The sequence below is a fragment of the Hoplias malabaricus genome, chromosome 1 (genome assembly GCF_029633855.1).
Source record: "Hoplias malabaricus isolate fHopMal1 chromosome 1, fHopMal1.hap1, whole genome shotgun sequence".
Classification (NCBI taxonomy): Eukaryota; Metazoa; Chordata; class Actinopteri; order Characiformes; family Erythrinidae; genus Hoplias; species Hoplias malabaricus.
The window spans coordinates 83,848,320-83,992,498 of NC_089800.1; the positions used below are offsets into that span (position 1 = coordinate 83,848,320).

The window sequence follows — 144,179 nt, forward strand, 5'->3', positions numbered from 1 at the left end:
AGTGAGTCCTGCTAAAATGCACTAATTATTAGACTAATACACCATCACTCAGTCAACGTTCTTAATTAATTTCAGACGCCCTGTTGGATTCAAAAGCAGAAACCGATTAGGCATCTGTAGGAAAGAAACATCAAAAACGAGATCTTCTCTGTGTCTCTGTAGTCTCTCTATGGACCATAATGAGATGAGATAGAAGACAAAGGAGTGTCCTGATGCTCAGATATGTTTCCTGAGAAGAACAGCCCAGGATTCTTGTCTTGTTTTGAGTTTATATCGGGACTTCTGTAAAAAGCACAAATTACGTTCAGGTTTCCTAGAAACTTAACACTTATCTGTTCTTTATCTCTCCTGTGTCTCGTGTCTCCTTTTGCATAAAGCTATTTCTCGCAGGGTAGTCTCTGTTAAAGGCTAAGCAGCAGCGATATGAAAGAGTCAAACAAATAAATACAGTGGAATTTGAGTTCCTAACCTGTGTTTATTGAGAGTCAGAAAACATGTTATTTCTTACTAATTGAAGGAATAAGGTTTAAAAGACCGTTGTCCCCCCCCCCAACGGTGTTGGGAAACTCTAATAGGCGTCTTGCCTGTGACGTAGATGGTGGACAACAACTGTAGAAGCTGCACTTAATTTAATGCAAAATGACAAAAAGGTGTGTTGTTTTTGGCTGCAATAATTCAATGTACAGTGGGACATCTGTGAACAAATGACCCAAAGATCCCAAAATATCCAGAAAATGGACTAAATTTGTCAACTTTAAACGGGCACTTTGGAAAGGACCATCCGCTCACTCCGTTATCTGTAGCTCATTTCACTGCCGCTTTTCCAACAATATGGGCATGTAAGGACACCAACGAAAGGTGTTCAAGAGCCTCTGTAACATGGAGGTAAACAGGGTAAGGACACTCACTTCGCCTGTTTTAGTTGGTGTTAGTTAACGTTAGCTTGACTCGCTAAACTCGGTGCTCAGATTATACTCGGCTACGTAGCTGCATTACGGAGGTTTATAGTGTCGGATGAATTCGAGTTCGACTTCGATCACATTTACAAGAATAACGGTACCTCTACATTTGAGTTTAGCTTATTGCTAGGCTATTGTCATGAATAATGTTGGTTATTTAGCTAGATACTGTCATAACAGTCAGTCATAACGGTGTTTTACCGCGGCGTTGTTCAGCTGTTGTCCACCAGTGACGTCACGGTCGCGTTCAAGAATTTCCGTAGCGAGCTCGGGTTTTTCCGTCAATTTACTAAAATTGTCAGTTTTAAAGCAAATTAAGCAGCTATTTTCATTTTAATTCATACTTATATCTGTCAGTAACTACAATAATGTGAAATATTCATGGAGGTCCATTAAGTGGTGCTTAGCCTTTAAGTATCCAGAAATAATAAAGAGCAGCATTTCAGCAATGAAAATTTCCTCTGGGAACATATCAAACTGCCCAAACAGCAAACCAGTATTTCCACTCCTGCTGCCTCCTTTGTCCCTCTGTGAAATAGGATCTGCCCAGCTGAGGGGGGGGGACAACATGTGAGAAACCATTTGAAGCGATTTCAGTCTCTCAGCTGATGGTCTAGAGTCAATTCTGGTCCATTAAGTAATAGTTGTGGATATTATTATTTGGCATAACATTTAAGCACAGAGCCAACACAAGTGGGTAGAGAAGTCTATATCTATGCTGAAGTAAATGAGGTTTTACTTGGCTGAAATAATGACACAAGTAAAAAAAAAAAAAAAAAGAAAAAAAAAAACTAAATCAGAAATACAGAAGCAAGATCTTGAAAACTACTTAAGCACTGAATAACTTCTAGAACTGCATTGGAGCTATTCAAACCCTCCCCCACCCTCCTATTTTTAAATATATATTTCCCTTTCTCTCAAGTGGCATCTACTGCTGGCTGCAACTGTAAATAGGAATTTGTTCTTAACGTCTTAAAGGTAAAATAAACAACTAAATAAAACCTCCAGCACCTATCAGAATGAGTGTGAACATTAGTGAGAATTGTGACCAATCACAGAGCAGCACATTGAAACATTCATTCATTGTCTGTAACCCTTATCCAGTTCAGGGTCGCGGTGGGTCCAGAGCCTACTTGGAATCATTGGGCGCAAGGCAGGAATACACCCTGGAGGGGGCGCCAGTCCTTCACAGGGCAACACACACACACTCACACCTATGGACACTTTTGAGTCGCCAATCCACCTACCAACGTGTGTTTTTGGACTGTGGGAGTAAAACGGAGCACCCCGGAGGAAACCTACGCGGACACGGAGAACACAACACACTCCTCACAGACAGTCACCTGGAGGAAACCCACGCAGACACAGGGAGAACACAACACACTCCTCACAGACAGTCACCCGGAGGAAACCCACGCAGACACAGGGAGAACACAACACACTCCTCACAGACAGTCACCCGGAGGAAACCCACGCAGACACAGAGAGAACACACCACACTCCTCACAGACAGTCACCCGGAGCGGGAATCGAACCCACAACCTCCTGGTCCCTGGAGCTGTGTGACTGCGACACCACCGTGCCGCCCCACATTGAAACTGAATGAGATAAAATATTAAAAAATGAATTAGGAAATAAATATGAAGAGCATAATGAAACAGAGTGGAGAAAAATGGAGGAGTAAAATGGCATAGATTTAACATTGTTCCCATAAAGCACAAAAAATTTAGTATTTATACGTGAGTACAATCACCTGAGTGAATACAGTACAACTATTGCTACTTTCCTTAAAGGGGAAGTAACAATCCTCTGAATATCAACACCAGAAAGCAACCAAATCAGCATTAACCTGCAGTTTGCATATTCAGAGTCACCAAATCTCCATCCACAACTATGTTTACGGTGTTGTTTAAGGCCTTGTGATATTAAAAAACACAGAACCACAGCCCCAAGGCTAATGTACATGCTCAGAGTTGGGGAGCATGAGGCCAGCCCATGGAACTGTTTTACTTTATTAAATCACCCTTGTGCTGCAGCTCATGTGACTGGCACTGCTTTGAAAGGAGGCAAAGGTAAAAGCAAAGACAAAGCTATTACTCGTGAGCAGAAATGTAAACAGTGTGGAGGAGCAGACTCTATTCCACTCTGACACTCAGCCAATCCAAAGCGGGTGGTCCACCATCACACCGCTGAACCAGCCTGCCGTCAGGAGCATAGCCCTTTACCGCACACTAAGGAGTATTTCAAAAGGAGGATGTTTTAGCTTGTAACGTATGCCAGAAGTTGAGAGCTGTGCAGTAGAGATGTACTTTATCCTCTTTTCCCTTTGGAAAGGCTTGACTTTAGGCTTAGAGAGACGGGTCAACCACAAGTCAGACCTTCCCCTATTCCCCCAATTACTCCAAATGTGGAAATTCAGAGAAGATATTAATGTTTAATTAAAGGAGATAGTCATGAAAAAAAACCACTCACCATTTGCTAGCTCTGCAGTCTGTTTGCGGGCTAGAAACTTATCTGATGTGTTTTACGAAGCCCAAGTGTTAGTAAGTGGTTAAGAAACAAAGTCGTGGTCAGACACACGAGGCTTTATCTCTGTGCTCACCACAGAGAAACAGGATATAGAGTTGATCAGATGGCTGAGAGAGACCTCCAAACGTTGAAAAGCATGAAAACAGATAAGGCTTGCTTTATTCCTGGCTCATAGGTGGGTAATGATTACTTAAGGTGGAACTGATGCCAAATTCAGGAGAGTGCTATGAGCATGAAAGTAAACGCAGACCCACAGTGCTAAAAAAAAACAACTCAAAGTTACAATCAAGTAATTCAAAGAGTGGTTTTGGAAATGAGAGTGTGAATGTAGAGAAGCTTTGTGAAGTTTAAAGAACATCTAAATGAAAAGCTCAATGATGATATTGATTATTATATTATAACTGATTATTATAACAATTATTATTATTGTTTTAAGGCTTTTCCATTGGTTTAAGGCCAGACTTCTTTTCCTGGTGGTTCTTGGCTCTGGGAGTAGAACTGCTTCGCATGCTGCAGTGTTTTCCCTGCAATCACACACCCAGGTCACCCTATGAGGGCCTTGTTAAACAGTTCATTATTTGCATCAGGTGTGTGGGAGCTGGAGAGAGACTGCACTGTGCTTAGCAGTGGTACTCCAGGACCAGGCCTGAGAGGCACTGCCTTAAAAGGGAATTCCACTGGCTTGATTCAGCCGGTGAGGTGTAAACCGAGTTGACCACATGCTCACAGACTTCGAAAAGACACTGAAAACACTCTCTGACACTGTCCCATATCTAAAGACAATGTGTTTCGGCTCTTGCAAGGTCACTGTTGCATTCGTTTTGTAGCCAAAAAAGAACTAAAACTGTGGCAAACTGTAGATAATCAGTTGTTACTTTAAATTGTATCCAAAATCTCATATGACAATAGCAGCCAGACGTTCGGTTCCTATTACTACGACTGTGAAAAGTTCTGAATCAGTTTTAATCACTCAGTAACTTCATAACAAATACAATAAATATGTTAATGATTTCCTAAAGCACAGAACATAAAAAGAGTGGAATTCAGTTGTAGTGGTGCTCTCTATCTTGGTCACAGTAGGGATCAGAGACAGGCACCAGCCTCTATTTGAGCTGAAGCTCTCTCAGACATGTGCCAGGTTCTGTTTCTCATTTTCACCACTGTTGCCAAGGGACGGGTCTCTGAGTGTGTGTGTGTGTGTGTGTGTAAATAAGTGCAATGGGGGGAAGGTAGAGCAGACACCAGCACCACCCTGCTTACTCATGCATGAGCTCCCTCAGCACCCCCACAACCCCCACGCTCCCAGATCGATAAGAGGAGCCAGGCAGGGACCTGGAGCTTAGGGCGTCCCACTCCGAGAGAGAGAGACGGTCACTCATAAATCCCCATTGTGGAGAGTACGAGTGAGGAGCCGTGTGCTGAGCGCACCGTGCTGCCTCAGCACTCCCCTGATACGAGTCATTTCTCATTTCATTCTCACACGTCCTGAGAGGTGCGAGTTGTACTATTCACACTGCATTTTACCTGGGAAAATTACCTTACTGTAACTGGTCCATAGACGGAACTCAGTAACGGGATGCTACTTTTATCAGTCACGAAAATCAGACCTATTTTAAATCTAAGCTTAATGGACAGTTAAAAGTTTAATGTCACATTATTGGCCATTTACAACATTAATATCACGGAGTGCAAGATGCAAATGAGCCCACGGACCAATAGAAATGCTCCAAAATGAATTGAAATTAAATATTTTTGCATTGACTTCCATTGAGAGTTAAGAAAGTTATTTCCTTCCTCATATAAAGATACTATTATAGATACAGGTTTTCATTGGACAGCAATGGTTTTTTTACACGCTACGAGCCTCTGGACAAACCACAGCCCTGATATTGTTTGTGTGAACTTAAACAATCCAAAATGTGTACATTATAATACTTTAAATCAGCTTTATCAGGCCAGTACCTCTTATTAACTAGCTTCTGCATCTTACAATGTCATTACAAAAGCTATTTTGGGCAGGGGTGCACAACTCCAGTCCTGGAGGGCCAGTATCCAACAACGTTTGGTGATTCATCTTCTAAAACACCCCCCTAAACCTGGCAATTAACAGATCAGTTGAAGCAGGTGTTTGAGAGCAAAGGAATCACCAAACTCCAGGACGGGAGTTGTGCTTAGATATGACTCTACATCTTCATTGAGAATGCACAAATCTATATTCATTTAGTCCCCACCTCCATCTCCACTTACCCCTCCACAAGGGATGGTCTCCTTGGACTTATGACATCACAACCCTTGGCTGTCAGAATTCACCAGTTTGAGAGTGACTTTGGAGCATGGTAGTTTCAAACTGGAAATGTTCAGCCATGGGCCTGACGCACATGATCTACACCACACCACACCAACACGCCAAACATGTAAACATGATTTGTTATTGGAGGTGGTCCTTAATTCAAAGAGTCATTCAAAGAGTCATTCAAAGAGTCATTGGAACGCATGCATGGCTCAGCACTGAGGAATGGACATATGGGGCCACCTTAAAGTTTTTAAAGTTGTTTAGGGGTTAGAAATACAACTAGGACATGGTTAATGTAGTTTTGTTGATAATGTGTCGAAGATGCATTCAATAATTAGATCTGCTCTATTTCTATAGAATGGCCCAGACCTCTCAGCTGCAGTAGAGAACATGGAAAATGGAAAAATGATTCAGCTTCAGGGGTCTCTGGCTGTTATTCCGAACTCTAAATATCCGCCGTGCTATTATAAGCCAGTCTTTTTTACCACAGACAGCAGAACGGCTCTACTCTATCCTGGAGTATTTGAGCCGTCCCTTACACCGTGAACTCTCTGCTCCCTGAGGCCAGATGCCATGTCACAGCTGGGGGCTCAGCGAAGGCTCTAATGCCCCGTCCCTCAGAGACCCCTGCTCCAGCCCTCAGAGGAGACCACACAGGAAACACGCTCATTTTCCCATTTTCCACATCAATGACTCCATAACTCCCGACTCGTGTTAAATGAGGATAAACCTCACACTTCAGTCCTTAATCTCATCTCTTGTTTGGTTGGAGTTGTGCGGAGAGGGCACAAGGGAAAGCAGATGCCCGCTGTCATTAATAAACATGATCATGAATAATTAATCCCCCTAAGTGGGGGAATATTGATGAAGCATACTGACTGACCAGATTGGAGAGGCCACGGGGGTGAGGGGGGCGACTGAAGCCTTGGCTAAACATTTCAAGAAAACTGTAGCTGTAAATCAACTTGTAGCTGTTGCTGCCATGTTTTCATTTTTAATGAAAAATACTTATTTTGGAATTTGACAAGCTGCTCTTTAGATTAAGTGAAAATGTTATGGTATAAATGTAATGAGGTAAAATAGCTTGGAATGTAATGTAGTGTAAATTTTAAAAAATGTTTGGATTTTCAAAGAAATGAGAATTCATTCATTCATTCATTATCTGTAAGCACTTATCCAGTTCAGGGTCGCAGTGGGTCCAGAGCCTACCTGGAATCATTGGGCGCAAGGCGGGAACACACCCTGGAGGGGGCGCCAGACCTTCACAGGGCAACACGCTCACACATACGGACACTTTTGAGTCGCCAATCCACCTACCAACGTGTGTTTTTGGACTGTGGGAGGAAACCGGAGCCCCACGCAGACACAGGGAGAACACACCAAACTCCTCACAGACAGTCACCCGGAGCGGGAATCGAACCCACAACCTTCAGGCCCCTGGAGCTGTGTGACTGCGACACTACCTGCTGCACCACCGTGCCACCCTAATGAAATTAGAGTATTATTGTCAGTAATTATGGTGTTCTAACAACAGCGATAATGTATTAGGATCATTTAGGACAGTACAGAAGAATTTTAGTGCTTTTCCGCTGTAAGGAACCTACACTACTCGACTATGCTCACTTTTTGGCCTCTGGTACCTGGTTCAATTTCCACTAACGTGGCTCCCTTGAGTTTGTGGTGACGTCACAAACAAAACATCGTCTGTAATGGAAACTGCGGGCTTTGAAAACTACAACAGGGTGGTATCATTCACATGTAGTTGAGATTTGGGACTGAACACAACTCCGTGCATCAGTAGAGTTTTTTGTTTCTGGTTCCACTGTCCAACTCTAGGACCCTTTCATCAGGCACCAATCCAAGGAATGTTTGAAACTCTTTAAATGACCATGGCATAATGTACAAACTGCCATTAAGGGTCAGATATGATCTGTTCTGTAGATTAGAGATTTTACCCATTGCTAATTTGTGCTGGATGCCTGCATTTAATATCAATTAACAAGTGGCCAATCAGTGCTCTGCAAAGTTTACACACCATGGTTTTATCCCTACCCTGTTCTCTTGGAACCAGGAGCGAGCAGAGACCTAAAAAACTACCAGGCACCTATTTCCCCAATGGAAACGTGAAAAGATCTAGAGTAGAGTAGACTTGTGTAGACACCATACAGTGGAAAAGCACTATTGGAGACCCATTAACAATCCTTGTGTCACCATCTTCCTCATTGTGTATGGAGGTTAAACCAACGTGAATATTTTTTGTCCAGGCAGGTTAACTACAGATGTGGTAGTTTTAAAAGCCCCCTCTAGTGAAAATAAAGGTATATACAATGGTAACAAAGCTGTGTGGTGTATCATGCCTGATATAAGCGTTTATGTTTTGAAACTGCCATGATCCAAATACAGCCACAAATGGGTGACTTCAGACAGCTTGGGTTTCTGATGCCATTAACCTAAGCAATCAATTCCTTGATTGGGGTGGGGCTTTCAAACGACAGGCCAGCGACAGTGGGACGTGTGGAAACTGAGCAGGGGACTACATGCGTTTTAATAGCTGCACAAATACAGAATGAAAGCAAAGATGCCCTAACAGTGGATAAGGGCATTTTTCGGCCCAAGTTACGAGTTATTTCCACAGCCAATCACGTGATCCAAAATGTTCTGAACACTTCTCTATCGTGTCATTTGAGCATTCTCTAATCTTAAGCATTTTTATGAACAGTCAAAGAGGTTAAAAGTCATTTGAAGTGGATGTTCTTGAAGTCTGCATATTCATATATTTCTCCTACCAGCTCACGGAATAAAGACAGTCAGTGTTTGACTGGTTACATAATGAATTTAAGCCCTTTGCTCATCTCGGAGGCCAACAGGCAGAGTCTCTGAACGCTTTGGTCCGTTTCCCATGTGTACGTTTTTGTGTGCTCTCTTCCAGACTTGAGTGTGTGGTCAGAAGGTAAGACGCTTAATGAAGGTCTCTGGTTTTCACCGTCTGAAAACAAACAGCAAATGAAGTAGAGCCTGAGGGCAGAAGAGAAGTCGTGTACATCTGTTTTAAACAAACTGTGGAAAGGGGCTGTTCTCAGGCAGGACTCCTACAGCTATTCCCCAGTGGAAACAATGAGATTCCTGTCACACTGTGTAGAACCAGGTGTCAAGGCCCGAGGCGGCGTGTTAGTGTGCACGGAGATGAGCTCCAACACTGGTCCGCTTAAAGCTCATGGTGTAAGATTCTGACATGGAAAACTTTCATCACGCTGCCATCGTACGCTGATGTAATTTCTTACTCGCTCTGCTAGGAACAAAGGGATTGGAATGAAATTTAATTCCTGATCGTAGTTAAAGCTGCTCTTCGTCTGGAGGCTATTGTTCTTCCACAAAACTCCAGGCTTTCCCTATTTTTCAAAGTATGGACAACCCACAGATTGCTGTCAAACCCTTCGGGCTCTGCCAGTGACTACACGCTTGGCTTTTATTTATTTATTTATTTATTTTTTACTTTAATAAGTGGTGGCTCTGTGGCTTCCCTGCCTCCTGAGTTCTTTCTGAAATGGTGATTGGCTGTTTAAGTTGCTCCGCTGGCTGCTGGCACAGCGCTGTGGTCCCTTATCCAGCTGCCCCCACACACATATAAAAGCAGACTGCACTGCAACCCCTCCAACAACCCACCGTTATGTCCCCTGGACAAAGAGAGATTCAGCATTATAAGCCTGATGCAATCACAAGCTAACCGAAAAACGCCATGTCTTCTCTCCCTGAGGCCGAACTGTGAAGCATGGACTCACCTTGTTTATTTAAACACGTAGCCTACATCTCTATAACCACGTCTGCATTAGAGTGGTATCATATCAGACGTTAGCATATGGCCAAACGTATATGGGCACATTCATTCATTATCCGTAAGCGCTTATCCAGTTCAGGGTCGTGGTGGGTCCAGATCCTACCTGGAATCATTGGGCGCAAGGCAGGAACACACCCTGGAGGGGGCGCCAGTCTTTCACAGGGCAACACACACACACACACTCACACCTACGGACACTTTTGAGTCACCAATCCACCTACCAACGTGTGTTTTTGGACCGTGGGAGGAAACCGGAGCACCCGGAGGAAACCCACGCTGACACAGGGAGAACACACCACACTCCTTATATAGGCACATGCTCATTTAATATTTTAATTGTATTAACGAGGGGTAAGTCTTTCTTTTGCTGCAGTAACTGCCTCCATCCTGAGGAGGGTTACTACACTAGATGCTGGAACATATCCTTGATGGTTTGATGACATCATGCGTGTGAAGGTCGAAAAAGGAAGGCAAACTCAAGACACTTTTGGGCAGGAGTTCAGCACGGCTTAGGGATGTGCGTGAAAGCCGAGCCCCTCATTGGACAAGTGAATGTGTGAGAAGAAGGAAAGGGTAGCGACTGCGCAGAGGTGGGAACAAGTTCTCCACTTCTCCACAGCCCATTGCTGGCTGATTTATTCCCCTATAGGCCAAGCTTGGCATTGGGCACTATGACCTTAGGCTTATTACCTGCTCTCGCATCTCATTCTACCGGTCAGTGCTTTAATATAAAAGGTGTACACAACTGACTAGTTGTGAGCAAAGGGTGCACATTCAAGCAGCTGAATTCATTTGCAAAATACACTGTAAAATATTGGAGAACATGGACCGACAGTGATAAATAGTTAAAGGTCTAGGGTCAAGCTCTAACATTGATTTTAATGAATGCTAAAAGGCGGTCCCAGGTGAAGTGCTCTAACTTAATTGATATGACTTCTAAAAGCATTTTAACTAATGTTCTTCTTTTGCACTTAGAAGTGCATCAGACTAAAAGCAGAGCAGAAACCATGTCATTTCTTCAGTCTGGCTTTGGTACAGAAATGCTGGGCATTAGCGTGCATAAGGTAGCGATAATAAGAGGGACTTAAGTGGTGGCTATGTTTGAAAGAGTAAACCTGCCACAGAAACTGAACTCTAGGGTTGTAGTTGGAAAGTGTACGACGTGTGAAGTGTTTGGGTTTTCAGGCAGAGACTTTGTTTGGAGAAAGGATGATCGTGATGGTTTAATATAGAAAAGATTCATTCATTCATTATCTGTAACCCTTATCCAGTTCAGGGTCGCGGCGGGTCCAGAGCCTACCTGGAATCACTGGGTGCAAGGCGGGAATACACCCTGGAGGGGGCGCCAGTCCTTCACAGGGCAACACACACACACCTACAGACACTTTTGAGTCGCCAATCCACCTACCAACGTGTGTTTTTGGACTGTGGGAGGAAACCGGAGCACCCTGAGGAAACCCACGCAGACACAGGGAGAACACACCACACTCCTCACAGACAGTCACCCGGAGGAAACCCACGCGGACACAGAGAGAACACACCACACTCCTCACAGACAGTCACCCGGAGCGGGAATCGAACCCACAACCTCCAGGTCCCTGGAGCTGTGTGACTGCGACACTACTCTTATTCCAATACGACTTTCTCAGAGCATAACTCTCCACTCTAACTTTAACCTAAATGTGTCAGACTACCACTTAAAAATTCAGAATTATAAATAACAAATCTATCGTTTTGCAAGTTGTAAAAGCATCCATTTTAAAACAGCCGTCGTGTCTGAGAGGCGTTGTGTAAAAGGGAGAGAAACCGGCACCAAGGCTCTGTGCGTTTTGTGTTGACAGAATTTAACTGGTGGGGTGCGTTGTTAAGAAACAAGACCATTTTGTGAGTCATGGGGTCCCAGCTGTGTCCATATCAATATGAGGGACCCAATAAAAGTACCGTGTGCCCCAGTGTGATTCCTCCCCTGTCCCTGTGTTAGATTACTGCATTATATGGTTAACTTCAGGCTGCAAAGCCAGCGATTCAAACGTCTTTGAACATTACTGTCAAGAACATCTACATTTTGTTCTCTTTGTGGAACTAAGAGCCAGACAATCCATTAGAGATAATGCCAAGGTTTCTGCGTTTTTCCCTGGAGTAGTCTGAATGACAACTGGTGGACAAGGTTGAACCCAGTGACCAGACGTGAAGGCCGTACATTTCAAACTGCGACATCAAAGCAAATGGATAAATGGGATAGAAAATATAAATATTACAAAATAGCGAATGTGATTGGTTTCTGAATAAAATCTATTACATGAAGTCCCAAAAACAGCCAATCGATTTTGAGCATTGCAGTCCACATACTGCTGTTGCTACTCTGCTTCATAGATTTGATTCAAGCTTACGGAAGAGTTAGGGTGCCCTCTACTGGGCAGGTTTAGCAACTACTCATATCAGATACCAGCTGAGATGAAGCTATTTGACAATACAGAACTACAAAACCTGAGCTGACTACCATTAGATCCATTTATACCACCTTTTAATGTTTATTCACATAGACAGTGCTGGTCTTCACTACTACAGTAATGCATAAAATACACAGGCAAAAATCTACTGGGGTTTGGAGGGGTTCATTTCTTCTCCACACTGACCACAGCTGCAGCTCAAAGGTGGTAAAACCCCCGGAAGCTCTTTCACAACACGTTCGAATCAACACAGGCTTCTTTGAGTGGACACTTATCCCTGTACATACTACCCATTTCGACTTCACTAATAAAGATCAAGGGCCTCATTATTTAAATGCATGTATGCACGGGTTAGGGATCATAAACTGTGAATCTGATGTAAACTTTCTAATCCGACACAAAAGGCAGCACCAGTGCTAAAGGCATTACAGTGAACTCCACAGCCATGAGTGAATTGTTCTATATTTTCTAAGGCATACACAGTTTAAATTGCCAAAGGACTGTGAGAGCTGGCTTCAAATCTACAGCCGCATCACTGAGGCATGGCACGCTATTGTGTGGCCACCCACACACTGGTACAGAAGCTTCAAAACGACATGGGTGCTAAGGAGAATTGACCATTAACAACTGACTGAACCAAAACTATGGAATCACCATTAGGATGTTCAGCCAACTTTAAACCAAATAAAAAAAATGACATATGATGTAAAATCTGGCTTCATTACAAAGAAGAAGCAAAGAAAAATCAGTACACTATCTATCGTTACACTTATATAGCGCCTTTCTAGATACCCAAGGACGCTTTACAATCCACACTGCTCAGAACGCTCAGAACACTCAATCCACACACACTGGCGAGAAGTGGCAGCCAAACGTGCACAGCGTACTCTCGACCAGGAACGACCATCCACCTGGAGGACTGCATCGGGCACTAGGATTTCACCCAGGACACTGCGCCAATCCATATCTGGGCACACACACATTCACTCACACACACACAGACATTCATTCACTCACACACCAGGACAGTTATTAGACAGAAGCCAATTCACCTACCCTCCATGTTCTTGGACTGTGGGAGGAAACCGAGACCCCGGAGGAAACCCACGCAGACACAGTGAGAACATGGAAACTGCACCCAAATGGGACTTGAACCCAAGACGAGGTGAACCACTAAGCCACCGTGCCGCCCATACCCTGGGCCGCCGTACGCTGACCCTGGGCTTACATTTTTTGAGGCCTGGGTAATGTAGAAATAATATACTACATCAAGCTGGTTCCAACTTTCTCAAATCGATGCGGACAGACAGTTGCAGACTGAGTTGATAAAAGCTTTAACACTGCTCTGAGACAAGAATGAGAAGTATCCACAATTTCAGTGTACATCTGTGGACTTACGGTTGAGGAAATGTGTGTGAAATCAGACTGTTCAGGCCGTCGTCTTTACGTGTTCAAGTAGAACACACCTGAGACAAGTTCCAGCATTGTCTCCTTGGCCAGTGGCAAAACATTACTTTAAACAGCTCACCGTAACCTTGTTCTCTTCTGTTTAGGTGTTAGGCCTAGTTTTATTTCGCTTTTCTGTCTGTAACGCCCATTTTATTCAGTCATTATTTGTTTCCACTCGATTGGTTTTCATTTTTATGCTTGTACTCCTACTATTTTAAGAAATATCACTTTGAGGGTTCAGCGTTGAGGTTTACCAGTATGTATTCGTTTTAGAACTGTTCGTACTCGCACCAGGTTTTAGACGCTTCCTTCTTGACGTTTTAGAAGTCTTTCCTTTTGCACACTCTCCTGTTGAAGCCATGTTTTCTTAGAATCCAAAAGCTAGTTAATGTCTGTAAGCACTTCCCATCAAAAGCTGGGTGAACAGGTTCTGAATGTGGCGATTGGGATGTGGTAATAAAAAGTGAAAAGTCTAACAGAAAGCTTCCGGTGCAGCAGCTCTGCTTCATGGCATTTCACGAACACCTTCAGGCCACATCTGGGGAATAGGGAGATTAATTGACCTTGTAGTTAGAGCCAGAAGAAAAACTGTGTTCTGATGAATCAGGAAAAGGACTAAAATGTCAGCGGCACGAAACTGGCTTTCCTCATACTTTGTAAAATATTGCAGTTGCTGGATTACAACTACCGCATGCACACTTCAGATACGTAATTCACTCAAGGTTTTCACTGGCTCCTGAGCTACTTATCAAATACATGCAAGAAATAGAGGCATCGCCAGGATTATCTGTCTGTAGACTTGAGATTGTGTTTTTTTGGCGCGTGGAGAACTTTAGAACAGAGGCTCCTGCTGGGAGCCTCCTGACAACAGCCTCCAAAACGTTTCTCACATTCACCCACTACATTTCTCTGCACGAATGTGTTTGTGCATGGATCGCTGGTCCTCCACAGTCCCAAATACTGTACGTCAGAAATGCCCTAGCGATGCACTGATCCAATTTTTCTCGCCTGAAATGGGTTCCATTTTCTGAATTCAGAGTGGCGTCTGATGGAGTAGCGATCTAATAGCAGTGTTCTGTTAAGGCTCTTATATTTTCAAGGTGCAAAATAACATTTCTCTAAAGGCTATTGTTTATAAGACAATATCCATTATTGTAATGACCAACCCCCTTTTTTGCACAGTACGTACTTTCATCTCTGCTCAGCTCAGGAAATTATGAACTATTAACAGGAACAGAGAGCGTGTTTGGGAAGCCCTGCTAATATACCATAACCCATAAGACCACCCGTTTTAGGATTTCCTTAATCATGCAGTTTATTTATACTGCTTTAATACTGTGACTGAGGAATGGTGTTGAAGGTGAATTTGACGCCTCTGTCAAACCTGCTACATGTTTTAAAAGCGGTGCCTAAAGGAGTTCTTTGAGTAACACCAAGGATCACACTTTCCAGGACACCCATGTTTGAAAAAGAGGATCCACACTAGATATTTTTTTCTAAGTTTTCAATGCTTTAAAATGGTTTAGAGAACCAAAAATGTGGTTCCTAGCAGCCTCATTTTCCAGACTGGCGCATCACCTAATTGGCGCATCATTACTCTACATACATTATTCGCTTTGTGCAAAAAGCAGCAGCCCAAACAGCTCCCGAGCCATACATCATGGATAGCCAGGGCTCTTCTCATAACCTGCCATTAAAACAGGGCAGAACGGAATGGCTAGGGAACCGGTGCTGACTCGGCATCTCTCAAATCTCTCTGCTTTCCAAGCAGAGGAAGAGAATCAGCATAGCAACAACTCCCCCCTCCGCCCGCTCACCATGGCATCCTTTTGTTACACCGCTGCCTTTGCCAGCAACAGATGGCTGGACAAGCAGTATTCTCAAGATCATTTTCAGTCCACTCCATTATAAAGATGTGTGGTTCATGCCATATTTATAAGAAACACTAAAGTCTACAAAAGCCACTTTTCCTCATAACTCTAGGGTCCTGTCACGATTTGTGAAGAGCTCCAAGTTCATTTATAAACAGTGAGGGAAAGGAGACGTTGAATAGGATGTAAGGCAGTGCAACAAGTGATGAAAACTGACCTATTTCTAGCTTTGGGTTTTTCAATTGCCCTCATACAAAAGGTCCAATGTTGGGATAAGGACCGCTTTCAGTTGCAAATGTCAGTCCTTACATTCCCCTCCCCTTATTTAGGTTGAAATTTCCATATCTAAGGTGTGGACAGGCTCATTGTTATTTCCTTCCTGTGGGTCAGAAGAACTGGCCCAAAAGGGCCTCCGTACTGCCGTGTGTAAAAACAGGAACAGCAAGATTTATATTGAATACAGTGTGGGTTTAAAACAAATAAATAGTAATAATAAAACAACATTAATCAATACGTGGCAAATGCACAGTGTATCATCGTTTTATTATTGTGTATTAACCACTGGTGAGCTGTGATTATATTAGGCTTGAAGTTCTGCAGAAGTAAAATTCAAACAGTTAGACATCAAGCATGCAACACCGACATGTTCTGTCTCCATTTCAATCAGGAAAGTTCATGCTTGACTGGACTATAACGAAGATTTTCATTTGCCCTTTACACATGTTCATGTGGATAACTGTCCTTCTATAGACAGGCGCCCCAACGATAAACTTGGATTTAATTCGTTATTTTGTGCTGTGACTTTAAAAGCATGGCTTCAGTGCAATAAACATACATCAAGCTCTGCACTTGTGTGTGTGTTAGTGTGTGTGTACAAATGCAAATATGATTAAAAAGGCAGAGAAGTAAACAAATCTAGACCTGATCTGTTAGGTCTCACAACTCACCCCTACCACATGCATCTACAAATCCAGGAACAGCCTACAGATCTCAGACTCTGGTAACTCCAAGTCAGTCCAGGGTGCGTTATCTTTCGGCTCACGGTCTGTAACAATGGTGCTCAGAGGATTCCTTGCTCAGAAAACACAGTCCTAAAGCATTTTTAACAAACAAATCATGTTTATTTGAAACTAAAATAACAGTTGTGCTCCCAACATCCATTTGTCTGTTTCCGTAACCTTTTTTTTTTTTCTGACTGAAATCACTGGAGTATGATGAAGAAAAATCAGACATTTAACATGGGGATAGTACATCATATTTTAATCTTTTTTTTTTTTTTGTTCCTTTTCCAAGCAACTAAAACGCATTACTGTTCTCACTGTATTGTTTGTACGCATATTTTGCTTAAAAGACAACAAGCATAGGACACCACAATGGCATTCATTTCAAACTCTGCAGCTGCGGTTTTGAAAAGAAAACACATAATATGCCAGTGACCGCTGTTTTCAAGTATTTTACAATCACTCCATTAGAAAAAGCCAGTATCCTTAAAACTCTTCCATAGGAAGGTAAAAGCACTCCACAGCGCCCCCCCTCCCCCCCCTCCCGCCCGCCCACCCCACATTTACAATTAGGCTACACAATATTTTGGCAAGCAAGTTCCATGGATTCACCTATATCTTAAAACAGTGGGGTAGCATTAAAAACTAAAAACATGAAATTACAAATTTAAAATAAAATATTTAAAATATCACCTACCATTGATAATCCTCTATTGCGAGCCATCTATGATGTACATCATTAGCATGAAAAGTAAAACCATTTGTTAAGGTGTCAGGCAATGTCATGAACTGAGCAGGTCCTGTGGAAGCCTTTGAAATAATTACAGAGATGACAACTATACAAAATGATCTTTTACCTACTGAGTGACGATTATGCTTCCTCAGTGTCAGTGTTCACTAGTTCAGGATCAGTCTCAGCTTCTACCTTCGGCCCAGTCTGTTCACTGTCTCTAACCGCAACTGGGGCAGCAGGCGTTTTCAGGGACTCCTCTTGTTTTGGGGCCTTGTCCGGTATACAGACTGGCATGGGCGTGGGAGCAGAAGGGGAAGGTGTGTGCAAAGGCTCAGCAGTGGGTTCTGACTCTGGCTGGATAAGGGTAATTTCAGGTTTAGAGTCTACAGTCTCCTGGATGTTCAAGTCTTCCTTTTTCTCTTGTTTACCTGTGGATTCTTCTGGGGTACTGGGCGACTGTTTAGACAGCTGAGGCTGGGGCTTTGCTTCTGGTTGAGGTTCGATTTGCCATCCTGGCTGCTGCAGGTCTGGACGATGCTGTTCTGCTTGCGGTGGATGCGGCAGTAGCGGTTTAGACTGTGATTCAGAGTGAGACGAAGGCAGGTTCAGCAAGGGAGTGGGCAGAGGGAGCAGAGGCTGGGACTGAGGCTTGGGAAGAGGGAGAAGAGGTTGTTGAGGAATCGCCGTCCAGCCACCAGCACGCTCTCTGTCTCTTTCTTTATCCTTGTCGCCATCCCATTCCCGATCCCGCTCGCGTTCTCTTTCACGCTCGCGGTTCCGCTCTCTCCCGCGGTCTCGTTCCCTCTCTCTTTCTCTCTCCCTGTCACGATCATGATCTCGGCTATGCCGGTTGCCGTTCATTTCCCTGCGGAAGTCCCGGTCGTCGCGGTCCTTTTGCCTCTCCCAGGGCCGACGGCGGTCATCGAAATCCTGGTGCATATTGGGATTGAAGGGTGCTGCTCCTCCTCCTCCACCACCACTACCACCACCACTACGATTCCAGGCTGGACCTCCTCCTCCCCCTGCAGGACCTCCAGGACGCATTTCAAAACGGTTCTGGAAGTTGGGACTGGGCCGGTCCTCCTGAAAATAGGCATGTGGATTTCAGTAAAATGACCATAACTTATTTTACCTGGCAAACAGTGAGTTTACAAAATATAAAACCTATACATTTCTTAATGATATTATCTTTCATTCAGTGTTGATGCTTAGTATTATTTTTATTTTCTGCCCTGGCACTAAATCCGGATCAGAGCCTAAGGCTCATACAGGCTCTTCGCTGCCCCCTGGTGGAGTACAGGGTTCAGACATCTTATTCTCCTTATGTTTGTAAATTATGATACAAACTAATCCGAATACTGTGCACTGTAATATATAATGGCTTTTCAAGCTTTTTAATAACAGAAATAATTCAAGCTTTTTGATCCACGTATTCTGACCTGGAAACTTTTGGGTGCTCCTGCTGGCATTCCTCTCATATCACGCTCATCAAAGTCTCCACGTGGAGGACCCCATCTTGAGTCGCCTCTGAAACCTCCTGGCTGGGAATCCCTTCTTCCCGCTCCTTCTCGGCTCTCGGCTTGCAAGCCAGCTCTAGGGGGTCTCTCCAGCAGCGGTGGCCTAACAGGGGTCGGTTCTGTACGCATTTCCAGTGGAGGAGTTTTCAGTAGGCCTGTACTCTGTTTTTCTGGGGGTGGGAAGCGATAGTCCTGATCACCCTCCTGCTGGCTTCCAGCATCTGACCTTGGAGGGGTCTCGTTGTTAGCTTTGTCCAGGTTGTCTGCTCCAATCGCTGTGGAGTTTGGGGTCCTTGCAAAGGCACCTTCAGATCGATTGAACTGTTCCATTTGAGAAAAAGGCGTTCGAGCATGAGCTTGGGCTTGGGCTTGGGCTTGAGCTTGAGCTTGAAGAGAGGCATCCAGAAGGCTGTTGGCTTGTTGAGCCAGTCCCTGCTGCATGAGGAGTGGGAAGCGCGACCCAGCTCCTTGAAGGAGGTTAGGTCGCAGGTCAAGGGACAGCATACTGGGCATCCTCTGGCCAGAGAGAGGATGAGAAAGAGATGCAGAAGGGTGCATGCCTAGTAGACCCATCCCACTTCGTGCTGCATTTTGCATTCCTGTGACGGATAAAAGCAGGAAAGGAGGAAAAGACCAATTAAAGATAAAAATAGTGAAGACTTTCACAATGAATACATTACGCAACCGATAAGGCTTACCCTGTAGTGTCATTTCTGCAGGTGTATCAATGTTTTCAGATGGATTAGTCTTTTCTGCACCAGCTTGTTGGGGTTGTGCTCCTGCAGGGTTAAAAACTGCCCCAGGAATTGAAGGGATGAAGCCTGCTGGAATAGTGCTTGTTGGAGGGATTATGGCACCAAATGAGTCTTTGCTGTTTTCTTGGGTCGCTGACAATGAAGACTGCAGCAGGGCTGCTGGAAAAATGGAAACACGAGAATGTTGTTTAAGCTTGAGAAGAATAAAGCAGATGTTACTGCATGAACTACTGCTCACAAACTTAAGTACAGAACACACTTCAGGTGGTGTTTAACCTACTTGTTTGGGCTGAGGCAAGGCTAGTTCCAACAGCTGACTGAGCAACCCCCGCCGTTGCCAAGAAACCTGAGAATGGAGAAGACCCTGATTGAGATGTACCTCAGTTCTACAGTGCATAGGTTGATTCACAGTATCATCCACTGCATATCCTTTACTTGCTGCTTGTCTATTTGTTGCACTGCCTATTCTGTACATCTTCTCTCGTACACAACATATTTGGTGAATACAGACAACGAAAGCTGATCTTAAACAGTAACAGTTTGTTTAAAGGAGAAGCATGAAATTACTACCTACCAGGAGGAGGTTGTGAAGCGTTGAAGCCAGTCCGCAGGAAAGGAGGTGGTGGGCCAAAGCCTGGCGGGGGCATTGCCATGGTGACAGGGAAGGTGGGCGGCACCAGGCCTACAGCAGGAACAGTCTGTGCCACTGGGATCTGATAAATAGAAACATATTGTGTTCTGAAGCAATATTCTAACACTGTATAAGGCTGACTGAGCAACTACTTCTGAATCAACAAAGCTGCACATGAATAAATAATAATCAAAGCCTGCCTTTGGATAAAAATAACATTGTATTTAGTAGCTTTGAATAAACATTGCTGTGTAATCTTCCCAGGATTCTCAATTTAAAGCAAGTGCTATCCCACAGTACCCTCCCCATAACTGGATAAACGTTTCTGAAACATGTCTTAGTGAGATGAGATAATGGAACCCTGGTTGCCAGTAATCAGGGATATACACATCCCTGTATATATTCTGTATTTTGTCTTTGTATATCCCCTTTGCTGCCAAAAGAATATAACATACCTGCACTGGCATCATGGTGACTGTCTGTGAAAAGGTTTCAGTCTGTGTGTTGTTGACTGCACTGGCCTCAGCAGCTGCAGGCTGAACCTGGACCTCCTTAGCTGCCTCCGCAGAGTTTCGCTGAGCTTCCCACTCTACCAAAGCAAATAAAGCAGTTAGAATACGATGATTAGATTGCTTTCTTACCATTACCACAAATATATCAGTCCACTGACCAATGTACAAGTCTTACCACTGTTAATGGTTTCCTGGTCTATCATGCCTCCTTCTGCAAAACCATCCAGGTCATCCAGTTTGACCTTCTCCCAAGGGATATAGGTCACTCCAAGGTCCACATCCCAGAACTGTTTATATTCTTGCTTTACACCCTTATTCAGAGCCCAGGCGATCTAGAGAGATTGCAACAATATCAGCGAATGCAATCAGACTGCACAAATCTCCAGCTACACAATATTTTTTTTCACAAAATGTAATATCATACCTCATAAAGCACCCAACGTTTAGCAGAGTTATGCATGTCATGAATTCAGAATGAAGTATCAGTTTAGGAAAAAGAAGATTACAAACCTTAATAACCTTGGAGCCAATTTTAAAAGAGCCGGTACTTAATTTCTGTCGGGCACGGTAAGCATCTTGTCTGTGCACCATGCAGATGTATGCACAGCCTCTGGGAGGAATCATCTGCAGACAAGGAAGACAGGGGTGAGAAATGACAAAATTCAGTACCATTATTTAAATCCCCAGTTTGTAACAATTGAAAAAAATGTAACGCCTGTAACACACTCATGTGATTGTTTGTACATCACTGATGTGGATAGAAATTTACACACATGACCATTTTAAGATCAGATCTGTGCATTCAAATGTTCAATAAACGAAGCCCAGGCATGTTACAAGTCCTGTGTACAGTCCAAATCTCCAGTGATCAAAAGAATGTAAAACTGTGAAGTGCACAGAAGCCTCTACAAATGGATTTGGTAACGCTGATTCAATCAGTTAAGTATTAGAAGCCTGTTTATGACACTTGTCTGAATCAGACACACAAAGCTTGTTTTAAATACTTCAACAGAGTGTATCCAAGAGCTGCAGAGCCTTTAAGACGATTTATGTTCAAATTGATCAAAAGATGTTGAAATTACTACAAAAAGCAATGGAAAAATCCACCAGGGAAAACTTACATTGATAGATTCAATCTGGCCAAACTCTTCAAAAAGGTTAGTTAGGTCTTGCTGGGTGGCTTTCTTGTCCACCTGTCCCACCCACAACGTAGTGCTGCAAACTGAAAAAAAAATGAAAGAAGGAATAAAGAAATTAGGTGAAAGAAGGTAAATGTTTAGAGTTACATTTAGGCTATTTCAAGACAGTAGGGGATTTGTGTTGGAAACAACATCTTAATGTGTAATTTTGATAAACAAACGTCGGTTTTTGTAGTTTAACTGATGGACAAATGGGGATTTTAAGGATTCAGTTTATTTATTATTCATTCATTTATTATTGTCTGTAATGAATGAATGGATCGTGGTGGGTCCGGAGGCAAGCTGGAATCAGTGGAGGCACCAGGCCTTCACAGGGCGACACTTACACTCACACACACATTCACTCACACACTCACACCTACGGACACTTTTGAGTTGCCAATCCACCTACCACCTAACGCATGTTTTTGGTCCATGGGAGGAAACCGGAACACCCGGAGGAAACCCACGCGGACACAGGGAGAACACACCACACTCCTCACAGTCACCTGGAGGAAACCCACGCAAACAGAAGTAGAACACACCACACTCCTCACAGACAGTAACCCGGAGGAAACCCACGTGGACACAGAGAGAACACACCACACTCCTCACAGACAGTCACCCGGAGGAAACCCACGTGGACACAGAGAGAACACACCACACTCCTCACAGACAGTCACCCGGAGGAAACCCACGCAGACACAGGGAGAACACACCAAACTCCTCACAGACAGTCACCCGGAGGAAACCCACGCGGACACAGGGAGAACACACCAAACTCCTCACAGACAGTCACCCGGAGGAAACCCACGCGGACACAGGGAGAACACACCAAACTCCTCACAGACAGTCACCCGGAGCGGGACTCGAACCCCAACCCCAGGTCCCTGTGTGACTGCGACACTACCTGCTGCGCCAACGTGCCGCACAGTTAATTTATTTAAAAGGAATGTTTTGAACTAGAGTAACTACATATTACACAATCATAAATTTTTCATTTTATCAACACATTTGCTGTTTTATTTTAAATGGTTTGTTTGAACCTACCACTGAGAAATTTAGAGCGAATGGGGGGAAGGCCTTTTTTCTGTCGTTCTTTCTCTCTCTCTCGTGCTCGTCGCTCACTGGAGTAGGAGCGGGAAGATTTCCTCTTTCTGTCTCTCGACCGTGAACGTGACCGTTTCCGGTGTTTACGCTTCCGAGAGCCTGAGCGTGACCTTGACCTCCTTCGCTTGGGGGACCTGGGTAAAAGAGAAAGATGTATTACATCCTTAAAACTAACCTCTGCAGAACAGAAACAAAGTTTTCCTAACAGCTGACCATTTTTCTGACCTGGAACGAGACCTAGAGCGCGTTCTTGAGCGAGTACCACTGGTTTTCTTTTCTTCGGACTCAAAAAGCTCCTCATCTACAGTATCTTGCCCTTCATCAAGGTCCATGTCCTGCGCAAACCACAACATAAAATTTCTAGTTATTTTGGATAACATTTATGATATACACGGCACATAACCACAGACAGTAATCAAACCAGCAACTACAGAATGACAACAATCCAGGAACTTTAAAAAGTGACCTTGGAAGTTTGTAGAAAAAGTAGCAGTGAAATAAAACTATAAAATATAATAAATAAATTGGAGCAGGAAAAAAATAAATAAATAACCCAATACAGTGGAACCTCTACTAACGAACGCCTACACTAACGAACTTTCCAAGATACGAACCAGGCATTTGAATATTTTTTGCCTCCACCAACAAACCATGACTCTAGAAACGAACCCGAGCCTCCGTCGAGTCGGCGGCTGGAAACGGCCACTGACCCCAATAGGCGAGTCTCCCAGCGCCCCCAGACTTGAGTGAGCTTTTAAGATTAGCACATTGTAGCTTTAGCAATTTAGCATTAGTGTAAATAGCAGACATCGAAATTCGTGCTAAGTTAAGCCGTATCTACGCTTCGTCTCCCCACATTCACCGCCTACTCTCCGTTATTCCACCCACACCCCACCTCCCGTCATACAGCCAGTGCCTGTGTTACTCCTCCAGCCAGTCGTCACGTCTTCAAGGTAGCGATGTGTAACCACTTACAACTTTATTTCTTTGTTATTACTGTTTCCACTGTATTTCTTTTATATTTTTAGTAACGCTACATGTATTTTTTTTTACTAATTTGAGAGTGTTGTAAACATATATCAGTGCAAAAAGGGTGACTTTCGGGGTGGGGGCTGGAACACATTAATTGCTTTTCCATTATTTTAAATGAGGAAAATGACTCGAGAAACAAACTTTTCCACTTACGAACCGGGTCACAGAGCGGATCAAGTTCGTAAGTAGAGGTTCCACTCTATTTGAATTCTCATCATAATTGAAAGCAAAACTAAAGAACACTACATTTCCTTTTTCCTTTCCGAAACAGCTGTTTAATAGATAGGAGCCCAATGAAAGAGTGAAAACATGACAAAGTTGAAAACTGTTCTGGATCATTTTTGCACCTCATCCAAAAAACCCCTGTTGATGTTATGAAGGATCAAACAATAAGGCCTATCTTGGTCTGCTCTTGCCTGCTGCTGGTTGTCAATGGAGTCATCCAATTTGGTTTCCTGTTCTTGGAGCGGGGGTTGGACACTGTTCTGCGCCAGAGGGACCGAATTTTCAGAACCAAACATTGTCTCCTGGCTGTCCATAGCCATTGACTGCAAGAGAAAATATGAAATTAAATATAAAGTATTACAAAGTAGTAAACGAACAAAGGGTCTCTGTAAAACTTTGAAAGTTCTCTAACCACACGCCATTTTCAATATCGTTACACACACATTCTGCTAATCACATGTGTATGCCTTAAATCTATTATGTTTTTCAAATGACCTTGACTTTAAAAATGTTGACTGCATCTTTAAACGCTTGAATGCCTCTTAAAAAATATGTCCATGACCCTGGCAAGGCAAAGTCCTCTAAATGTGCTGCGAAAGTATGCAACTACTTAACGGGTTACTTAACAGATTAACGGGTTAATAAACTAATGAGTGAGAGGAAAAAATAGAACAAGACTTTGCATACAACCTTCTGCTGCTGATGTTGGTGCTCCAGCATTTGCTTCTGAAACTGTTCAAGGTTTTGCTGCTGGAGCTGCTCAGCAAGCTGATGGAAGATGGAGCTGTTGAGGGACTCAGAAACCATTGGTCTGAAGAATGAAACAAAACAGAAAGTATAATTCAAAGTGCTTTACAAAACAGTACAGAAAATGACAGTAAACTAATTTAAAAAGATAATTAAAGCAATTTAAAGACAAAACAAATAAAACATAGACAGTAAAACAGAAAACAAATACATACAGCTGAGGTGCTGTGTCCTTTTTAGAGTCCTCGCTGGGTTCTGACTCATTGCTAAAATCAAACTGACCCAAGAGTTTCTGCAAGAGGAGAGAACAACAACAAAATCATTCGTGTGTCTCAGGGGTCAGAGAGGCAACTCTCCCATTAGAAATACAGTCATAAATCACACACAAAAGATCTGTCATCAGGGTCTGTCTTACATACAGTCACTATCCTGTGGACTGAACAGAATAAAGTTCATAAAGATCATCTGACAATAACACTTTCAATACAACAGCACCATTCAGTTTTAAGCGTGTTTCACCTTGTTGAAGGAGGAAACTCTCTGCTCCAGTGGGTTAAGTGTGTTTGCTGCAGCTGCTGCTGTGAGCTGGGCTGTTAAAGCCTGTAGTTGGACAACAAGGCCTGCATCCAGGGCCTGCAGAAGCGATGGTTGAGGCTTCTGCTGCTGCATTTGCAAGCTCTGTACCAACTGCTGCAACTGCAAGTAGACACACGTGCTTATATCGGCATCAGCAATTAAAACCAACAGTGCAATTTCAAACAGGTTTTGAAGCAAAAGTTTAAATAATGGACATTAATGGTATAGATATAAATATGAGAATGGCTTGGATAAAGTGTGGATTTAAACTAAAACAGTCAGTGTGAAAGAGATGGTGGCTAACCTGCTGCCCTTGGGGGCTCTGTAAGATCTGTGCTACAGCTGTCATAGTGTCAGAGTTTGAAATCTGAGAGGCCCAGTCTGGTAAACTAGGCACTATGTTGGCTGGGGTGGCAGGAGTTGCAGGAGTGCCTGTTAAAAGAGAAGTAAGAGAATTAAGTATGAGACCATATACCCGAGAAACACAGAAGCCTTCCAAGTCTGTATAACTGTAGGAGTAGTTCATGTTTTCGACCACTAGATGTCGCTACAACACAATAAATTTATCATTTTCATTACCTACACAATTCTTAAAGGAACCAATAAAATATTTAGCTTTAGGTACAGAGAACACAGGTACAGGTCTGTGGCCTAGGTGAGGGTCAGAAAGTGACATAATTTAAATGGGTACTTGGGAGAGGTTGCTCTCAATGGTGCTGCTGTAGAGGTTCACAAGGAGATTTCCTGGTAGTCGAGTTTTTTTTTTTTTTCAGCTTTCTCAAGTAGTACAGCCTTTGTTGTGCTCTCTTTTCACCTCATACCTGATAAAGACAGCACAACAAAGGTTGTACTCCTTGAGGAAGCTAAAAAAAGGCTTAACAATAAGGAAAGCCTCTTGAGAACTTCTACTGCAGCACAATTAAGAGCATCCTCTCCCAAGGCATGGATTGTGTGGTGCTCCAGCAGCACAGTCTCAGAGAGGAAGGGCCTACATAGAGTGGTCAGGGTACACAAAAGTGCACTGTCACTTTAAAACCAGCGCTAATTATTATTGCTCAATGTGTATTACATTGTTCTGATGTACATACAGATAGCATTTTATTTATACAGGAATCTGTATCCCCATTTCTGCTTGCACTTGATTGTAACTACAATATATTCCACATTGCTCACTATTCTGCTGCCCATGTCAATCCGTATTTGTAAATATATGTTCTGCTGCCTGGGAAGGCTGTCAGCAAAATTTCGTTATACCACCCTATAAAGACAAAGACTTATCTCTTATGTTATCATTACAGACCGTCCATAACTACGCTGTTTTAACAGAAGTAATGACACAAAATCATGGGGTTGCATAAGAAAACTAACCAGGAGTGGCATTGTTTACAGGGACAATGTTGCTTGCTGATACTGGTGTTACGCTTGGGGGTGGTACCCCTGCTGCCATGTCCAGAAGGGGCTGGATGATCTCACTTTTGAAGACACTGTTTTTCTGCCAGAGATTGAGGACTCTAACAATCTTACTCTGAAACAAGATTACAACGTTTAAGTAATTCATCCTTCAACGTACGTGGTTCTCAGTCGCAGCATCCAGCCGAGAGAAAATATATATAACATAGCTGAGAATCTACCTTGTCATCAGAAGGGCACCGATAGAGGTTCTGAAAGGTGTTAATAATGTTCTTGCTGAAACGTGGAGCGAACACATCCTTGTCCTGGCCAAACTGGTGTCGAGACTGCCGGACAATGGAGTCAATGACATACAGACCAGGGACCTTGTACTCTGGCTTGCACTGTAGAATGACAATTTTGTAAAAAGAGAAAATTAGAAAAACAAATTGTTTAGATGAAGTATTAAAAAAAAAAACTAATATAAACAAAAAGATAGGTATAAAACGACTGACCTTCTGAATGAATTTCTCCACACTTTGAACCACATGTTTGTAGAACTGAAACAGACACAAGATGATGATTAATTTTACTGAAAATATTCCGATACAAAGGCAAAAGCAGGTTATATGGGAAGAAGAAAACATATGGAAGACATTTAGAAAGCACAGCACTTTAAAGCCAATATAGAGATATATATCAATATATAATTTGAGAAAGGCGGCACGGTGGTGCAGCAGGTTAGTGTCGCAGTCACACAGCTCCAGGGACCTGGAGGTTGTGGGTTCGATTCCCGCTCCGGGTGACTGTGTGTGAGGAGTGTGGTGTGTTCTCCCTGTGTCTGCGTGGGTTTCCTCCGGGTGACTGTCTGTGAGGAGTGTGGTGTGTGTTCTCTCTGTGTCTGCGTGGGTTTTCTCCGGGTGACTGTCTGTGAGGAGTGTGGTGTGTTCTTCCTGTGTCTGCGTGGGTTTCCTCCGGGTGACTGTCTGTGAGGAGTGTGGTGTGTTCTTCCTGTGTCTGCGTGGGTTTCCTCCGGGTGACTGTCTGTGAGGAGTGTGGTGTGTTCTCCGTGTCTGCGTGGGTTTCCTCCAGGTGCTCCGGTTTCCTCCCACAGTTCAAAACCACACGTTGGTAGGTGGATTGGCGACTCAAAAGTGTCCATAGGTGTGAGTGTGTGTGTTGCCCAGTGAAGGACTGGCGCCCCCTCCAGGGTGTATTCCTGCCTTGCGCCCAATGATTCCAGGTAGGCTCTGGACCCACCGCGACCCTGAACTGGATAAGCGCTTACAGATAATGAATGAATGAGTAATTTGAGAAACCAGGTTAATAAACACTGATTTTGATTGACATGCACCAAAAAAAAAAAAATAAAATAAATAAATGCAAGCAACGAAGTCAATGTCCTAGATGGTTATTTTTAACTGTTCAACAAAACAAGATTTTAGATCATTATAAGGCAGATTAATTAGACTGGTGTTACACATTCGAGGTGCAATATCACCAAGGCTGTTTCAGAAATGTCTGCACACATTTCACTCTCTCTCCCAAGACGAACGCCTTTTCCTTACAAAAATAGTTGCTCTGACACCAACGCCTCCACCATCTTCAAAAACAATACAACACTAAAGTTATGAGGTAAAGCACGAATCTGGCTGCCTTGGAAGTTGCTAGTCACTAAAGTGCTAAAAGAATTTAAATACTGAAAACAGATACAAAATGAATAACACAGAAGCAAATAAACAAGCTTCAAGAAAAACGTTGTCGTCGTTCACTGCATTTAAGTACAGATAGGCTTGATCTAACACCTGATTTTTGAATGATGAATAGGTTCCAAATGTCAACATTTCATTCAGTCCCCAGAACATTTAGATGGTGCAAAATGCAACATAGGTTTACAGCTCTGTATTCAACCGCATTTCTTTGGATTTCATCAGTATCAGACTACCTGTGAGATCTCTTTAAAATTGTCCTTTCAGAAAGACACTGGCAGCAAATGGTATAACGTTAATAGACCTAACGTCATTTGAAAACCTCCTTCGATATACAACACAAAGTTCAGTCTATGTAAGGACACTTCTATCTGAACCTGAATCTGCACCAAAGCAGGACACTCCTGTGGAAGTTTGACTGTAATAATGACTAAAGGTCAGATGAATAGTCATGTCCTTGATTTATAACTGCAACAGATACATTTCTGATATATACATTACTTAGTTACAAAACATACATAAAATCCACGTTTAAAATCCAAGTGTATTATCAGTCACAGGATCAGTATGTAGCAGAATTATTGTTCAATATTCACAAAAAATTTTCTTAACACATCTGTTTTGGCCATAACATCCATAATTTGAAACATGGCAAACTGAAACGTTTGCAGCTTCAGGAAATTAAACCATTAAACACAAAAAGCATCCAGATCCAGGTTAGAATTACTGAATGTAGAATGCAGTGTATACATAACCTACCATTTAAATATGATTGCACACAAAACTGCTTCCATTCAGTCACAATCTGTATGCACTCAGATACAGGCAACAGTTAGTAGTATCTCTCAATTACAACAAACTATTTAACAAAAATCTTGAAGCTCAGCAAAAGCTGCTTGTGTTTACCATAAATTCTACACCGTACCAATCATCAGTATGTTAACTGATGAGTTAGAGAGCATTTTGAAGTAGATTTGCTTATGCGCTTGATACCATGTCATTTTATCCATTTTTATGAAAAAAGTATTTCCAAATACTTTTAGCAAAATACAGGATGGTAAACAATGGGTTACTAGCTTGCATTTTTTTTAATATAAATGCCTCACTGCACAAAATTAAAAAAAATAAATAAATACAATCAGGACAGACAAGACTAATGCACAAACCCGAATACTTTCTTTCTCCCCCCAACCCCTTCATAGTAAATGAAAACCAGCACAATATTATGAAAATTCGTAATAGTTAAAAAACTATAAAAATAGTGTTTGTATTTTGGAGTTTAATTTGTTAGAGGCCCACATAAAATATGCTGTAAATAAACACTGTTAAAGAGCTTATTTACATGAAAACACCAAAGTGTTATATACAATTACAGTTAAGTAAGGCCAAAAGTGATATATGCATATATTTATATATCAAACCTGCTAAATATTAAATACTCAAATTCCAGCAGAGAAATTATTTTCAAATCTTTATCAGAAAATGACTTTAGAAAAAAAAAGGCACAACAGTGTTTGGGGAAAAAATTAAATACATAATTTGGTCTGGGAAAAAATAAATTCAAATTCATTCATTCATTATCTGTAACCCTTATCCAGTTCAGGTTCGTGGTGGGTCCAGAGCCTACCTGGAATCTTTGGGCGCCAGGCGGGAATACACCCTGGAGGGGGTGCCAGTCCTTCACAGGGCAACACAGACACACACACATTCACTCACACACTCACACCTACGAACACTTTTGAGTCGCCAATCCACCTACCAACGTGTGTTTTTGGATTGTGGGAGGAAACCGGAGCACCCGGAGGAAACCCACGCAGACACAGAGAGAACACACTACACTCCTCACAGACAGTCACCCGGAGGAAACCCACGCAGACACAGGTAGAACACACCACATTCCTCACAGACAGTCACCCGGAGGAAACCCACGCAGACACAGGGAGAACACACCACACTCCTCACAGACAGTCACCCGGAGAAAACCCACGCAGACACAGGGAGAACACACCACACTCCTCACAGACAGTCACCCGGAGGAAACCCACGCAGACACAGGGAGAACACACCACACTCCTCACAGACAGTCACCCGGAAGAAACCCACGCGGAGACAGAGAGAACACACCACACTCCTCACAGACACTCACCCGGAGCGGGAATCGAAACCACAAGGCCCCTGGAGCTGAGTGACTGCAACACCGTGCCACCCTCAATTTCAAATACAAAATTAAAATAGCCTTCAAGATTATGGACTTTAAGACCTGCTTCCACTCTCATTTTTACATTTTTATCCATCATATGCTACAAACAATATCATGATCAAAAACTAGTTTTCTTTTTTGTGCACTTCTTGTGCACTATTTCATTAAGGTTGTTTCTGACATAAAATGATGAGGCTACTTTATTCAGTCTACTGAGACAGACAGTAATTGAATTAAAATCAGGGCAGAACAATATATAAAAAAAAGTTAGCCATTCTTTCCGAAGTTAGTGAAATCAGCTCAGTGAATGAGTGCTTGAACTAAAAGGTCAAGCCCATCGCTTTTGTTAAGCTAACAATAACAGAAAAAGAAAAACTAAATATTAAAAAGGAACAGAATTTCAAAGGTCCTTCCAGGTAAGTATGTCCACTTGATGGTGCCCTCGATACTAGCAGGAACTGGTTAATGCACATAGCTCTTCAAACAGACTGGCCCTTTTTTCCCCTCAACTACACTTTTACAATAATGTGACTGCATATTTTTCCCCCCGAAGAGGCAATAAAACAACTGTCATGATAAGCACTGAGGATGCCAGTTTCAGTCAATGAATCCTTCTCCACGGATGTCTTCGCTGCATATACAAACACAGGTAAATTACAATGTGTCTTATTTACCTACAATTTTGCTGGATTTCATCTCAGTAAAAGCTCAGTTACAAAACAAACTTAACTGTGAATTTTGGATCAAATAAAGTGACATTTATCAAGCTAATTTACCATATCTCCAGGCAGCTGTAAAGAGGAACTATATTCACTATACTGTATTTATGCAGGGTGCTTTCTCAGTTTTAAGACACCTGCTGCACAGCCAAACACATCAGTTAATTATTTAACTCCTGATTAGTAACTCATTATTCAGCATTGGTAGAAAGATAAACAAAACAAAAACTGTACACAACCCGTACTGGAAAAGCTCTGCATAGGTAAGCATTCAGGACTCTGTTCTCTGTAACAGCTATTTAAAAGTTTTACTGAATGACCTGGGTGGTGCAGAAGGGAAACTCTGCCAAAAGAGTATCACTTTCATTAAGTGTATTGCTGACTCTGGAGGGTGCAGTAAGTCTAGTCACTTATGGCGACTTTCCACTGAATGGTTCAGATTCTACTTGCTTGGTCCCTGGTTGGTTTTCCATTATAAAGTCCCCCTGCACCGAAATACAAAACACCTTCTCTAATGGAACCTGCAGGCATTGAAAACCACTACAATGGTAGCGGTAAAACAGGTTAAATGTTGTTTACTCATTGTGCATTCATGTGTTGTTATTCTTGCTTGGGACTGAACCAGCTCTATGCATCTCTTCAGACAGGTCAGTATCACCATTTGTTACTCCATCCAGGTCACTAACCCAAGGAGAACTTGAATCTCTTTAAAACACTACGGTGCACTACAATAGCTTGGAGATTTAACACGCAGCTAATTCGTGCTGGAGTTCTGCATTTTGCTTTGTAGGCAAGCCTCTCTAGCCAATCAGAGCTCTACAACACTGTGTTTACACGACACATTTAGTTCCTACTGGGTTCATTCCAATCTGGCACCTTTAGAAAGATAACAATATTTGCCCCATATGCCTCAGAGGGATCTCATCAGCCCTCACAGATTTAATGTTACATAAACTGACTCAGACTTGGAGAGCAAACACACTTGAAAATAAAGGGCATGTAATTATTATTCCTAAATCAAATGGACTTGAGAAGAAGTAGCATGGCAAATACATTCATTCATTATCTGTAACCCTTATCCAGTTCAGGGTCACGGTGGGTCCAGAGCCTTCCTGGAGTCATTGGACGTAAGGCGGGAATACACCCTGCAGGGGGCGCCAGTCCTTCACTGGGCAACACACACACACATTCACTCACACCTACTGACACTTTTTGAGTCTCCAATCCACCTACCAACGTGTGTTTTTGGACTGTGGGAAGAAACCAGAGCACCCGGAGGAAACCCACACAGACACGGGGAGAACACAACAACTCCTCACAGACAGTCACCCGGAGCGGGAATCGAACCCACAACCTCCAGGTCCCTGGAGCTGTGTGACTGCGACACTACCTGCTGCACCACCGTGCCGCCCTATGGCAAATACATATTACATTTATTTAAAATAGTGATGAATGCCACCAATATCTAGATTTTAAGTAGATTTGGGAATCTAGCCATAACCCTCTATAATGCCACATGTAATTATCTAATCACATCACAATTTATTTACTTTTGACCTGGAATCTGAACCTGATTTAGACTGCTCCAGTAAAGACCTCTTTCCTACCCAGAACCACTACATTTTTTTAACCGGTTTCCTGTGCTCTAACTAAATCACCAGTTGAGCTTCACCAGGACATAACGTCGTCAACAGTATACACTAAATAATAAAAAAGGAACCTAAATATTAAATGATGCTAATGCAAAAATGTTATGTTACATAAGGTGACAAGAGTCTAACTGGAGTTCTGAGTAGAGGAATATCTTTTTTGCAGCTACTCTCGGAAGCAAGTCTCTGGTTAATATTAGGTTAAGGTCTTGACCATGAATGACATCAGCCGGTCCAAGGGGTATGTAATTAAAAACAGGGGATCTACAGTCACAGTCAGTGGATGAATCTGTTACCCTCCTGCCCCACAGATATGTCCTGAAAATAAACAAAAGTTAACCCAGATTTTTGGAGCACGGGGGAGGTAGGTGGGTCAAAAAGAGCTTTGATATTGATCTTTAAAATCTGTTTGGCAACAGGTTTTTTCAGTAAAAGTTCACATTAGTGTTAACTTGGTGCTCCAAGTTTAATTTTGATAAGCAGATATTAATCTCTCAAGATTTAATTAGCCTGATAAGTTGGTGTCCCTTGCTCAGCTCTGCAGCAGCTAAATGTATTACTCAGCTTGTACACCTGAATGTCTATAGACACTGAATATAAATTAAACTTTAACATGCAGTTGGTAAATTCACATTGCTTTCATTGGTCAGCAGTTATAGAATATTACTTTCAATTTATTTGTATTGTACAAAATAGTGACAACATAGTGTGGTTGTGTTTTGTGGTTGTCCTACCTTGGTAGGACATGATTTAAACACCTCATGCTACTGGCTTGTAACTCACTCCCCCATTCTCGTAAAACAAATAGTTCCACCATAAGTGCTTCAGTCTATGTCCTTTTTTATAAACAGAAATATTTTTTTAAATAAACAGCCATTCTTCCCTGGTTTTGTGATAAAATGCTTTCTTAAATGCAGCAATAATACATCTCTAACTCAGATTATGCATGGTAGCATTATATAAGTTTTATTCCAGCTGCGGTACAAAAAAAGTAGGAATGAACTTTTTAAATTTTTGAAAAATCTTTGAAGTTCCATTAATTCCTTATTTAACTGGAAGTGTTTACAAAGAGCTTTTGTATTACGTTTAAAACCCAAAATGAACAAAGACAACCAAAATCACAGCACATTAATGCCAACTGAGCAACATTTGTTGCTACTAAATGAAGGCCTAAAATAAAATTTAAATGACAGTCAGAGTAAAACCAAAGTACAAATACTGCCAACGGTTACAACGAATGAAGCCTGAGGTTTGCAAATCCAAGGCAAATGCAATAACCCAACAGCATATCATCGCTGTCCAAATAAAAAACTTGCATCTCCAAAATAGTAACTTAAGTGAAGGAAAAACCTTCTTAACTTTCAATGGAATTCAATGTAAAAGGATTTAATTCCAAGTAATTTTGGAGCAATTGGTCCATTTGTCTTGACATTTGCATTCATTGTAAAAGAAAGCTGCTATGTTCTGAAACAAATGAAGATATGTTTTTCTTTGTACAGGGAAAATACTTGATTTCCTAGAGTCTATATTATTCAAAACATAACTAGGCAAGCTAAATTTTGCCAGACTGCCATCAGCTGCAAAGCATTTGTCTAAAAAGCACCAGCATTATTTAATTGTCTCCAAAATATAAATGTTATTTTCAGAATTTAGATTTTTTTTTTAAATATTTCAGTCTTGTGGGTAATGCCCTGTTTAAAAAAATAAAGGCACTAAAATGTGACCTCCATTATAGTTCATGCAACATTTAATGCCTTGTTTAATAAAGAACACAAGCATATCCTTAGAGCTATCAATGGATATGTGTTGTAAATGAGAGCTGTGGAACTGTAACGTTAAGGGAACAGCTATGGTTAAATGATCGTTTACTCAACATGAAGCAAACTGTAACTTATAATGCTAGTGCAAAACAAATTATACCCACAAAATGGTAAATATGTTCAAAATTTCGTGAAACACATTGAAACTGATTGAGGTATTCCCCACTGCCATGCCTTAATCTCTTCTGGCCACTGCTTCCAGCACAAACTCCAATTCCCAGGATTCTCAAGGTGTTCACAGAGACAGGCACGTCAGCATTCCCACCAATCAGAGATCGCCTTTCCACGGCCCCTCTCCAGAGTACTGACTGTTTACACCTGTGCTGAGGTGTTTTAGTGGTGCGCTCTGCATGTCTCATTGTGAATACTGTTTGCTCTTCTGTACATCACAAAGCAGTTTAATCTATATTTACTGTTCTCTGGGTACTGACATATTTTTAATTTCGACTCCTCTCTTTGCCTTGCTCTTTAGGACAGTTTGGAGCTTTCAGTTCCTGTTTTTGACTACCTGAATGCCTTACGGATTTTAATCTTTGCCTAGTCCCTTCCATTAAAATTTTTGGCTCTGCATTTGCTTTCTTCTTTTCGTCTGTCCTACACCCACCTAATTCACATAACAGTTCTTCCACATCTGCCATTACCTAACTGAGGGACTATCACAACTTTCAAGGATTTTATGCCCAAACAGGGCTTAGGCAGTCAGTGAGATACTCCAGTGTGATTAAAATTCACCATGTTCACTGCACCATTACAGAGCTTCTGCTCTGGAGCCTCACTCAGCACGCAAACCTGAAACGTCCCTCCATCTTTCAAATCAATTACATTTTTGTGTGTTGTTACTGCAGGTTCAAATTATGTTATCTGAGAAAGCACTACTGAGTTCACCCACACACCCTCTGGACTCTAATAATTCACATATTGTTTCTCAAATTCATTGTCATGTTTATTGAACAAGGTCCATATTTTTAGACTTTTAGACCACAAAGCATTTCTCTGTGTTGGTAGGTATAATCCCAAATTAATGTGGACATGCACTGAATATTTTTCTTCATAATAATTCCCCTCTAACTTCAGTTACTCTGATCATTTCTGGTTTGGAATTAAGAGTTACTCATGTTTCTTAACATTTTCTGAGAACAGATCAATCCAGCAGCGTACATGCTATTGCTAAGGCAACAACAGCAGCATTTAGTGGCTGTCAGAGCCACTAATTACAAATATACAAAGAAAGAAAATGGATAAACTAATAGTAATAATAGCAAAGATCCTAAAATACAACACGTTTAAATGGTTGTATGTCTATAATGTGACACATAAAATATGTCTAAAAGTGTGTAGACCACTCCTCTAATGATGTTAATACAAAGCACTGCCAACAGAATGGAATACCCTGGAGCAGCCACACACGAGCATAAGGTCACCATTTACAATGTGTGGGCTAGAGTGGCAAATCAATATTACTAATACTACTAATAATACTAATTTTTTAAAAAAGGACCTCCATCTAGTGTAACATTCTCTAAGAAGAGCTTCAACTTGCTGCAAAGGCAGCAAACTACAGTTCCCAATTCCCAGCTGTGGCCTTGAGGTTAGAGAAGTGAGCTTGAGGCCAGAGGGTCACAGGTTCAATTCCCAGGAAAAGAAAATGAATTCATGGCTGAAGTGCCTTTGAGCAAGGCACCTAACTGCAGGCACTGAGGTTCTCCGGTAGTGTGTGTTCACTGCCCCAGTGTGTGTTTACTACCATGGATGGGTCAAATGCAGACAAGCATCTTTCTTTTAATTATTTCTGAGTCTGCAATTTACTGGCAACACAGGGTATAGCATTGATCTGCTAATGATCATGATTACAATTCTGAATTCAAATTTTGAATCATAAAATCATGTATTTGGGCACAGAAAGTGCAAATTTGATCAAAGCCTGACAGAGGTTTCCATCCCTAGTTATTGCAGCAGATGTGGTACTGAAACATAAAAATAAAATACAAATATTTGGCATGGTTAGCTAATTCCTGGATTGGGTTATAAAATCTTTCTTTAAATCGACCCAAAATCATGGCTTCTTATTAAAAGTAATAATACTCGCTGTAGTGGCCTAATACTGTTAATAGGCGACTACATATTTAGACAGCAGTCTTTGACTGGGCATGATTCAAAGTGTGATTTCAACTTAAAAATATGAGGGTTTCCCGCTGTGCTTTACAGTTAGGGCGGCCGCCTTGAAAACGTAGTCCCCCCCATCGATTTGTTTCGTGCAGTTCGTTCAGTTTCTTTATCAAGGCTTCTAATGTGTTTGCGTGTGGCTTTCTGCTATGCCCAGTGACCTGTGATTAATCGATCCATTGTAGAAAACACTCAATATGAGGACAGCCTTCAAAGTTCCGAAGTCATTTTTGGGACTCGTTTAATGCGTTATTTCTCAGCTTTCAGTCACAAACACGCATATAATACACTTTAAGGCAAGCAGTGTGTCATCTCTGAGTTTCCCCACAACTGTGTGTACATGAGGTCGGAGCATGTGCAGCCCATGCTTGTAAACAATGTTTTGAATCATTGATTTGAATTTGTACTCAATTCGTGAACCGATTCACTCAATGAGTCGACTCTACACTCAAACCATTGTGTAAGTTCCTCAAAGCGTTCAAACACCACACAAAGCACATAATGCACGAAATATCAGTGGATTTTTTAAACACAGAACGATGACTCGGTTCATTTCTTGAGCTTCGATTCCCAATGGGAGCACGCATGGGGGCGGACAAGGATGTAGCCCTGTTGTCCACCACCCCCTGGTCACAAACAAGAACCAGTGAACCACCCCCTCGTATCAGTCTGAGGATTTGCAAGAATACTGACATTTCTGCAGCCAATGAAGGCAACAATTGCGGCATTAAAATGTGTGACTACAAGTGACAGGGACCTTGTGCACCTGTGATCTGCACAGAAAAAAATATGTTTCTTAAAGGAACACTAGATAAGATTTGGTTTTTGCTCCCGGGGCTACCCCTATTGTAATTAATTTTTTACAGCACTGTATGAAAATCCATGGGGACTGAGAAGGGAAAGCGGGTGGTTTCCTGCCCACCTCCAAAAGTTACATGGTGCAGTTTCCGCAGTTCTGAGCAAAGAGTTGCAATGACAGATGAACTATTCTCCCTTTTACAGGTCAGTGAAGCTTCACAGTGATTTTGAAGCTGTAATTTAAGTTAAAAATATTACACAGTGTTCCTTTAACTGGAGCTACCCAGAGCAATTCTCACACAAAACATTGAGAATACTCTTGTTTATGTTCTCTAATATTAAATTAAAGGAGTCTTAATGGAATCCTTCCACAGGTCATCTAGGAATTACAATAAGTTAATATTTCACATCCAGGTAATGATTCAAAATAATCTCATAATCAATGTTCATTCAATGAGACTAATATTTTGAGTTTTGTGAATAACATATCTAAAGACTAAAAAAATGAAATATTTCTATCACTATGAACCAAAGTCTCGACAGGTTACGACCAATAACTACAACATGAGAACAAGACGTAAGGTTGGCAAAGCAAAATAAAAACAAACAGGACCAAATGATTGTGCTCTAGAGACATCACATCAAATTACTGTAATGCCACTGGTATGTCTCCGAAGTACGTAACTTGCCGTCTGGTCGAATATCTGAAAGGCCATATACCATGTCAAGATGCAGATATGTAACAGGCAGACGATATTTGGCCTTAGTTTTATTTGAAAAAAAAAAAAAAACCCTAGAGTAACTATGGTACCTCATTACTCACGGCCTCTTAGTCAAAACAATGTACAGTCGGCTAACCAAAGCAACACACAAGGCCTAAAGTTGATTCTCAATGAAGGCTAGACACTGCATCCAAGATTCAGACAATTTAGACAATCCTGGACATTGGCCATAAGCTTTTATCTAAAACATCAGTAGCACAGCAAATGTTTCACGGCTAGAATCTATAATATAGAGAATTACACAGACGCCAATTACCACAAGTGTAAACAGAATGCTGTATGAGCGGAGGATGGACAACACAGATGTGTTGTTTTTCTAGAGATCAGTTGCCTGATTTTTCACAGATTAACTTCAATGTGTCATCGTTTGAGCAGGAATTCTACATATATTGTGTCATGTCGAATGCATACCAGCCTTGGTCCTAAATGCTAAACCATATACATATATTTCATTCTTGTGCTTGTAGACTTTTACACACTAAAGCAAAACAAGTCACGTATTCCACTGTCTCGTTGTTTTCACTCACTTCACTCAGGGCGGACTCGGAGCTTGAAATGTTTAAGTTTCTCGGAGGACATGTTTTATCCTTTATTTGTACTAAATTCATCCTCTGCGTTGACTTCGAGTTGAACAAAGTAGTTCTCCTTGTCTGAAAATGTGACGGATGAAACAGGCTTAATTTCAAATGTCTCCCTCTGCTTTATATAGTGCACAATGTCAGAAAATAAAAGTTTATTCAGCTACAAGCTTTGTCTAACACACTAGTGCACTGGCTGTAGAAGTAGTCCACGTTTTATAATCTGAAGGGCACTACGTATGGAGTATGGAGCTATTTGTCATGTAGCTCCAGTTCCTCTCTTCCAACTCGCACAGTTGGGCTCTGTTAATAAATGTGACATGAATAAATGAGAACTACAGGTTTAAAAACAAAAAAGACCACAAAAATTGAATCCTCCCTGTTTTTGTTTGTATTGTGACTAGTCAGATAGTTGTGTGTGTGTGTGTGTGTGTGTGTGTGTGTGTGTAAGTAAAATCAAATCTCATCTAGTCAGGCTGGGGACGTATTTTAACAAGTCTAAGCAGAATCTGGTCAAAATGTATCCAGATACAAAACTTGTTAATTGTAGGTGTAAACAGGCTCTAAGCTTTACACCGCAGATTTTTAACAAACTGCAGAGAGTCTCCCTGGTTATGACTAAAACACTCAACCAAGCACACTTAAATCCCAGTCTCAGGGGAACCATTTACATCATCCTTTCAAGAAGGTATAAAAACTATTAACCAACAGACATGTTCTTTAAACGATATGTTTTAAATCCAAAGCAACCGAATTATCTCACGCACAAAATTCATTTTGTCATTTTTCTTAGGTACATCTACTGGGCAACTTCTGACCGTGCTACACATTTGAAACTGTGGACATATTCTAAATACTCCTTAGGTCAGACTAAGACTGTGGTTCCCTTACACCATAATAAATGAACACCAAACAAAACAAAACAAAACAAAAAACCCATTTCAACACGTTGCTAGCATCTAAAGCTATTTTACATCTACTAAAACCATGAAAGCTATTGGCCATATACCAACACGGATCAAGACAACTTCTTCGTACATATCTCAAGACGTCTAAAGAAAACAAAAGCCAATCTGAGACTAAATAGAAGCTCTATCCAACTAAACAGAGCTCTTTAACGTTCAGCAAATCCTTAGATAAACCAAAACGTCTCTCACTTCTGACTTCATGGTCAGAATGCTTTTGAGTAATTTCTCATTTGGCTTCTTCCATCCTCCTTTTAAAACATCCCATCTCCTACCTAAGCTGGTTAGGGGTTCCCTTATCACTTTGAAACTCTCTCACGCCCCATCCTCCTGCTTCACTTTCAGTGCTTTGGGGGAGCTGGGAGAGCTGCTGAGGGAAGGGGAAAGAGGTGTTATTCACAGAAAACACAACAGTCACAGAGCAGGACAATAGGAATCAGCTAACAATGCAAAGACATTGTTACTTAGAAAAATGCTTTGGTGCTCTTTAAAGAGAAAGTTAGAACAGGTGCAATATTCATGGCTTTGATAAAAATGAGCCACAACAAAACCTCTTACAGCTCATGTTAAACTGAGTGAGTGAACTCCTCTACAAAAACAGACTGCGCAGTATTCTTGGTTAAAATGTTGCTGTCCCTTTTGTGTGACAACCCCTCTACTTGAATGGTTCTGAAGACACAAGCAAACTTTGAAATGATCACAACTACAAAGAGTTTACTAACATTATGTACCAATTTATCAGCAACCTAGTCTAGCCTACAGAGCAAGACCTAAGCGTGTCTTGTTGTGGCTGGTGAATTTCAACAATGAGTTGTCATTCAAAGTCAAAGCAATCCAAGTTCACTATTTTCAGCAAAACAAAACCCTGGCATGAACATTCAATCAAATATGAGAAAAAAATTAATAGGGACATGAAAACATCCTTGTCACTGTGCCTAGAAAAGGAAGGAAAATCAATTTATGCAATACATTTTCTACTGTCTTTAGATTAGATTGACTGTTATCAGATCAGATTTGTTCTTTATTTCTTCCGATAAACATCAAATCTTTGTGCTAATATTGGTCAGTTACCAACACTGTACAGACTGGTCCCACCTTTACCTGACAAGTTAAAACGCTGAATTATTTTCTATGTTATACTACTATTAATAAAACCTGGCATAGTCAGACTGGGGTAATACACCACACTAAACCCACACCAAATAAAATTCCCAAAATCACCAAATATCCTTACTAAAACCTCAACAATTATCACTAGCAACTTTAATTTGATTATAGTAAAAATAAAATCACATAGATATGCATGGAGTCTCTATGATTTTGCCTAGTAATGATGACTTGTAATCTTTGTGTCATAAAATAGAAAGACTATAATTAACCAAAACAGGATTTCAATAAACTACTCTGTAGTCAGAAAACTGTAATCCATCCCAATATTTAAATATTTAAGCACTTATAATTATTCCTAGAGCAATATTAACTTTGTAGACCTACAGTAGACAGTTTTCACAAAGCCATACATTTATTGACATTAAAGGGTAAGCACACCCCCCCCACACACACACAGATGGTGTGTTGTTTTTGGCTGCAATCATTCAATGTACAGTGGGACATCTGTGCACAAATGGCCCAAAGATCCCAAAATATCCAGAAAATGGACTAAATTTGTCAACTTTAAACGGGCACTTTGGAAACGACCATCCGCTCACTCCGTTATCTGTAGCTCATTTCACTGGCGCTTTTCCAACAATATGGGCATGTAAGGACACCAACGAAAGGTGTTCAAGAGCCTCTGTAACATGGAGGTAAACAGGGTAAAGACACTCACTTCGCCTGTTTTAGTTGGTGTTAGTTAACGTTAGCTTGACTCGCTAAACTCAGTGGCTCAGATTATACTCGGCTACGTAGCTGCATTACGGAGGTTTATAGTGTCGGATGAATTCGAGTTCGACTTCGATCACATTTACAAGAATAACGGTACCTCTACATTTGAGTTTAGCTTATTGCTAGGCTATTGTCGTGAATAATGTTGGTTATTTAGCTAGATACTGTCATAACAGTCAGTCATAACGGTGTTTTACCGCGGCGTTGTTCGGCTGTTGTCCACCAGTGACGTCACGGTTGCATTCAAGAATTTCCGTAGCGAGCTCGGGTTTTTCCGTCAATTTAATAAAATTGTCAGTTTTAAAGCAAATTAAGCTGCTATTTTCATTTTAATTCATACTTATATCTGTCAGTAACTACAATAATGTGAAATATTCATGGAGGTCCATTAAGTGGTGCTTAGCCTTTAAAAGAAGATATTGATTCATTTGCTTAATGAATCTATGTCACAATACATCACACTACTAAAGCAGTAATTCTCTACCTTTGAAAAAGAGGACATCTAGGTCACATTCCTTATTGCTCTAAACCAAGGATGAACATTACTGTCAAATTTGATAATAGATTTTTTAACAGACTTTTTAACCAATTTAAAATCCTAATAACTGCCATAGTCTGTTATAACCTAAGAAAACAGTTTTAGTTGTTTTAAATTTAACATCCTTCCAACCAGAGCATGCTATCACTTCAAACAAAACAGTTCAGCAGACTGTAATGGACTGGCACAAGTCTAAGACATTTAATCTTTTACATTTCCAACATTTTGATACAATCTCTTAACTGAAACACATCAATCTGCCCACTAAACTCCTAAAGCCAAACAAACAAACACACACTCAAAATGATGTTGCATTTCTAAGGTCTGATCTGTCGGGTTTCTTGTAAAAAGCCCTGAAGGTTAAAACGGAGCACACTGAGCCCTGAAAATACAAAAACCGATAATACGTACATAAATGCAAGAGGTACTCTGGGCCTCGGATCTTGTGCTTACCTTGTGTCTCTACATTTCCCATCTCAACTTTATATTACTACTGATTTCAGAACAAGGAATCTTTGGAATTAAGTATAGTAGCATTTGTTTGTTTGTGATGGTTTCCCTCACTTGTCCAATATATATTTTTGAAGAGCATGTTTACAAATGTCAAGACGCCTTATCCCTCAGGCAACTCTAATCATTCTCAAAGTATAATACATAGCACACTACATAATATAACTAGACCTGCCAAAATAATTACATTATTGACTTATCGTACAATAAATGGGCACTTCCTTAATTTTTGCTGACCTCAATACCGACCATGGTGTTCATAGGCACGTTTTATTTACATAAGAATGAATGTATCCAGTATTTAAGCCACTCAATCTGTTCAGTTCTCTGGTCTCTCTTTTCTGTAGCCGTCATGTGGCTTTATCTGAGAACAGTGGCTTTATTTTATTCATTGTATATATTTATTTTGAGAATAATTTATTTATTCTATTTAAACAAATGTTATATTCCAATTTCAGTGTCTGAATATTCTTAATAATTGCTCTTTAAAAAGGGATGTAATTACATTATTACGTTATCATTATAAATACACAAATGGCTTAAAATAGTCTTATTATGACAAAAATATCCTTTATTGCAATTATTCCTGGGACAATATATCAATCCCAAAATACTTCCTATCACAAAAGACCTACACACAACCTTTGGGCCGACTATACAGCCACAGATGTTGAGGCTTAAAATCACAGATCCAACATTGAACTCCTCAGTTATTTGACTCCTTTCTCTATTAGCTAGAGTAGGGTTAAAGAAATAAGTAGAATAACACTCCATCCTAGTGCTAGGGGTTTTCAGTTCACCCTACCTTCAAAATACAATATCACAAGGGTGTTTCCTTGATTTTTACATTTAGATAATCAACTCCATCACTGATCTCCCTAAGGGACAGAATTCAAAATGAAAGAAAGATTCAGCTTTTTAAAAGAAGAAAGATTTATTTACACAAATTACTCCTTTTCGAACTGGAACTTTAAGACATATTGAAGGTTTGGCTTATTTAGATTTCAAGGTAAATATAGCTGAAATCTATATCACATCTATGTCACCCAAATATATTTTAGTTGACACAGAATTCCATTAGTTGTTAGATCCATTAGCCTCATAATAAAAAAAGAAACGATATAATTTCATGTAAATTGAATTTCTTGCTGGGCAATTCTTTAATTCTGCCAGCAGTCATTTCATATATCATTTCTATCAATTCCATAAAAGTTTAAATCCATTTAAAGTATACAGGGGTTAGACAATGAAACTGAGACACCTGTCATTGTAGTGTGGGAGGTTTCATGGCTAAATTGAAGCAGCCTGGTGGACAATCTTCATTAACTGCACATTGCACCAGTAAGACCATGTGCATCCTATGGTTCAAACATTGTGTTCTGAAGGCGGTGCCGTGTATCAGGACGACAACGCACCAATACACACAGCAAGACTGGTGAGAGATTGGTTTGATGAACATGAAAGTGAAGTTGAACATCTCCAATGGCCTGCACAGTCACCAGATCTAAATATTATTGAGCCACTTTGGGGTGTTTTGGAGGAGCGAGTCAGGAAACATTTTCCTCCACCAGCATCACGTAGAGACCTGGCCACTATCCTGCAAGAAGAATGGCTTAAAATCCCTCTGACCACTGTGCAGGACTTGTATATGTCATTCCCAAGACGAATTGACACTGTATTGGCCGCAAAAGGAGGCCCTACACCGTACTAATAAATTATTGTGGTCTAAAACCAGGTGTTTCACTTTCATTGTCCAACCCCTTGTATATTCCACAGGCTAGGTTTCAATAACTTACTTTACAATACTAAAAGTGACGCACAACCTTTTCACCAACTGATTATGGTAGTATATCTCTCTGGAATGGCCAAGGCTGTGGTTGTGTAAAAAATTGGTCAGTAACCAAACAGATCTGTAAATGCTTCATGTTGAACGATCTCATCTTTACCACTTTGAATTAGGCCAGTGTGCACGTAGCCATCCACTAACAGAGAATTTCCATTCAAAGTGCACTACAGTCCAGGACTAAGCTTAATCTCTGTCCAGAAAATAAATACTTTAACACTTTTAATACTTTAAATGGGGGGCCATTTGGGAAACACGCTTTCCTCTAACTTTTATCTTTCTGGCAATATTAAAATCACCTGGATTTTGACCAAAACATACTAGTATAGTTAATAATATCCTGCCCACAGTGAAATCTGTGATGCCAAATTTGGAGTTTTACAGCTTATGAGAAGGCACAATCATGCAGAATAATTATTTTCAGGATGTTTGAAAATATTTGAAAAACTATGCATGTCCCTAAACTTTACTATCCCACTTCTATTGATATAAATACTTACCTTTATAGCTTTAATTGCTGACTTGGTGATCTGGGTCATCTTCGCCTTGGAGATCGGAGGCTTGTATTCATTCAGAGTGTACAACTGAAAAACAGAAAACACCCAATTAATTACAAGACAGTTCATGGAATGTCACCTTATGACAACTTTAAACTGGTGCCTCACAACCACGAGTTTCTGTTCATCATACTGCAGTCATCCATAACATTAAAGTCACCTACTTGTTTCTAGACTCATTGTCCGTTTTATTATCTCCATTGACAATAAGTGTCCCTTGCTCTACAATTGTATTGCAGATTATCAGTTGCTTTGCATATTTAACCCTTTTACCATTTTTTTAATGGTCGGGTCCAGGCATGCACAGGTCCATGATAGAGAAGGTTTTAGTTGAGTTGTGGATCATTCTCAGCCCTGCACTGGCACTGATATGTTAGTGTTTGGTATGAGTGGATCAGAAACAGCAGTGTTGCTTGAGTTTTTAAACACTGCCCACTGTACTAAGCCATTTACTGGCTCTATTCAGACACGGGTTCAAATGGGCATTACCCAGATTTTGTTCTAGGAAGCTAGCATAAAAAGTAATATCCAGTATAAATATTACAGGCAATTTTGTTCACATATTAAGCTCCTCCAGCTAAAGTCTGGAAAGGTTCTGGGTTCCTATGCATGTGTGAAGGGAGGTTCAGACACATCTATTTGCTTGGTCCACTTTGCAATTGTAAATTCAGAGGCAGCAAGTCATCTGTTGCTGCAGTCTGTGGTGGCCATATTCCAGTCCTATATCAGTGGTCACGGGACACTGTTGTATCGATATTTCAAGGAATAAGGTTTAAAAGACTGTTGCCCCCCCCCCACAACTCTAATAGGCGTCTTGCCTGTGACGTAGATGGTGGACAACAACTCTAGAAGTTGCACTAAATTTAATGCAAAATGACGAAAAGGTGTGTTGTTTTTGGCTGCAATCATTCAATGTACAGTGGGACATCTGTGCACAAATGGCCCAAAGATCCCAAAACATCCAGAAAATGGACTAAATTTGTCCACTTTAAACGGACACTTTGGAAAGGACCATCCGCTCACTCCGTTATCTGTAGCTCATTTCACTGGCGCTTTTCCAACAATATGGGCATGTAAGGACACCAACGAAAGGTGTTCAAGAGCCTCTGTAACATGGAGGTAAACAGGGTAAGGACACTCACTTCGCCTGTTTTAGTTGGTGTTAGTTAACGTTAGCTTGACTTGCTAAACTCGGTGGCTCAGATTATACTCGGCTACGTAGCTGCATTACGGAGGTTTATAGTGTCGGATGAATTCGAGTTCGACTTCGATCACATTTACAAGAATAACGGTACCTCTACATTTGAGTTTAGCTTATTGCTAGGCTATTGTCATGAATAATGTTGGTTATTTAGCTAGCTACTGTCATAACAGTCAGTCATAACGGTGTTTTACCGCGGCGTTGTTCAGCTGTTGTCCACCAGTGATGTCACGGTTGCGTTCAAGAATTTCCGTAGCGAGCTCGGGTTTTTCCGTAAAATTTAATAAAATTGTCAGTTTTAAAGCAAATTAAGCAGCTATTTTCATTTTAATTCATACTTATATCTGTCAGTAACTAAAATAATGTGAAATATTCATGGAGGTCCATTAAGTGGTGCTTAGCCTTTAAAAAGTCTGATGTAGGACTGAGTCATTCTCATTTATATTTAATTGAAAATGCAATTTGGACAAAACAAAATCTTGCAAAATGTATCCTGTTTTATCCAGTATGCTGGCCCAGAAAGAGGACCGATATACCAGAATACCTGTAGGCTAACCAGCACATGGTCTTAACTGGTTCTAAATGTAAAATGCAACCCAGCTGTTCCTCATACACAATACGGCTGTCTGTCTGATGTTTACGCCTGAACATGCTGTTGCATTGTAATAACCACCCAACATTTTGAATTTAGGGGTGGATGATAAATGACACACATTTTCATAATGCTTGATTCATAGAACTTCAATACAACTGCAACACTAACAACCAATATACTCTGCTAATGCAAATGTGTAAACATTGGGACTAAAATTTACTGAAAATTATTTTACTGAATACTACAACCACTGTGGTTCTGGATGCTTTACTCCCTCTAACCCTTTTTAGCTACTAATATGCTGATAATGTAAATGCTGTGTATATACTTCATATATGTAATATTATATTTAAAGGTACTTCTGCCCTCAATTTATTTATTTATTTTTTTTTAACTAATGACTAGTGTCTGTTCCTATGAAGTATGTATGGTCCTGTGAGGTTGTAATTTCCTTTGGATTAATAAATTAGTATCTTATGCAGGGAGAAACTAGTCATAAACAAACCTTGTTGGTCACATTGTTAAAGCAAATGCTGGTCAATACCCATGAGAAACCATATAAATAATGCATTCCTTATTAGGTCCACATTTAAAAGGTGCCAGTCAAGACTCAGGAATGGTATTATATTTTCCACTAATTTTGCTGACTTTGACATTAAATTTGGGGTGGGTCTCTGCTTTTTAAGCATCTGTTATGTCCACAGTAAGCCCCCAAAAAGCATCTCCTTAGCCATAGAGTTGTCTGTATGACATACGATGACTATATATCTTCATACTGGTGGTCTTTATGTTGAACTATAGATCAGAACGGTGCCCGGTAACTTTCAGCGGCAAACAGGTGAAACACGAAATTATACACCGAGGTTGGTGTATTTCACTTCGCCAAAAATATCAAATTAACCTTCGCAGCAAAACCTGCTGGTTACCTGCGTATTTTAACTCTTGAACATGGAATTTATTACATAATTACGAGGTTGAACTACTGCAGCATTTAAGGTGGAACTCGGAATACCCTTAAGAATTGTGCAGTTAGCTCACCTCTTCCCATAAAACTAACAAACACCGCTTAATACATATATTTATTCAGCAGTATACCATACTACAACAATAATTAAATACGTTATGTTAAAATAAATGAGTAGACAGACGTCAGTTTAGGGGGGAATACGCTGTTATCATCCCTGCTAAAGATGCGCTAGCGCCAGTGCTTATTGTGTTGCTAGCTATTAGCTGCGCCAGCTTAGCTTCAGTCCTGAATTGTAGTTTTAATACAATTCTGACTTAATACTGTACACTATTATGGTCCAATTTGACTTAAAAGAGTAATCTAGTTTAAAATATGTGCAGTAAATGGGTGTAAATGTGCTCAAGGTTAGAGTTAAGCAACGTTTACATTTACTAGCTAACAGCAGAAGCCGCAGCTAACGTTAAAGGTTATTGAATTGAACTGAACTGAATGAGGCCTGGAGAAGAGACCAACTCTAATGAAAGGTTGGTTATGAGGGATTATCATACAAACCTCGCTATTAAACGCTTTAACCGCCTCCATGTCGGCTGTGGTCGGCTCTGGTCTTCTTTTTTTTAGCGGACTGTGTACGTTTGAGAGGATTTATTCGCTGTGAGAGCTCGGCTGAGTGTGCGCATGTCCTCGGTGATTGCGGCGGGGGGTGAGATGGAGGAGCCTCGTCCTTTCTGTGTGTGTGTAATATGGCTGACCAGCGGCGCCACGGTCCGATGTGCGATACTTCACATTCGGTACGATTTTCGATTCCGAGATGAATAACCGACTGGATTTGACACATCCGGTTTTTTTTACATAAATGTGGTGGCTTTACTGTTTCATATTTATATACCAAACAGACTAACTGGGCCAAAGTGTATGGAAGTTTGTGCACAACTCTTCAAATAATATTTCAAAACTCTTATGTCTGGAGGATGATAGGCCCAAACAAAACTGAGTGAATTAAGATAACGTGTGCTTACACTGTGCATATAACCCATCTTAACTCTAACACCTTTACTTAGCTCCTTAAAACTATGACAAAATGTTTATCAGACATATTGAGAATACTCAATCTGAATTTAAGACAGGGACTTATTGATTTCTTATCTAAGACAAAGAGAATGTAAACAAAGTTTATGTTATTTTTCAAATTTAGTTACGTGTACTCCCTGTGTCTGCATAGGTTTCCTCCGGATGCTCCAGTTTCCTCTCACAGTCCATAAACACGAAATGGTAGATTGACAACTCCAGCATTTCCACAGGTGTGTTCCTGCCTTGAGACAGCCCACCATGACCCTTGACTTAATAAGTGGTTACCAACAATGAATAAGTTAATTAACTAAACTCATGTCTCTTTTGTATCTATTAAAATAATGTAGGCTTTTAAAATGTTATAGTCTTAAAAGAGCAAAATTTCAGCAGGGACAATCTTAGATGGTTAGTATGGCTGAGATAATGGATACTGTTTAAAATGGCTCACACATACAGAATGAAAGGCTCAGCATCACTGTGCTGACGTGAGTGGCATCATATGTATGCTTCCCTAGCACACATCCTTCCCCAGCTGCAAGTGTTTCTCCTCTGTTTCCTGTCTCAGAGACAGAGAGTTGAACTGCTCTCATTCGCTTAGCAAATGAAAAGCAGCGGGACCTCATCATCTTTCCCTATTAACAATGTATTAATGTGTAATATGATATGTTTACTCTCCACAGGATAACACACGTTTAAGTCCATGCTTATTTCCACAGTATCCCCAGAGGTGTGTCATATCTCATGTCCCTAACTTAGGAAAGAAATGCAGTGTCAGTAACTGTAAGCCACATTTGGGCATGGTAATTTAAGGACTTGCATGCACCAACTATTTCATTAATGATGGTCAACCATATCATATACCTCTGTTGAACTTTATTGTTTCAGTTCATATCCCATTAGCTGGAAAAACTTAGCAAAATTCATGGCTTTGCATCATTTTTCTGTTTTCGTACACATTCTACTGTGGTAATGTCTGTATTGTCAACCAAACCTGACTCTTAGCCTAGAGGCACTGATCAACAGGTTCATTCATTCATTATCTGTAACCGTTATCCAGTTCAGGGTCGCGGTGCGTCCAGAGCCTGGAGGGGGCGCCAGTCCTTCACAGGGCAACACAGACACACACCACTTTTGAGTCGCCAATGTGTGTTTTTGGACTGTGGGAGGAAACTTGGAGGAAACCCACACGGACACAGGGAGAACACACCACACTCCACAGACAGTCACCCGGAGCAGGACTTGAACCCACAACCCACAACCTCCAGGCTTCCTAATGACTGCGACACTACCTGCTGGGCCACCGTGCCGCCCTGATCAACAGGTGAACAAACACAAATAGCTGACGTAGTGGGAAGAGGAGGAAAGAGGCTAATTTTTGTCAGATATCAAGCAGCTACCAAATTCTAGCAGATAAAACAATACAGATCATGGATATGGCACAAATATACATTGCTAATAAAACTAATAGGGGCTAACCATTTTTTTTGCAAGCTGCAGAACAGTTTAAAATTCTACAATGCCACCATGTGGACAATGTTGGAATTAAAAATAGAACTTTAAACCCTGTACTAGGTTTGTGATCAGAGAACAAAGCTCTTAAGGGCTTAAAATACTATGGAATATTAAGATTTTAATTACACTTATTTTTTATAGTTGAATATGTATTTATGAAATCCCAGGAACTGTGGATTGTGTTTAGTGTGAACCCTTTATCAAGATATGTTAGTTTTGGGACTGAAACAATGAACCACTTCATTTCTATGCAATAGATCCTGAATAAAAGTCTTTATATATTGTATTGGGCATACATATACATATTGTTAAAAACATAATATTGGAAAGACATAGGCAATGCATGCATGTCGAAAATATTAATGTATAGGAAAAAATGGAGTGAATGGAAGACAGTCAGTACCTCGAAACATTTTTACTTTCATTTTCACATTGTTTTATAAGTAAAACAACATATAAAAACCCTATATGTTTAATGCGAGTGTATATTTAGCTTTATAATACTAATAGGTATTATCTTAGATATCTAGCCCAGGTTTACAGTCATTTTAAAGACTCCTTCCGCATCTATTCAGCAGGATTTCAAATGGATCTAACACCAAGTTTTTCATAAAGGCACAGCATATGGTGTAAAAGCAGAAGATGCTTCAACAAAAGGTAAAGATTTTTCATTAAAACAGATATAATTAATATACATTCATTCATTATCTGTAACCCTTATCCAGTTCAGGGTCGCGGTGGGTCCAGAGCCTACCTGGAATCATTGGGCACAAGGCGGGAATACACCCTGGAGGGGGCGCTAGTCCTTCACAGGGCAACACAGACACAAACACACATATTCACTACACACTCACACCTATGGACACTTTGGAGTCGCCAATCCACCTACCAACGTGTGTTTTTGGATTGTGGGAGGAAACCGGAGCACCCGGAGGAAACCCACGCGGACACGGGGAGAACACACCACACTCCTCACAAACAGTGACCCGGAGCGGGAATCGAACCCACAACCTCCAGGCCCCTGGAGCTGTGTGACTGCGACACCTACCTGCTGTGCCACCGTGCCGCCCTATAATTAATATACTACAGAATATCTGCTAAAATAATTAAATGAGTCTCTATTTGTTAGTGCCACAGTAATTTTCCAGCAGACTCAGGGTTTGGTTTCTAAGTGTGTTTATTTACACTGATAAAATATTGAATTCAATTGTGTACATCTACACCTCATATCTGTATTTTTGTTTATGCTTAAGTTTAGATCATTGCACAAGCTCAATGAGGATTATACAAATACCCTTAAAATGGTGGCGGGTATAGTTAGCATGTTTTGGTAAATAAAAAAACAGGATAGCACATCTCTTTTTTGAAGTAGCTAAATAGCAGCAATGCAAAACTGTGGAGAGAAATGTGTGGAAACAGGTGCTTTGGGCTCTTTTGAGCCAGCAGCAGGTTTTAGGAGCACAGCTCAGCAAGAATAACTGATGCCAAGGTACGTCAGTTTCATACCAATACAAGACAAAGCAGCTGCGTTGCAAAGTATGGCCCTGCTAGTATTGACATCAGATACAAAAAATGCCTTATGATTTTTTTAAATTATATTTTTTGTGTAACAAGTCTGTTCATTAATGTCTATATTGATAATGAATTAAACAGCTGGCATTTCTGAACACAACACCTCGAACATCACTGGGTGAATCTAAACCTAGGGCATACTGAGGCTTTAGGTGGAGATCGTTGCACTGTAAAACATAGTGAAGCCATTATTGGACATGCAGCAGGGTCTGAGAACACACCAAGGCAGTCGAGCCGCAGGGGTCGGAAACATCGGTCTTATTTCGAAGGTGTGAGATGTGTCGAAGAGGGTTTCTAAAGTGCAGGTGAAGCGCTTCTGCGTGTTTTCTTACATAAAGAAAGTACAGGCAGGGTCCTGGCATATCTTGTTAGATGACTTCTGAGGACAGAGAACACAATATAAAACACAACATTTCACTGAAAGTAGAGGTGTGTTGTTTTGTAATGCTGTAGTAATGTGTAAATCAAGTCATAACAGCCTGAGATGGACTTTATTCTACAAGTCTCTGACCTGCTCTCTGATGGGCTTGGATCTCGTCCAGACCTGTGAGAGTGCGAAGTGACCGGCGCTCTTTGAAGGCCACTGCAGGAAGGATGTCCTCCTCATTGTCCAAAACTATCTTAGAGGCCTTGCCTGGGCCAGGCAGCTTGATAACTTCTTCTAATGGCAGACTGTGAATGGGCTTCATATTCTCATTTGGCAGGCTGTCTTTCATTATGTTTGTGGGTGAGGCAGGTTTCTGCAGAACACCAATCAATCAAATGACTGGTTGATCAATCAACCAACCGAACTAATATTGCCGTGTGAAACGTCCACGCTAATGATCTTTTTATTGTTCTTACCGTCTCAGCAGCATCTGTTTTTCTTGTTCTTTTCATTATTTCTTCTAGTCGCTGTGAAGGTAAATACATTATTTTGTTAGAAAAATAAAACCATTTCATTCAAGAACTGGGTTATCAGTGCTGCTGGCCCTTCTTTATTATCCTCTCCTGTAATTTTCTGGGCTTTAAGATCATTCCCAGTGCTCAGTATGACTGACCTACTTTCAGTAAACCAAACTGCTCTCATAGCCATCGTACCTTCTTCCTCTCCTGTCGCTCAGCCTCTTCTCTCTGGAATCGCTGCTCTCTCTCCAGTCTCTGCTCCTCTTCCACCAGCCTCTGACGAGCCTCTTCCTCCTCCCTCTACAACAGGGGACGGGACATTTTGGATTTCTTCAATCCACAGTCTTATAATATACAATGCACACTAAATACATCCTTAAATGCGACATTCACTATTTTAATTAAAAAAAAAACTATTCTTATTCAAGTCTAAGGTTGTTTTCCCGGTCGGTTTGTGTGCTCAAAACCAATCTAAAGTGTTTACAAAGCTGTCTGTGAACAGGTAAAAAAAACAAAAACAAAGGGTCTCATTCGGGCATGCTAGGCTTTCTCTCACTCTGCTCACAGCAGATAAATGGCATTTGGATGTTTTTAGACAGTGAATAGACCTCCATACATTGAAAAGCATGAACCATGATGAGGATATAGCTCTATTCCTGCTCCACATGTTGATAATATTGAATTATTTTGTTGTAGGTGGAACTGACTCTAAATTCAGGAGAGCGCTAGCTGCATGAAATTAAACACAGAACGAAAGTGCTACAAAACAGATCAACTCTAAAAAGAAGAAAATACTATGGTGAGATAGCATTACATGGAAAGGAGTTATGAGATATTTCTGGTCCAGATAAAAGAAGATGCTAGTTTACAGCACCAGTCCCAGTCTTTAGTTAAGTTGTAGATAAATATGAATGAATGAATGAACACCCTGCCCGTGCCCTCCTGTAATACCTTTTACAGCCCACATTTTGATTTACTCTCATCCAGAGAGATATAAATGGTATCTCTTTCTTGTTTTCTCTTTCTTCTGGGTTGGAAACAGGTATATATTCTCTCACCTGTTGCTGTAGTTTTTTATCCTCCTCTCGCTGTCTTTGAGCATTCTCCTCCTCAGCCTTCCTTTGTTCTTCCTCCTCCCTCCTCTTCTTCTCCTCCTGCAGTCTCTGGGCCTCTGCCTCCTGTCTCTCTCTCTCCTCAGCTCTCCGACGAGCCAGTTCTTCCCTGCCCCGCCTGAAAACACACATACGTTTTGAATAAAGAAAATCACTACATTAAAAAACATAATACATCACCCCACATCACAAGTTTAAACAACTCATTTCAATTCTCAACTTCCTGGGCTATACATTTCGAAGTAAAACTTTGCATTTCTCCTCACCGCTCTTTTTCCTCCCTCTGTCTGCTCTCCTCCTCCTCTCTCTCCCTCTGAATTCGAGCCTGTCTCCTCTTCTCTGACAGCAGACGAGACGCCTCCTCGGGGTCTGTGGTCCCAGCTGAAGGTCTGCTTTGAGTTCCACTAACCAGACTCACCACTGAAAATAAAGAAGAGCAACTTTTCCATAAGGTATATGGCCAAAAATGGTATCTGGAGAAAATGGAAAAGTTGGGTTTTTGACAGATTAATGTTGCTGATGGTTACATTAAAAATGAATTATGCTCAGATTCTATATTTACGTCCATTTAAAGCATTATTTCCTTTATCCCAATAACCTACTGACGATACAAACTGTGAAACGTTAAAGTTATAGACACAAAAAAACAAAGATTTTGTTTCCTCCCTGACCATTGGGAGTCTGAGGGCAGGCCAGAAGGACCACAGGCTTCAGAGAAGCTGGGTATGTCAGCAGTCGAACATTCTGCCCTGTGCCTTGTTGCAAATTTGGATGATCTGGTTGGTCAGAGTGAGAATAACTGGAGGAGGACACATGCTCTGTCTCTGGATCCTCTTCAGTGAGGGCGGGTAGACACTCCGGTCTTGGAGAGGCCTGTCTTGAAGGTGGTCTCACTGAAGGCCTTAAAGGAACAACACACAGAGAATACTGTTCAATCTAGGATTGTGTATAGGGAGTAAGTAAAGTAGTTATTATCTTTATAATATCTGTAGCACACCAAACTATTCTTAATTTACACTATAAATTTAAGTAACAAGGTTTAATACCAAATAATTTAAGCATTTAATATTAGTCCCTTTATGAAATGTACACAATATAACTAGTATTATTAAAAAGTGTAAAAGAACTACTGTAATATAAGGCATACACATTACATACCCTACTGATGAGGATAATGTGACTGATGTGGAGTTAACTCCTGCAGGAGTCGTGTGAGACTGTGCCTTTTTCCATTCTCTCTGTTCCAGGTGACCATTCGACCTCTAACACCCACAACAGACAAACCTGGCCATTATGACACTTCCAAAGCCAAACAGCAAAAGTGTGTCAAATGCATCATCCAAGAGCAAGGCAGGTTTATTTTTAAACTTGTACAATGAGCCAGCAGTCTTGGATATTTTGAAGGTTCTACCAGTATTAATGAATATGTTTTTGACATTTTCACCTCCAATAGAATGAAATAATTATGCTAACAAGTTGACAAAACATGAAACAGAAACTATTACTGCTTCAGAAAAGAGAAAACACTCATTTCTTTAACACTGTGGCCCTCCAAAACCAAAAACAAAGTGTGTCACTTCAACATCATAATGTCAGCTCAGCTTCCTTAGCATTCTCATTAGCTAGGGTGACCAGATCTGAGATGGTGAAAAAGAGGGGGGGACTACTGACGTGCAGACTGACCAATTAAATGTTTACAGAGAAGGTTATCGACCAATAGCGGTAGCTCTACAGTCAGACCGTCCAATCTGAAGATTTTAGGCTACTTCACCACGCCCCCTTCTCACTCAAGCGAACCAATCGGAGTAGGGGAGGGCGGGACTAGTTTGTGAACGAAACTTCTCGAAGTTCTATGTAAGCTCTAGAAAAACAAAATCCCGGACATTTTTTAAGTCTGAAAGAGAGGACATGTCCTGGTAAAAGACGACGTCTGGTCACCCTACATTAGTAAACCTACCGCTGCGCTGGTTATAAAATAAAAATAAAAGCGATGTAAAGCTCACGGGCTGACTGCTGGAGGCTCTGCTGTTGTTCTTCACCCCGGGGCTGTTGACACCTCGTTGCGAAACCGTTCCACAGCTGGGCCTAACTTTCTGAGGAACGCTGGTGCTCACAGCGTGGCAGGAGGCTGAACGTCGACAAACATGAACAACTGAACAATGGGAGTGTGGATATTGGTTTAGAAAATGTGTGCACGAGAAAATGGAAGTGAAAAGATGAAAATGCGAGAAGGAGAAGCAAGAGAAAAGCAAGCGTACTGATATTAGAACCGCTGCTCCATTCAGTTTTCCTCACAAGTGCCATTTTACATAGGTTTATGCCCCGTTAGCACAAATGCTACATACACTATTAGCCAGTAGGTTTTTTTTGGCTTATCCAATCTTTGCTGCAGTAGCTTGTTCTCCTCATAGTAAAATCTAGACTATTTTTTGGAACGTTTCTGTGAGGATTTGAAGGCATTCAGCCTTGTGAATATTAGTGGAATCAGGTTTGGATGTTGGATAATTAGTGTTGCAAACACCACTCCAACTCATCCAAATGATACTGGACATCAGGAGCTTCATAACTAGATGGCTTTATATCTTCTTACTGAACATAGTGACCTTATGTGTGGCTTCTCCAGAATGTTCCAGTTCACTTAATAATTTTGTAAATATAAAATGTGTATAACTGTTGGGACAAATAGTGTATTGACAACATATTCAGTTTTCTACGGGTGGTTACCTTCTCCTCGTGATAAACACACAGCACTCCTGCTTCTGTTTAAATAAGAGATTGTGGGCATCTGCAGACGACTAACCAGGTCTATCTCCCACTGTCTAAGAGAGTGGCGTTTAGCTGGAGGAGAGCAAAGCACAGATGCTTATAGCACAGAAGAGGGTACAGAGTTAGTGTAAAAGATGTGAGAAGCACAGGAGAGAGCTTTGGTGTGCTGAAATATGCATTTAGAGATTTACCATGTGTGTTGCTCCTGGCACTACTCCCTCCTTTCTGAGGGGGGCTTACTCTCTGTTTGGCTTTCTGACTCCTCTCCATAGTTCTCTGCACCACAGACTCATACCTCTCCTAACGGCAAGAGACAACAACAATGTACTTTGTGCAATGGCATTTCACAAAACCAATTCGGTGTGAAAATAAAGAACTAAGCCAACAGTACATTTTTCAGTGAGACTCACTCTCTCTTCTTTGAGCCTCTGCCTGCGTTTCTCTTCCACTGCCCTCCTCCTCCTCTCCTCCCTCTGTCTCTGCTCCTCCAGCTTTCTGCGACGCTCCTCCAGGTGTTTCTCATAGTATCTCTTAGCTCTCTCCTCTCGGGCCTGCCATCCTTGCTCCCGAGAAGCTGCACACAATAGAGATTCCCATTAAACGCCATGTCTTTAAAAAGTATGTCACGTACATTTCGAAATGTATTAATAATGTTTGATGTGGAGGTAAATACCGAGCTGTTTATAGTGCTCCTCTCTTCTCTCACGGGCCAGTCGCAGTCTCTCATCCACTTTTAGTGTATGTGTATCTGTTTGAACGAATAAATGAATGAAAAACATATATATATAAATATACTTGATTTGTATTAGAAGGGTTGCCGAAATAACACATGACCAGTAAACTCTGTATATAAAATGTGTAAGTTAATATAATCTAATTGACATATTACCAGTGATTCAGTCCAAATTATTGGTTTCAGAGTAATGAAAGTATATCAGCACAATATAAGTATATTTCAGCAGAAACTGCCTTCTGACTTTCACATGTTCCCTTATCTGTTTTGCCCCGGGAAAACAATAGTGTATCTGCGGACTGCTTTGCTAACTCAACTGTGTTGGATAAAAGATGTCCTACAATTACTTCAGCTGAGTGACCCCAAATACAAGGTCAACAGTGCAAATACACCACAGAACCACAGCAGTGGTATGAAGAAGAAGTGGACAGAGAGAGAGGGCCCAATAGTAAAAATAAACTCTGTCCTGGGGTCCTGACCTGAGTTTGATCCTCTCAGGTATTAACTTCAAAGAGTTGGTCTAGAGGTTTCTATTTCTTCCCACAATCCAAAAAAACGCTCTTTGAAAGGTGGATTTGCTGTGTAAAATTGTCCACTGATGTGAGTGTGTGAGTGGCTGGGTGAGTGTGTGAAACTGGCCACAGGTGTGAGTGTGTGAGTGACTGGGTGAGTGTGCGAAACTGTTCACAGGTGTGAGTGTGTGAGCAGCTGGGTGAGTGTGTGAAACTGGCCACAGGTGTGAGTGTGTGAGCAGCTGGGTGAGTGTGTGAAACTGGCCACAGGTGTGGGTGATTGGGTGAGTGTGTGAGTGACTGGGTGAGTGTGCGAAACTGTTCACAGGTGTGAGTGTATGAGTGACTGGGTGAGTGAGTGAAACTGTTCACAGGTGTGAGTGTATGAGTGACTGGGTGAGTGTGTGAAACTGGCCACAGGTGTGAGTGTATGAGTGACTGGGTGAATGTGTGAAACTGTTCACAGGTGTGAGTGTATGAGTGACTGGGTGAATGTGTGAAACTGTTCACAGGTGTGAGTGTATGAGTGACTGGGTGAATGTGTGAAACTGTTCACAGGTGTGAGTGTATGAGTGACTGGGTGAATGTGTGAAACTGTTCACAGGTGTGAGTGTATGAGTGACTGGGTGAGTGTGTGAAACTGTCCACAGGTGTGAGTGTATGAGTGACTGGGTGAGTGTGTGAAACTGTCCACAGGTGTGAGTGTATGAGTGACTGGGTGAATGTGTGAAACTGTTCACAGGTGTGAGTGTATGAGTGACTGGGTGAGTGTGTGAAACTGTCCACAGGTGTGAGTGTATGAGTGACTGGGTGAGTGTGTGAAACTGTCCACAGGTGTGAGTGTATGAGTGACTGGGTGAATGTGTGAAACTGTTCACAGGTGTGAGTGTATGAGTGACTGGGTGAGTGTGTGAAACTGTCCACAGGTGTGAGTGTGTGAGTGACTGGGTGAGTGTATGAAACTGGCCACAGGTGTGAGTGTATGAGTGACTGGGTGAGTGTGTGAAACTGGCCACAGGTGTGAGTGTATGAGTGACTGGGTGAATGTGTGAAACTGGCCACAGGTGTGAGTGTATGAGTGACTGGGTGAGTGTGTGAAACTGTCCACAGGTGTGAGTGTATGAGTGACTGGGTGAATGTGTGAAACTGTTCACAGGTGTGAGGGTATGAGTGACTGGGTGAGTGTATGAAACTGGCCACAGGTGTGAGTGTGTGAGTGACTGGGTGAATGTGTGAAACTGTCCACAGGAGTGAGTGTGTGTGGGACTTGAGTAAAAGTGCTCTAATTTTTTTTATTTATTTTATTAATGGTTAATTTGTGGCTTGTCAAATCCACTGTAATCCAATGCTAAAGTGTTAGCAGGTGTTCTGGTCTTTTACTGAGTACAGGGCACAAATATCAAAGCCTGTGATAACTGAATATAGCCTTTTGATGCAGCCCTAGAGTTAGATGTTGAAGTATTTCATTAATACAATGTATATGTAAGGTACTGGACTCTGTATAACACTATAGCAAAATAAATCGTATTTAAATAAACAATAATGAGAGCAGTGCTCAGACCCGTGGCATTTTCATGTTTTCTGTGTTTACTGATGTATGGTGATGTGGTCACAGATGGAGGACAGGCTGCTCTTTTCTGCTCCATTTTGGACGTCACGTTGGACAAGGCCCCTGAAAAATAACATTAGATCATAATCAGTGTTCAGATTCACTGCTGTGACAGCAATTATTTGTGTATATTTTAAACATATTAAACCTTAAACATATGGGTAATCAGTTAAAGGAGCATTGATACAGACTGAAAAGCCATATCCGTTTGAAATACTCTCGTATGCTAACAAATGTCCATGTTTTCACATCTTGTTTGCATCTGTATCATCATTTCTTAACTGAAGCTAAGAAGTTATGACAATCTCACAAATCTGTTTCTGTGTTCTGCGTGAGGTCATATAAACGTTTCCAACCCAATCAGAAAGACAGCAAGATGCTGACTGCACTTCTCTTCCCAGCTCAAAGGTAGTGTTGCTGTCACACAGCTCCAGGGTCCTGTGGTTTGGGTTCGAACCCTGATCCAGGTGACTGTCTGTGAGGTGTTTGGTGTGTTCTCCCTGTGTCTGGGCTGTTTCAGAAGAGAGTCCAGAGGAGACCAGATGAAAGGATTTCTGGACATTATTGACAAACTGTACTTACTTTGTTTAGTTTTTAAAGTTTTTCCATGCCCATGTGCCAATGCCCATCAGAGAATCATAGACTTAATCATAGGGATTGAAAGGCATGGATCACTCAATTGTGATTTTTGAGCTTTGCTAATTTCTCTAGTTTGATTTCTCTGGATTCCCTGAATTGTTTGTAAACGCAGAGGGAGAAATTCCTAAAATCTCAACAAAAACTATATGAGAAATACGTATTACACTTAAAATATCAGACCAAACAGAGATTGTGAGAGCCTAACAATTTCTACTCATAAAGCACTAGGCCATTCCTGGGGATTCCTTTTATACACAGTCAGTATTTCTGCAACTGTTTCAGGTTTTGTACATTTTCCCTGCTCTTAATGATCAGATATTTACACAAAACAAAGAAGCTGATCTTCTCTTTCAACTGTTTTTGTTTTAAACAAACATTCATTAATTCATTCATTCATTCATTGTCTGTAACCCTTATCCAGTTCAGGGTCGCGGTGGGTCCAGAGCCTACCTGGAATCAATGGGCGCAAGGTGGGAATACACCCTGGAGGGGGCGCCAGTCCTTCACAGGGCAACGCACACTCACACATTCACTCACGCCTACGGACACTTTTGAGTTGCCAATCCACCAACATGTGTTTTTGGACTGTGAGCACCCAGAGGAAACCCACGCAGACACAGGGAGAACACACCAACTCCTCACAGACAGTCACCCGGAGGAAACCCACACGGTCACAAGGAGAACACACCACACTCCTCACAGACAGTCACCCGGAGGAAACCCACGCAGACACAGGGAGAACACACCACACTCCTCACAGACAGTCACCCAGAGGAAACCCATGCTGTCACAGGGAGAACACACCAACTCCTCACAGACAGTCACCCGGAGGAAACCCACGCAGACACAGGGAGAACACACCACACTCCTCACAGACAGTCACCCGGAGGAAACCCACGCTGTCACAGGGAGAACACACCACACTCCTCACAGACAGTCACCCGGAGGAAACCCACGCAGACACAGAGAAAACACACCACACTCCTCACAGACAGTCACCCGGAGGAAACCCACGCTGTCACAGGGAGAACACACCACACTCCTCACAGACAGTCACCCGGAGCGGGACTCGAACCCACAACTTCCAGGTCCCTGGAGCTGTGTGACTGTGACACTTTTAAACAAACAAATATGTTATTTTTTAATATAAATATGTCAAAATGGATTTACCAGTGTACAAACACTGTTTTCTGTCTTTATTTGCATTTAAAATGCTTTCCCAACTGAGGTTTGTACATTTCTGTTGAGATCAGAGAGTCAGGGCAACCACTACAAAGAGTTGAAACACACAAACAGCAGCCAAACATGAGGCCTGTCCCATGCTGCCTCTGAGTTTTTCTTGTGAATTAAACAGCCCAAGGCCTGATGAAAGCTACAAAGACGACATTTGTTACAAAGAGGCTCTTATGAGCAGCAGATTCAGCGCCTGACTCAAGTCCTCACTGAGACCTCAGCCCCAGCGCCACCATAACAAGGGTGATTGATGAGAGAAACGTCAGGAAAATGGGTGACTTTGTGGAGCCGGACTGTGTGAGTACACCTATGTTTGGTACACATTACATAACAGGTTGCCATGTGATTACAGAAACACCACAGGGAACGTGTAGCTTCATAAATACTGGTCATAAATATTATAAAAAGAAGCGGAATTATACCACGGGTGCATATTATTCACAGCTGGGCTGAGCTTCTGAGATATGTACTGAGCACTGTAGACTTTACATTGAAGGGAATGTGTTTCTTGACCATATATTATATGAAATATTTTTGTAATTATAAACATTAAACAGGTAACTCCATCTGTCTGCCATACAAACAAGGACTAGACATGATGTCATGTTAAAAAATGCCTATGTCAATAGTCAATAATAATAGGTATAATATCAAAGCTATAAACAATATCAGCTCAGTCTTGGCCTCAAACTGGCCACCCACCTCTCTGTTTTCTGACCATGCCATCCATTTTCTTCTTATCCTCTGTTAGACTGGACAGCTCCAGTGCTGCAGCCCTGCCGGCCTGCCCCCACTCCCTCTGCTGCCCTGCCAGGCTGCTGCACGGAGCGGGCATAGCAACAAAGCATCCGGATACTTCTTCTCCTCCACCTCCTGCTCGCTCAGATGAATCTGCTACGTCTGCTACAGCAGCCTCCTGCTCCTGCTAACTGTGCTTCGCTGAGAGTGGGGAAGGGCACGCACAGAGTGAGAGAGAGAGAGAGAGAGAGAGAGAGAGAGAGAGAGAGAGAGAGAGACTGACTATTACCCTTCGGGGGAAAGGGAGAGCGAGATCAGCTGATTCAGTCCACATTTATACTTTCACTACAGCTTCCACTAATGTAAGCAATAAAAACACAAGCAAATCTGCAAATTAAAAAAATAAAAAAGTAAAATAGGCACTGTACATATGCAATGTTTTTAAATATATATTATGGTAAAATATATTCATATAATAATGAATTTTGAACATGTATTATACATTATACACAACTGCAGTGTGAAATGATAATAATGTGATTCCATGCAATGGTAGATGACTAAGAAGACCATCAAAAATTAGTGCTATAGGTTAACACTAATTGAGAGCTATTGAGAGTATTTGGAGCCTTTTGGGAAGTTGTCACTGATACACAAAAATATCTGGTTTCTGGCAGCAGGTACAAGCCACTTCTTTGGAGGTGTGGACAAATATCTGTACCTTTCTTTTAACTGAAAGAACTAAAAGCATGTCTCCTGAAAACGTCCAAAAGTTGGACAGACTGAATATCAATTATTCAGTCTGTCCAATAAATATAAAAACATTAATTTCTATTAAAATAATAATAATAATAGAGTGGCACGGTGGCGCAGCAGGTTAGTGTCGCAGTCACACAGCTCCAGGGGCCTGGAGGTTGTGGGTTCGATTCCCGCTCCGGGTGACTGTCTGTGAGGAGTGTGGTGTGTTCTCCCTGTGTCTGCGTGGGTTTTCTCCGGGTGACTGTCTGTGAGGAGTGTGGTGTGTTCTCACTGTGTCTGCGTGGGTTTCCTCCGGGTGACTGTCTGTGAGGAGTGTGGTGTGTTCTCCCTGTCTCTGCGTGGGTTTTCTCCGGGTGACTGTCTGTGAGGAGTGTGGTGTGTTCTCCCTGTGTCTGCGTGGGTTTCCTCCGGGTGACTGTCTGTGAGGAGTGTGGTGTGTTCTCCCTGTGTCTGCGTGGATTTTCTCCGGGTGACTGTCTGTGAGGAGTGTGGTGTGTTCACCCCGTGTCTGCGTGGGTTTCCTCCGGGTGACTGTCTGTGAGGAGTGTGGTGTGTTCTCCCTGTGTCTGCGTGGGTTTCCTCCGGGTGACTGTCTGTGAGGAGTGTGGTGTGTTCTCCCTGTGTCCGCGTGGGTTTCCTCCGGGTGCTCCGGTTTCTTCCAGGGTGTATTCCTGCCTTGCGCCCAATGATTCCAGGTAGGCTCTGGACCCACCGTGACCCTGAACTGGATAAGGGTTACAGATAATAAATGAATGAATAATAATAATAATAATAATAATCTACCAACATTTAAAAGGAAATATAATACATGTCTATATTTCTCCTCAAAAATATATAATGAAAAAAATAACAGCACTTAAAATCTGCTGCAATTTCGCAGCAAACTGCCCTTACTTAAGTCACAGGTGTTGCTTCTTGCTGTGAATTATGGGAATTTACAGTGAGTTCCTGTAATGGGTCACTATCCACATTCCTACAGCAGTAAAATGGGAACATGACCAACATTGCCACAACACTAACATGCAATGCTTTATTATACTCTGGTTAAATGTGATAGAAACAATAGCAAATCAGTGGTAGTCATGAGATAAATGAGTTATTAATTAATAATGAATTAATGAATGAATGAACTCAAATGTATTGGCAGGGAACTAAATAAATAAAAGTTAATGTCTGATTTTGTACATGACTCAGAGTGAAATGAATTGGTGAGTAGGACCACCAGAGGTAAACATCTATTCATAGTGCCAAATGGAGCTGACAAATACAGCCGTAGACTGAAAAATACAGGCAGATATATAAAGGATTTCACTAGAACTAGATCTTACACTTTCACCAGAGCAGCCATCTCTCTCTCTATAAGAGCAGTAGGCTCTGGGGTTGTTGTGGTTTTCTTCCCCTTTAAGAGTGAGAAGTACTCAGGCTCTTAAGCTCTAGCTCCAGCTCATCTAACCTCAGAAGGTCACAGCTACAGAGATTTCTGATACTCAGAATCAGAGCAAAACAAAAGCCCTGCCACACTCAGTCTGAGCACCTGAACGGTTGCTAAGACAACAGAGAAACGCAGAGGAAGAGGATGATGATGCTTGTCTCTCTCTAATAGCCAGATGGAGATTCTCATAATAGCGCTGATGTCATGCCACGCCCCCAACACTCAGAATTAGTCATATAAATAATATAAAATTTGACTACAGTTACAGGTTATTTAACAGTAATACATTATAATGTGGGCTGTTTCTGTACCCGTTTGGAAGCTGTTTTGATCGCTCGGGTTTTCCTGTTTACTCATTTCCACTGTTATTTCTATATTTATATCTGTTTTTATAACCTACTAACCATCCATAGATCTATCTTTTAGATTGTCTCCACAGGAATATTCATTACAGAGGCACTAAAACTGCCACCGGACCCTGGAGTAACGTTCTTGGTGTAAGTTACTAAAATCAACTAAAAGCGGTAAGTACCTGCAATTCCATGGCTACTACTGGCTGTTTTGCCTGCTCAGAGTGTGGCATGTTTAGTTTAACCCCCTTTCCCACCTCTAGCGATAAAGATAGTGGTTGTGTTTGTAGTAAGTGTCAGCTAGTTAGCTCTCTGGTGGATAAAGTGGACCAGTTAGAAGTGCGCATCCGGAGCTTATTATTGTTAAGGGATAAACAGCGAGATTCAGTGTTAGCAACTCCGGGTGCCTTAGGGAGAGTTAGCACCCCCACGACTCCGGCGTTAGAGCCCTCACAGCGGGGTGAATGGGTGACGTCTCGGCGTCATAGCCGGAAAGCTAAGGCTGATGCTAACGCTGAGGCCAAAGCTAGCCCACCGGGACACCATGCTCCTCCGATTCGCGTGTCAAACAGGTTTGCCCTGCTCAGCAAAGCACCCGCTGAGGAGCCTGTTAAGAGTGCTCTGGTTATAGGAGACTCTATTGTTCGACACGTGAAATTAGCTACTCCTTTAGGGGCGCCGGCAGTAACAGTTAGCTGTTTATCGGGAGCCAGAGCGCCGGATATTAGTGGCAACCTTAGACTGTTAGCTAATAAGAGATATTCGAGGGTAGTCATTCATGTAGGGGCCAATGATATTCGTCTGCGGCAGTCTGAGGTAACTAAGGGTAATATTACAGAGGTGATTAAACTGGCCCAGACGATGTCCGATGCCGTAATCTGCTCTGGCCCCATACCAATGCGGCGTGGCGACGAAGCTTACAGCAGACTTTGGGCGTTAAACTGCTGGATGTCCAAGTGGTGTTCCGAAAATCAAGTGGGCTTTATAGACAATTGGTTTCGTTTTGAGGGCAAGCCTGGTCTTATAGGTAGGGATGGTATCCACCCCACGCGGGAGGGTGCTGCCTTACTTTCTTGCAGCATAGCACATAGTCTTTTAGTTAGTCAGCAGAGTAGTGTAGATAGCTGCTGACAATCCAGAGCCGGGACCAGGCCGCAGACAGACAGGCTAAACCGACCGTCTGCGAACTGTCTTGAGGCGTCACCCAGGTTCAACTGTATTGAGACTGTGTCTTTCCCCCGAACTAAATGTAAAAGTAGAAAAACAAAATCAGCCTGTTTCAGCAACCTAATCAATATTAAATCATACACAACACCTAGCAGCAACACCTCAGAACTAAAATTTGGGTTACTCAACATAAGATCACTAAACTCAAAAGCACTCATCGTAAATGATATTATAAGTGATCATAAATTCAACGTTTTCTGTCTCACGGAAACGTGGGTTAGACCAAATGAATATTTAGCACTAAATGAAGCCACCCCCCTAGGCTATAATTATGCACATAGCCCAAGAATATCAGGCAAAGGAGGTGGAGTATGTGTAATTTACCAAAATACCCTAGAAATTAGTCTTAAACAATGTGACACCTTCTCTTCCTTTGAGGTTCTCTCCACTATTATTACAAATCCGGTCACAAAAAAGGACGCATTTTTATTATGCAACATTTACAGACCACCAGGGCCTTACTTAGAATTTCTGAAAGAATTCAGCGATTTTGCTACAAACCTAGCGGTGTGCAATCATAAAGTTATAATTGTAGGAGATTTCAATATCCATTTTGAGAAGGAAAGTGACCCACTAAAAAAGGCATTTACCTCAATCTTAGACTCTATTGGCATTACTCAAAATGTAACAGGGCCTACACACTACTGCAGCCACACTTTAGACTTAGTTCTGACACTAGGTCTTAACATTGACAAAATTAATATCTTACCGCAATCCTCAGCAATCTCCGATCATTACTTAATTTCATATGAGCTATGTTTTAGCCATAATATATGTAGGAACCCTCGCTATTCTACAAGGCGTATAATAAAACCATCTACCGCCCTACAATTTATAGAAAACCTACCAGAACTATCGACCCCAGTTCCAACTCCATCAGACCCAATGGACCTAGATGTATTAACTGATTACCTAGAAAATACCTGTCGATCTACTTTAGAAAAGGTAGCACCACTTAAACATAAAAGTATAAGACAGAAAAAGCTCGCACCATGGTATAATGATAAGACCCGTACTTTAAAACAAACATTACGAAAACTAGAACGGAAATGGCGATCAACCAAGCTTGAAGTGTTCCATTCTGCCTGGAAGGACAGCCTTATAGAGTATAGAAATGCCCTCACTAAAGCTCGCTCAGCATATCTGGCCTCGCTGATCTCCAATAATAAAAATAATCCGAGAGCACTGTTTAGTGTGTTTTCTAGAATTACAAAAAATCAAGCAGGTTCTGAACAACTAATTCCAGCAACTCTCACCAGTAAAGATTTTATGGACTTTTTTAATAATAAAATCGAGAATATTAGACAACAAACTCAAGCCACAGGATCAAATCCATCCTGGCTGCCACCCGATGTGAATGATATAAAACATAATATAACTGTAAAAGAAAGACTTGAAACCTTTTACCCACTCCCACAATTAGAACTAGAGAAGATTATCACCTCCGCAAACTGTACAACTTGCATACTTGATGCAATTCCCACAAAGTTGCTCAAAGAAGTACTACCAGCTATTATTGATCCTCTTTTAACTATAGTAAACTCATCCCTTAGTCTGGGCCATGTACCCAAAGCTTTTAAACTAGCAGTTATTAAACCTATGATCAAGAAACCAAATCTTGATGCTAGCACACTGTCTAATTACAGGCCTATTTCTAATCTGCCATTTCTGTCCAAGATCTTAGAAAGAGCTGTGGCCCAACAACTTAGTTCATATCTACATAAGAATCATATATATGAAAAATTCCAATCTGGATTCAGGCAACATCATAGTACAGAGACAGCTCTAGCCAAGATAACAAATGATCTTCTTCTTGCCTCTGATCAAGGCCACGTATCCCTGTTGGTGCTTCTTGACCTAAGCGCAGCCTTCGATACAATAGACCACAATATTCTCATAGAAAGGTTAGAAAACATGGTTGGAATCACAGGGACAGCCCTATTATGGTTCAAATCTTACTTAACGGAACGTTATCAATTCGTAAAAGTAAACAATCTAAATTCAAATTATTCTAAAGTAAGATTTGGAATTCCACAAGGCTCTATTTTAGGACCATTATTATTTACATTATACATGTTACCGCTAGGCACAGTTATAAGAAAACATGACATTAACTTTCACTGTTACGCAGACGACACACAATTGTATATTTCAGCCAAGCCCGATGACAAACACAGATTAAAGAAAATAGAGGACTGTGTAAAAGACGTGAAAGGCTGGATGTTGCGTAACTTCCTCCTTCTAAACAGCAACAAAACAGAGGTCCTGCTTTTGGGTCCAAAAGTGGCAAGAAATAAATTATCAGATTTAATTTTAAATCTCGCTGACTCTCCAATTAAACCTGGTTCAGCAGCAAAAAATCTTGGTGTCATAATTGACCCGGATTTATCATTTGATCAACACATAGGTAGTATCACTAGGACAGCTTTTTTACATCTTCGCAATATTGCTAAGATTAGAAATGCCTTATCCCTTCAGGACGCAGAAACATTAGTACATGCCTTTATTACTTCAAGGCTTGACTACTGTAACGCACTACTGTCAGGATGCACCAGCAGCAATTTAAGAAAACTTCAACTAGTTCAAAATGCTGCAGCTAGGGTCCTCACTAAAACTAGAAAATTCGAACATATCAGCCCAGTTTTATCATCACTTCATTGGCTGCCTGTTAAATTCCGCATTGACTACAAAATTTTGTTATTAACATATAAAGCTCTACATGGGCTTGCTCCTGAATATCTTCAAGATACAATTTCCTATTATGAGCCTCCACGCTCACTCAGATCACAGAATACTGGATTTTTAAATGTTCCCAGAATTCAGAAGGCCTCAGCTGGGGGAAGAGCCTTTTCTTATAAAGCCCCCAGACTCTGGAATGATCTTCCAGAAAATGTTCGGGACTCAGACACAGTCGCAATCTTCAAATCTAGGCTAAAAACACATTTGTTTAGTTTATCTTTTGGTAGCTAATGCTCCCCCATAGATAAAGGCGGCAGATCCGGGGGGTCCATGGACACAGGGAATTATAGTATACTGAGACGATGGTGCTGTCGTCCCGCCGCTTCTCGCGATCACTCAGGTTTGTTGATGGTGGAGCGGAGGGATGCCAGTGTTTCAGGATGCTCCCGTGTCTGTGTGTCCTCCTGGTTCTCTCCTTTTAGTTAATGCTGTCATAGTCAGATCTGCCGGAGTCATTAGCCACACTCTGGAAATTTTCATATTTTCTACTTTACAAACACAAAACAGTTCAAAACTAATTCCATCCCTTTACATTTTTCCGAGTAAACAACTGCCCACCTGTCTGTCTGGACACTGATGGATGACTGTCGATGACCTCCACGCTTCAGACCAGCTGCCCACGCTCCAGCAACCACCAAGTGCCTTGAAGCTGTCCCTACACTGAAGTTCTCATGGACTACTAACTATCATCACCAGTAGATTGACCAGAGGAGGATGGGTCACCCCTTGTGAGCCTTGGTTCCTCCCAAGGTTTCTTCCTCAGCTGGGGGAGTTTTTCCTTGCCACTGTCGCCCCTGGCTTGCTCACTTGAGGGTTTTACATTTGTTTTTACATTTCATGTCAAATCTTTGTTTACTGGAATTCTGTGAAGCTGCTTTGTGACAACATCAGTTGTGAAAAGCGCTATATAAATAAATTTGATTTGATTTGATTTGATTATAATGCACAGTAATATATTAATTTGTGCTATTTTCCTGAGCAATTTACAACATGTGGAAACAACAAAAGGTGTTGTAATTATAATATATAATAACTTAAATATACAAATCTATACTATACAAGTAAATGTATTTTAAATGTCATTTTTTTTTTGCAATTTATTTGAAAACCACTTATAGTGTTAGAGGGGCGTCAGGTAGTGTCACATTCACACAGCTCCAGAGACCTGGAGGTTGTGGGTTCGATTCCTGCTCCGGGTGACTGTCTGTGAGGAGTGTGGTGTGTTCTCTCTGTGTCTGCGTGGGTTTCCTCCGGGTGACTGTCTGTGAGGAGTGTTGTGTGTTCTCCCTGTGTCTGTGTGGGTTTCCTCCGAGTGACTGTCTGTGAGGAGTTGGTGTGTTCTCTCTGTGTCTGCGTGGGTTTCCTCCGGGTGACTGTCTGTGAGGAGTGTGGTGTGTTCTCCCTGTGTCTGTGTGGGTTTCCTCCGGGTGACTGTCTGTGAGGAGTGTGGTGTGTTCTCCCTGTGTCTGCGTGGGTTTCCTCTGGGTGACTGTCTGTGAGGAGTGTGGTGTGTTCTCTCTGTGTCTGCGTGGGTTTCCTCCGGGTGACTGTCTGTGAGGAGTGTTGTGTGTTCTCCCTGTGTCTGTGTGGGTTTCCTCCGAGTGACTGTCTGTGAGGAGTTGGTGTGTTCTCTCTGTGTCTGCGTGGGTTTCCTCCGGGTGACTGTCTGTGAGGAGTGTGGTGTGTTCTCTCTGTGTCTGCATGGGTTTCCTCCGGGTGACTGTCTGTGAGGAGTGTTGTGTGTTCTCCCTGTGTCTGTGTGGGTTTCCTCCGAGTGACTGTCTGTGAGGAGTTGGTGTGTTCTCTCTGTGTCTGCGTGGGTTTCCTCCGGGTGACTGTCTGTGAGGAGTGTGGTGTGTTCTCCCTGTGTCTGTGTGGGTTTCCTCCGGGTGACTGTCTGTGAGGAGTGTGGTGTGTTCTCCCTGTGTCTGCGTGGGTTTCCTCTGGGTGACTGTCTGTGAGGAGTGTGGTGTGTTCTCTCTGTGTCTGCGTGGGTTTCCTCCAGGTGACTGTCTGTGAGGAGTGTGGTGTGTTCTCCCTGTGTTTGTGTGGGTTTCCTCCGGGTGACTGTCTGTGAGGAGTTGGTGTGTTCTCCCTGTGTCTGCGTGGGTTTCCTCCGGGTGACTGTCTGTGAGGAGTTGGTGTGTTCTCTCTGTGTCTGTGTGAGTTTCCTCCGGGTGACTGTCTGTGAGGAGTGTGGTGTGTTCTCTCTGTGTCTGCGTGGGTTTCCTCTGGGTGACTGTCTGTGAGGAGTGTTGTGTGTTCTCCCTGTGTCTGTGTGGGTTTCCTCCGAGTGACTGTCTGTGAGGAGTTGGTGTGTTCTCTCTGTGTCTGCGTGGGTTTCCTCTGGGTGACTGTCTGTGAGGAGTGTGGTGTGTTCTCTCTGTGTCTGTGTGGGTTTCCTCCGGGTGACTGTCTGTGAGGAGTGTGGTGTGTTCTCCCTGTGTCTGCGTGGGTTTCCCCTGGGTGACTGTCTGTGAGGAGTGTGGTGTGTTCTCTCTGTGTCTGCGTGGGTTTCCTCCAGGTGACTGTCTGTGAGGAGTTGGTGTGTTCTCCCTGTGTCTGTGTGGGTATCCTCCGGGTGACTGTCTGTGAGGAGTTGGTGTGTTCTCCCTGTGTCTGCGTGGGTTTCCTCCGGGTGACTGTCTGTGAGGAGTTGGTGTGTTCTCTCTGTGTCTGTGTGAGTTTCCTCCGGGTGACTGTCTGTGAGGAGTGTGGTGTGTTCTCTCTTTGTCTGCGTGGGTTTCCTCCGGGTGACTGTCTGTGAGGAGTGTTGTGTGTTCTCCCTGTGTCTGTGTGGGTTTCCTCCGAGTGACTGTCTGTGAGGAGTTGGTGTGTTCTCTCTGTGTCTGCGTGGGTTTCCTCCGGGTGACTGTCTGTGAGGAGTGTGGTGTGTTCTCTCTGTGTCTGCGTGGGTTTCCTCCGGGTGACTGTCTGTGAGGAGTTGGTGTGTTCTCCCTGTGTCTGCGTGGGTTTCCTCCAGGTGACTGTCTGTGAGGAGTGTGGTGTGTTCTCCCTGTGTCCGCGTGGGTTTCCTCCGGGTGACTGTCTGTGAGGAGTGTGGTGTGTTCTCCCTGTGTCTGTGTGGGTTTTCTCACTAAAATAAATGCAAGAACATTAATTTGTTCATTCATTTTCTGTAAGCGCTTCAGGGTCACTGTGGGTCCGGAGCCTACCCGGAATCACTGGGTGCAAGGCGGGAATATGCCCTGGAGGGGGCATGCAAGAACATAAATAAATTATATGGATAGTACTTTACAAGTAGTACATGAATTATGAGGGTGTGTAAATAGCAAACATTGTATCCAGACATCCTCCTTGGTCGTATGGATTCGTGAAATCAACAATCCACGTGTTTTAACTTAATAAATACTTTATCATGTACAACAAACAAAAACAGAATAAAAACATATAGCATTATTACAGTATAATAGTGATATTCTGTTTGAATATGTTGGTTTAATTCATTCCAGTCTCTCCTCATGGCAGTAATACTGGACTGAGATCATGGGATTATCATCCTAGTAATACTCCCATTAAGAGGGATTGGAAAGGGTTAAACAAACACTTTCACAAAGAATATCACCACTTATTGTAATAATGTTATTTGTTTTTATTCCAAATATAATGTTTTTGTTTGTTTGTTTGAACAAGTAACATCATGTTGATCAGATAAACAGCATTCACCTAAATCTCATTTTCTCAGGTGCCTAAAGGTTTTGCACGGTTCTGTAATGTCCTCGTGGGCAGCTCTGGTTTCTATATGAGATCAGGTCAAGTGAGGATTTACAGTGGACTAAGAAACAAAGTGCGGGAGCTAATTCCTCTGAGGTACTGGCATATTGTATATCACTGTTTGCTCCTGTATCTTTAACACACAAATTCTGTGGCACAGTAATAAAGTTATTGACTCACATTACATCTTTAAATATGTAAATCTATTCCAGAAATGGAAAGACTGCATGCAATTAAGCAGAAAACTGATAAGGAAGGAGAGAAGGAGGGAGAGAGAGAGAGAGAGAGAGAGATAGAGAGAGAGAGAATGAGGAAGTGAGACTGGTCAAAGTATTTGTTCTTTTCAGTACTCTGCTGTTGTGTTCGAGCGTGTCAGCTTAGAAAGAGGCTGTTAAGAGGTTGGAAGCTGTTATTGGATCGCAGTGTGCTGGACAAACACATGGAGATGAGGCTGACCAAGGACTGCTTATGAAGCCCTGAGAGAAAGGTCAAGAGGTCAAGACGAACACCAGTAAGTAAACAGATCCATTATAAATGTCTATTGTTGTTAATAAAGGTATTATTTTGCCTTATATTTCTGTTAAACATTTGTATCCGTATTATTCCTATCCATTTTTTGTTTTACTGCTTATGCACTAAGTCTATGCACTAATAAGAATCGGCAATTGTGAATAACCATTGTCACCTCTAGGCTTAACACCTGTATGAGAAACATGCCCTAAGGGTTTTATATGGAGCCAGGCATCTGTTGTCATAGCTAAAAAATGTACATGTTGGTTCAATTGCTGTTAAGACTGTAAATCTGATTTAACACTAAGATCTCTATTACTGTGATCAATTTAATAATTTACAATAACTGCTGATGTATTGTATTAAATAATAAGCATGGAGTTTTAACTAATATGAGCTTACAGTTCCTGTCCTGCCGGTCTATTTTTAAAGGTTTCTTAATTTCATGTCCTACTCTCCAGACTCATCCCAACAAAGAGGATTGTCTACTCTAGGCTTTGTTACTATTTCTATGACAATAAAAACAATTGGCAACACTTCACAGAAGGTCATAGTTCAGAAGGTGGTGATATGACACCTGCATAAGCCTTTCACAACTTTTTAAAATGGTAATATCTGTAACTGTATAGGCTGCTTAATCAGTTACACCTCAAAAAGTGTTATGACACCACTGTTTGTGGGAATAAGGGTTTACAGATATTTATGTAGGTTTATGTGACTTGTCAAGCAAGGCTTATGTAGGTGTTATGTAGGCCTTATGAATAATGACCCATGGTAAAGTGCCACACATTTTCTGCACTATGTGAGAAGGTTTTAAGAATAAAGACAAAGTCTTATCTCTAGTCTTGTGTTGTGAACCTGTTTTGAGCTTTTATATTTTGTCCTGGGGTGTGGCTGGAGTCAGGTAGCTTACATGAACACATCATATTCAGATAAGAAGCAAATTACCATTGATTGGAATCCCGTGCTACAAAGTATATTATTAAAGCTTGTAAAAAAGTGAACCAAGGGAGTTATTTGTTTGTTGTTGTTCTTGAAACAAAACCTAATTTTTCCAAAAAAAAAAAAAAAAAAAAGCTTTACAGGTGAAGGAAAAAAAAACGTGAAATGTGAAACGGGCTTTTATTGCCATTGCACAGCATAACAATGAAAAAGTGTCTCCACATTTAACCCACTCATGTTAGGGAAAATGCACACACACACACACACACACACAGTAATGTACTAAGGTCAGGGAGCTTACACACACACACACACAGTCAAAGGGTTGTCAGATATCAGGGAAGAATAGGGGTGTTAATTCTATCATTTATTTATGTTTATGTAACATAATGACAGTTATAGTACGTCTTAATGTTAATTATTCAGTAATTATGAAGCAAACTAATCAAATGAATTTCTCAAAAAAGGAAGTAATCATATTTAGGCCTGTGGCCACTGAAAAGGTTAAACAAAGCTTTGTTTGTGTCTATAGTGTTCATTTTTCTTTTTGGTGACACTTCTTCTTTTTAAACTTTCTGTAAACACTTTAAACATAAAACTTTGGGATAACCTAGGTTTTATTTGCTGTTATATACAGGTTTGTTTTGTAGTCAATGAATTGTATTTGCTTTTGACCATGTTAGCTTTAGCATGATAGCTTTAAACTGAGAACCTTAGGTTATTTATACAACAGCAACATAACACCATAGTTCCAAATCTCAGAAACCCAGAGTGCTCACGATATCTGTCAGTTAATAATCAGTGAATGTTGAAGCTTGTTAAAAATCAACTTTGGAAGTCATTACTACACTTCATGCTAATCGGCTAGCTTAGCAACCGTGCTGGTGAATCCAGTTTCATGAGTGTATATCTGATCTAAAGTTAAATTCCATCAGATGTCATACTTGTATTATGGTCTGTGACCTGGCCAGCTTTTCCTCTTGTATTCATATCTGTGTTTGAGTTTCACATTCTTTCATTCAATATCGGCACTGTTTATTTAGTGGGATATGGTCTCAAACCAATTACTGACCTAGCCACTTTATGTCAGGCCTCCATGAAAAGCACCTCTTAAGAGTATTAAATGCTTGTCTAAGTGCTCTAGATGATTATAAGACAAACTAGGCCACATTGATAAAATCGAAATATGGAGCAATAAAAAAACAACAGCATATCTTTCAATTACATGGTCATTTTTCTAAAAATGGACATAAACACCTGGGTTTGTTTAGAAGCTAAAGTGAAAGTGTGTCTTGGTTTTCTCTTCTTTCTCAGAGAAAGCTTTAATACTGCTTAACTTCAGGGGATATATTTGATGCTCTAGGTGTATCTAACATCCTCAGAAATGAGTAACTTGTATATAATGTCCATTTTAAACAGATAAACAGTTTTCTTTGGCCTGTTACTTTGTGTCTTGACAAAATTTACATAACAACAATGACTTGACCTGAGGGTTTTTGTACATTGATCATGCTACATTTGTATGGAATATTATTGTAGTCTGATGTGGCTTGAAGGCCTCAATATCTTTAAAATAGTTACTACTCACTGAGCTTTATACTCCTATATTTGGGTTTCCTCAAGTAATACCACTCTGATATTGCACTGCATTGTTATTTCTGGCTCTATTTGCCTGTGATAGACTTAATGCAAATAAGTGTATTCCACAGAACATGTTTGTCACTGATGGTCTTTATTTGTGTTTACTGCAGACACAGTGTTATGGCACCAATCTACAATCTATGGCCCCAAGCTCTGGGGGCCTGGGGGGCTTCAGTGTCATCAGGAGCTGCAGCCTTCTCTCTTATCATCCTCTTTATCCTCACCATCACCCTCCTCGCTCTCTGTTCAAGATGTCAGAAGTGAGTGATCATCTTTAACACTACTTTCTGTCACATATCTGCGGTGTCGGTGTGTATTGTCACTCGATAGGTGCTTTTTCTTTTAACTGAAATCTACCACAGAACATTCCAGGACAGCACGGTCGAGTTTGTCGGCTCCGAGAAGTTGTCAGAAAATATGCGTTGCTCATTCATACCAGTCAGAACTGAGGTCTGCTCTAGTAAATATCTGAAAAAACCCTTGGTATTTAAAAAAAAACATATAAAACATCATACAATAATGTGTCCTTGTAACAGCTGTTTCATAACACTGCTGTAAGTTCATTCTGTTTTAACTTTACTGGAAAATGTTCTTAGGCTTCTACTGTAAGTTAATATAAAGAGCTTTTTTTCTGAGCAAATTTAACACCCTTTTTTTGTCCCAGTCATTGTGAAATGTAAAGAAATAATAATATGGACAGCAACACGATATTACTCCATGCTTTTCTAATACTGTTTAGTAGGAACAAAAGCATCACACAAGAATCTAACAAGTGAAAGCATCCAGTTACTCTGGACTGCTTCGACCTGCTGCCTAGTGGGCGTGGTGATGACGAGATGATTTACAGTCCGTCATTAAATCTGCAGCTGTTTTTTCACTTCATTTAAAATGGTTTCAGTCTTCTGTAGCCGCTTGTCATTCCTAGTTTCAGTCTGAGGTTTTATTAATTTTACGTCAGTGCTATTTGAGTTTTACAAAAGCCTGAGGCAAGCCCTGAACAAACTGAATGGTGTGACTGGAAACATGGTGAAACATGCATTTTTCAGATTTATGTGGTTGTAAACCTGTTGTGTTTTTGTGTAGAAAAAAGTTGCTACCAGAAAGTAGACGTATATAGACTTCAAATAAATCTCTCTGGGCTATAATTCTTTTAGCTGTATTAATAAAGTGAAACGAGCACCTGAACTGGATTAGTAGATTAGTAGTAGTAGTGTCGCAGTCACAGCTCCAGGGACCTGGAGGTTGTGGGTTCGATTCCCGCTCTGGGTGACTGTCTGTGAGGAGTGTGGTGTGTTCTCCCCGTGTCTGCGTGGGTTTCCTCCGGGTGACTGTCTGTGAGGAGTGTGGTGTGTTCTCCCTGTGTTTGCGTGGGTTTCCTCCGGGTGACTGTCTGTGAGGAGTGTGGTGTGTTCTCCCTGTGTCTGCATGGGTTTCCTCCGGGTGACTGTGAGGAGTTTGGTGTGTTCTCCCTGTGTCCGCGTGGGTTTCCTCGGGTGTCTGTGAGGAGTGTGGTGTGTTCTCCCTGTGTCTGCGTGGGTTTCCTCTGGGTGACTGTCTGTGAGGAGTGTGGTGTGTTCTCCCTGTGTCTGCGTGGGTTTCCTCCAGGTGACTGTCTGGTTTCTTCCCACGGTCCAAAAACACATGCTGGTAAGTGGATTGGCGACTCAAAAGTGTCCGTAGGTGTGAGTGTGTGAGTGAATATGTGTGTTGCCCTGTGAAGGACTGGCGCCCCCTACAGGGTGTGACCCTGAACTGGATAAGTGCTTACAGACTATGAATGAATGAAATTATGTGTTAATGCCTATGAAACATGTAATGAATTTTACTAGAACAAACAGAGAACTTACCCCAGAAAATATCTGCACTTATGTTTGACATATTATTTATTTATTTACTATTATATCATTAATATTGTTTGCTACATTCTGCATTTATTTGGTATGCCAATTTATTTTTATTTACATTATTTTATTATAAATAATTTATTTCTTTTTTATCTTCATTGTTTTATTAAATAAAATCACAGGTTTGTGTAAAATTTTTACACCCAGCAAAGTGCTAAATTGGCACAGGAATTTTCCAAATCAAAAGTCCCTGGTTGAGAAATGGAGAAAGAAACATACACACCTTGATTCTTTACACTGGTGGTGACAGAAAGCAGGAGTCATGATTAACCAGATAAAGGCCTATAAAGGTTTATTTTATTGTTTATTTATAAACAACATTGATCAACATACAGTAGAATTTCAATAATACATGAAAATAAGAAGAGAGGGTACATCTTATTTATCAATGGCCTGCATTTCTTTCTCATACTAAAACCTCACCTCCAAACTACTGAACAACAGTGATTCAGACGCTAGGGTGCTCATTCATAACCATTCATCATGCAGTAATTTGGTGCTGTTAGGGTCACTGAAAGCACCACTGTGAACATTTTTGACTGATTCTATAATTGAAATGCATCAACTCACATTAAGTCTCGCTGATTGATTCTGTTCACACCTTAATGCTGTAATTATGTGAAGAATTTGAAATATCTCTGGAATTTAACTATAACCTCGGCTGCAGTTTTTGGCATCTCCAGCAGGGGGCAGGAGAGGACTCCTGTGAATATACACCTAGGGACTAAAGAAATAAATAAAATAAATTGTAGTAATCTTTGCTTCAGTTTAAAAAAAGATTATAGTTTTGAAAAAATAAATTTTTTTATTATTATTTCTAACCTTTACCCTTAGGAATCCGCTTAATGTTTGTTTGGGACTGTTGTAGTTTTATGTATAAGACTCATGAATTAACTGCTGTTTCTCTGATGCCTTGCAGACACTCATTTGACCTGGACCATGACGTTCCAGCGGACAAAACCTCAACACTAGTTAGAGTTGTACGTCCAACTTTGGTCTTTTTCACAGTATTTACCAAATATCATCCCATTTTAAACCACGGTCTGCTCAGAAATGCAAAAACATGTCATAAATTTGCAATCAGTGACACATGAAAAACCCACAGTATACTTCAGTCCCTTTAAAATGGAAATCTGCTTCCAACAGGTACAACTGGAAAATGTGGCCGTGGCCATGGATAACCCCACAGCAGCTGACATCACTCAGGACGAAAAGTGTAAGCCATGTGCTCCTCCCCACAGTTAAAGAAACTTTTTTTGCTGCAGGGCCCCAGCTCCAGAAAATGCAGTTACTCTGCTGTACAGCACAGTGCTGGGGGGCCTTATAAACCCCTAGCTGACCCCTGGCTCTGGTCTTGGTGACCTTAGGTGCATACTCAGCTGTTCTATTGGTCAATGCTATTTCTGCTCTGCCCATTCACACAGAAGTTATAAGTAGCGTTTAACCATGTACTGTTTTATGCATGAGGCAATATAACATGGGGGCGGTGGGAATTGACCTCATTTACATAGAACTTAAAGGCACAGTAACTAAATAATTTAGGGATAAAGTGAACTCACACACAAATGTTAATGAGGAATTTGTCTCATCCAAGCTGCAGTTACAGCCTCCATTCTTATTAGGGAAGGCTTTAGATTAGACTTATGGATTTGATGGCATTCAGCCACAACAGCATTAATCAGGTGCTGATGATGGATGATTAGTCATGGGTCAAAAATAAACCTCAGATCATGTACGATGTGGAGAAGTCTCACAGTTTGCTTTGTAAATAGCACCCATTTTCTTCAGTCAGTCTTTCTTTCATGTAAAAATATTTCGAGTGTATTGACATATGGATATATTTTTGTGTCTTTGCAGATCACAGCCCCGAGAGGACAATTAATGGTACTCCACCTGCACCATCTTAGGGTGTTTGAGAGTATGACCACTGGACAAGTTACATTTTATATATTTATACTCACGTATTAACATCTTTGTGCATGAAGACAGCTGCAGACATTCCAGCCATGTCATGTCTTTAACACATTAACTTCTGAAAGACCTGATTTCCGTTCTCACTTTCATAAATTATTTACATTATATTTGCATCTTAGTGGCTACTGAACTGAACTACCAGCCAAAAGTTTGGACACGGTCACTCAAATAATGAAAGATTAAAACATAAAAATAGATTCATTCTCCATAGTCCCCAGTTTTAAAGTTATGAAGGCAGCAAAACCAAACTTCTGTGCTGGGCGGCATGGTGACGCAGCAGGTAGTGTCGCAGTCACACAGCTCCAGGGGCCTGGAGGTTATGGGTACGAGTCCTGTGAGGAGTGTGGTGTGTTCTCCCTGTGTCTGCGTGAGTTTCCTCCGGGTGACTGTTTGTGAGGAGTGTGGTGTGTTCTCCCTGTGTCTGCGTGAGTTTCCTCCGGGTGACTGTCTGTGAGGAGTGTGGTGTGTTCTCCCTGTGTCTGCGTGGGTTTCCTCCGGGTGACTGTCTGTGAGGAGTGTGGTGTGTTCTCCCTGTGTCTGCGTGAGTTTCCTCCGGGTGACTGTCTGTGAGGAGTGTGGTATGTTCTCCCTGTGTCTGCGTGGGTTTCCTCCAGGTGACTATCTGTGAGGAGTTTGGTGTGTTCTCCCTGTGTCTGCGTGGGTTTCCTCCGGGTGACTGTCTGTGAGGAGTGTGGTGTGTTCTCCCTGTGTCTGCGTGGGTTTCCTCCGGGTGACTGTCTGTGAGGAGTGTGGTGTGTTCTCCCTGTGTCTGCGTGGGTTTCCTCCGGGTGACTGTCTGTGAGGAGTTTGGTGTGTTCTCCCTGTGTCTGCGTGGGTTTCCTCCGGGTGACTGTCTGTGAGGAGTTTGGTGTGTTCTCCCTGTGTCTGCGTGGGTTTCCTCCGGGTGACTGTCTGTGAGGAGTTTGGTGTGTTCTCCCTGTGTCTGCGTGGGTTTCCTCCGGGTGACTGTCTGTCTTGTCTGCCTTGTGCCCAATGATTCCAGGTAGGCTCTGGACCCACCACGACCCTGAACTGGATAAGGGTTACAGATAATGAATGAATGAATTCTGTGCTTTAAAGCAGTTTAATTCTGTTGATCATTGTCTGTGTCAGCTTCATAAGAAGCCACTTGAGATGTTTTTTTAACTGGACTAAAGAAGATACAGATAACCTGAGAAGTTGTTGTGAGAGCCACCCGATACGGCACAGTTCAAGTACATATGAAAATGAAATTAAATCAGTGAAGCATGGCCTTTGACTTTTGTACAGCACTGTATCTAAGGTATAAGATCATTTATGTTTTAGAAATTATTTCACATTGGCATCTGCTTCAATTTTTAGTCTCTGGGGCACATTTTATTAGATTATTTATTTTATTAAGCTCTAGCCTTTAGATTAAAATATCTCTATCACTATGAAAAACACATATTCTGTGAGATGTCTCCAAACCGTTGACTGGTATCTGGACGGAATCTAACCTTAAGTCTAACCTTGGTCCTAGCACTAACTATAAGCATGTTTATAATTTAAAAAACAATAGGTTTCTATAGTGGGGTATATAAATTAACGTTTAATAATACATAAATATGCATTATGGATACATAATACATATATAATGATACACGGAGGGCAGCCAATCAAAGCAGATCTAAGTTCTGTATTTAAATCTTAAAGAGACGTTTTTGGAAACATTTTGGTAACATTTTCCAAGGGCTAAAAGGAGGTTTGGGATATTTAATTTTAAAATAATAATAAAAAAATATTGGATATGGGCCTAAAGGATAATAGGAGTAATCTATCATTTCTTTTCTGATAAAACCTGGATTTACTAAATCTATTGTGAATACGGATGCCCCCAAGAAGGAGACCTGCTCTGTGGAGCGTTTGTGTAATTCTGGAGTTACAAAGCAACTGGATTCTTCATAAACACAATAATATTTTTCCAAATATTTGGTGATAAAATGACTGATTGCTCCTTTAATATAATCCCCTAAATATATCGTTTTGTGGTGACTAATCTCTCTTTATTTTCACTGGGCTCAAAGATGCAAAAAAATATTCACAAAAATAATCCAACACTGTTTTTATCCCCCAAAACAGGTGATGAATACATCATCCAAAGACCTAACACCAGCCCCGTTCTAACCGAAGCTCCAGACATGGAAACAAGCCTGAGATCTGTGGAACAAACACCTCCTTCACGCACCGAAAACGTTCTTTCAGAAGATAAAGCCTTTGATAATCCTGAAATGTCTGGTTTCCAAACAATCTCTTTAGAAGATGAGGGTGAACAGCTCAATCACAACTCATCCAGCACTCTGCAGCAGCCATACAACTCCACTCAGCACATGTACGAAACTGTAGGACAGAGAAAAGACCCAGAAGGATCAGTGAGTGACATGCTGCGGAATCCCTACGCTACCTATGCATCCAACAATGGATCAAATTTCCCAGCACAGCCTCCTTTAACAGAGACGCCGGACGGGGGTCACAATGGGATCAATATTACAGACATGTACGCCAAAGTTAGCAAAACAATCAATCATTCTGTTGCACCAGTTGAGACCCCACCTGACGTTATGGTGGAGGAAGGAGCACCACCTTTACCTGAGAGAAGCTAAATAACTGTATTGTGCCAAACAGCCCTAAATAAAAAGGCCTAATAAAACTGATACTGCTGACTCAGAGCTTCAGATAGGGGTGGGTAATAGGACAAGGCTGTATCGTGCCCGCATTATGCTTTTTTTAATATATTGTAGACATAGTAAGTAATAAATAAAGAGAAATTCTATCAGTAATCAGTGGTTGGGATGGGATCAAGTTATTAAAATTATTGTCTACCAATCAAATATAGCCGTTTTATTTACAATCCAAAATGAACAATGAATGTGAGTTAGGTAAATGAATATGCAATTAATCCCCACTTTTATCTCCACCCACCACTTCACCGCTCGCCTACAGATCAAACGCCCTTTCCCACAAGTTAATGGGACTGGTTCCACAGGATTATGACCTCAGAAACCCTTGCTATCTGAACCTGCATAAAAACACCACCACATGGACATGCTAACAAGTTTAAACACTTGATTTTCACTGGAGTGTGTCTTTAAGTGAAAACCTCATGACAAAACGATTTCAATCTATGTCTCATTTTCCTGGGAATGTCTGTGTATTCATAACCGTGGGGAGGCAGCTTTAAGAGACAGACGTCTGGTTCCTATCAACACCAGTGTGAACAATTCTGACGCAGTAAAATCTCTTCTGAATGAATTTATTTCCATCTTAGCCTTTTATTTGTTTTGCATTGTGTCTGATAGCGTTACTAATTACATATTAAATATAAATATGATTAGTTTATAAAAGGTCATGTTGTTATAGTTTTGTCATGTGTCTTTTATTTTCGTGACATTCTGAAAGTATTGGAGGTGAAGTCATATTAAACGCAGTTATGTTTATATATATATAACCACTAATAATTCTAATGTAATGATGAATAATAAAAGCTGACGTGTCTATTTTAAGATACTCAATACTGTGGACGTGCATGGACGTAGACTGATGTTGTTATGTTGAATGACGTGACTAGGTTTAGTCTAATATAGACGCGAGTGCAGGGAAACTCATGAAGGAGACCTGGAAACAGGAGGAGCAATGGAGCTTGATTTAAAAAAAATAGAACAAATCCTTTATTCTGTACATAGTGACTGAAATACCTCACATTCATTATACATTCATCCATTATCTGTAAGCGCTTATCCAGTTCAGGGTCGCGGTGGGTCCAGAGCCTACCTGGAATCATTGGGCGCAAGGCGGGAATTCACCCTGGAGGGGGCACCAGTCCTTCACAGGGCAACACAGACACACACACACACATTCACTCACACACTCACACCTACGGACACTTTTGAGTCGCCAATCCACCTACCAACGTGTATTTTTGGACTGTGGGAGGAAACCCACACAGACACGGGGAGAACACACCAATTCCTCACAGACAGTCACCCGGAGGAAACCCACGCAGACACGGGGAGAACACACCAATTCCTCACAGACAGTCACCCGGAGGAAACCCACGCAGACACAGAGAGAACACACCACACTTCTCACCGACAGTCACCCGGAGGAAACCCACGCAGACACAGGGAGAACACACCACACTCCTCACCGACAGTCAGCTGGAGGAAACCCACGCAGACACAGGGAGAACACACCAAACTCCTCACAGACAGTCACCTGGAGCAGGACTTGAACCCACAACCTCCAGGCCTCTGGAGCTGTGACTGCGACACTAACCTGCTGCGCCACCGTGTCGCCCATTCATTATACAGCACCAGTCAAATGTTTGGACACACCCTCTCAGGGAGGGTTTCCTTTGTTTTGGGCCATTTTCCACTTACTGTGAATGTACACTAGCAGTCAAAAGTTTGGACAGCTTCTCATTCAATATTTTTATTTAGTTTTGTTTTTTATTGTTTCCTACATTGTAAATGAATATGAAGGCATTAAAACTACAAAGGAACACATTGAATTATGTAGTAAACAAAAAAAAGTGTTAAACAAACTAGAATATGTTTTATACTTTAAACTTTTCAAACAGCCACCTTTTGCTTTGAAGACAGCTTTGCACACACTCTGCGTTCTCTAAGTCAGCTTCAGGAGGTCGTCACCTGGAACGGTTTTCAGTGAACGGCTGTGGCCTCGTCAGTTAATTTGTAGAACTGCTCACCTTCTTAATGTGTTTGAGACCATAACTTGCGTTGTGCACAGGGTTCAGGGTTAACAGGGTTCTATACAGTGAATAGCCCTATTCCTCCAATGACTAATGAGAAGATGTGTCCAAACTTTTGACTGGTACTGTATGTCCTACAGCAGAGAGACCAACCCCTTGGGATAGCTAGTTGAACACTGTATTTGACTGAACTAATCCATAATAGCTATAGTGTGTGGGTTTGGATGCTAAGTCCTGGATCATGGGCTCTGCCCTAACTCATCCCAAAGACATGTAATGGAGCAGTTGAATCTGGAGGATACAGTAGTGAAGAGTTTATGCTCTTCTAGCTCCAGCTGCTGAATTCACTCATAATAAAGAAACTGTTGGACTTGTAAAGGGAAGTTGTCCTTTGAGGTTATTGGTCCAAAAATATAAACTGCACATGACCATCTTACACTTAAGCTGTACATTTCTAAACAGGTCAAATGTACATGATGGCTTTGGTAAAGCTTACCACATAACTGGTTAGAAAATATATGAAAACAATGACCTCAGTTAAAGGGAAATGTGTCACACCTGCAACCAGTTACAAGTGAAAGTCATGAGCAACATCTGAGGCAGACGTCATCAATCAGATGATCCTCAGACCATATTTGTTTAAACATGCCCTCACTCACGTAACTGAGGCCACTCAAGACACTTTAAGCAAGTTCACTCCATGGGTTAGATGTTGGCCTCACGTAGGGATGGCATCCAGGGTCAGGGTGGGTTTAAACAAAGGTCCAGAATAGACAGCCCACCTGCAAATAAACACAAAATCATTCTAAATTAAGACTGAACTCCATATATAGAGAGTTATTTGGCTGCCCACATTTATCTCATATAGGCAGCCCACCCAGAACCCATGCCCATCTTGAACCCATGCAGCCCATGTTGACCCCACTGAGGTGTGCAGGCTGGGGGTCGTCTGTGTACAAGTCTTTGGGTATGAATTCGGGTTGTTACGCTGCTGTCGCGTTGCATCATGGACAGTTTTTATCGAGAGCTTTGCTGAAATAGTTCATGCAGTCCTTGACATAATACGTACCAGATTGTGTCCATACTAAAAACAGAAATGTCGGTATATCGCCCACTACAAAAATATTCTGTTTTTTGGAAAACAAACACAAATGGAAGACGCCTAAATACGACGTTCATTAATAATAAATTCAAGCCTACTACGACGAATAGAGTACATAATATGACACGCTATGAAAAGTAACCGTTAGAAACGAATATAGAGTACAATACAGCTGTAAAACACCTAGTGATAATGTAAACACAGAAAAAAACAGCCGATTTCCGGTACGTCCGCTGTTCTGAAAGTTACCTTCCGGTATAATGTATTTTCGAGTGGGAAGCAGCTCGTAAGAGAAAGTATTTCTGAGCTTTCTCTGAGATACAAACGCGAGTCTATCAGCTGTGAGGTTCAGTCCGGCTGAAAGAATGAATGATTCATTTGAACCGATTCTCTGTGTTTAACGGAATATAAAACAACACAAAGTGCAAAGCTGGGGTTCGCAGTACAATATGAAGGATATGTTCTTTTAAAATGAACGTTCTTACAAATTACTCACAACATAAAAGACTGTTATGTTGTGGGTACACTATAGTAAAAAAATTCAATAATCTTGGGTTTGAGGATCCGTTATGTTTTGTTGACCTGATTTTTGGGGTGATGGACTGTACCACTAATGCGGGTGGGGGTCCTCCTGAACATTGACTGTGAACCCCCGCCCCCCAAAACTTCTATTTACACCCATGACTTGTTCAGGCTTTTTCTTGTGAATAAGTAAAAATATATATATATTTAAAATCATAATTACTCAAAAATATCCACTTCCTTTTGGCCAGGTCCGCACGTATAACCCAGTAAACAAGGAACGTCCCTGGACGTTCAAAATAGGTCTAAAAGTAGTCTGTCCGTCGAGGACATATTTAAACGTCAATGGACGTCCAAAATACGTCTAACAGTCGTCTTTTCAATGTCTGTGTTTGGACGTCTTTTCAACGTTCATTTTCAACCTTAAGAGAACGTTGATTAGACGGCAGTCATTACGTTATTTTAACGTTGAATCAACGACTAATTGTTTACTGGGAATTTGGCGCTGGTTATAGTAAAGTACTCAGTGCTTGTTTTTTATTATCGCTATAATAATCATATTCTGTTACATATTCACAAAAAAAAAAAACAAGAATAAAATTCTTATATCTGCCATTTCAGTCAGAACAAGGCATGGGTGTAAACAAAATTCACCTCACCACCATTAGTGGTACAGTCCATCACCCCAAAAAGAGCGGGTTATCAGGATAAAACGCATTCTCAAAACACATTTTCCGCCGTCTCTCTTTTGCAAGGTCTGAGCAGAGCAAGACAAAATACGAAACGAGTGTTTAATACAGTGCCTTGTGGTTGTGTGGGGTTTGTTTGTTTATTTATTTATATTTCGTCTTTGACATTTTTTACATTAACGAGAAGCGGTCTCTAAATTTTGCGCAGTAAGACGTGCCTGTATCAGTGCTGACTAAGGAAAACTGACTCAACATTTCAGGCTTCAGACCCAACGAATTGCTTTATTCAATTATTTATTTATTTATTTTTTCATTGAATCGGTTCGTCGTGTGAATCATATTCCCCGCGCGCTGTGAGACGTGCAGCACGAGCTCGCTGTTGCGCTCGAGCCGCATGCACCGCTGCACGTACGCCGTACTGGAACGCGCGCGCGTCACGGCCAACCCACCAATAGCAGCGCGAGGCTCCGCGGGAGCGTGTTATGTAATTACATGCACACACAGGAGCTCTCTCGGTTCAATTCAAAGATGTGCTTTACTGACATGAATCTTTCTCACCAAAGGAAACAATGCCCCACCCCCTGTCCCTAAGTGAAGGTCTATCGTTCTTACTGCAGTGCTGTGTCTCTTCCACCCTCTCTCGTGCATTGTTTCATGTTCCAAACGAGAGATACGTGCATGCACATGCATGATGCGATCCAAATATATCTTTTTTCATTTCCCTTTTTAGTGTAATAGCGGTTAAAGCTGATAACCCAAATCTAATGTTTTGGTTTTGCATTGCATTGGAAAACAACAGAGCCCCAATCACTGCAGAGTTTGTTTTCAGTGCCTACAATTAAATGTGTGCACTTTAAAGCAATGCAGACTTCCTTAAGTTTCCTCATGCAAACGTGGTTATTTTTTAGTACTTTTGGATAAGAGCGCACTGTAAACGTTTGCTCAGGTTGTTTATTATTATTGATATTGTCACTATCCTGCCTGCTGCAGTGAGCATGTACTGATCACGCCGTGAGCACGCACTGGGACACTGAGTGGGGGGCACGTCTCCTACATCAAACGCGGCCCATTGTGCTCCCTTTGCTCTGCGCCTTCCTCCACTCCGGCGTAAACAAGTTGGATTTGTAGGGCGTGTGTCTTGGAAAACAGAGCTCGGCCAATCAGCAGCCAGCTCCTCACCACATGGTCGAGATGTTTACTACAAGAGCTAGGGGGAGACATCCGCAAAACACGGAGCGGATTACGAGTTGCGTACATTACAATTCGACGACAAATATGTGGAATATACGCTTTAAACAAGCTTTAATCCCTATATTAAAGATCTGGAGCTCGCGTATACCAGCCTCGAGTTGCACACATGGACAAAATCGCCGTGTTCCTTGTGCAGAGGCCGTAAAAACAGAGTCCCACTGTAAGAACTCCAGTACGGGTTTTTGAGAATGAGGCACAGCTCCACTTAGTGGGCTTTGAAAAGAGCATTTTCAAGTTGCAGCCGGTCAGAGCAAGCCAAGTGCAAAAGGGGGTGTGTTGGATGACTGCGAAGGTAGGTACGCGGTGTTCATTGAAAGTTTTGACTCATTAGGACCGATACCGGGGCTTTTTAATCACAATAATTTGATTTATTTTAAGGTAGGACAGCGTGTGTGTCTGTGTAGCGGGAATTTATTACGCTTTGGACGGCAAAACCAATGTACACACACATTATGGGAACCTCTCGTCCTTGCAGGGATTACAAGATGGTGGCCACAGTGTTATTTACTAAGCTTTAACGTGAGAGCACGGTTTACGGTTAGGGGAGGGTGACGGTTGGGTTTAGTTAAGCAGCGTGTATGGATAAGTTCAGGCTAAGTCCCAATGAAATTAATGGAGCTCTATGTGTTGTCCCCACAATTCACAGAAACCAACTCGGGTGTGTGAGTGTTTGTGTGTGTAAGGTTTGAAACCCGTTAATATGAATTAATTTAATTGTTTTAGAGGCTGGAAATATGTACATGTCCCGTGTGTTTTTCGTTTCCGTTTCTCGGTAATTCCCGTAAAGAAGTAGAAAATACAAAATGGACACGTTCTTGTTTGTGTTAATTCAGCTGTTCAACTTTAAATGGCTGCACGTTCGATATAAGTCTCTCTGCCTACAACATACTGGTGCTGTGTTCGTTTTGGACTAAATTTGCTGGCTTTATTCGAGCTTAACTGAAACCTAAGGGGTGTTTAACCTGGCTGAATGTCGGCTGTTACAAGAGGAGCTAGCGATACGTGCGTTCTACTACAACTACTTTCACTACAACCCTTCCCTCGCTCGAAATACAAACGTGGGGCATGTACATTTCTTTCTCAAATGGTTCACTGCCGTTGGAAGTCCGCCCGAAACGTCATCGAGCCCTTCGCAAACGCTCACACACACTCGCAGGGGTCAAATGCCGGAGTTCAGATACCAATGAACCCCCTCAGTCACGGGTGGAGGCAGTGCTTTTGGTCAGTTTGTGACCTTTAACCTTTACATGTTATGTACTTAATTCTATACATTTTTAACCCCAGGTATGTGTTCTGTCGTTAAGTCTTGTCGCGGGCAATTTCAAACGATAGCTACGACTCCCCCGAACACACAAAATGACCCCTGACCTGGTAGCGCGAGGGAGGGATAGCACATGTGACACCGGCCACCGCTTCTTTTCGAACGAGCACTGCCAACTGCCCAAATCTGCTACCTCAGCTAACAGACGCGCGCGAAGCCGGCATTGGGGGAGGGTGGGGAAGGGGAAAGGTTGGGTGGGAGGGAGGAGGGGGGTATCCCTCCCAGAAAGACCAGTTGTGATCCGCAGGGCCCCAGGCCTTAGTGTTTAGACCTTTGCAAACACAAGCATAATTCATTCTGAACACGTTCCCACCACCTTTTCCACTAATAACCTGCTTGTTTTAGTGAAGAAACAGGAGCATAGTCTGTTCTCCATGACAGAAACAGAAAATGTTCCTGTTATATTTTATGACACACAATGCCTAGATGGTAAACACGGCACTGCCAGTGTTCCTAAAATTAAACAAATTATTTTTTAAAAGAATATTTGGAAACAAATGTAAACATTGTCCCTGTCCAGTTTCACCAGGAAAAATACCTTTCTCCATTTTGTGTTTACTTTCCTACCTCATTTAAACACAGCAGCTGTCCTTCACATTCTGTTAAAATTCCAAGATGAATGAGCCAATAGAAATTGGCCAAAAACTTTTTTTTTTAAACCATGAATTCAACTGAAAGTTAAGGGGAAGGTTTGGAGTTTATATATGTGTATAGCGACAGCGACAATATATTTAAACACAGCACTGATTCTTGTATTGTTCCATGTGGATAGCCTCGACAAACATGGCCGTAAAACTTTTCCTGAACCTCTTCTTTCAGTCCCACTACTTTCACTGAGACCTGCTGCCCAAGAACTAGATTTCGTAAAGGGAATGTGAGTTGGAGAGGCAGCTGAATTGAATGTAACAACCGGTCCACATTCCCGTTTTCAAAGCAAAGTTACACCCATGGCTGCACATCATGTGATAGTGTTGCAGGCTGTTAGTTTGAATAGCCCCAAAGACTGCTGGGTAACTGCTGGACTAACAGTGGGTGAAGTCCAGGATGGGCTTTTTTTAGGAAGGGGACTGCTTTGATTTGATCATGGTGGTATTCCCCCTATTTTGGAGGTCTTCGTTCAGCATCACAGAGTTGGAACAACACAAACTTTGCGTGTTATATATTGCTGCTGTTTACAATCGATGTATATTCAGTATTTTACACAGTGCTCTACACAATATCCAGAGAAATTAACAGGATTAAAACAAGTCCATAGCAATATTCTTAAAAAAAAAACATGATGGTGTGTAAAGCCTGAACTGAAGAGTCATTGTATCATTGTGTACATTAAACTCACCTGGAAAATCATAAATCCCAAAATATTCTCCAAATATGACCCAACCTATTTCCAGATATTCTGTGGTGAGAAACTGACCACTCTTGGAGTGAAATAGACATGGACATGTGCCATTTTTATGTTTGCGTACATTGTTTTGCTAAAAAGAAATATGATAAAAATAAAGATTTGAGTGTAAATGGTGCAGCAGGCCTGTGGACAAATGATACTGCCTTTTTAATGAAACATGCGGTTCTGTTAGTCATTAAATACCCCGTTCAGGAGCCAGGTTGTGTTCCACGAGTTCCACACCCACTTTCTAATAGTTTACTCATTGCGCTGTTAGGTTACTGCACCTTTTACTTTCAATGGCCTTTGGAGAGCTTTATGGGATGAAAGTTCTTAGATATTTATGAAATATATGGCAACAAAGTGCTTGTAACTACATTGTAACTAGAACAAAACCAGTTGTAATTCCTTGTTATTTAACAGTGGGCACATTCCTAAATAGCTGTGTATGACCAATGGTAACAGTAGCTGACATACAGAGGCTTAGTGGTCTGTCTTCAGTGCCTTCTGCACAGCTGAAACAAGATGGTTTGCTACCGTGGAAAATTATTTTACAATCATTTGTGCTTGTGATTCAGCTTTTACTGGAATGGAGGAAACCTAAAACCAGTTCCTGATATTGGCCCTCTAACCTTTACCAGTAACTTTTGAATGGTTTGGCTTGGCTAAGATCTTAATGGCCATTTAACAACAGGACACGCACTACAGTGGTGTCATCCTCAGGCGGATCAAAGCGGTTTCATCTGATGAACCGATGAGTCATGGTCTTGCGCTTAGTCTTTCGGATTTTGCATCATTTAGCATCATCATCATGTCTAAATACTTTCGCAGTGAGCAGTTGCAAGTCTGATTACGGAGCTCAGCTGCAACAGGTTGTAATGCGAGGCCGGGAGATCTATGGGAGTTGTGCACAGTTAGTTGTAGAGTGTTCTGGATGTTGATCTGCACCCCCTCTGTTAATCAGCGATTCGCCTGCCTCTACACAGTGGAGTGCAATGACTTCAGCGGAGAGGAACTGAATTAGGCTCAATGAATCTTTATGATGTGGTGTGTAAATATTATATAGTAACACTGTAATAAACGAAACACCAGAGTCAAGTTTCTGAACATCGTATTGGTCTTGAAGCAGTCTAAAAGTTGGACACAATTGTAGCTGTAAACGTCACTAACCCTTTTATTGTTTCCTTTTCCCAGCTTATTTTCTCCGTCCATTGATTGGCACTGCTAATCGCACACAGAAGTGAAGACACGAGGTTCTAACAACCACAATGCTACCCAAGTGCAGGTTAGGAAAGCGCTCTCCTCTGGGAGCTTTGGTCTGCAGCTCTCTTACGGAAGGTGCTGTGGATGTGGGAACACATGGAGACGGTGACGGAGCTCCTGCGATCTCTGGAGCACACGGCCTCCAAAGGGTTAAACTGTATCCAGGACAGAGGGTAAGTAGGAATGTGGAGTTTATCTGATGTCAAGATGGAAGGCTCAAGTCAGTCTCAGCCAGTAACCGTGTGATTTATTCCTGCAATGTTGGTCATCTAATCCTTTCCCTCATGCTCTCTGACTCAGGTGTTTGTGCATTGCGGCGGTCAAGAGTGTGGAGGTGTGGTGGAGCAGCATAACCACGTGGACAACGAGGTGTCGATCTTCATTCCACAGCTCAATCAGCATGTCCACCGGAAACTGGAGGATGTGTGGATGACCCCCCATGCCAGTCCCCCTCACTCTGTCTCTTCCTCGATCGATGTGCCAAAGAGGTAGAGTCCACAATGCTCTTATCAAAGGTGCTGGAACATGGTAGGGCTGTCCCGAATATCATTTGGAGCTTTGAGCACGTAATTTGGCGAATATTTGGGGTGTGTGTGTTGGTCATTCAGAAAATCCAAGTCCAATGCCTGCTTTAAAACCCTGAGCTCCTGCTAACTCGCTCCCTAACTCACACATACACTGTGTGGCTAAGGGCACAGAGTACACAGGTTAACCAGAGCTTTGTGGAGGTGGCCTGATCCAATTCGAGGTGTAAAGCTGACAAATGAATACCTACCCCCAGCCCTGGAACACAGTAGTGTTTCTTTGGAAGGATGCATCTGTATTTGTGTTTTCTCTGGTTCATACCTCTACTTTTCCATGTTAGGAATCATCAAACTGTCGAAATGGATGAAATGATGGCTGCCATGGTGTTGACCAGCCTTTCCTGCAGCCCAATGATCCAAAGCCCCATTCAGGAGGAAGCAGGGCCAGGTAAGATATAAGCAGTCTGCACAATATTGTATAAAACGTAAAACATACATAAGGTATATTTCATTTTACACTGATCTCTCACCAATGACCAATACATTTATATATACATCCTTTCAGCCTTCACTAGTCGTTTCAGTCTAGATTGCTTCTTGAATGTGTTACAATATACGGCAGCCAATCAGAATGTAGATAATTGATGTATATACACCTCATACACGCTAACAAAAAGAGCCTGTTTACATTTTCACTGTTCCTGGTACTCAACCGTATGTAAAAACAGTTTCCTAACTTCTTTTGCTCTGTTGACAGCCTCCAGTCAGATAGACTGTGGTAGTAGTGAAGTGTCGGATGGTGGTTACTGGAGCAGTGACCATGGAAACCATAGCCCTGCCCCATCTCCATCTATAGCAGAGTCGGACAGGGCCCTGGTCGCTACCATAGATGAGGGCCTGGACATGGAGATGGAGCATGTTCTGTTTGATGAACCAGCATCAAGGAGACGCAAAGTGAGTGTAAACACTGGAGGCGTATTTCTTAATCCTATAAGCCTTTCTGTGTGTAAATGTTTTTTGTGAGACTAATTTCTGCTTCTGTCTCTTCTTATATTTGTTCAGAACTCAGTGAAGGTGACATACAGGTGCCTGTGGCCAAACTGCGGCAAAATACTGACCTCCATTGTGGGCATCAAACGACATGTTCGCACGCTTCATCTTGGGTAGGCACCAACGTTTTTATAAGCAACAGATACTGGCTCTGTTTTCGAAGCATGATTTTATGAACTACATCATTACAATGAGTGTAAACATAGGCCGATGTATTGATCTGAAGGTTCAGCTGTTTAGAATTTATACCAAACCATAATCTGTTGTTTAATACTGTTTTGCCATTAATCATTTAAAAATATTTATATATTAAAAAAAATCATTTTTTGTTTGATGAACAGACAACATGGCGAACAGGAGCGTTCTCAGAGGGAAGAAGACTTCTACTACACTGAACTATACCAGGACGTGGAGCAGAGCTCAGCTCCAGCTGCCTGTGGTGCGCCACGCTCTCTCTGTGGTTCTCCCTCCAGCCCCACCCAGCTGAGACACTCTCCTCCTGCAGCAGACACTCAACAGCCCAGCCCTCTCAGCCAGTCAGCCCCCAGCAGCTTCTGGCAAGTCCACAGTGAGCACTCCTACCAGGTAAGACGCCTAAAAACTTTGCAAATAAATGTTTTACTAGTGATGTGTGATTTGACAAAAAATGTTGTGATACCGGCGGCACAGTGGTGCAGCAGGTAGATGTCGCAGTCACACAGCTCCAGGGACCTGGAGGTTGTGGGTTTGCGTCCCGCTCCGGGTGACTGTCTGTGAAGAGTTGGTGTGTTCTCCCTGTGTCTGCGTGGGTTTCCTCCTACAGCCCAAAAACACACGTTGGTAGGTGGATTGGCGACTCAAAAGTGTCCGTGTGTGTGTGTTGCCCTGTGAAGGACTGGCGCCCCCTCCAGGGTGTATTCCCGCCTTGCGCCCAATGATTCCAGGTAGGCTCTGGACCCACCGCGACCCTGAATTGGATAAGGGTTACAGATAATGAATGAATGAATAATTAGTAGCGCAACTTTTACAATTAGTCATCAAAGTGGTGCAATGACATTTATTCAACATTTTTCATAGTGCCTTTGAATGAGAAGGAAAGCATGTATTTTCTAAGTATGTTAACAATTCACAGTGATTAAAAATAAGGGAAATACCATAGGCCTCAATAACAATAGCATTCCATCACATTGCACAGATCTGTGATTACAACATTCCCCTCCCAAAGCCCTTACGTTTGATCTGAATGGAGCTTAAAGCTGGAGGTGTCACCAGTGGTAAACCTCATCTCCAGTTTTATTTAGATCGAACGCAAGGCTGTCTCTTGTCTTTGTTGGAATGGATGTGATAAGGCATCCTTGACCTGGATTGTGAATGTGTGTTGTTTACCCAGGCTCCCCCTCCAGTTGGCTTAACTCAGTGTAAACCGGTGCTTGTTCCTTCCACATCTCGCTGGACTCCTCCCCTCAATGGACACCAGAGCAAACAGGTTAGTGCTTCTGTAGTGTGTGACATCTGTTTCTTGAGAAATCCTCTGTGAGATGTGGTGTACGTGCTTTATGCTGTGTTCTGATATGACTCACTGTGGACAGGATGAATTGTGTCTTGTTTTGTGCTCTCATTTAAAGCCGTAAGCCTTGTGGTGTGTTTGTTTGGTCTTCTGTTAAGGTAGATGATAGGTTGGAAAATCCGAGAGAAAGAACCTAGATATTGCTGGCTTTCGTGATATTGCAGTGTGCGCTTGGCAGGTGCTGCAAAAGTTCAGTGAAGATACTGAGCAGTGTTTTCTTACTGGAAATAGCAGCTGAATATTTGTTTTGCCTTTGTTCTGCTGCCGTAGTGAGTTACTGTAATGAAACAGTGCCACCTAGTGCTCAGTCTGTCCTATATCAGCCTTATGTTTTCTCTTTGTGTAAACCATAGGCTGTACACGTGACCACGGTTGATTCCAGGGTACATACTGTACTGTACCAGCTGTACAGATCTACTTCATTCATCCCTATGTACAGCTGTTGATCAGCTTCTGTTGCAGACTTAAAACAAAATCATCTGAACTATTATTTTAAATGATAAACCAAAGTGTAATAATGCATTATCAGTTTGTTATATTGTTTTAGAATACCGCACAAACATTATTAGATGTGTATAGTATTTCACATCCCAGTCAGTGTATGCTCCTGTAATGGGTTTGAATATTGTGATACTCAGGATGCTTTTTTTATTTATTTTTTTTCTTCTGTTCCTCTGCAGGGAACACCATTCCGGCGCCGCTCCATCAGTGTAGGTGAACAGTGGCTCCAGGCCCACAGTGTTCCCTCCAGGCCTCACCCTGCCAGCGTCTCACCTCCCAGAAACCATTGCCTCACACGGTTAGTGCCAATAGTTTGGGGACAGCTACTCTTCAGTATCCACAAATAGTTATCAACATACAGCATCAACACCTCTTAGTGCAGGGGTGTCAAACCAGATCCACGGAGGGCCGTGTGGGTGCAGGTTTTCTTTCCAACCACGCAGAAGCCACACCTCATTCCACCTGTTTTTAATCATTGGATCTAATCAATAGATCTTGACTTTCAGTAGTGTGGGGCTTTTGCGTGGTTAGAAAGAACACCTGCACCCACACGGCCCTCCGTGGATTTGGTTTGAGACCCCTGTCCTAGTGGAATGGAGGATGTTGCATTGGCAAACTCCTATTTATAGTTAATATATATGCATGTTTGCGTATGTATGTCAAACCTAACGTAAAATATTGTTTTCTTCCTACAGAAGAATTCGAGGGGAGGCTAAGAAGTGCCGGAAGGTTTATGGTATTGAGCACCGGGACCAGTGGTGTACAGCTTGCCGCTGGAAAAAAGCCTGCCAGAGGTTTCTGGACTGAGTTTGTGCTCTGCTGAATGCAGCTCACTGGCCCAAAGACAGACGTTCCCACAGAGACTGGTGCGGTTAAAACGTGGAACTACTGCTGGAGGCCAAGCAGATAAGCACCTTTTTTTAAGTTTAAACTTTTTAAAGAACTTCTACTGCAAGGTGCTTTATGTTCTCTTGGTATGTGGAGAAATCTCATCGGTGCTGGAAGAGATTAAGCGCAGAGAGAAACGATTCTGCCGCACGTCTCCCTTGGTCTTCCTGAGTCATTCGTCAACATGAAGTGTGACCCTTTTTTCTTTTTTTTTTTTTTTAAAGCCGGTGCTGATATTCAATAAACAATAGCCATATTTTTTTTGTACAGTCTCTGATTAATCCAGACACTCCAGACAATTGTCCCAAAAACCCCCTGAAGTTTACCATCCACAGAGGAGAAATGGGTGATCTGTCATTCCAGAAAACTTGAGTATGTTGCTCTGAGATTAGGGAGAGGTGTGTTTTTTCAGGGGAGAAAACGGCAGCTTAAAAGTGAACGTTATGATTTAAATGCTTTGAAAGTGTATAGTCCTTTGTTTATGTATGCCATGTACATGCAAGAATACAGTTATGTAGATTATTATTTGTTTTTTTCGGTAACAAACTTTTGAAAAAGAGCAAAAAAGCATTTTATTAAAATGTGGAAAACGATGACGTCAAACGGCGCATGTCACGATCAGTGTATTTCTATATGGTCTTATTTTTTCGTCTGAAAGTTCGTTTTAATTTTCTGGTTTATTTTTATGTTTTAACAAACAAGCATTTACAACAAAAACAAAAGAAAGATTCATGCATTTATTTGAAGTTCAGTTACAAAAGAAGTTTTGAAATATGTAATCATCCTTGTGTTGCACTCCATAACGTTTTTTTACTTTAAGGTTTCTTATATATTTACGCTTCTTTTCAAACTGACTGCCTGTTTTCAAAGTCTTTGAGCACTCCCTTATTATCGCCACACTATCATCACTTTTCTCATGTAGAGAAGCAGCCTTAAACGGACATATTTCATCATAGGATCGCTTTTAGATCGGAGAAGAAGCATTATTTAACCAAACTGTTGAAGAGTAACTCGGCAATGTAATGCACCCCCAGGTTTTTGATCGGCTGAGTCTCTTAATGTTGGGTCCAAGTATTTGATGTGTTTGTAAACTTTTCCAGTTCACCATCATGTGGTTGTAATGTGTTGATTTGTTTCTATTGAGCTGTTATATAACAGGGGCGTATTGGTGTGTATAATTCCAAAAAGTGCCGGATGTGCCCTCAAAGCACGAATGCAACGGGACTCACTGTGTATGACTCTGAAGATCTTGTCAGTGGAGGAACATCTGAAGACGATCAGCAAATAATCAGATACATTTACTCACAGGTGGTGAAAAGCCATTAATCTGGGGTGGTAATGAACAGTCTCCATGTACATTTACTTGTACAGTATTTTTGATTGCATGAAATTACTCTGGAACTTAGGACTGAATTATTGCATTTCTTTTCAACAAGTTTTGCATACCATTTGAAATATGAATGTCATTTTGATGTTTTAATACACTTTCTATGTACATCAAAAACTACTGTGTGGTCCCTTGTCTTCTTTCTATCTGCAGGATGAAACAATTAGGTGTTTAAAGTCATTTAAAAGTGTTTAATGAAACAGGGCTGAGTGCATAGAAGCTTTATATTCAATGAAAGAAATACGGTAATTTTATTTACTACCACACACTATCAGAAAAACCATGTGTGGCTTTGAGTATTTATAATGTAATATTAATAATTGTCAAACCACAGGTGAAATAAACAGTATGCTTCTTTTGTATGTGTCTTTTGGGACTATTTACCTTACAACAATTTGCACATTTATCTGGGATATGAATGAATTCAAAAATGTCTTGTTACTGTCATATTTGTGCTATGCTAATTTGCTATTTGCTAATTGAATTGTGCAGAAATTATGAAAAATTGACGGAATACCCTTTACATTCCTAAAGCAGAAATTTGTTGAAAGTTGAGCCCAAAACAACTATTTACCATATGCTAGAAGAAATAAACAAACCTGTACCAACTTGAACAACTGAATATTTAATGTGGTCTAATTAAGCAGTATTAAATGAACATAATTCACTCCCGTTCTCTGCATCGGGAGCACAAAAGAAAACTATGGATTTAAAGATTTAAGGATTTGGTCTTTATCCGATTACGCAGTGTATGGACTCCGCTGACAAACAAACTACATCAAGACACACAATTATTTGCTTTATGACGAGCCACAAAAGAAATAGTAAACTATTTTATTGACATAGTCCAGTTTTTTCTATGTACAGTTACTATGGTGAACAATATCATGGTCATATCGCATAGATATAGCAAGGAAAATCAGAAAGCATTGTTTACATAAATACATTTTTCATATTCTGAAATAAGACCTTTATTTTAATTTCAAAATGACAAGAATTTGGTGTGTTTTTTTTCTTTTTTCTTTTTTTCTGAGATAAGAAAATATAGCAAATGTCTAAGAGACTGTGCAGCAGTGTCTAATATTTTTACCGTCCTATCTGGGGGTTGGGGGGACCGTTAGCTTCGCTAATGTTAGCGTCTATTGTCTAAATTTAATTATTTATTCATTTATAATTTATTTACTTATTTGACGTCCCATAACTGCCCAGTAAGGAGGCTGTTTTTATGATTTATGGGGATTGTCATTTGTTTTATTGAACGCTAGATGGCATTGTGGTAAAGTGACGAAGAGGGATTTTTTTTTCTTTAGCCGTTAGCATGTAGGCCTTATCCAGAACTCCCAACGGCCGTTTTTTTGTTCTGGGACTAAATAACTGACCAGTAGCAAAGATAATTATCAATGTGTGAAATTCTACCATAATGCAGCGGACTCTAATGAGATCCCAATGTAAATCAACACCTTGGTCATTCTGATTTTTTTTGCAAATTTTATAACAACATCCTCCTAGTTTCTGTTTTGAGTTGTGCTGGGCAATATATATCACTGATATTTAAAAGGTGTCTGATATTAAATTTTAGCAGATATTAATTGATATTAAAATTCTGTTGAGCAATTGTTTATAACAAAACATCTTTAATACATTCAAACTAAATTATTAGCATGTTTCCTTTCTGCAAATATCAATGTTTGCAATGTGTTCCCTTTGGTGTCATATTTGTTAGAGAAAACAAAACAGACAATTGAAAACATTAATGTTGGTTATGAGACATTCATTGATCATGTAGCAGCACTCAGGAATTATGCGTTCATTAAATTCATTGGTATAAACTTAAATGTTGTCTAAAACATTGTGAAAACATGATATATATGGTAAATGTTTAAACAATATCGCCCAGCACTACAGATTATGTACTGACTGACTGTGTTTATGAAATCTTACACTTTGATAAACCTATCTAAATATATGGCATTCCATGGTCAAGTTTACATGAAGTTATAGAAAGATGTGTATAGTATCTTTCAACTGAGCAGGACAAATGAAGGCTTGCTGGGTGAGTCTACTGCTTTTGAAGAGGAGCCTACACTTCATTCTGCTGGGTGATGTCAGTAGAGACACTATTGAACTCGCTAGCTCTAGTGGTCATGCCCAAGTACTGCTTTAGAAACTCGCTGAAGCGCTTCTGGTTGTTCCACTTCCGCGCAGACTTACGGACTCCTATGAATCCTCCATACCTTTTCTGTAAGGACCTACCGGGGTCCATGAATTTCCTGTAGCCGTACTTGCTTTTGAGGAAGCCTCCAAAACGTTTGCTCAAGTTGACTGGAGCACCTTCTTCATCATTCTCCAGCTCTGTGCCTCCTTCGGGTTCCTCTTCTTCTTTCTCTGCAGACTGAGACTGCTGGGATTGGTAAATTGCACTAAGCTGAGTGCTTTGGCTTTCTCTGCCCAGATCATCCAAACCCAGAGCCCGGGCCACATGGTCAAACCTCTGCAGGTTTCCAGAATACAAGAGGCCTCCATCCCCTTTGTCCAGAGGGAGAACAGATTCAACCTCCTCCTCAGCTCTTTTCAGCATAGCGCCCCCTAAAGGAAGAGCAGCCAGGTTTCCGTCTTCCAAGGCTGTGCGACACATCTCCCAGTTCAGGCCCAGATAACCCTTGCCACATTCCACCAGGCAGACCTGAGATTGGAACAAGGGAATACCATTGGGTTTTAATTGGTTACATTATTTTGACTGATTAATATGCTTTAGGTAGGCTTTAGGAGAGTAGATGCTCTCACCATGACAGTAATCCCTGAAGTTTAAACAAACAGTTTGCTAACAACTTCTTCCATAGATGAGTTATAGATCACCAACAAAAAAAAGTGACTTTTTATTTAATTCCTTCAGATTACATTTAAACCCAGGAGTTATGAGAGTAAAACACTGAAATGTGAGCTCATATATAATAGTGCTAAAAGGGTTAAATGGACAGTGCAGAGATGTAGCAGCATATCGTTAAAGTCACGATGCATTAATCGGTGCATCACAAAGAAGAGTGAGCAGCTCGCTCCCCTTCAGCGAAGGGAATCAATTAAGAGAGATGAAATTAAAAGCCGAGTGCCAGAGGAGGTTGTGAGTCACCACAAGAGAGAGAGAGAGAGAGAGAGAGAGAGAGGGGTGGAGGTTTGAGAAAGGGATGCAGAGACAAAGATGTATTCATTCATGCTGTAAAAGTGATCGAGTCATGCAGAGGGAGATTCCACCGAGCATGACATGGACCAGTTCTGCTCTGTCACTTTTCACCACCAGCCGTATGACGCTGTTGGGTTGCTGCTTTCTTATGCGAGATAATTGAATGTCCACAGATGTTTAAAGTCAAAAGTATCTCTTATATAAATTAGCACAGCTGCCCCCTCATCTGCTTCCGATCAACATCAAATACAGAGTTTCAGCTTATCTATCAGCCGGGAAGGAGCATTATCAGCATGGCTCATTGAACCCACTCAAATGCAGACATGTTGGAAATAATGTAACTCAAGTCTTATGTTCTTGCTATACTTAAAAATTAGAGGGCATAATTTCCATGTTGTAAAAAAAATGGATATATTTGAAGACCATGAGGGGGTGGCAGAGTGGTGCAGCAGGTAGCGTCACAGTCACACAGCTCCAGGGACCTGGAGGTTGTGGGTTCGATTCCCAGGTGACTGTCTGTGAGGAGTGTGGTGTGTTCTCGCTGTGTCTGCGTGGGTTTCCTCCGAGTGACTGTCTGTGAGGAGTGTGGGGTGTTCTCCCTGTGTCTGCGTGGGTTTCCTCCGAGTGACTGTCTGTGAGGAGTGTGGTGTGTTTTCCCTGTGTCTGCGTGGGTTTCCTCCGGGTGACTGTCTGTGAGGAGTGTGGTGTGTTCTCCCTGTGTCTGCGCGTGTTTCCTCCGAGTGACTGTCTGTGAGGAGTGTGGTGTGTTTTCTCTGTGTCTGCGTGGGTTTCCTCCGGGTGACTGTCTGTGAGGAGTGTGGTGTGTTCTCCCTGTGTCTGCGTCCCTGTGTTTCCTCCCACAGTCCATAAACACACGTTGGTAGGTGGATTGGCGACTCAAAAGTGTCTGTAGGTGTGAGTGTGTGAGTGAATGTGTGTGTGTTGCCCTGTGAAGGACTGGCGCCCCCTCCAGGGTGTATTCCCGCCTTGCGCCCAATGATTCCAGGTAGGTTCTGGACCCACCGCGACCCTGAACTGTATAAGGGTTACAGATAATGAATGAATGAATGAAGACCATAATGCCAATAAAGGTAGTTTTTGCAGATTTTACATCCTCTGTGACAACTCAGCCTTCCTAGGCCATGAGTCCACTCTCTAGTTGAGTTGCATTGCTCCCATTCGTCCTCAATCACAGCTTGCCTAGTGATAGCCAGAATGGACATCTTTCAGCCGATGTGACAGATCTGAGCAGTGCGTTAAAGGGTCCAGTGGGGTTACTTTGGTAGCAGTGGGTGGGCTCATATGTCCTAGGGTGGTGTCACTAAACAGTGTGACTGTGGGAGTCGTAGTTAATGGTGTGGAACTGACAAAGATTGATAATAAGGAGAAAAATCAGTAAAAAAATTAAGGATAAAATATATATATCTTTAATTATTTCCTGCTGTATCATGGAAGTGAACCAAAAACTTAAAAAGCTACCTCTAAATAAACCTGTCTCTCTCTTTCTGTACTGACAGAATATGAACAACACGCTTGAGACTAATTGCCCTTTTGTTACTGAATGCTGCTAACAATGACATAAATCAACGTATTATCATTTAATATGTGATATTACGCTAATCCATGGCAACCAGCCTGCATTAAGTGTTTTGTTTCTTTTTTGCATTGCGTATTTAGCCATTCTAATAGAACATATTAATAATAATACCATAATGTCTCTGATTAAAGGAGGCTCTCACCAGGGTGTTGAAGGCATGGTCTTTGGGCAGGAACTGGCCACAGGTCAGACAGTCTCTCTGGCAATCGCAGCGTCCAGGGACACACAGCCCCAGGAGCAGCAGGGTCCAAAGAGGTGTCTTCATGATACGCTTAATGATGGCTGTAAAACAAGATGGAGAAGACACTGAGTTAGGGGGAGACAGAAAGGATGAGGTGAGAATTAACTGCTGATTCCTTCCGTAATTACAATCAATACATTCAGATTTCATTTGAAGTAAATGAGAATTCAAAACAGCGCAACAAGGTACAATCATCAATGACATTTGACAACTGCTCTCTGATTAGGATCATTGTGGATCAAATTTGCGTGGATAAAAGCCATGAATATTTAAATAGATCTCAAACTCTTTGACCTTAGCTTGTCATCAGAAAAGATTGAAACAGTTTTGTGTGTGTGTCTGTGAGGGTATGAGAGTGTGTGTGTGTCTGTGTGTGTGTTTGTGTGTGTGTGTGTCTGTCTGTCTGTGAGGGTATGAGAGAGTGTGTGTGTGTCTGTGTGTGTGTTTGTGTGTGTGTCTGTCTGTGAGGGTATGAGAGAGTGTGTGTGTGTTTACACATACGTATGACTAACTGCATCTGCAAGTACTTCATTAGTAAAACTCATCATCGGCTGTAAATGAGGTTTGAATTAGTGCTTGTGGCATAATGAGACCTGAAAGGAAAAGAGTACACTGAAATATGGCTCAGAAACTTTCACTGCCATAACAAAACCTTAGACAATAATGTGCAAAAGTCAGAGACCACCTTTAATTTATTGAATTTTCAAACAAGTATTATATTCATTCATTCATTCATTCATTCATTCATTCATTATCTTTAACCCTTATCCAGTTCAGGGTCGCGGTGGGTCCAGAGCCTACCTGGAATCATTGGGTGCAAGGTGGGAATACACCCTGGAGGGGGCGCCAGTCCTCCACAAGGCAACACACACATTCATACATTCACTCACACCTTTTGAGTCGCCAATCCACCTACCAACGTGTGTTTATGGACTGTGGGAGGACACCGGAGCACCCGGAGGAAACCCACGCGGACACGGGGAGAACACACCACACTCCTCACAGACAGTCACCCGGAGGAAACCCACGCAGACACAGGGAGAACACACCACACTCCTTACAGACAGTCACCCGGAGGAAACCCACGCAGACACAGGGAGCACACACCACACTCCTCACAGACAGTCACCCGGAGGAAACCCACGCAGACACAGAGAGAACACACCACACTCCTCACAGACAGTCACCCGGAGGAAACCCACGCAGACACAGAGAGAACACACCACACTCCTCACAGACAGTCATTGAACCCACAACCCACAACCTCCAGGTCCCTGGAGCTGTGTGACAGCAACACTACCTGCTGCGCCACCGTGCCGCCCACAAGTATTATATATACTGTACAATTAGACGTTAAGGTAATCCACTTACGTATAGAATATATAATTAAAACGTTGGAGCCAAAATGAGACACTTAACAACTGTATAAGTCCTGATAGTGCACAAGAACCCATCAAAATAATATTATTTTATATATTAATATTAATATGTAAAAAATGCATGTGATAATAATATAATATATAAGTTTATTGTTTACTTACAAGTAGCATAAACATGGAAAAAACATTATTACATTTCCGCACGGGAGCTGTCACCATCAGGAACAGAATTTGAAACTGTAATCTTTGAGAGACAAGACAGCATCAAGCTCCACTCTCACTTCTGTTCTGAAAAATATCACAGTCGTTTGTGTCCATTCTTTCACTGTGAGAAAACAACTCAATGCTGTGGGCCTGAAAGAATATAGAGTGGTCGATAAGCCATTTCTGAGGAAAAGGTAATTGGCCAAAAAGAAAACAACTTGAAAACAAAGATGCTCCTGTTTTTTCACAGAACAATGGACTGGATGCCCCTGAGACCAGACCTCAACATCGTTCAATGTGTTTGGGATTACTTAGATCACGAAGAGCTGGAAATGCTGGCGAAGAAACCAGCATTTATCTGACGTAAGAAACACAGCCAAAAATAACACGAGGATAAACACAGAGGAAGATTAGGTCCTGGACAAGTCGAGATGAGTTCTGGGAGGTGCCTTATCTGATTAGTGGAACTCTCAGCAAACAGACTTTTTCTATTAGATTCTTTTTCAAGGTTCAGAAACAAGTTTGCGGTCAATCAATTGCAGCGCTGTCTTTCAGGGAGTTCCTCCAACTCAGTAAAAAACAAAAGCCCAGACGTAACTCACAGAGGATCAATAGCAAACTGAGATTTTTATACAGCAAAAGAAAAGGCTGGGTGAGTAACTATAAGGAGGTAGGTGAATTATACACGCGGCATATAGAAGGTGTAAAGTAATGGCTTATTGATGCTGTACTTCTAAAGTCAGCTTATAATGTTGTATTGATTTTCTGAGAGATACTGCTCTCTTCCTGTTCATAGATTATATGCTAACGTATCTGATCAGGCTCTCTCTGAACTGCGCTGGTCTCAGTGTGTGGAGATGAAATGGTAAGTCAGGAAATCTATCAGAAACATTCCTTTCCTCCTTTCCTTCCATGGCTTTGTGTAGGGAGAGGGTCAATAGACAGCTACAGTCATTATCATAATCCTAATAGTGATTTACATCTGGTCTTTCCACATTAACTTTCATCATCTGGTAATCTCCTGTGTCTCATAACGTCCAGATAATTCCGCCTTGACTTCCATCGTGGCTTTGTGCGACTGCGGCGTCCTTCTCGCTAGATGAGGAAATGAGGAATCCTTCATTTCATCACAGTCTTCCAAAGCTTTTAAATGGAGACAAAGCTTGGCTAGCATCCACATCACATTAGTTAATTCATTTACATCATTTTAAAAAGAGCTGACCTTCTTTAGATGATTAAATAACAACCGAATACAGACTGAACCTGTGACCTTTGGAGTGATCTCATATAGTCCAAAGAGACCACTGGAACATTGTTCAGAAATCAGCTGAGCGAAGAACATTGCGGCTAAACACAGCTTTAAAAACAAACCAAACGGGGAAATATAACGTTAAACAAAGAACCCCAGGCTACTGGCCCAAAGTGTGGGGTTTATTTATTTATTTATTTTTAGCTCCACAATGCTCTGAGTGTGTAACATCAAGTTTTCAACATTTATTTGTGTCATTTCTTTTCAGAATGGTCATTAATTATGCTCATTATCAGCATCTAAATGGTGTATTTTAAATAAAATGACACAGAAACCACTAAATTGAGGCATTTTGCAGTATTATTATTAGAGTCTTTGTTCTACCTGTTACAAGTCTTTTGAGCTTAACAATGATTTTAAAACTTAATTTTAAAAACAATGCCTAGGGTTATGGTGGTGCAGCAGGTTAGTGTCGCAGTTACAGGGACCTGGAGGTTGTGGGTTCGATTACCGCTCCGGGTGACTGTCTGTGAGGAGTGTGGTGTGTTCTCCCTGTGTCTGCGTGGGTTTCCTCCAGGTGACTGTCTGTGAGAAGTGTGGTGTGTTCACCCTGTGTCTGTGTGGGTTTCCTTCGGGTGACTGTCTGTGAGAAGTGTGGTGTGTTCTCCCTGTGTCTGTGTGGGTTTCCTCCGGGTGACTGTCTGTGAGGAGTGTGGTGTGTTCTCCCTGTGTCTGTGTGGGTTTCCTCCGGGTGACTGTCTGTGAGGAGTGTGGTGTGTTCTCTCTATGTCTGCGTGGGTTTCCTCCGGGTGACTTTCTGTGAGGAGTGTGGTGTGTTCTCCCTGTGTCTGCGTGGGTTTCCTCCGGGTGACTGTCTGTGAGGAGTGGGGTGTGTTCTCTTTGTGTCTGCGTGGGTTTCCTCCGGGTGACTGTCTGTGAGGAGTGTGGTGTGTTCTCCCTGTGTCTGCGTGGGTTTCCTCCGGGTGACTGCCTGTGAGGAGTTTGGTGTGTTCTCCCTGTGTCTGCGTGGGTTTCCTCCGGGTGACTGTCTGCGAGGAGTTGGTGTGTTCTCCCTGTGTCTGCGTGTGTTTCCTCCGGGTGCTCCGGTGTCCTCCCACAGTCCAAAAACACACGATGGTAGGTGGATTGGCAACTCAAAAGTGTCCGTAGGTGTGAGTGTGTGAGTGACTGTGTGTGTGTGTGTGTGTGTTGCCCTGTGAAGGACTGGCGGCCCCTCCAGGGTGTATTCCCTTCCTGCCTTGCGCCCCATGATTCCAGGTAGGCTCTGGACCCACCGCGACCCTGAACTGGATAAGCGCTTACAGATAATGAATGAATGAATGCCTAGGGTTATTTAATTTCAGCATTCATATTAAGCATCAGACAAACCCAACAACACATGACAAAGTACATAATTCACAAAAGAAGGGAATGAGACGAGTTATAATAAGTTCCAATGCAGAGGCAGGTTATAGGTAAAGAGAGCACAACTGCATTTTAAGGTTGGGTTTGAACAGAGACAGAGAGTTTGATTGTTGAATGTGTGATGGGAAAGAGAGTGAGTCTGGAGAAAGCTTTGTCAACGAAGCTCTGGAGCTGCAGACCAGCAGAAGAAGCCCTGAGTGTGTGCTTAGGTTTAGAGGAATGAGGGCTGTGTCCAGCCTTTCCCTTTCAAAACAGCCTCTGTTCTTTTCAGAGATATTTGGGCGTGCCTGCAAATTCCTGTGTACAGTAAATGTGAACACTTAGTAAAGCCATAAAGCACTGGAACTGTGTTTATCTGGAGATGGCATAGTGTGGGTAGAGCCCGTAATAGTGTCCAATAAAATCAATTTAATATTGAAAAATTAACTTAGCTTGTTCTTTTCCACACACTGTCTGTTTAAACACTTATCATCTCAAAGCTACTTCCTCTTGGGCGCATTTATTTAGTTAGACTCCAGTAAATAATGCACATCCCAAGCCGATTCCCTCCTAAAAAGATATACTCCATCATTTCAGACGTGTTTCCTCTAGCGATGACAGAGCATGCTGCCAAACATGCTTGGCTAAGAAGACAATTGCTCAATTAAGCTTGAGAGGCAAATGGTGCTTGTAGAGCATCCAGCATGGCTCATTTCACCATCACTGGTGGTATAGTCAGTGATGAACACCATGGGGACTCTCAACAGCAGACAATCATGCATTCAGAGGAGTTTAAACTTTGTTATTAAAGATGTAAATAGCTTTGTGTTTGGATTCTGGAACCCCACTGATGTAGTAACTCACACTGAACAGGTGTGAAGAAGCACTCTAGTCAATCTTGCCACAGTAAACATACACACAGTTGTGATCCTAGATGTGTGGAACTCCAATGGTGTTAATACAACAAGGCCCTAAAGATAAAGAATCAAGATACTTACGATTGAATCAATATAAATGACTCTAGAGTAAGGACTAATTGACATGGAAAAAAAAAGCAGAATTGCGCAGGGAGTGTCGCTGCCACAGAGACCCAGGGTGCTGGGGTTGTGGGTTTAATTCCTGCCTCAAGTCGCTGTCTGTGAGGAGTGTAGCTTGTTCTCCCTGTGTCTGCATGGGTTTCCACCCACGATCCAAAAAAGAAAATGCACAAAAGTGTGAGCAACATGGTGAGTGTGTGAAAATATACACATGTGTGTGAGTGTGTGAATGACAGGGTGTATGTGTGAAGTTGCCCACAGGTTTCAATGTGTGAGTGACTACATGAGTGTATGAATTTGTCCACAGGTGTGTGTGTGAAGACGAGTGTGTGAAGATGTGCACAGGATTGAGAGCATAAGAGCCTGGGTGAACGTGTGAAATTGTCCAAAGGTGTGTGTGTGAGTGTACGTTGTCCATGGGCGTGAGTGACTGAATGAATGTGTGAAATTGTGAATGGGTGACTGGGTGAGTTTATGAAACTGTCTACATATGTGAGTGTGTGAGGGACTGGGTGAGTTTGTGATGCTCGGTGATGGACTGGTGCTCTGTTCCTCTGTTGGATCCAGTGATTCCCAGTAGGCTTTGGACCCACTGAGACCCGGAACAGGATGAAGTGGTTACAGAAGTGTGTACGAATAGAGAATCGTGTGGTCTCTAGATGCTTGTTTAAGGAAATACATTCACACAATTGCCCAGGTGGAGAGGTCTTTTAGAGAAAAATAGGGTTCTAAAATGTTCAATATGAGACAGCTCCTGTCCATCAAGCTCTCATGTTGATTACAGTCACTGTGCTCCCCAAGCCTCTCTGTGCTTGAGATCACTGCAAACGTGCAGCAGAAATCAATGGCAGTTATTGTCAAGCGTGTCGTAAGCTTGAGTGCTTTTACCACCCGATATCTGATTTAAAATTACCTCTAACATTAGTTGTATACTGAAAGCATTCAATCAATGGAGTGACCACTTGCGTTGAAGAGGTCATATTGTGGTTTAATGAGGTTTACATGTACTCCTGTGTCACTGGTGACTCCTGATGACTCAGCAGTGTGTTCAGAGACAGAGCGAGAAAGCCCAGGACGGTATGTAAACTTTTTTGAGCAAGTAGCGCTAGAGCGAAAACAATAATGAAATAGAATTGAGATTAAAGCAATGAAATAAACTCAATAGCACCTAACAGTTTGTTTTGTAAAATATAAAGATAACCATTCAGGTTATCCAATCAGGAGCACACCCTGTGGACAGCACTCCAGTCTATTGCAGGGCACTATAAATAGCATAATGTTATTTATTTATTTATTTTATTTAATTTAATGAGGGGCAGCACTGTGGTGCAGCAGGTAGGTGTCGTAGTCAGACAGCTCCAGGGACCTGGAGGTTGTGGGTTTGATTCCCGCTCCGGGTGACGGTCTGTGAGGAGTTGATGTGTTCTCTCTGTGTCTGCGTGGGTTTCCTCCGGGTGGCTGTCTGTGAGGAGTGTGGTGTGTTCTCCCTGTGTCTGCGTGGGTTTCCTCCGGGTGGCTGTCTGTGAGGAGTGTGGTGTGTTCTCCCTGTGTCTGTGTGGGTTTCCTCCGGGTGCTCCGGTTTCCTCCCACAGTCCAAAAACACACGTTGGTAGGTGGATTGGCGACTTAAAAGTGTCCGTAGGTGTGTGTGTGTGTGTGTAGTTGTGTGTGTGTGTGTGTGTGTGTGTAGTTGTGTAGTTGTGTGTGTGTAGTTGTGTGTGTGTGTGTGTGTGTAGTTGTGTGTGTGTGTGTGTGTGTGTTTGTGTGTGTATAGTTGTGTGTGTGTGTGTGTGTGTGTGTGTGTGTGTAGTTGTGTGTGCTGCATGTTAACTGAATTGCTTTTTCTTTACTTATTTACTTTCTTTACTCCTAGCACACAAAAGAGCCCTGTCGCATTGTACTGCACTATGGGGGGAGCAAGACATTAAATTCTGCTCGATCCAGCATTTCTACGTCACACTGTTGTACATGAAGGTCATGGACACTAACTCCACCACTCTCTCGCTCTCTCTCTCTCTCTCTCTCTCTCTCTCTCTCACACACACACACACACACACACACACACTCCCCTGCATGCACTTACACACACTTCTACATGCACACACACAGACAGATATACTGCAACAGTCCATAAAACGGGTTCAGTTATACTTTAAATGTTCTTAAACACAAGACACAAGTGCTTTTAAGATTGTAATAATCAACTGAAATAGAAAAATTCACCACACTGCAGAGCAGTAGGATCGACAGAATTCCCTTTGACACCCATGACACAGCAATAAACGATCTAATCATAACCGCTTATGGTCATTTTCATGCTTATAATACACATAAGTCTAGATAATTGATTTCATTACAGATATTATGATATTATTAAATTAGACTTATGTGTTCAGAGGTTAAGGGATATTCCACTGATTCTTAAATATCTTGGAAAGTCACTGAGATATAAAGTCTATCTGAGTGTTTCACTGATTCAGATTTTTTACAATGATGACAATATGTAAAGTTGATCATGATCTGATTCATTCATTCATGGTCTGTAACCACTTATCAAGTTCAGGGTGACGGTGGGTCTGGAGTCTACCCGGAATCACTGGGCGCAAGGTGGGAACACACCCTGGAGGGGGCGCCAGTCCTTTGCAGTGCAACACACATTCACACAACCAGAGACACATTTAAGTCGTCAATCCACCTACCAATGTGTGTTTTTAGACCGTGGGAGGAAACCAGAGCACCCGGAGGAAACCCACACAGACACAGAGAGAACACACCAAACTCCTCACAGACAGTCACCCGGAGGAAACCCACGCAGACACAGTGAGAACACACCACACTCCTCACAGACAGTCACCCGGAGAAAACCCACGCAGACACAGGGAGAACACACCACACTCCTCACAGACAGTCACCCAGAGGAAACCCATGCAGACACAGTGAGAACACACCACACTCCTCACAGACAGTCACCCAGAGGAAACCCATGCAGACACAGTGAGAACACACCACACTCCTCACAGACAGTCACCCAGAGAAAACCCACGGAGACACAGGGAGAACACGCCACACTCCTCATAGACAGTCACCCGGAGCGAGACTCAAACCCACAACCTCCACGTCCCTGGAGCTGTGTGACTGCGACACTAACCTGCTGCGATCTGCGACTTCCTGATCTCCTCTAAAACTATTCACACCAATCCACTCTGAATCACTTTCTTGGCATCTTTAGGACCTAATTAGGCAGAAACCATTGATTTCCCCCTTTAAGGCGTCTGTTCAATGCTTACGTAATGGCTTACACCAGTATAAAAGAGTTATAGATGTAGTGTATCATCTCAGCACATATGCTGTAAAAATATACAGCAAAAGATATATATGGCATTAGGGGGAAATGTGTGATGTATGAGAAATCTATTCCTTTTATAATGGTTACATGAGAACAACAGTGTAGTGTAGTAAGCTCTGAACAGTGGAAATCACTTCATACACAACCACATCCACTTTTTACAGTTTACGTATGTAACCGATCCTTTAAATGTGCACTGTTGAGTGAAACAGCCACGGATGGTAGTCCTCAGATGATGTGAAAAGTCAGCTTTGATGTGCAGTGAAATTCCAGCTTCATTGATGTGCCACCTTTTATTCATTATTCATGTACAATGTGGCCTACATATAACCTGCATTATTCTGCTGAGTCATGAAACAACATTGTTTATTTGTCCCAGTGAACGAGACTTTTGAGAACCCTGACACGATGTAATGTGGACAGAGAATCATAATCCTACAACCAGTACACCCATGGATGAACATTACATGGACCATTAATGGAACCTTATCTTTCAACATTAGGAATATCAAAGGATCTCCGGATGATTAAATACATATTAATTCAGTATTCCTCACGAACACTGGATCAGTTTAACACCAAGGTGTCGTCAGCTCACATTTATTTCGTGACTGGAGATTAAGCTCATGTACTTTTTTTCATCTTGTCTTACAGGCTATGTTGAAAATCCAGCAGCACATCTAAGCGCATAGCTAATCGACAATCCATTTCACCCACTCTCAGCTTACTGCATGGGATAAGTGTTACATATCTGCCTCAGGCTGCTTAGGAACACTTTCACACTGTAAAACATCAAACATCTCCGCTCCACTTTTCCGCATAAACCATTTACACGTTTATATCTCTCAAAAAACGTTCCCCAAAAGTGTTCTAAAACAATTCGGTTGTTCCCTAGAGAGCCACTGCTGTAAACGAATATTTTTTTCAATCTCCAGACTGTGTCACGAGACTTTAACATAGTACAGCACCATTAACCGTAACTGTAAAGAGTCGTAACACTCACAAATGTCTTTTTCAAACATGCTTCCCAAGGGAAACAAACCTAAAAACCTGCTTCTAAAGAAATCAACGTAATATACGAGTGCTGTCTGTATCTGTGATGGTTAAAGGAGATTTAATCACTGCACAGTAGACATCTGTCTTTTGTTGCATGGTACTCACTGTAATGTACCAGGCACCATGGCAACAGCCCAGTACAGTTTAGAAATTAACATAACTGTTTGTGGTAAATCTTTAACGTATATAATACAAATGTGGTCTTAATGTGTAAGGTGCTTTTACTGTCATTGCACAGTACTAAAATAAAAAGACGGCTCATTTAACCCATTCATGTACACAAATACACACACACACACACACACACATTAGTGTCTGGGCTAGTGAGCAACAAACACACCTGGGCGGCCACCTCTGTGCCTGGAGTGTAGTTAGGTGTTAGATGTCTTTTTGAAGGGCAGTTTAGCCGTGAATGTTGAGAAAGTACGATTCCTTCACTCCATTTGCTCCCATATTTTCTGTCGGGCCACGGGTCCGTACCATCAACCTTTAAGGCCCTAGTCCACTTCTCTAACCTTTAGACAACATATGTCCTTTAGACTGAACTGCCAGTGGATAGGAGATTTGTTTTAGAACAGGGTTAAACCTAGCCTGGCAATCTGAGGCTCAGTCTGTAACAGAAGTTTGAACCCTCTGGTGAGTGCTGACCGTTTAAGTTCTTAAATCAGAGTTAAAAAGGGAATTAATCACACACAGATTAACTCCAGGATGTGAGGACTTTTAAAGGCTAATTCATTATGCTCTCTGTAAAAGCAGTGATGCTCCTCTGCTTTATTCATAAGGACAGATCCCTAATCAGCTGCAACAAACTGGAACAGAAAGTAATTTATAGGCTCTCGGAGCTGAAAGCATGCGCTGGACTTTTAAGCCCACCGCTCACAAAAAAAAAAGAGCAGTTCTTCTCTAAAAGACTTTTACTGCTCAGTCAATACTCCCCCTTCCCCAGTCAAAGGGGAACCTTAATTTAACTCTCCACAGTGCATTCATTTTCCTGAAGTATCCTGGGGTTGGTAATGAGCCAGGACAGAGGACAGGATCCTCTGAAGATTGGCACTGATCTCAGTGTGAATCAATCGATGAAGCGATGATGAGAATATCATGAGAAATATGCGCCTGCCATTGGAGCAGAGAGGAGTTACATCCTGACCTGATGCTTATCTGCTGAGCCTTATAAACTGCAGAGTGTCCACTGAGACCTTCTCACAGATAACAGTGTGAAAGGAGCACCTCGTCCTGGAGATATTTCCGATATTGACACATTTACTGAAGGTCAAATATCAGATATAAAACTGTAAAACCAACTTTATGTTGGTGTAATTGAGCTGGACTTAAATAAACCAATGTCCAGCTGCTGGATTCTGAATAAAGTCATTTTTTCAGCATATTACAGCAATAAATATGATTATTTTAAAAAGAAAAAAACAATCTCGCTTTTATGAAAGAGACAAAATGTTAGTAGGCTTTCAAAACACAAATCACTTGATTGAGGTGCGTGCATCAGTCCTACATCAATGTAATATGCTAAATCAAGACAGTTACTGCTAAAAAAGAAATGGAAAACCATGTTCTTACAAAAATTCTTCTCACAATTGACTGAAAGCATTCAAATGCCCTTAAAAAATGGAGTGAATCAGGTGCATTTGATTCAAGTAAAGCTGACACATCAATTTTGTCATAGCAGCTAACTACTTATGACATACCCCACATTATAAACTGTTTATTTATGTTTACATAGTAAACTCCCCCACTGGAACATACCTGTGCCGAGTGTGGATCAGGCACCTGTCCTGAGAAGATGAAGTGGAAAGTAGCAGTAGCCTCCTATTCTCTTCTTGCGTTTGTTTCAGAGAGGATGCTGTTGCTCAGCCCCTCTTATAGTGACACACCCCTCAGAGTGGTCCAACCCCTGCCCCCCCCCCCCCTTTCAACTACTAACTGTGGTAGGGAAAAGAACAGGAGACACAGGGGGAGAGCCTCTTACGTACAGCTGTGGACAGACACGCCTCACCGTGTCAAGACACACGTCCGAGCAATCTCCTACGCCAAGTTTTACGCTCACTGAGATCAGACCAGGGGGCTAAAAATACAGCCCCAACACTCCCCCCACGTATACACTCATCTCAGACTGCATCCCGCAATGCTTTCTATTCATCTTTTCTTTCTGAGGAGTGGCTCTTGATGGTTTTCCATTTTTCACATACTGTATATGTACATGTCGGTATATGGCCCTACAGACAGAAGACCGATGATTGCATATATAACATGATTAAAATTGTCATCTCACATTGTCATCTGAGATAAGACATAAATGTAATAAATTAAAGGTAAATATTCCTTTAATTTTTTTTACTTGATCAAATTAACTCTGAATTTCTGAATCCTGATGTGAATACGGCTTCATCTTTAATCCGATCATTTCTTCAGTCATGCAACATATTTGATTATCATTTAATACAATTTTAAAAAATAATACCCTTTCGACTCCAATGACTGCGAACTGTTCCCTTTGTTTACTCTTGGGACATAATAGTTTTATTATAGTTTTACATTTACAAGGTATTATGGTTTGTTATCCTCTAATTAACACCTTATTAATATTGATCCTTACAATCAATAATGGAATACCAAGCCTAGAGTTTAAGGGGTTAAATAAGAATAAGCAAGATGGAGAAAGCTACTAAATGAGACTAATACCTGAATTAAAAATGTTAACATACTATGATGTTGTTTAAAAACGGATCCATGTAGATACAGGAATATTTGACAATATCATTATGGATCCCAGAGAAAAGAATTATTGATCCACTCTATGGAAAGAATTCTTCCACTGAATAAAAATAAGAGCTAAACTTACTTGAAATTTTCTGCTTATTGCATTGAACATTAATGGAATTATTTGCATCGGGCATGGGCGGCACGGTGGTAGTGTCGCAGTCACACAGCTCCAGTGGGTTCGATTCCCGCTCCGGGTGACTGTCTTTGAGGAGTATGGTGTGTTCTCCCTGTGTCTACGTGGGTTTCCTCCGGGTGACTGTCTGTGAGGAGTGTGGTGTGTTCTCCCTGTGTCTGCGTGGGTTTCCTCCGGGTGACTGTCTGTGAGGAGTGTGGTGTGTTCTCCCTGTGTCTGCGTGGGTTTCCTCCGGGTGTTCCGGTTTCCTCCCACTCAAAAGTGTCTGTAGGTGTGAGTGTGTGAGTGAATGTGAGTGTGTGTTTTGCCCTGTAAAGGACCGGTGCCCCCTGCAGGGTGTATTCCCACCTTGCACCCAATGATTCCAGGTAGGCTCTGGACCCACTGCAACCCTGAACTGGATAAGCGCTTACAGATAAGGAATGAATGAATGAATGCATCAGGCACCTTGTTTTAAATGTCTACATAATAGTTCTGAATAATAAACGCATTGTGTAGATCATGAAACATTGAAATGATGAACTGTGGTGATGTGTCAGTGTTGCAATGGGTCTACAATTATTTTGATATAAAAATGATCAATCACATTTTGGAAGTATGTGTGCTGTCTCTGTGTATGCCTAGGTCTTCTCTGGGGGCTCCGGTTTCCTCCCACAATCCAGAACAACACAGGTTGTAAGAGGGGTTAGCTGTGTGAGACTGTGAGAGTGTGTGAGTGACATGATTAGAGTGCAATGCCTTGTGATGGACTGTATGGCACCCTGTCCAGTACCAGTTATTCCAGGTAGACTTGGGACCCACACTGATTCAGATTAAGTATTTACAAAAGATTAGTGAATGATTGAATGGAAGTACACTTTATGGACAAAAAAATTGGGACACCTACTTGCCATTCTAAACCCAAAGGCTGGAGTAGATCCACTTTTGCAGCTATAACCGTTTCTACTCTTCTGGGAAGGTTCTCTATTAGATTTTGGAGCATGTCTGTGGGAATGTTTGCCCATTCTTCCAGAAAAGTATTTGTGAGATTAGACTCTCTCTGATTTTGGGAGAGAGGGCTTGACTCACAAAGTATTCTTGTTCATCCCAATGGTGTTTGATGGAACTGAGCTCATGGCTCTGTGCAGGTCAGTCATGTTCTTCCACACCAAACTCACCCAACCAGGCGTTTATGGACCTTGATTTGTGCACTGGGTCATAAGCATGCTGGAACAGAAAAGGGCCTTCCCCCAAAAACCCATCTCATAAATTTTGGAAGCATACAAATTTCCAAAATTTCTTAGTATGGAAAAGCATAAAGATTTTCCCTTCAAATCTTTACAGTTGGCACAGTGCACTCAGGGAGGTAAAGTGTGACTCCTCACAGAACACATTTCCACTGCTCCAGAGTCCAGTGGCGAGGCACTTTACACCACTCCATCAGAGTGGCATTGTGCTTGATGATGTAAGGCTTTCATGCAGCTGCTTGGCCATGGAAACCTATGCCAAGTTCCCGGGACACAATTTCTGTGCTGATGTTAAAGCCAGAGGAGGTTTGAATCTCTGAAGTTAGCGGAGCATTAGTGACTTTTACTCACTGTGCACCTCAGCGCTTGACGTCCCTGCTCCTAATTTTACGTGGTGCCACTTCATGGCCGAGCTGCTGTGGTTCTTAAATTCTTCCACTTTTCAATAATATCGGTCATACCTTGTCATGGAATATATAGAAGGGAAAACATTTCACAGCTAAATTCTTGCAATGATGGCATCCTATTACAGTGCCATGGTCAAAATCAGCAAGCTCTTTAAAATAACTGCAGGGCTGGTTGCTTGATATGGTACACCTGTGGGACTGAATAAATTCAGCAATTAGGGCGTTCCAATAATTTTGTCAATATACTCTATATTTGGCTCTATCAAAGCCTTATTTCCTCGTCAACGTTGAGTGATGAATAAACAAAAGACGATTTGTTTAAACTTTTCCTTGTAACTGTCAACAGTCACGTATTTACTTAGTGCCTGGTTTCCAACTCTGGGATTATGTATGTAAAGTGTGTGGCACAGCAGGTTCGATTGTGGGTTCGATTCCTGCTCCGGGTGACTGTCTGTGAGGAGTTTGGTGTGTTCTCCATGTGTCTGCGTGGGTTTCCTCCTTGTGACTGTCTGTGAGGAGTGTGGTGTGGATTGGTGTTAGGATAGGATAAGTGCTTACAGTATGTTATTTATGTACAGTATGTACGTATGTGTGGCATGGTGGCGCAGCAGGTAGTATCGCAGTCACACAGCTCCAGGGGCCTGGAGGTTGTGGGTTCGATTCCCGCTCCGGGTGACTGTCTGTGAGGAGTTGGTGTGTTCTCCCTGTGTCTGCGTGGGTTTCCTCCGGGTGCTCTGGTTTCCTCCCACAGTCCAAAAACACATGTTGGAAGGTGGATTGGTGACTCAAAAGTGTTCATAGGTGTGTGTGTGTGTGTGTAGCCCTGTGAAGGACTGGCGCCCCCTCCAGGGTGTATTCCCGCCTTGCGCCCAGTGATTCCAGGTAGGCTCTGGACCCACCGCGACCCTGAAGTGGATAAGGGTTACACATAATTATTGAATGAAAGTTCAGTTGGGTCAGATTTTCTTTAAAGGTTGTGCTACATCAGTCATTGTCAAAGAGAGAACATACCAATACAACACTATGTATCGTAATAACACTTCACCTGGGGAATATACATTTCTATCAGACTGGGCCATTCACTAAGGCTTTATGTTTGAATGGCAGTTTGGAAATAAAACTATTTCATGGTGTTGCAACAAAATCCAATCTCTAAAGTTGCTGCACAGGACTTTCCAGATAGCTTTGCTTCTGTGGATAACGTGTGAAATGAAACACAGCCTTGGACTGCAAGTCCAGGCGGGCCGAGTAAGAACAGGACGGGACTGTGACTGTGGGAAAGAAATTAGAAAATTGATCGGCCTGGTTTTGGTGCGAGCAGACAATAGATTCTGGACATGAACCCACAGACATGCATACTTGCCCATAGACCAGGCTAAAACCACTGCCTGCATGTCTTTGAGCAAAGACAGCTGTCTTTATTATGATAGTGATAACGGTCTCTCGCTGTGCTGACCATCTCCCGGGGCTCTGAGGGCCTGCTGCCCGAGATGAGCTCTTATTGTGGCTCTCGGTTGGATGGCTTTGGACGAGGCTATTTGATAACTGTGTTATGGGATGAGTTCTGCCTATTGTGCGGCCTTCTGCGTGTGGCCACACTGGGGTAACAGGGCAGTGAGGAGCCACACAATGAGAGCCCATTAAGAATGTGGTTCAGTTAGGTCAGGATCGGCCCCAGGGTGGGAGTGCTTGCATTTGCAAGGCATTATTGCTCCAAATGATGGCAGATTCATTCAATTTATATATGAATTTAAAAAAATGCAGCAGTGTATGGTAATAACATGCTTACTACCAAAGACTACAAATTGTAGTCAGACTGTTCCTGAGAGATGATTTAATAAATTTTCAGCCCCTGGAAACAGATTTAATGTGGAGCTTAAGTTGTAGAGTGGAGGAGTAAAACACATACAATGGGTGAGTTTACTTGATCTAATTCAGCAATTGGCATTAGGACATGCATCCATCCATCCATTATCTGTAACCCTTATCCAGTTCAGGGTCGCGGTGGGTCCAGAGCCTACCTGGAATCATTGGGCGCAAGGCAGGAATACACCCTGGAGGGGGCGCCAGTCCTTCACAGGGCTACACACACACTTATACGTTCACTATATATACCAATTATTATAGACACCTCTTCTTCATTATAACTAATTTTAAGGCGTTCCATTGCTGACAATGGTATTCAAGACTAAATCAAGTATATATATATATATACAGTCACGGTCCTGGAGTGATTAGATTGAATAGCTACCAGTGCATGTGGGTCATTTGTGTCTTTCAATTATTTGATTGCAGATAGTATTTATATATTTTTGGCTCTGGTGCTGCAGAACTGGTCTGAATAAGGAATAATGCCTAAAATCCATACCAAATAAGAACTCAAGATCTTCTCATGGCAAATACATAGAGTATTATTCAATGGCAACCCAGCTGAGTGTGATTTTCACTTACTAAAGAACAATTAGCAACTACAGGTGAGTCCTGTAGTTCTCAAGGGAGGGAAATTTGCAATAGGCAATGTCTGTGGGTTCCAGACCTCAAGCTTCATTGACTGCAAAGGATTTGCATCCAAATATTTTTTAAAATCCTTATTTTTATATTTGTGTTTTGTCCTGGGTGGCACAGTGTAGGTAGCAGGTAGTGTCGCAGTCACACATCTCTAGGGACCTGGAGGTTGTGGGTTCGAGTCCCGCTCCGAGTGACTGCCTGTGAGGAGTTTGGTGTGTTCTCCCTGTGTCTGTGTGGGTTTCCTCCGGGTGACTGTCTGTGAGGAGTGTGGTGTGTTCTCCCCGTGTCCGCGTGGGTTTCCTCCGGGTGATTGTCTGTGAGGAGTTTGGTGTGTTCTCCCTGTGTCCGCGTGGGTTTCCTCCGGGTGCTCCAGTTTCCTCCCACAATCCAAAAACACACATTGGAAGGTGGATTGGTGACTCAAAAGTGTTCATAGGTGTGTGTGTGTGTGTGTTGCCCTGTGAAGGACTGGCGCCCCCACCAGGGTGTATTCCTGCCTTGTGCCCAGTGATTCCGGGTAGGCTCTGGACCCACTGCGACCCTGAACTGGATAAGGGCTACAGATAACGAATGAATGAATGGAGTGAACGTATAAAAGTTGTATGAGATTAGAAGTTGTCAGCTTCCACTGTATGTGCCTTTTGTCAGCCACTCTGGATAAATTCATCTGCTGAATGAATGCAAGTATTGTGAGCGTTGTGACTAAGAGCCGCTGAACATTAACCAAACCAAGCTTGCTTGAGTGCTTGTACATTTGAAAAAGCACTGTGTTATTGACGTTGTCCAAGAGTGTGTAAAAGGATCTGATGGGGGCTGTTTCACAGATGACATGAGCAGCTGTGTGATGGCCAGTGCTAAATTCTTGCTGTGTGTGAATCACGGTGGAGAAATGCCCGCTGTTGGCCGTCTGTGTGACACAAGGCCTGTGTCAGTGTGTGTCAGACAGCAGTCTGGACACACACCCGGTACACATGCTCCCTCTTCCCTCCAGAAATCAGCATCTAACTCTAGAACTCAGTCTCACATACACGCAGATGGGTAAAGGAACCTGACTGATGAATCTGAGTTGAATTCCACCAGTAAAAATAGCTGTGTGTCATGTATTTGACATCTACCTGTTTTCCAAAGCTGTGATTTATTTCATACTGATTTTAATACATATATATAAGCACATGGGCAGCACGGTGGCGCAGCAGGTTAGTGTCGCAGTCACACAGCTCCAGGGACCTGGAGGTAGTGGGTTAGATTCCCGCTCCGGGTGACTGTCTGTGAGGAGTGTGGTGTGTTCTCCCCGTGTCTGCGTGGGTTTCCTCCGGGTGACTGTCTGTGAGGAGTGTGGTGTGTTCTCCCCGTGTCTGCGTGGGTTTCCTCCGGGTGACTGTCTGTGAGGAGTGTGGTGTGTTCTCCCCGTGTCTGCGTGGGTTTCCTCCGGGTGACTGTCTGTGAGGAGTGTGGTGTGTTCTCCCTGTGTCTGCGTGGGTTTCCTCTGGGTGCTCCGATTTCCTCCCACAGTACAAAAACACACGTTGGTAGGCTGATTGGCGACTCAAAAGTGACCGTAGGTGTGAGTGAATGTGTGAGTGTGTGTGTTGCCCTGTGAAGGACTGGCGCCCCCTCCAGGGTGTATTCCTGCCTTGCGCCCAATGATTCCAGGTAAGCTCTGGACCCACAGTGACCCTGAATTGGATAAGCGCTTACAGATAATGGATGGATGGATGGATATAAGCACATTTTACCAAACTGTGTGGTAAACCACCACAATGCAAACCTGAATAGGATAATCATGACCAGCTCATGACTTGGTAGTACAGATTCTTTGGAGGACCAAAACATTAATTTAACCTAATTTTAACATAAATGTCATTTTACAATGAACTATTAATGCAGTTTCTTAACACACTCTTTATCCTGTTGCCTTCACCTATTGTTCAAATCACTTATCAGACTGGTTTATTATCAGAATATACAACGTCCACATCACACATTTACCAGTTCTTGAGTGATTCTAACTCAGATATGTTGCAAATGCCCTCTGGCAATGTCAAACCGAAATATTATAAAGCAAACTTTTTCAATTATATCTCAGTATGAAGTCTTTGCACTTTGATTGACATATGTTCCATAACCATTTGAGTCCTGTTTAATTTGCTCTTGGCTACAGACATTTTAATATTCACCCTTATACTTTGCCTATAGTAACTGACAAGGACAGTTTCTACTCGCAGGCTCCTTGTAACCTTCAGAATGTATTTTTATCCTGGAGTCTCATTCGGTACAATCATGAGACCAAGCCAAAAAAAAAAGAATAAAAAAATACTCAGTTACAAAAAAGTTTTCTCCTGTGATGATTTATTCCAAATCTGAGAAGACGGTTATAACTTTTGAAATGTAAGTTTCAATGTAAACTCAAAAGTGACCGTAGGTGTGAGTGTGTGAGTGAATGTGTGAGTGTGTGTTGCCCTGTGAAGGACTGGCGCCCCCTCCAGGGTGTATTCCCGCCTTGCGCCCAATGATTCCAGGTAGGCTCTGGACGTACTTTGACCATGAACTGGATAAGGGTTACAGAAATGAATGAATGAATGTATTGTCTTGGTCCTGTGTAAAGGAGTGACTCTAAAAATCAGACTAACTGTAATTAATAAACAGTTTTGTTAAAATCCTTGATTTAAAGCTGAAAGTCTACACTTCACACACATTTTGATTTCTTTGTTTAAGCTCCACTGTGATGTATACAGAGGATAAAATATTAAACCTGTTTCACTGTGCAATACTTTTGGACCCTGATGTATATAGGGTTATATGGCATGTAAGGTGCTGAAGTAGCTTCTTTAATTCTAAGATAGTGAAGTTATTTCCAGAGGGAGAAAGCTAGACTAGGAGGAGGAATATTATGGGTGGTTGTATTTAAGGATGTTCACCTAGAAAACAATGCATATGGACTGTTTGTTTGGTCAGGAAATCTCACTGAGATATAGATTTCTCTTCCAAGGTTGAGGTCACATAAATGACAAAGGCACAGGCCTGGATTTGACCACCAATATTTGTGGATAAGACAGTTTTTCAACAGTGATGAAACACATGGGCTGTTACACACTGAAAAGTATGTTGATAAAAGCAATGTAAAATGTGAGGGCTATTTTTCTAAACTGTTTGGTGTTAAAAAAGAGGTACAAAGTGTAGTCTGATTGATGCCATACAGCATATATGTTGTTTCCCAATAATTATACCTCAACATACATAATATGGATGATATTTTGGAAATAAACCACATGGGTTTACTGACACAGTAATACTCAAAAATTCATTGGCATTTCTATTACAGATCAGATATACAGCAATTACTTGATATAATCAATATTGATAAATGGGTGGCACGGTGGCGCAGCATTTTAGTGTCGCAGTCACACAGCTCCAGGGACCTGGAGGTTGTTGGTTTGATTCCCGCTCCGGGTGACTGTCTGTGAGGAATGTGGTGTGTTCTCTCTGTGTCTGCGTGGGTTTCCTCCGGGTGACTGTCTGTGAGGAGTGTGGTGTGTTCTCCCTGTGTCTGTGTGGGTTTCCTCCGGGTGACTGTCTGTGAGGAGTGTGGTGTGTTCTCCCTGTGTCTGCGTGGGTTTCCTCCGGGTGACTGTCTGTGAGGGGTGTGGTGTGTTCTCCCTGTGTCTGCGTGGGTTTCCTCCGGGTGACTGTCTGTGAGGAGTGTGGTGTGTTCTCTCTGTGTCTGCGTGGGTTTCCTGCGGGTGACTGTCTGTGAGGAGTGTGGTGTGTTCTCCCTGTGTCTGCGTGGGTTTCCTCCGGGTAAATGTCAGTGAGGAGTGTGGTGTGTTCTCTCTGTGTCTGCGTGGGTTTCCTGCGGGTGACTGTCTGTGAGGAGTGTGGTGTGTTCTCCCTGTGTCTGCGTGGGTTTCCTCCGGGTAAATGTCAGTGAGGAGTGTGGTGTGTTCTCTCTGTGTCTGCGTGGGTTTCCTCCGGGTGCTCTCATTTCCTCCCTGACACATGTTGGTAGCTGGATTGGCAACTCAAAAGTGTCCATGAATGTGTGAGTGTGTGTGTTGCCCTGTGAAGGACTGGCGCCCCCTCCAGGGTGTATTCCCGCCTTGCACCCAATGATTCCAGGTAGGCTCTGGACCCACCGTGACCCTGAATTGGACAATCGCTTACAGATAATGAATACTAAATGAATATTGATAAATGTATCTTTTACATTTGCTCTTGTTCTGAAAATCTCAGGCCAAATATGTTGATATTGATAACCCAGTACTGTCAAAGCAGGTAGTGTATTTTACATACACTAGTGTGACCTTGCTCCCAGGGTCCCGGGTGACTGTCAGAGTTGTGAGGTTTGTTCTCCCTATGTTTGTGTGGGTTTCCTCTGGGTAGTCCAGTTTTCTCCCATAATCCCAAAGCATGTAGTTAAGGTAGATTTGGTCTGTGAAATTGTCCACAGAGGCCACGTTTTTTTCACTTTTCAAATATACAAAGAGGTCACAGTCTAAAACAACCAGTCAGGGTTAGGGTTATTTTTGTGTAATACTAAATAATAATGTGTCAGTGCTGATAATTAAGTAAAAGGTTTTCAGTATGTGCTAGTTAGGTGATTGTGTAAATGCTGCGCAAAGAAACGTGTCTGCAATCTGTCTGAATACAGCAAGGCAGTCCGCTGGTCAAGCATCAATAGATATTTTGTATGAAAGACAAACGAGGCTAGCAGAGGTCTTAGCTCTGAACCCTGTGGGACACCTGAGAATCTTCACGGAGCAGGTATGGATCTTATCCTTGTTAATTTATAGGAAAGTTTCTTCATTTGACTTAAGTAATTCCTCTCTGGTAACAATATTTTGTCCTTCACAGACACTCACACTTATTCACTCACACCTACCGACACTTTTGAGTCACCAATTCACCTACAAATGTGTGTTTTTGGACTGAGGGAGGAAACGGGAACACCCGGAGGAAACCCATGCGGACACGGGGAGAACACACCACACTCCTCACAGACAGTCACCCGGAGGAAACCCACGCAGACACAGGGAGAACACACCACACTCCTCCCAGACAGTCACCCAGAGGAAACCCATGCAGACACAGGGAGAACACACCACAATCCTCACAGACAGTCACCCAGAGGAAACCCATGCAGACACAGGGAGAACACACCACACTCCTCACAGACAGTCACCCAGAGGAAACCCATGCAGACACAGGAAGAACACACCACACTCCTTACAGACAGTCACCCAGAGGAAACCCATGCAGACACAGGGAGAACACACCACACTCCTCACAGACAGTCACCCGGAGGAAACCCACGCAGACACAGGGAGAACACACCACACTCCTCACAGACAGTCACCCAGAGGAAACCCATGCAGACACAGAGAGAACACACCACAATCCTCACAGACAGTCACCCGGAGGAAACCCACACAGACACAGGGACAACACACCAACTCCTCACAGACAGTCACCCAGAGCGGGAATTGAACCCACAACCTCCAGGCCCCTGGAGCTGTGTGACTGCGACACTAACCTGCTGCACCACCGTGCCGCTTTTTTTTCATTGCAATGGCAAATAACTTATTTTAGATCCCAAAAATAAGTGAATAATTAGCCTGTGTTTTAAGGAGGTAATAAACACACTTCCAAATAATTTCTTCACAACAAAACACTTCATGTCAAGCCTGACGTCACAGAAGCAGCTGAGTGGGCTTTGTCGGCAGACGACACGCTGTGGAATGCCGCCATACTCCCTGGCAAACAAAACCTCAAATGAGCAATTATTCACTATTGTGCAATGAGAGAAAAGGCTCACTAATTGAGTCAGAGAGACGATGTGCATCATCTCTCTGCATTCAGCCTCTTCACACAGACACAGGGAGGTGGAGGAGCAGTGTGACCACCCCAGAAAAGCCCAACTTTGCCTCTTATCTGACCCCCACCCAACCTCCAGGCTGAGTACTGCACTGCTTCTGCTCGCACAAATCAAACAAAGTGCAAGTTCGCACTCTTTATTTCAGTCATTATCACTAATTAACTTCTCATTAGGAATTACAAAAGCAATTCAGCCGTAATTACACAGTAGAAGAGAAGGCTGATTTGCATGCACTTCATTTTTCTGATAATGCGTCACATCATTGTTTTCTCACATCAGTGAGCCCATATCCTACATCTCTGGTCCTCTTCATTTTAGCTGTCCATTTTCTAGCCTCCAGTTCTGGTTATTGATTAAACCTCTGGAATTTTCTAACAATATTATGGATGTACAAAGTTGTTAAAGAAAAATAATGACAGAATGAAGATGTATTTTTTACAGTCTTTTCATTAAACATCTCCAACTTCCATCCATCCATCCATTATCTGTAACCGCTTATCCAATTCAGGGTCACGGTGGGTCCAGAGCCTACCTGGAATCATTGGGCGCAAGGCAGGAATACACCCTAGAGGGGGTGCCAGTCCTTCACAGGGCAACACACACTCACACATTTACTCACACACTCTGACTCTTTTGAGTCGCCAATCCACCTACCAACGTGTGTTTTTGGACTGTGGGAGGAAACCGGAGCACCCGAAGGAAACCCACGCAGACACAGAGAGAACACACCACACTCCTCACAGACAGTCACCCGGAGGAAACCCACGCAGACACAGAGAGAACACACCACAATCCTCACAGACAGCCACCCGGAGGAAACCCACGCTGACACAGGGAGAACACACCACACTCCTCACAGACAGTCACCCAAGGGAAACCCACGCTGACACAGGGAGAACACACCACACTCCTCACAGACAGTCACCCGAAGGAAACCCACGCAGACACAGAGAGAACACACCACACTCCTCACAGACAGTCACCCGGAGGAAACCCACACAGACACAGAGAGAACACACCACACTCCTCACAGACAGCCACCCGGAGGAAACCCACGCTGACACAGGGAGAACACACCACACTCCTCACAGACAGTCACCCGGAGGAAACCCACGCTGACACAGGGAGAACACACCACACTCCTCACAGACAGTCACCCGGAGCGGGAATCCAACCCACAACCTCCAGGTCCCTGGAGCTGTATGACTGCGACACCTACCTGCTGCACCACCGTGCCTCCCTACATCTCCAACTTGCACTCAAAAAAACAAAGGTCTCAAAAAGGCTTTGGAGTCATGCCACTAAAGAACATTTTGTTTTTCTTAAAGAAACCTTTAACAGATGGTTCTTCATTTTATATGCATGTGATATAAGTGCACAGAGCCCTTTTAAACAGTAACAAACCTCTGTGTAAACAAAGATTATATTCCAATTAAAGTGTTTACCTAGAGCCATACGTTCAAGCCAAAAAAACCCATTTGGAACCTGCCTCATATAAGGCCTCATTCACATAAGTCTCTAATTCACATGTCAGCATGCAGTGTTTTCCTTTCCTCCCATTAACATCTGCGTAATATGTGATTCTAACGATAATGCTACTGCTTTCCTCAGCTCTGCAAAGGTGTAATTATGACAGAGAAAGTGCAATTATGGGCGCATTTAGGTGTTTGTGTTCTTCCTGATCGCGAGGGAATGGGATCCAATGCGCAATGAGGTAGAAAACGCCGGCGCTCGGTGCATCCTGCAGATAAGCAGCTTATCTCTGTTTCTGCAGGTGCTGAGCTCTATGATCCAATCAGAGAATTTCCCAAGGAATTCATTGACTCTTAAACTCTTGAATTAAATATGTTTGAAGAAAAAAAGTGGTATTTTATCTTAAAGTTTGCTGAATGTTGGTATACAAACAATATATTTGTTTTGTTGATGTGTGGAAACCTTTTAAAAAAGACAAAGATTTCGAAGTGCAGAAAGGATGGAAATAACTATAAATAAATAAATAAATAAATAAATAATCAACGTTTAAGCAAATGTTATATGGTTCATACACTAATTAGACACAGGGTTACAGCCACCATCAAGTGAACTGGACAACACTGATTGTCATGTTGTTAGAGCGGTACCTGTTGAGGTGTGGGATAATGGAAGCAGCAAATGAATAGTCACTTATTGAAGTCGAATTTGGGAGCAGGAAAATTAATAAACCTAAGGATCTGAGTGAACTGTTATTTTGGCCAGAACATCTCTTAAACAGCAGGTCTTGTAGGATGTTACTGTAAGGAGATGACCAGTGCTTTTCCTTCAGCAGTCAGTGGCTTTAATCTGAAAAAATACAGCAAACTGAGCACTTTATGGATCGTCTGGAGTTTATTTCATACATCAGATTAAACACTAACAGAATTAGGAGAAAGTAATGATTAAAAGGGCGGCACTGTTGTGTAGTGTTTAGCACCGACGATCTGTTAGCATCCCCTCACAGCAAGACGATCTGGGTTCTATTTCTGGCCCGGGCCGTTCTGTGCGGTGCATGTTCTCCCTGTGCTTGCATGGGTTTCCTCCCAGTACTCCATTTTCATCCCACAGTCCAAAGGCATGCACTCTTTGGACTGTGGGAGGTAAACGGAGTACCCGGTTGATCGGTCACTCTGAAATTGCCTGTAGGTGTGAGTGTGTGCATCAATGTGTGTCTGCTGACAAGAGATTGGGATGCTCAGTCAGTTGATCTACTCCCATAGAGCACCATGAGTACATTGAACGCCTGACTCTTCCGTCGTCACGGTGACAGCGATGTATTTATGGTTTTCCAGGTTTGAAATGGAAGACAGTGGTTGCTGGAACACAGCCTGGATGGGGCCAGTCCATCACACGGCACCACACACTCACACATTCACTCACACCTACAGAAGCCAATTCACCTACCAACATATGTTTTTGGATTGTGGGAGGAAACCGGAGCTCCAGAAAGAAATCCACAACCCCAGGACCTTGGGTGCTGCCCTATGTCTGTTTTCAGTTACATATAAAACATTACCATTTGGTTGGTGCCAATATAACATTAGAAATCCCATAGAGCGACTAGCCGAAACTAGCATTATTAGCATTAGCATAAAGGTGTGTGTTTTGGCCTGAACCGAAGGCCTAGATCTAGCACTAATGAGTTTCCGCTGGTTGGTTTGGCATGATAGTAAACAGCATTTAGGCTATCACACAATACTGCAAGTCCTTGGGCAATACTCCTAACGCTATGTTTTCCAACATACGTATATTTACATACGTAGAAAGAATTTATTCCATAAATGTAAGGATATGTGAGACTACCACCCGAAGAGATGCAGAGTGATGGTGTTGGTTAGATAGTCAATTAAATATTGATAAATGATTTTAATGTTTACTTGATTTATGCCAGTGTATTACTCTGACACGGATGGTGACCAATCGATGAATGCCCCTTGATGGTATTATGATTTAAACAAGGTGATTAAAATGCTTTACAATCCCTGCATGTTTTCAGTGGCTGCGTAAGGCCTGATAGAGCTTGCCTTGCGTCGTGAGCTGTTTGGCCAAGTGTGAAATTCACTCCACCTCCCTGAAGCCTTTCTCTCTCTCTCTCTCTCACACACACACACACACAGTGATATAAAAAAATCCTCGTCTTTAAGGTCTTTGGTCTTATCTGGTCCAAAAGCTGTGTGCAATTTAGGTCTAATTCCTGAAACAGCAATTGCTGTAAGGGCAGTGGAGCGAGGAATTGTGGGTCTGCATAGCTACTTGGGCTCTAAACTTCACCGAATAATGAAGTGGCAGAAGTGAGTGTGTGGAACACCAGCGAACATTAGGGACTTTGAGTGGCACAATTACACTGATAAAAATGCTGTTAATTACATTTTGAAAACTTTTGACCCGACACATGAATCACTTTCATTGGATTTGCAACACATTGGGAAGGCTTTTAAAGCAATGACTTGAAAAAAAAAACATTTTATATGCATTTACAGAAAAACAACTGTATGATTAGTATACTTATTGGCCACTTTATTGGAAACCCTTACCTTGTACTTCCACCTTGCTGTAGAGCCCATCTCCTGTAACACTTAGAAGGAATAGTCCTTCTTTAATGTTTTTTGCCTTTACAGTCATGCATTTATCTGCCCATTGTTGGGTACAAATGGGTGCCTTTTCCCCGCAGAACAGTAAAAGACACTTCAACTGCAGCTGTGTGGCATTATTGTGCTACTGTGCCACTCAGTTTTACAAATATGCTCCCTGCCTAAACGTGCTGAAACTGTACTTAATGTACTACCCAAGCATCTGTTTGGTACCTAGACATCTGAGAGAGAGGCACGGTGGTGTAGTGTTTAGCACCGATGATCTGTTAGCATCCCCTCAGAGCAAGACGATCTGGGTTCCATTTCTGTGTGGTGTTTGCATGTTCTCCCTGTGCTTGCATGGGTTTCCTCCCAGGAGCACAGTCTGGATGGGGCACCAGTCCATCACACGGCACCACACACTCACAAATTCACTCACACCTACAGACACGGTTGAGAAGCCAATTCACCTACCAACATATGTTTTTGGACTGTGGGAGGAAACCGGAGCTCCGGAAAGAAATCCATAACCCCAGGACCTTGGGTGCTGCCCTATGTCTGTTTTCAGTTACATATAAAACATTACCATTTGGTTGGTGCCAACATAACATAACATTCTGATAAAGAATCCGATGAGTGTAAAACATAAAAAATAAGCAGCATAATGACATTTTATTTACTCATAAAACAAACTTTGTACTTCAAACCTTTCAAACACCGCAGCGGTCAAACCTTCAGAGAAGAAAAACACGTTAGTCCATTAAAGTCCATTTTGACCTCCTTCGTGATATGTCAGAGTTCAAGTTGTGCTGTGGCTGGAGCGAGGCCTCGGGTGGGACGGTGTGAAGAGCAGGAGAGAGAGAGGGCTGGGGAAGACACTCTGCATCACACAGGATGCGTTGTTTCTGCTCCAGCTGGGCTTAAGGAGAGGAGAGGAAAAGGGCAAGTCTCTCAGAGGATCTGTCTCTGCAGACCCCATTCATTTAAGGGCTGCTCAAGTGTGTCATCTCATTCCAATAAAGAAGCCAAAAGGTTACTGTCCCTGCCTCCTCCCGTCTCGCTCGGACATTTTCCATCTATTTTTGCTCATTCTTTTCTCACAATGACCTGCAGTCCATTAAGTTAATGGACCTACGCTGACAGAGCTCACGCCTACATTTTCCAGTAAGGACAGAGCGAGTGAGATGACGGACACGAAGCAGAAAGGCCATGCTGAACACCGCCATACATTACGACCAGGGACACCCCATCGTCCTCATCATTGGCTTTAGCATAAACCGCCAACTTGCTTCAAATAATGAACCCAGAAATCTGTGCTGTGACTAATAATCTCTCAATCACACAGCACCCACGCACGGGGATTCCCCTTCAAACAACTCCAAACCCCTTTAAACTCCAAATCCATTTACGCCGGAGCTAAGTCCATACTGCGTTTGAAGATAACATCCAAGCCAGATTATCTCCTCAAAAAACTTTGCATAATTGCATTTTTTGCCTCCAGTTAAAGGCCCATATTTTTTGCAATAGTAGCTGTATTCTAGCTCTGTTTTGTAGAAAGAGAAACAGATGTTTTCCTCCACCGTAAATCAGCAACACTCATCTGGGAATGAATTCAAATGAGGGCAAAGCTCCATTAGTCCGGGGTGTAATTGATAATTAACAACGTGCGTAAATAAATCTCAGGGGCTTCATGAGACTATTTCGTCTTCTGTCCGATAAAGAAGATAACAATTCCCATTTAAGACGCTGATGAAGCCGCTAGATGTTAAATGGTAGAATTAGATACGTATATCGAAATAAAAAATAAAACAAACAAGAAGGCAGTCTTTTTACACGTAGAAAAGAATTATTTTTGAGAAGAGAATGGGTTTTTTTTCGGGAGGAAGACATCTGGAAAGAACAACTCCACGTAGAAAAGTTCAGCTCAATTTTCTGAAGCCAAAGAAAAGCTACATCTCTGTCAGAAACTTCAGAGTGCTTCTATTCTAGAACGTGGACACACACACACACACTTTTATGTGAATTGTGGGGACATTATAGACTTCCATTCATTCTGTACAGTTAAAGTACTACTAATACACCTTTAAAACATACCTTCGCTTTAAAATATAATGATTTACATTGTAGGACCATTGTGTTGTTACTATATGAGTGGTGTAAACAGGTTTTCATCTCCACAATGTGATATATTCGATGGCAAACGTATACACAAACACAAACACATAATGGTAGGTTTGGTTTAACACTTGTTGACATGTAAAGTCTTACATTAAAGAATGTGCATAAGTTGGAGACATTGCGTTCATATCATTTCCAGCCATAACCAAAGTAAATAAGACGTCCGGTTTTAAAACGACGTTAAGTATGTCTGTAATGAAGGAGGTGAATGGGTGAATCGGCTGAGTATTTTTAGTAGGGTTAAGCATAATAATCGTTATTTGCACTGACAGTGAAAACAGGCAGCAGCATATTTTTTTCACAGGGAAATCCGTACTCAAAAAAAGTATCACAGTAAAGGTGTCAGCAGCCGAGATTCAAAGGCAAGCACACATCACGCACACTCTGACTGAATCCAAACGGTTAATATAGCAGCCACTTAATGAGCCCCGAGTTCCTGCAGGTGAGAGGATGTGCCAAGAGGTTGAGCGAAAGAAGGAATGAACAATTCTTGTTAAAAAGGTTCGGTCTGTGGCAAACTTGTGAAAAAGAAGTCAGACTTTGCTTCCTCTGACTTTAACAACATCTCAGTTTCTTTTTAAAATACAAACAATTCTTCAGCCAGTTTTATATATACTTCATTTATTCATTCATTCATTCATTATCTGTAACCCTTATCCAGTTCAGGGTCGCGGTGGGTCCAGAGCCTACCTGGAATCCATGGGCGCAAGGCGGGAATACACCCTGGAGGGGGCGCCAGTCCTTCACAGGGCAACACACACACTCACACACACATTCTCTCACACACAGTAACCCGAAGGAAACCCACGCAGACACAGGGAGAACACAGCACACTCCTCACAGACAGTCACCCGGAGGAAACCCACACAGACACAGGGAGAACACACCATACTCCTCACAGACAGTCACCCGGAGGAAACCCACGCAGACACAGAGAGAACGCACCACACTCTTCACAGACAGTCACCCGGAGGAAACCCACGCAGATACAGAGAGAACACACCACACTCCTCACAGTCACCCGGAGCGGGAATCGAACCCACAACATCCAGGCACCTGGAGTGTGACTGCAAAACATTACCTGCTTCCCTTTAATATTTACTTATTATTTTTAATTATCCATAATAGCACATTCAGTGATGATGAGGTTCTGAGGACATCAGAAGGTACTTTCTTTGATTTGTAAATACTCCTTAGTGTACCTTTTTTTTTACCAGTAATTGCTTCCTGCCAACTGGACACACCCCTTACATTAGTCTAGGTTTGCTAGGCTAGGACTTGACTGTCATGAAAACACACACACACACACACATTAGCACTGTGACCTGTAGAATGACCCCCGAAGATGAATAACAAAGCTATAGAAATGTAGGTCTGTTTTACTGCAGGATATGCCTCAGATCGCTGTTCCTCTGTGGCTTTTATTTTAAATGGCTGTAAGTCTTCACGTCTGAGGCACTGCAGGAATAATTGGATATTGCCGTGCCAAATGAACCAAGCAGAGCTGAGATGAGATTTGATGATGAAATGTTACATATATTTTCCTAAACCTTTGCTCAGCCTCCATAAAGACTTCAGAGTATGACCTTGGGAAAACACGGCGTGGAATCAGTGATCCAGAAAATTAAATCTTTTTTTGTAATTCAAAACAAAGCAAACCTGAAAATAACAAATAAATAACGAATACACTGCATTTATATAAAACCTATATACCGGAGAAAATGTTACGTTCACAAAGTCTGTTTAGGAATTTTATTCAAAAATACAAATTATGCCAATGTTTTGAATGTAATGTATAGGTTCTGAATGGGTTTTTTAGCATATAATACAAACTAAATGTTTATTGAGTTGATATTCTTTTATGTTTAAGTCCCACCACAGAACATAAATCCATCCTGGATACGGTCTGGAATGTGGAATGAAATGGCACACACATCTTTTACATTCTGTAACTTAAATATTCTGCCTAATTAATTTCATCAATGGTTCAAGAAGAAATAATGAGATGGACAGCTTGTTATTGCTGGGTATGTAATGAGTGGTGTAAGGATATTAATACATGGATATATGGACAAAAGAATGTTTGGGAATATAACATTTTGTCAGACATAGATTCTGCATTTCAAGGGGCTTTAACTCACTGTTTCATGTTGACAACCACCGATAGCCCCGAAGTTCCTTAGTTCATTCAATAATTTGAAATTTTAGTAGAATGTTGGTTTCATTTTATTTTCATTGTTTATATTTATTAAATATAAATAATAATTTTGACATGGTGCAGCAGGGACCTGGAGATTGTGGGTTCGAGTCCTGCTCTGGGTGACTGTCTGTGAGGAGTGTGGTGTGTTCTCCCTGTGTCTGTGTGGGTTTCCTCTGGGTGACTGTCTGTGAGGAGTGTGGTGTGTTCTTCCTGTGTCTGCATGGGTTTCCTCCAGGTGACTGTCTGTGAGGAGTGTGGTGTGTTCTCTCTGTGTCTGCGTGGGTTTCCTCCGGGTGACTGTCTGTGAGGAGTGTGGTGTGTTCTCCCTGTGTCTGCGTGGGTTTCCTCCGGGTGACTGTCTGTGAGGAGTGTGGTGTGTTCTCTCTATGTCTGCGTGGGTTTCCTCCGGGTGACTATCTGTGAGGAGTGTGGTGTGTTCTCCCTGTGTCTGCATGGGTTTCCTCCGGGTGACTGTCTGTGAGGAGTGTGGTGTTTTCTCTCTGTGTCTGCGTGGGTTTCTTCCGGGTGACTATCTGTGAGGAGTGTGGTGTGTTCTCCCTATGTCTGTGTGGGTTTCCTCCGGGTGACTGTCTGTGAGGAGTGTGGTGTGTTCTCTCTGTGTCTGCGTGGGTTTCCTCCGGGTGACTGTCTGTGAGGAGTGTGGTGTGTTCTCTCTGTGTCTGCGTGGGTTTCCTCCGGGTGACTGTCTGTGAGGAGTGTGGTGTGTTCTCTCTGTGTCTGCGTGGGTTTCCTCCGGGTGACTGTCTGTGAGGAGTGTGGTGTGTTCTCTCTGTGTCTGCGTGGGTTTCCTCCGGGTGACTGTCTGTGAGGAGTGTGGTGTGTTCTCTCTGTGTCTGCGTGGGTTTCCTCCGGGTGACTGTCTGTGAGGAGTGTGGTGTGTTCTCTCTGTGTCTGCGTGGGTTTCCTCTGGGTGACTGTGAGGAGTGTGGTGTGTTCTCCCTGTGTCTGCGTGGGTTTCCTACAGGTGCTCCAGTTTCCTCCCACAGTCTAAAAACACATGTTGGTAGGTGGATTGGCGACTCAAAAGTGTGCTGAGTATAAATCTACTAACTTAACACCTATCGGATATAATCTTCAGTTCCAAATCAAACATCATGTCAAATATATACAAACTTGTGTCAAACTGGACTGCTTTTATTGTTGGCTGAAAATTGTGTTTGATATGAGCTGTCCCCTGCAGCTCCACCAGACATTTGAAACATGCTGTAGGTTGTAGAATGGGTTCCTCTCTCACAGAGGCAATCATCAGCTCAGTGGAGCATGGACTGCTCCACCCATCCACACACACACTCGTCCTGGCCTTCAGACAGGGACGTCACAGCATGACAAGGCACCGCGGGCATTCACCCTGGACACTGGGATGTTTTGACAGGCCTTCTAAAGATAGAAAGCTCCCCATTATAAATATTCCCAAATGACTTAACACTGTACTGCTTGATGGGTCCCAGACATCCATCTCTGGATTTAGCCTCGCTGCACTGCAGTGGTGCAGGGGAGACGTTTCAGGAGATGTTCTTTTGAATGAGAGCGAGAGCTTTAATCAGCAGTGATCTCCTCCTAGAGACCCAAAAACAGAAAGATAAATGAGTGGCAGCACAAGGGCTCTCAGCATGATTAGGGGATGTCTATCTCCTAATTAAAGAACAAAGCAAAGTAATGCAATTAACGTCCTTTCAGATCTTCATGATTCTTTACATTTATCCAGCTCCATGTGGCAATATGACATAAAGCAATCACTAATCTGTGGACGTGATTTTGCTTGTTTTAAACAACAACAACAACAACAACAACAATAATAATAACTATTATTTACATAAAATGCCCTGGGGCAGCACAGTGGCGCAGCAGGTAGTGTCTCAGTCACAGAGCTTCAGGGGCCTGGAGGTTGTGGGTTCGAGTCCTGCACAGGGTGACTGTCTGTGAGGAGTGTGGTGTGTTCTCCCCGTGTCTGCGTGGGTTTCCTCCGGGTGACTGTCTGTGAGGAGTGTGGTGTGTTCTCCCCGTGTCTGCGTGGGTTTCCTCCGGGTGACTGTCTGTGAGGAGTATGGTGTGTTCTCCCTGTGTCTGCGTAGGTTTCCTCCGGGTGACTGTCTGTGAGGAGTGTGGTGTGTTCTCCCTGTGTCTGTGTAGGTTTCTTCCGGGTGACTGTCTGTGAGGAGTGTGGTGTGTTCTCCCTGTGTCTGCGTGGGTTTCCTCCGGGTGACTGTCTGTGAGGAGTGTGGTGTGTTCTCCCTGTGTCTGTGTAGGTTTCTTCCGGGTGACTGTCTGTGAGGAGTGTGGTGTGTTCTGTGAAGAGTGTGGTGTGTTCTCCCTGTGTCTGCGTAGGTTTCCTCCAGGTGACTGTCTGTGAGGAGTGTGGTGTGTTCTCCCTGTGTCTGCGTGGGTTTCCTCCGGGTGACTGTCTGTGAGGAGTGTGGTGTGTTCTCTCTGTGTCTGCATGGGTTTCCTCTGGGTGACTATCTGTGAGGAGTGTGGTGTGTTCTCCATGTGTCTGCGTGGGTTTCCTCCGGGTGACTGTCTGTGAGGAGTGTGGTGTGTTCTCTCTGTGTCTGTGTGGGTTTCCTCCAGATGCTTCTTTTTCCTCCCACAGTCCAAAAACACACGTTGGTAGGTTGGTTTGCAACTCAAAAGTGTCTGTAGGTGTGAGTGTGTGAATGTGTGTGTGTGTGTGTGTCACCCTGTGAAGGACTGGTAAGAGTCATAAACTTGAGTACACTACAATTTACTACAATTAAAAATGTAAATTTGTATTGCAACTAGGCTGTGCTATTTGTCAGTTTTAGCCAGGTATGTACAACTGTGTTTAGTATATCACTCATAAGTACATTAAAAGTAAACTGAATGTACACCCATTTATTTTTTTTTTAGTTTAAATGATGTACACTAATAGTACACTTTAACAAGCTTCTTATTGTAAGGGATAGTTGGAATTCTCCTTTAACTTAAGGGTCTTTCAAGAGAAAGTATCTAGTTTATCTAGAAATTGATTCTTTGTGTGTGTGTGTGTGTGTGTGTGTGTGTGTGTGTGTGTGTTTGTTTGTTTGTTCAGACCAGGAAGAGAATCTATGAATGGGAAAATAATCCAGTAAAAGTCACATTCACTTCCACCTGTTTTCCTTGAGGTAGCCAGAAAAACCAAGGAAAACAAATAAAAGAGAGTTTTCCGTTCATTTAAATATGTGATCCACAGCCAGGGAGTCTGTTCATTAGCTGGCTTAGTGAACACGGTAATGGTGGACAGCTGGCCAGGTTCAAGGTGCAGAGGGAAAGTGTGACGACGGGAACAAACGAAAAGACCAACACACCACAGGCCTGCCGTGACATGACATGAGTAATGAATAATTCACTCGGCAGACTGACATGTCAGATTTAACTCATCCTAATGCAAAACCATTCATATAATCCACTTCAGTGCCTGAAATGCCCTGGAAAGCTTTTCCAACACAGGTGTGCACAGACTGAAGTGATCAGACTGGACATCAACACTGTACTTGACCTCATCTCACACTCTTTGACATCACACGGTGAAACTCCCGGGTGAGATGATGCTCTGAAAGCAGTAGCCAGATGAACATAAGGAGCGGGGAAGACACTTAGACCTGCAGAGTGCAGACGTACTTAAATAAGAGGTAGGTCTTTAGCTGGGAAAATGAAGAGCAGAGACGAAGACTTTGCTGTAAAGAATTCCAGAGCTTGGGTGCCTTCACACTGAATGATCTACCACCTGTGGTAACTAATTTAAATTTGGGTACTGACAAAACAGCGCTCTCAGAGGACCTCAGTGATCTTGTAGGACAGTAGGGGTGATACGAGATAATAAATTTAGCTGTTCTGATTCTGTTGTGATCACCAAATCCTTAAAGATGCATTAAGTTATTCTCATCACCAAGAAACAAACAGCTGTAACACATCGTAGCAAACAGCTACAGGTAGCAACAGGTAGTGTCGTTGTCACACAGTTCCAGGTTCCTGGGGTTGTGGGTTCGAGTCCCGCTCCGGTTTCCTCCCACGGCCCAAAAACACATGTTGGTAGGTAGATTGGCGACTCAATGGCTTCTATAGGTGTGTGAGTAATTGTGTGAGTGGGTGTCGCCCTGCTGGTGCCCCCTCCAGGGTGTTTCCCTGACCCTGACCTGGATAAACGGTTACAGACAATGAATGATTATAATGCTTCATCATTCCTGAATGGACTACATTATTCTCCACAGAGTGAGTCTCCCACATGTGGCCAGCTATCCATCCATCCATTATCTGTAACCGCTTATCCAATTCAGGGTCACGGTGGGTCCAGAGCCTACCTGGAATCATTGAGAATACGCCCTGGAGGGGGCGCCAGTCCTTATCAGGGCAACACACACACTCACACATTCACTCACACACTCACACCTACGGACACTTTTGAGCCGCCAATCCACCTACCAACGTGTGTTTTTGGACTGTGGGAGGAAACCGGAGCACCCGGAGGAAACCCACGCAGACACAGGGAGAACACACCACACTCCTCACAGACAGTCACCCGAAGGAAACCCATGCAGACACAGGGAGAACACACCACACTCCTCACAGACAGTCACCCGAAGGAAACCCACGCAGACACAGGGAGAAAACACCACACTCCTCACAGACAGTCACCCGGAGGAAACCCACGCAGACACAGGGAGAAAACACATCAACTCCTCACAGACAGTCACCTGGAGGAAACCCACGCAGACACAGGGAGAACACACCACACTCCTCACAGACAGTCACCCGGAGGAAACCCACGCAGACACAGGGAGAACACACCACACTCCTCACAGACAGTCACCCGGAGGAAACCCACACAGACACAGGGAGAACACACCACACTCCTCACAGACAGTCACCCGGAGGAAACCCACGCAGACACAGGGAGAACACACCACACTCCTCACAGACAGTCACCCAGAGTGGGAATCGAACCCACAACCTCCAGGTCCCTGGAGCTGTGTGACTGCGACACTACCTGGCTGCGCTACCATGCCGCCAGCTGTATTTAAAATAGAGAATCTAATACATGCAAGGGCACAAACTGTCAGTAAAAAGAATGTTTTTTAATGTAAAGAAGAATCATTGGAGAAAACGACTGCTTGTTCCTTTAAGTTGTACATTTACAGTAAACGTAAGTCTTGTGTTCAACAAAATTAATATGCTCCCTCTTTCATTTGCTGAAAGCTAGTTTGAAATGTTCCCACAATGGAAACCGTACTGCCTTTTTTTCTACAGCTGTGTGTTGGTTTGACTGGAAGCTGAAAGCCTTGAACATACACAGCGTTGAAAAATGACATGCCTTTCCTGACAACAGCGAATACCTGTTGGGTTAAATATAGTGCATTTGCAGAAAGTGCTTATAAGCAGCAAGGACCTGTCCTTACACAGCGGTGGAGTGGACAGGACTGTCGCGGAGGTGATGGCCAGAGATGAGAGGAGCTAATTGGGGTCAGAAACATTTCTGCTGGCTGTACAGATGGCAGCAGTCTCGGGCTCATGGGACAGCGGCATCCTGGTGATAGTTTTGGAAAATGGCCTTGGATGTGCTCAAAGAATGTGAATACTGCTTTAAAAACAGCTTGTTGAGTTGACCATGAACTTATTCTGACGTAGAAGATATACGTCACACCACAGTATATCAAAACCACACCCACACACTCATACAGTAAACACAAATGAACAACACACTCACACAATTATTACATAACAACATCATTATTAGTAGTTGGTTAATAATGTCCTACATTTTTCTTATATGTTCATTCATTAGCATAGTTCTTTTACCACTTGTTCAGCACAGCAGTGGATATGAAACCTTCCTAGAATCATTAAGATCAAGGCAACAGCACATTGCATGGGTCACCCAGTCACACACACACACACACACACACACACACACACACACACACATATGGAAAATGTAACACAACTGGTCCAAATACCTACAAGTGTTTTTGGACTGTCGGAGGAAACAGGAGCCCCCAGAGGAAACCCACACAGACACAGGAAGAACACAACCCATCATCAGGAAGGGCTCTGATTTAACCCAGGACCCCAGTGCTGGACCCCAAACACTACCTACAGTCCTTTTAAAAGTTTTGACTGTTGGGACATTTATAAAATATAAAAAACAGCCATTTTTTAAATAAAAAAACACCCTTATTTTGCTATTTTACTTGACCATGGTCTAACCTGTCTTACTGAAACTGTTTATGTAAATGTCTGACATATGTAAATGATTCAGAACTCATTCATAAAGCAGTTTTAGCTGAAACCTTTTAACCTTTAACCCGAAAGGACAGAGATAAGCCAAATTAGGTGGCTATATGTAAATGTGCTAGTGTTTGTGATGTCACAAAACTAATGAATTTCAAACTGGCGACATATGCAGCTTACTTTTTGTAGTTTCCATCAATGGAAAGAATAATGTTGGAACCTTAGCCATCTTTGCAAAGTAATTATAGTAATTATATGAATGATTTGAGATTAAAAACCTTTATTTGAATATGAAGAGATTAAATGTGTGTGCGTTTTTAAGGAGGCTTCCTTAAAGAGTAAAAGGACAGGAGCAGAGGGATGGACACCACAAACCTGACCACAGCATTTTCTCTCAAACTGTCCTCTCCTTATCGGTTTGACCGTGTGAGTGGTCTACCGCAGAGAGTGAGAGATGAGGGTCTTCTGTTATCAGCCTGCAGTTCTCCTGCAGTAGGACGAGGCCCATTTCACCCTACTGCTGTAAACTTTCTCATGTCGCCCAGAATAGAAACCCAAGCATGTGGGGGTTCACATTTAAAAACGACAGACTTCAGTCTTTCTAATGGACGACAAGGGGTCTGATTTAAATCGAACGATAACAATTTGTCTCATGAATGTTGAGAGTGTGAGATTAGTGCGCGAGATTCACCCGTCACATAGACTGCACAGTGAGAGCTGAACATTGATTTTAAGACGTTTCACCTAATTATCAAAGACCATTTCATTTAATTACCAAACATGAGTAAAGATTTGTTAAGCCACCTCCCAGCTCCCTGTGGCTCGGAGCAGAAGCAGAGACACATGGGCGGAGGGGGAGAGCAGGGTTTCTCTCAGTGTGTCTGACGCACAAGCAGAGCGCTGAATCAATGGCTGAATCAATGAGACGTCACTGGTGTCTTATCATGGTCTGCTGCAGCTTGAATCCTCTTCCTTCCCTGCTGCTAGAGGTCATGCTGGGAGCTCCCTCATCTTCTGCAAGCCCCTATCTCACTGCTTCAGCTTATACCAAGTTTTCAAAGTAAAAACTCATACAGCCACAATATGTGAAACCAACCTGTACAGCACCGTTCCGCTCTCTCAGCTCGGTTAGTGTTTCTCCCGAAATCATATCGAGGAAGCTAATAACTGCAGCAAGTCCCTCACTCTTGAGGAAACATTGTATATTTTAACACCGCTGTAAGGATTTGATTGCTGTCAACCATGGAAACATTAGTGAGGTCATGTACTGATGTTGGATGATTAGTTCTACATCATAAACATCCCTCTAAGATGCCGAATGTATTGGCTAGGGCTCCATCACTCCACAGATCACATCTCCGATGCTCCACAGCCCAACCCCTCCAGCCAATGCTTCAGTAAACACATGTCCTTGGTGTGACCAAATTTTGATTTTCCCCTGGAAAAAGCTCACACATACATTCACTGTAAAAAAAAAAATGTCTGTGTATTTTACAGTGAAAAACTGACGGTAAATGACTGTAAATTCTAAAAAGGTTGAAAAACGTTTCTGTAACAATGAAATACCGTAAATACTATTGTCAGCCAAAATACTCATTTTTATCCAATACTTTTAAATACTAATCTTATTTAACTTATTTAATACTAATCTATTTACTGTAAAAAACACATTATTCCACTGTTAAATGCACAAAGGGCGGCATGGTGGCACAGCAGTTAGTGTCGCAGTCACACAGCTCCAGGGGCCTGGAGGTTGTGGGTTCGATTCCCACTCCTGGTGACTGTCTGTGAGGAGTTGGTGTGTTCTCCCTGTGTCTGCGTGGGTTTCCTCCAGGTGACTGTCTGTGTGGAGTGTGGTGTGTTCTCCCTGTGTCCGCGTGGGTTTCCTCCGGGTGCTCCGGTTTCCTCCCACAGTCCAAAAACACACGTTGGTAGGTGGATTGGCGACTCAAAATTGTCCGTAGGTGTGAATGTGTAAGTGTGTGTGTTGCCCTGTGAAGGACTGGCGCCCCCTCTAGGGTGTATTCCCGCCTTGCGCCCAATGATTCCAGGTAGGCTCTGGACCCACCGTGACCCTGAACTGGATAAGCGGTTACAGATAATGAATGAATGAATGAATGAATAAATGCACAAACCATTTAAGTGACCAAGTAATGGAAGGAGCTGAGACTCATTAGGGAGTTCCCAGAATGCCTTGCTTCTCCACATTTTCTGTGATTTTCACAGTTTCTTTGTTTTTTTCTGTCTTTGAAACTTTTGATTTTGGGTTGCATTGGGGGGATTTTTTTGTGTATTTGTCTGTGTGTGTTTGTGTTTCTGTGCATGTTATGACCAGATGTGTGTTGGATGTGCGTTCACCACCAGACTGTGTTCTGAGTGCTGGAGTGTGGGCCCTATTTGGTCCTTTCACCAATATCTCTCTATAAGGGCTGAATATAGGATGTGGGTTGGCTATATCTAAATATGGCTATATCTCAGTCTCCATTCTCTCATTTGTCATGCTATTTACATGTTAATTTCATGGCAAAACAATGTTTCTTTATTATTTTCATGTAACTACTATGTATTTTTCATGGTGTATATCTGTCTTTTTTAACAGAAAAGTACTGTAAACAAAACAGTTCTTAAATGTAAAATTTACGATTGCCAAAAATGTGACCCTATATTTCATGGTGAAATTCTGGCAACCACAGCTGCCATTTTTGTTTACCGTAAATTTTACAGATTGTTTTTTTTACAGTGAGAAAGATCCAGTTCAAGTCACAGTGGTAATAGAGGGTACCATTGTTCTGTTTGAGCTAAACCACCCTACTAAACCCAGAGGGCTATGGAGTAAAAAATTAGCAGTTTGTGTATGCATGTGTTTGAGCAAATACAAGTAAAATCCAAATCCATAAATGTATTGAAATGTGCAAATATGAAGCCAAATAATATTAACAATTAGTGGTGTCTCTTAATTAAAACATTCATTCAATCATTCATTATCTGTAAGCGCTGTAATCCAGTTCAGGGTCGAGGTGGGTCCAGAGCCTACCCGGAATCACTGGGTGCAAAGCGGGAATATACCCTGGAGGGGGCGCCGGTCCTTCACAGGGCGACACACACTCACACATTCACTCACACCTACAGACACTTTTGAATAATTAGATCATAATTTGTAATAGTAATAGTTTCAGGCAGAAAGTTAACATCAAACACAATGAGGCTCTGACACAGGCTTTACTTAAGAAAATTGAAGCACGCAGCTAACATCTCAAATAATATTCATCAAGTGTGACAATACCCTTTTTTTCAGATTTAAGACACTGTTTTCACACCTGAGCTAACTGGCCAATCAGCAGGCTGCCCACTCACTATCCAATCGGAATGCTGCCCACTGAGTAACCTGATAATTCATATATATCTGGTAAGATGATGGTTGACTCTCAGGGATGTATATTACGTTCAAGACTGTTCTGTTCCTCTGGATTAGGATTGGTTCACGATTCCCACAATTTGAATTCCCATTGTGTGAAGTGTTTCTCAGGTGTTCCTCTGAGTCCCGAGAGTCAGTGAACAGTGTTGGTGTTGATCTCATTGCAGTATCTTTCATATATTATCTCTCTGTTTCCATAAAGATGTTTACTACATATTTTAAAAATATGTTTAATGTAGATATGTCACAATCTCTGCTGTGCTTTTCTTCCCATGTTTTAGTTCAGAAACCAGGAGCTATGCTCTGATTTCAGCGGCATCTACATGCTGAATCCTGAGCCAGATCTGAGGTGTGTGTGTGTGTGGATGTGGTATAGCCACAGGTGAGATTGTCCTTCACAAGTAATGACTTCCTCCCATAAACATTT

The 144,179-nt window shown here is 42.2% G+C and overlaps 5 protein-coding genes and 1 long non-coding RNA gene across 11 annotated transcripts; 2 read left to right on the forward strand and 4 right to left on the reverse strand.

The window, feature by feature from the left end:
• Window positions 1-16,963: 16,963 nt before the first annotated feature.
• scaf8 (SR-related CTD-associated factor 8) lies at window positions 16,964-48,964 on the reverse strand. Its single transcript, XM_066675528.1, has 21 exons — window positions 48,823-48,964; window positions 45,451-45,534; window positions 27,308-27,352; window positions 27,035-27,196; window positions 26,772-26,928; window positions 25,708-25,835; window positions 25,347-25,523; window positions 25,043-25,119; window positions 24,771-24,891; window positions 24,272-24,403; window positions 23,049-23,158; window positions 22,764-22,957; window positions 21,657-21,757; window positions 21,046-21,159; window positions 20,711-20,867; window positions 20,479-20,612; window positions 19,967-20,105; window positions 19,673-19,738; window positions 19,336-19,551; window positions 18,560-19,236; window positions 16,964-18,203 (listed from the first exon to the last, which is right to left on the reverse strand). The coding sequence occupies exons 1-21, from the start codon at window positions 48,850-48,852 to the stop codon at window positions 17,259-17,261; spliced, it is 3,966 nt and encodes a 1,321-aa protein (XP_066531625.1). The 5' UTR covers window positions 48,853-48,964; the 3' UTR covers window positions 16,964-17,258.
• Window positions 48,965-51,184: 2,220 nt separating this feature from the next.
• map7a (microtubule-associated protein 7a) lies at window positions 51,185-62,828 on the reverse strand. Of its 4 annotated transcripts, none has more exons than XM_066685386.1 (15): window positions 62,614-62,828; window positions 59,992-60,102; window positions 57,859-57,933; window positions 57,596-57,759; window positions 57,377-57,485; window positions 57,144-57,257; window positions 56,423-56,547; window positions 55,578-55,681; window positions 55,091-55,320; window positions 54,686-54,839; window positions 54,366-54,537; window positions 53,503-53,607; window positions 53,266-53,316; window positions 52,934-53,162; window positions 51,185-52,801 (listed from the first exon to the last, which is right to left on the reverse strand). In XM_066685386.1, the coding sequence occupies exons 1-15, from the start codon at window positions 62,744-62,746 to the stop codon at window positions 52,791-52,793; spliced, it is 1,887 nt and encodes a 628-aa protein (XP_066541483.1). In that variant the 5' UTR covers window positions 62,747-62,828; the 3' UTR covers window positions 51,185-52,790. The 4 variants fall into 4 exon arrangements, with proteins under 4 accessions (XP_066541483.1, XP_066541475.1, XP_066541468.1 ...); XM_066685378.1 differs by having other exon boundaries at window positions 51,185-52,798; window positions 56,423-56,571; XM_066685371.1 differs by having other exon boundaries at window positions 56,423-56,571.
• A 10,400-nt stretch (window positions 62,829-73,228) lies between these two features.
• si:ch73-204p21.2 (uncharacterized) lies at window positions 73,229-85,264 on the forward strand. 2 transcript variants are annotated; one of them, XM_066675538.1, is made up of 6 exons: window positions 73,229-73,402; window positions 76,095-76,244; window positions 78,808-78,868; window positions 79,035-79,104; window positions 79,746-79,772; window positions 81,963-85,264. In XM_066675538.1, the coding sequence occupies exons 2-6, from the start codon at window positions 76,105-76,107 to the stop codon at window positions 82,481-82,483; spliced, it is 819 nt and encodes a 272-aa protein (XP_066531635.1). In that variant the 5' UTR covers window positions 73,229-73,402; window positions 76,095-76,104; the 3' UTR covers window positions 82,484-85,264. The 2 variants fall into 2 exon arrangements, with proteins under 2 accessions (XP_066531635.1, XP_066531642.1); XM_066675545.1 differs by lacking the exons at window positions 73,229-73,402; window positions 76,095-76,244; window positions 78,808-78,868 and having other exon boundaries at window positions 78,941-79,104; window positions 79,746-79,806.
• Window positions 78,213-86,047, reverse strand: LOC136700272 (uncharacterized). Its single transcript, XR_010803711.1, has 3 exons — window positions 85,943-86,047; window positions 85,251-85,373; window positions 78,213-78,612 (listed from the first exon to the last, which is right to left on the reverse strand). It is a non-coding gene; the product is annotated as an uncharacterized lncRNA (long non-coding RNA).
• A 2,351-nt stretch (window positions 86,048-88,398) lies between these two features.
• Window positions 88,399-98,256, forward strand: znf395a (zinc finger protein 395a). 2 transcript variants are annotated; one of them, XM_066675564.1, is made up of 10 exons: window positions 88,399-88,451; window positions 92,055-92,296; window positions 92,424-92,611; window positions 92,989-93,095; window positions 93,405-93,601; window positions 93,710-93,810; window positions 94,039-94,282; window positions 95,067-95,162; window positions 95,924-96,042; window positions 96,440-98,256. In XM_066675564.1, the coding sequence occupies exons 2-10, from the start codon at window positions 92,129-92,131 to the stop codon at window positions 96,549-96,551; spliced, it is 1,332 nt and encodes a 443-aa protein (XP_066531661.1). In that variant the 5' UTR covers window positions 88,399-88,451; window positions 92,055-92,128; the 3' UTR covers window positions 96,552-98,256. The 2 variants fall into 2 exon arrangements, with proteins under 2 accessions (XP_066531661.1, XP_066531653.1); XM_066675556.1 differs by having other exon boundaries at window positions 88,405-88,447.
• Window positions 98,257-98,875: 619 nt separating this feature from the next.
• On the reverse strand, window positions 98,876-114,544 carry pnoca (prepronociceptin a). Its single transcript, XM_066642651.1, has 3 exons — window positions 114,469-114,544; window positions 102,937-103,076; window positions 98,876-100,702 (listed from the first exon to the last, which is right to left on the reverse strand). Exons 2-3 carry the CDS (start codon window positions 103,057-103,059, stop codon window positions 100,100-100,102), a joined length of 726 nt encoding a protein of 241 aa, XP_066498748.1. The 5' UTR covers window positions 103,060-103,076; window positions 114,469-114,544; the 3' UTR covers window positions 98,876-100,099.
• Window positions 114,545-144,179: the final 29,635 nt, after the last annotated feature.

What these genes read in the sequence shown, in the direction of transcription:
- si:ch73-204p21.2 (XM_066675538.1), top strand. Translation starts at nt 76,105, where the DNA reads ATGGCACCAATCTACAATCTATGGCCCCAAGCTCTGGGGGCCTGGGGG. An exon ending in CCTCAACACTAGTTAGAGTT is followed by an intron (nt 78,869 to 79,034) that starts GTACGTCCAACT and finishes TGCTTCCAACAG; the next exon opens with GTACAACTGGAAAATGTGGC. An exon ending in CATCACTCAGGACGAAAAGT is followed by an intron (nt 79,105 to 79,745) that starts GTAAGCCATGTG and finishes GTGTCTTTGCAG; the next exon opens with ATCACAGCCCCGAGAGGACA.
- pnoca (XM_066642651.1), bottom strand. Translation starts at nt 103,059, where the DNA reads ATGAAGACACCTCTTTGGACCCTGCTGCTCCTGGGGCTGTGTGTCCCT. An exon ending in ACCATGCCTTCAACACCCTG is followed by an intron (nt 100,703 to 102,936) that starts GTGAGAGCCTCC and finishes TTCCAATCTCAG; the next exon opens with GTCTGCCTGGTGGAATGTGG.
- znf395a (XM_066675564.1), top strand. Translation starts at nt 92,129, where the DNA reads ATGCTACCCAAGTGCAGGTTAGGAAAGCGCTCTCCTCTGGGAGCTTTG. An exon ending in TCAGGAGGAAGCAGGGCCAG is followed by an intron (nt 93,096 to 93,404) that starts GTAAGATATAAG and finishes CTCTGTTGACAG; the next exon opens with CCTCCAGTCAGATAGACTGT. An exon ending in AGAAACCATTGCCTCACACG is followed by an intron (nt 96,043 to 96,439) that starts GTTAGTGCCAAT and finishes TTCTTCCTACAG; the next exon opens with AAGAATTCGAGGGGAGGCTA.
- scaf8 (XM_066675528.1), bottom strand. Translation starts at nt 48,852, where the DNA reads ATGGAGGCGGTTAAAGCGTTTAATAGCGAG. An exon ending in TTAAAGCGTTTAATAGCGAG is followed by an intron (nt 45,535 to 48,822) that starts GTTTGTATGATA and finishes TCTGTTTTTCAG; the next exon opens with TTGTACACTCTGAATGAATA. An exon ending in GAGCACCCAAAAGTTTCCAG is followed by an intron (nt 18,204 to 18,559) that starts GTCAGAATACGT and finishes GCCTATTTTCAG; the next exon opens with GAGGACCGGCCCAGTCCCAA.
- map7a (XM_066685371.1), bottom strand. Translation starts at nt 62,746, where the DNA reads ATGCCCGCTCCGTGCAGCAGCCTGGCAGGGCAGCAGAGGGAGTGGGGG. An exon ending in TGCCAGGAGCAACACACATG is followed by an intron (nt 57,258 to 57,376) that starts GTAAATCTCTAA and finishes GCTCTCCTCCAG; the next exon opens with CTAAACGCCACTCTCTTAGA. An exon ending in CAGAGGGAGGAAAAAGAGCG is followed by an intron (nt 54,538 to 54,685) that starts GTGAGGAGAAAT and finishes GTGTGTTTTCAG; the next exon opens with GCGGGGCAGGGAAGAACTGG.